This window comes from Plecotus auritus (assembly GCF_963455305.1).
Source record: "Plecotus auritus genome assembly, chromosome: 2".
Lineage (NCBI taxonomy): Eukaryota > Metazoa > Chordata > Mammalia > Chiroptera > Vespertilionidae > Plecotus > Plecotus auritus.
Genome location: NC_137771.1, coordinates 16353897 through 16495049, shown reverse-complemented (window position 1 = coordinate 16495049; position 141153 = coordinate 16353897). Strand labels below are relative to the sequence as shown.

Below are 141153 nucleotides of genomic sequence, written 5' to 3'. Positions count from 1 at the left end.
ATTTTGAGGCTGTGTTATTTGATGCATGCCAATTTAGACATGCTCTCTCTCTGGTGAATTGATCTTATTATTGTATAGTGACCCTCTTTATCTCTAATGATGCTTTTTGCTTTAACACAGCTGTTTCATCCTCCTCCCCTCGCAGTGGCTCTTTTTCCAAACTTTGCCCATCTGTGTTCTTACATTTTAGATTGGTTTTTGTGAACAAAACATCACTGGATTTTATTCGATCTGACAACCTTTAGCTTTGAACTGGAGAACTTAGCTCATTCATTGAGATCAATATATTTTTATTTATTTCTGTCATCTTACAATGTGCTTTATGTTTGCTGTACTTTCCTGCCCCCACCCCCTTTAAAAACATTTTAAAAATATTTTTTATTGATTTCAGAGAGGAAGGGAGAGGGAGAAATAAAAACATCAATGATGATAGAGAATCATCGATTGGTTGCCTCTTGCATGCCCCCTACTGGGTCCGAGCCTAAAATCCAGGCATGTGCCCTGACTGGGAATAGAACTGTGGCCTCCCGGTTCACAGGTCAACACTCAACCACTGAACCACACAGGCCTGGAATTCTAAACATTTTAAAAATTTATTTCTCTCCCCAACCCCTTATTCATTTGTAAGTTATAAGCTCTGTCTTCTAATGGTTACCTCAGCAATTCTAACCTAATGATTAGTTTGTCTACTGAGTTTTCAATTTCAGTTAGCATATCTTTTCATTTTCAGAAATTGTATTTGGTTCTTTCTTCAAACTTACTAGTTCCCACATAGTATTAAGCTTCTCTTCATTTCTTTAAATATATTAAACAAGGTTATTTTATATTGTATGGTAATTTTTATATCTTTGAAGGTGTGTTTCCACCGTCTCTCGATTCTACTTGTTCTCCCTCATGGTGCCTTATTACTTTATATGTTTGGGTATTTTTAACAAGTTAAGCACCAAGCCTGTTTTGTCTTCCTTTTCATTCAGCCCACGATATCCGATTTCACCAATATGCTAGCTGCACCAGTGACTGACCAGTCCAGACAGAAAGTATAGTGTCAGTCACCGGTGACTGACATGACGCTTAACGTGTTAAAAATATGTTTTTATTGATTTGAGAGAGAGAGAGAGAGAGAGAGAGAGAGAGAGAGAGAGAGAGAGAAATAGAAACATCAAGAGAGAGAAACATCATTGATCAGCTGTCTCCACTGGAGATTGAGCCCGAAACCCGGGCATGGGCCAGGGATGGGAATTGAACCATGACCTCCTGGTTCATAGATTAACACTGAACCCCTGAGCCATACCGGACAGGCAGAATCATTGAATTTTAGAGGTGGAAGGATTCCTGGAAATTATACTTAGTGCTGACAGTAATTAATTATATGAAAATCATAGACATCAGTCTATTGAACCCTTTTGGTCCTATGTCCTTGAAAGAAATCCTAAAGTCAGAAGTTTCTCCTCTAAGGACTGGGTCTAAGATAAAAGATAGGCGCAAATAAACATGTAATTTAACCCCAAAGAATTTTTTTTCTCCGCAGCCCGTAGCCCACAGGTACTGACATTCCTTTGGGAAGGACTAGAAGAACCTAATGTTTCCCCCATCCACTGGTACTAATATGATTAGGGGGTTGAGGGCCCACCAGATCTCTTACAGCTTTGGGAAACCCTGTCTGCTAAACTGGAAGACACAGGGCCAAGTCAAACCTCTGGAGCAGACTGGTTAGTTTGTGAGCCAGCTGGAGAAGGATCAGAGCCCCTGCAAACACACATAGCTGTGTTCGGACATGTAGACCTAGACAAGAATGGGTACTTTCCAGAAGACAACCAGTCAACTCCAGCTTACCTTGGGCTAATCTGTGATTTAGCTTCTGAATCCCTTTGGTGTTCATTCTTTACTTTTCAACATCTGCTCCATTTATCCTGTACCCAAAGTTTTCATGCAATGGTTCCTTATCTATACTAGTAAAAGGGTAATATGCTAATTAGACCGGATAGATAGAACATCTTCTGGTCATCCGGTCCTCCTTCCGGACAAAGCCATGGTGGTGGGAGCCGAGGCAGAGGCGGTTAGGGGCGATCAGGCCAGCAGGGGAGGGCAGTTAGGGGCAATCAGGCAGCCAGGCAGAGGGATTGGGGCGATCAGGCAGGCAGGTGAGCGGTTAGGAGCCAGCAGTCCCGGATTGTGAGAGGTATGTCTGACTGCCAGTTTAGGCCCAATCCCGGGATTGGGCCTAAATCAGCAGTCGGACATCCCCCGAGGGGTCCCCGATTGGAGAGGGTGCAGGCTGGGCTGAGGGACCACGCCCCCATACACAATTTTGTGCACTGGGCCTCTAGTGCAACTATAATAGTGGGTCTTAAAATGGTGGAAATAGTGGTTCAAAGGTCTTTTGAACCTTTTCAAGAATCTGAGAAAAGCCCTAGCTGGTTTGGCTCAGTGGATAGAATGTCTGTCTGTGTACTGAGGGGTCCCAGGTTTGATTCCAACCAAGGGCACATGCCTGGGTTGCAGGCTCAAGCCCCAGTAGGGGGTGTGCAGGAGGCAGCTGATCAATGATTCTCTCTCATCATTGATGTTTCTATCTCTCTCTCCCTCTCCCTTCCTCTCTGAAATCATTAAAAATATATTTGAAAAAAAAAAGAATCTGAGAAAAGTTGTGAACTGTCTCCATGGAAAAATGCATAGGCATATAAAACTTTGCTTATAATAATTCTAGTCTGTCCATTAATAATCCTGAATTACTTTGTTGAATTCTGGCTTAAGGAGCCTTGCCCTGGAGTAAAATACCTGGTAGTGATATAACACATTGCATCTTCTTTCTGTTTCTCAGAGACACAGCTAAGTTCTAACATGAGGTAGGAGTCTGAGGGTGAAGATAGGGCCTTGAGTTTGGGGTGGGGTGCTGGTTGGTAGAAGGTAAGCAAATCTAAAAGACACTACACTATGAGCTTTTCTACCTATTCCACAGTCTGACCAATGCTGTTTTGATTCCTGTTTTCACCTTAGAATCACTAATACTGAAAAATATTAATGTGAGGGCCCTACCTACTGAAATTCTCATTTAATTATTATGAGATGGACCCAGGGCACCTTAAATTTAAATGCCTTTATTGAAGTATAATCAATGTAAAGTAAAATGCATAAATTTAAGTGCATAGTTTGGTTAATTCTGATATATGTATGAAACCCACGAACATACTTATCATCCCCCAAAGTTTCCTCATGCTTCACGTTAGTCCATCCTCCTACCACCTACCCCCCTCCATTCCTAGGCAACCACTGATCTGGTTACTGTCTTATTAATTACAGAATTTTATGTTAATGTAACCAAACAGTACATACTTTTGGGGGAGGTGGGGCTGGTTTCTTTTACCGTATTATTAAATATGCATTTATTAATAGTTTGCACCTTTTTTGCCGAATAGTTATAAGGGAGTTTATGCAAACGTCACAGTCTGGGGAACACTCCCCATAAGACTGACCTTATTCTAGACATCAGAGGCCACTTCATAGATTCCCAGGGTCTCCCTCTCTTGGGAGGAGCTAGCTACCCATTCAGGAGTTCCCATGACATGACCACTCTCAGGTTCAATAATTTGCTTAAACAACACAATGAACACAGGGAAGTGCTACACTGAAGGTCCTTGAATAACGTCATCCTATATAATAAAAGGCTAATATGTAAATTGTCCTCAGGAGTTCAACGGACCGGGAGTTTGACCGCTCACTATGATGTGTGCTGACCACCAGGGGGTGGTGCAGAATGAAGGAAGGCCCTGGCTGTCAGTCAGCAGCCGGCAGCCAGCAGCCAGGGGAAGGAAGGCCCCATCTGGCAGCTGGAAGACCCCAATCAGCCCTGATTGCTGGCCAGGCCTAGGGACCCTACCTGTGCACAAATTTCGTGCACCAGGCCTCTAGTTTCATTATAACATTGATGGGGCAGCAGGGAGGAGCCACAATATATGACTGGAGGACCACTGTCTGCATGGAGTTTGCATAGTCTCCCCACGTCTGTGAGTTTTTTCTGGGGATTCCAAAGCTTTGCCTGTGAGGTGAATGGGTGTGTCTACATCGTCCCTGTCTGAGTGAGTGTGTGTGTGAGTGCACGCTGTGATGGAAGGGCATACAGTCCAGGGTGGGTCCCACCTTGTGCCCTAAGCTGCCTGGAGAGGCTCTGGTCACCTGTGACCCTAAACTGGAATAAGTGGGTTGGAAAAGAATGACCTTACTTGTTTTATTCATCTTTCTTAAATATATATATGACTCTCATTTATTTCAATGTTTAATATTAGAAGTGTTTTGGGTCATTAACCAGAAATGTGCCGCAGAAACTTAACTCTTGTTTATACCAATTAGCCTGCAATAAAATTGGTTTTGTTATACATAGTTTCCCTTATAGTCACAATATCCAAGAACCTTCAACAATACTGTTTTTACGATTACAGTTTTATTATAGCAAAAGAATACAAATGAGAACCAGGTCTTCTAGAATTGTAAACAGAGGCAGAGACACATGGGACATAGTCTGGGAGAATTCCAAATGAAAAGCTTCTGTCATCTTCAAAGACCAATGAACCCTTCTGAGTTGAAGTGTGAACCAGGGACATCTTGGTCCATGGGATGATGCTCAACCACTGAGCCACACCAGCTGGGTTCATCTTCTTCTTCTTTTTTCTTTTCTTTTCTTTTAAACATCAATTTTCTGTTCTACTCATTTATGCATTCACTGGTTGCCTATTATATGTGCCCTGACCAGGGACTGAAGCCACAACCTTGGCACATTGGGACAACATTCCAACCAACTGAGCTACTCGGCCAGGGTTCATCTTCATTTTTTTTCTGGGTGTAAAATTCTAGATTAATTATTTTTTCTCTAAGTATTTAAAAGAAGTTGTTCCTGGCAAGAGAACTAAGATGGCAGTATAAGTAAACACCTGTACTCACTGCCTCCCACAACCACATCAAAATTACAACTAAAATACAGAACAAACATCATTCAGAACCACTTGAAATCTGGCTGAATGGAAGACATTCTGAATTATTATCAATCATCCTTTCAGAAAATAGGAAAAGAAAAGAAAACTGGGCTAAAAAGATTGTTAGTTAAGACCTATAACTGTGTAGGGCTACAGGGCAGAGAGCCAGGCAGGACATTATAATAATAGAGGCCCAGTGCACGACACTCATGCATTGGGGGAGTGGGGTCCCTCAGCCCTGCCTGTACCCTTTCACAGTCCCAGAGCCAGCCCTCAGGGGATGTCGCGGAGTGCGGGCCTAAGCAGCAGCAGTCGGACATCCTTAGCACTGCCACGGAGGCAGGCCGCTGGGCTCGCTATCCGTCAGCCCAGCTTGTGGCTGAGCGGTGCTCCTTCTGTGGGAGCGCACTGACCACCAGGGGGCAGCTCCTGCATGGAGTGTCTGCCCCATGGTAGTCAATGTGCATCATAGCGACCCATTGTTCTGCTGTTGGGTCGATTTGCATATTACCCTTTTATTATATAGGAAAGATATTTTTCAAATAATTAGAAGCTAATTTAAATTAAAAACAAGCAGACCTACTACCTATCAGGAGTGTAAATTACCAGTAAAGCCAGCTCAGAGTCATTCCCTATGAGTCTTCCAAAGAGAATGAAAAGCAATCATTAAAGTGCATTGTCTTATTTCATCTTCCCAGTGCTGAGTCAGATATTACCTCTCTTTTAAAATATATTTTCTATTGATTTCAGAGAGGAAGGGAGAGGGAGAGAGATAAAAACATCAATGATGAGAGAGAATCAGTGATTGGCTGCCTCCTGCATGCCCCTCCTGGGGATCAAGCCTGCAACCTGTGCATGTGCCCTGGCTGGAATCAAATCCAGGACCTCTTGGTCCATGGAATGACACTCAATCCACTGAGCCACCACAACCAGGCCTTATTTCTTTTATACACGTGGGAACTATGAATCTGAGAGGTTAGGAAACTCATGAAAGTCACACAGCTGATAGCAGAAAGGTAGTATCTGATTTCAAAGTCTGTGTCCTTTCCCTCCGCCTCTGAAACAATGTCTAGGTAGTCTTCAGCTCCAATGTACAACATGTGTGTTTTTTTTTTTTTAAATAAAATTTTACTGAGGTATACATACCTACAGGAAAATATATAAATTGTAAGTGCAGCTTGATGAATTTTGACAATATAAATATACCTGTCGAATCAGCCCCAGATCAAGAAACAAAACAAGCCTGGCATGTGTGGCTCAGTGGTAGAGTGTTGACCTATGAACCACAAGGTCATGGTTCAATTCCCAGTCAGGGCACATGCCTGGGTTGCGGGCTGGATCCCCAGTGTGGGGTGTGCAGGAGGCAGCCGATCAATGATTCCCTCTCTCATCATTAATGTTTCTCTCTCTCTCTCTCCCTCTCCCTTCCTCTCTGAAATCAATCTATATATATACATATACTAAAAAAAGAAGAAACTGCAAAACGTACTCTCTGGTGTATTTAAGATCTTGCTCCTCAGCATATGTACAGTTTGGATCAAATAAACTCATAAAAATTTTCTACAGGTTTGACATTTCTCACATTGACATATATATTATCTCTGACTCTTACAAAAGCCCTAAAATATAAATATCTCCATTTTACAGATAGGGGAACTAAGGCTCAGAATCAAGTGACTTGTCCAATACCACACATTATTTATGTAGGTGTCTGAAAAAGCTAGTATTCAATATGAGATTTGCTTTACCAAAACATGTGCTTTTGCTACTAAGCATGATGCCTTTGGCAATAGCAAGTTGCCTAACTTCTGTTCAGGACAAGCTAAGCTTGAAATACTAGGGCTGAACAGGAAAGGAAATTGTGAAGTCAAACAAAAGCCCAGGCATCTTTTAAAAAAAAACCCCACACGAGAAAAAACAACACAATTCCCTTCTAACCAATGAAAAATCATTGCAAAAGGGAAAGTACTACCTTTAAAAGACGCACTTTGCCCTCAAGAGGTGTGGCCAGTAGGCTTCCTCAAGCAGGAGTTATTATCTAACCACAAACCAACTGTCTATCATTACACTGCACTTTAGCAGACACCTATGATTGGCCAACGGAGAGCAGCATTTAAATTTAAAGAAAAGATCCAAATAACAACAGGTTATTACTCCAGTGAGAAAGATAAAGCTTTGTTGTTTAGAGGAAATTCCAACTGGGGTCAGAGATTAGGCACTCAAGCCCTGTAGTAGGGTAAAACTATTACCTCGCTAACTGGTGTTATTACTAAAAAATTCTTCATCAAATCAGCCCTTATTTTAAGTAAAACCTATTGAAAAGATATGCAAAACCTTATGAAGTAATTTTGTAAACTGCAAAGGATTACAAAAAGGCTAGTAATACAAATATTTATAGTTTAAGAGTCAATTTAACACATTAATCTTTGAATAGAAAGTAAAATTTGCTTGTCTATAAAATTTGCTTGTCTATACCAGGAAAGAGTGGCAGAGTCAGAAGCAGCCACAATTCCTGATGCCTTCTTTCCTAGTCATCACTAACCACATGTAAAGTTAATGTTCCTGTCACCCATTTTCCCTCTGCTGTTCCATTGGACCACCAAGTGCACTGTGTATCCTCAGTACTTGGCTTATTCTGGAGAAGACATACATAATAAAACCTATAAAGGAAAGAAAAAAGTGGACCAGATGACTTCATGGAAAAGAAACCATGGTCTCAAGTTATAGACAGAAAAACTGCATTTTCTTTCCTTCATTCTGAGTCTGGAATGCATCATCAGCTTAATAAAATAGAAAGATAAAGGAAAAGAAAATTTTTTCAGTCCCACCAAGTGGATCAGTTGGTATCTGGGCATCAGGTTTCATCCCCAGTCAGGAAGTATACAGAAGGCAACTGATTGATGTTTCTCTCTTTCTCCCTTCCTCTAAGCATGTCCTTGGGTGAAGATTAAAAAATATATAGCCCTAGCTGGTTTGGCTCAGTGATAGAGCATCGGCCTGAGGACTGAAGGGTCCTGGGTTCAATTCCGATCAAGGGCATATGCCCGGGTTGCGGGCTTGATCCCCAGTAGGGGGCATGCAGGAGGCAACCAATCAATGATTCTCTCTAATCATTGATGTTTCTATCTCTCCCTTTCCCTTTTTCTCTGAAATCAATAAAAATACTTTAAAAAAATATATACATATATATACAAGTTCCTCTGACAAATTCCGCAAAATACAAAGCACTAAAATTTTAGATAAGTTAAAATGCTGAAAAGAACTTTATAATTCAATCATATTTCCCTCAGCAATAGCTTCTATTATAGAAAGTTTAATCAATAGATAAGGCTGAAAATGACATCATTTCAAATTTTATACCCTGTATTACATTCATTAAATAAAGTACTATGGAACTACTCAGAGAGTCACTAAACCAGTAATGTAGAATATTCAGGGTTGTTTTTTGTTGAAACTCACTTTATTAAAAAAAAAAAGTCATGAACAATAAATTACAATCATTTCCCCCCCTTTTATAAATTCTTCATAAAATATATTTGACAATTTTAAAAGAAAATTTCAAAAGTTGCTTTCATTTTTGAAGTGCTGATGACTTATTTTTTGACCATTTTGTCATGCTGGTGAATTATTTTGTAGCTGCTACAATAGTTTGATAAACATTTTACAGTTAAAAACAACAACAAAGAGGAAAAAACAGACCAGCAGAAAAACTATTCAGTGTGCTATGTATCTGACACTTAACACTTACTTCATCATAATGACAAAGTATCCCTTAGCACCAAAAAATCTACAGGAACCCCATCTTTCTAAGTGACAACTAGTGCAAAATAACATTCTAGGAACTAACTGTACAACTCCATATTTTAACTGGTCACAGCTGCCTACAAGCTTATTTTAAATATTTGGTCTTTTTTAATTAAGACAAATTTCATAAAACACTATAAAATCATGGCAAGAGACTCTATGAAGAATAATTGTTTATTGAGTACCTATTATGGGCAAGGCACTGTGCACAAATTCTTTCTTTCATTTTTCCTATAGCAAATATCCAAGAATTTTCAAGTATTGCTAGTCTCTTGTATTTCTTACTCCAGGCTGGTAAAGACCGATGGCTATACACCATTTTAAAACTGTCATTTTATCAACTGATCTTTAGTGCTGAGCACACAGTAGGTACTTAATAAATACCTCCTGATTGAAAGAACAAATAATGACAAAGAATTTACTGTCATTTTCCTTGGTATCTAAGGCTATTTTAGGATACAAAAACTTGAGAAAATTCCAGAAGAGACTTCCTGACCACCTCACACCCTTACCACCAGTGAAAGAAAAGAATTTTACTTCATAGGTTAAATCTTTCAAAGTAAATTATAATCATTAACTTTTAAATGAAGAAGACCCGAAAACTGTGTACTTAGGAAAGGATGGCTCCAAGCACATAGATATTTGAAGAACTTACCATCACCTGAATCATCATGAATCTGTCATGTTATTGACAAACATTACAATGATGCTCTTTACTTCCAGTAACTCAATCCCCTTGGCCAGATCTGTGTTATACTAATTTGGTGATCTAGAGGGTCAGTTATCATGAGGTGCCAATATATTGTTCCACCTCTTACTATCTTGAAAGTCATGTTAAAATGATTTTTTTGGTCTTCATTTTAAAAGACTTTATTTCAATAAAACCTTTTAGTCCAAGTTTTAAACTTCTGGATCAAATAACACATAGTTCAGAAAGTTTATATACTCTAATTTCTTTGTGCTTTTTTACCTTTTATAGTCCCCTGAACAAATTTTAAATAAGAAAAAAAGTTATGATAGCAATATTCCAAAAGTTGTAGAAGTTCAAAAGGAACATCTGAAGAGACTACGCAAACTATCAATTATTTCAATATTCTAACTTTTAAAAATACTTTTGACCAAAGGTTCTAGTGCTTTATAAAGATCAACCTAGATACGGTCTTAAGGTCTCTAACCTTAAAGGCTAATATTTTGTTTTAGGAAAACTTTCTTTCCTTAGATATTAACTATTTGCTTTTACAGAAAAACTGGAGACAACCATGTACAGTTAAAATCAAATTGACTTCAAGAGGAATAATGGTCTACTGGTTTTTGACATAGACCATACCAATGATTGTATAAAATCTATAACTTTTCTACTTGAAAGATATAGTTGATGTCACAATATATTATCCATTTGCCAAACTATATAGGTATCATCTCCGTTAGAAAAAGGTGATCAACATTTAATACAACTATATCACTACCATTATTGTGTCAAATTAGAAAAGAAAACAGTATTAGTACAAAAAATGAAAGGAATTCCAGTGATGAAACAAGAGACGATTCAGGGTAGGTAATGTGAGGATAGAGCTCATTTGGTTTCTTCAATTCTATGCTGAGGCTCAGACAAATTCTTGAAATAAAAAAGTAATGTGTCAAGTACTATAGTACATATATATAGCAATTATTTCAGAAATAGAAGAATCCTGTGTTCAGATTGCAGATGCTCAAGTGCAAACATGTCCCAATGCAGTGGTTTAACTGATGAATTGAATGCTTGGTTACCTAAAGAAGGTATGACTGAATCATCAATATCCTTGCCAACCTGCTACCACACAACGGCATGGCTAGTTCTACTCCTGCAGCTATGGGGCACTGGAGAGCTCAAACATATTCGGCAGCTTTGATCATTTAGTTTCATTTATGCTTAATCAGATTATTGTAGGCCCTCCAAAGTGATGCCTTTAAAAAAACTGTATAATTATAAAAATAAAGAACTTAGTATGATTTCATTAGAGGGAGGGAAAGGGTAGGAAGATGAAGGAAGATTCTTTTATTTTTCATCACTGATTTCACCAGCAAATCTCAAAAACCCAAACCTACATCAAATAATTTAAACAGAAGTGGCATTTTCTTCATATGGAATGCAAAATGCACACATTCACATACTTACATATACATAAATATATACATATATGCTTCCTTTACAAAGCTTCAAGGTTGCATTACCAGCACGCAAACCTCTTCTTCCATGGAAATTGCTAATACTGACAAGGAATGTCTAAAATACTTAGAGACATATTTCCAGAAAACTGGATTCTCTTTTCTTCTTGGCTCTTAAGAGAATTTTCCTGCCAAACTTCTACCAATGACCTTTAAAAAAAAAAAAATTTACACCCACATTGGTAATACATTTAAAACATACTAACAAAGTGGCCAGCTCAGACTTAAGAAAAATGAGGAAAAGAAATCCCACAATTAATTCTAAACCCTTAGAAGGTGAGGTTCAGCTTTTTATATTCTTTTTCAGCCACATTATGTTGCATTACTGTGAAAACAGAAGCAGCATATCATCCAAGATATTTGCAAATAATGTATGTGTCACGTTTCCCAGCTGCTATCTTTAAATGCAATTTGTACTAATCTGAGTTCTAGTTCAAAAGCATCTGGACGATCCTGAGGGTTTGCAGCCAGCATTTCCTTAATCAGTTGTTTCATTCGCCCATTCATAGACTTTTTCTTCACAGGAATAAGAAGTTCCATTTTGGGATTTTCCAGAAGCGCCTCCCCAACAGGCACAATCTCAGTTCCTTGTTTCACATAACTCCCCAAGAGTTCCTTCTTTGTCTCTGTGTCTATGAATGTGATCCTTTCCAGCATTGCCCAGATGATAATCCCCAGAGCAAAGATGTCAGCTTTTGCTGTGTAATGTCCCTCCCATACTTCAGGAGCCATGTAGAAATCTGTTCCACAGGCTGTGGAAAGGAAACACTTGTTTACACTGACAGGTTCTTCTGGGTTCTGCCCAGAGGCTGAACACACTTTACTTAGACCAAAATCAGCCACTTTCAGTGTGGGTTCCAAGTCACTGGTATCCAACCTGCTTTGAGAAATCAAGATGTTATCAGGTTTAAGATCTCGATGGATGATCTGGTTTTTATGCAAGAAAGCCAGGGCACTGCTCAGCTGAAGCATGAAGCTGGTGTTAGTTTTACGATTGGGTTTCCTGGACAACAGATATTCATTCATATCTCCTCCATCACAAAAATCCATTACAAACCACAAGTAATAGGCGCTTCTGGGATCAAAGGCAATTTCTCCTTTTAATGAAGTCTCTACGAGCTATAAGAAGGAAAAGAAAACAGTTTATAATCATCTGCAGAGTTTATATAATTCAGCTATAAAAAAAAAAGTAGCCGGTTAAGTTAGTCTCCAATTTTATGTGGATATTCTGTAAATATTTTATTTGGTCAGTGTTTTCATATGTGCATGTTATTTTAAACTTCAGTACTTGAAACTGTCACTTTGTCCCTAATAAGTACACACCAAATCTCCAAGTCAAGAGCTAAAAACTTATTTAAAAATAGCTTTATTTTGAAAAGTGTCCAACTGCATGTGTCAATGGAGTTGAACTCTACCCACTTAGCTAATACCTTCATGAAAAGATTGATGTTTAGCAGTTAGATCCTGGGAGATTGCCAGCTGGCATATAAACATCAATTAGGAAATTATATTACATGAAACTGCCTGAAATATTCTTCTTCCTCATTGCACACAGACTATCAACATCATCTAAAAAATCGAGAAAAAAATGATCAAGGAACAACTAGTTATTATAGAAATAAAGTGTTCCTGTAGTCACTGATGAAAAAAGATACATTACTCTATACACTTCTACAACCAGAATGCAAATATGTTGGCTCTCTGTATCACTGATGGCTTCTAAAGATCCAATTTATAAAAATTTTATTTGCATTTTGATATAAAAATTCAAAACTGAGTGTGTATATTTCTTTGATACAGCTGAAAATCTGGAATAAATCAGTTTTATTTGTTATTACCTAATTATAAATCTCCTATTATCTGAAATTAAAGAGTATTAATTACTTTACTGAACATGAACTACCATTCTAAAATATAGGTATATAGCCCTGACTGGCGTGGCTCAGTGTTTGAGCATCGACCTATGAACCATGAGGTCCTGGGTTCGATTCCTGGTCAGGGCACATGGCTCGGGTTGTGGGCTGGATCCCCAGTGTGGGGCATGCAGAAGGCAGACAATCCATGATACTCTCCTCTCTCATTATTGATGTTTCTATCTCCTTCTCCCTCTCCCTTCCTCTCTGAAATTAATAAAAAAATATTTAAAAAATAAATAAAATATAGGCATATAGTGCTTTGAAAACGTATGTCCTATAGTGTCCTCTTTAGAACCATGGGTTTAAAAGAAACTCAGTAGGGAAGCCGAAGCGTTGTTGAAGAGTGAGTGAACTGCTAACTTTACTTTCAAATCTACGGGTACTTCCTCTTGTCACTTTGGCGGGCAAAAGCAAAGAACAATTCTCTGTGCCATTTCCCGCCCCAATGGCAAACAACAGTAATTGCAAAGGTCTGCTAATGACCTTTTTGCCTGCATTTTCTTTGTTGCAAGTGTTTGCCAGTGAAGACAGAAAATGAAAGACTGTATCATAGTTATTTACCAGGTGCATTGTTACTAAATATGTTGAGAGTAAAGACTAGTACCATCACTCTTACTTCACTCTCTTTTTCTGCCTTTACTCTCAAAAGCAAACTTCCTAAATAGTTTAAGCAATGCGAAGTCCCAGCATTCAAAGAATGGTTTAGAGTAAGGCCAGATAGTAAATACATATTTTAGGCTTACAAGCCACATAAGCTCTCTCTGTTCCATGTTCTTTGTCCTTTCATTTTTTTTTTTTCAATTCTTAAAAAATGTAAAAACTATTTTTAGCATTTAGGCCATACAAAAACTGGTCTAGGCTATAGTTTGAGGTCCTCTGATTGAGAGCTACAGCAATAGAGAACCCAATTTGCTTATTTTCATGTGTAGAAGATGTTAGTCACTGGCTCTCTTGCCTAAAATCCTTCAATAGCTTCCCTGTTCTCTTAGGATATAGTCTAGGCCAGTGGTCGGCAAACTCATTAGTCAACAGAGCCAAATATCAACAGTACAACGATTGAAATTTCTTTTGAGAGCCAAATTTTTTAAACTTAAAACTTCTTCTAATGCCACTTCTTCAAAATAGACTCGCCCAGGCTGTGGTATTTTGTGGAAGAGCCACACTCAAGGGGCCAAAGAGCCGCATGTGGCTCGTGAGCCGCAGTTTGCTGACCACTGGTCTAGGCTCTTTAACAAGGGCTAAGGGCTCCTGTGTGCTCTGACCTCTGCTGCGCTTTCTAGCCTCATCTAAAATAACTCATCCTAGCCCAGTCGGGTGTGACTCAGTGGTTGAGCGTTGACCCAGGAACCAAGATTCCTGGTCGCTGGGTTGCAGACTAGATTCCCAATGTAGGGCGTGCAGGAGGCAGCCGATCAATGATTCTCTCTCATCATTGACATTTCTATCTCTCTCTTACTCTCCCTTCCTCTCTGAAATCAACAGAAATATATTTTTTAAAAAACTCATTCTATACACTAAAGTCTTACTATTTTCTTTCAATTCTTAGAACGTGTCATACTTTTTGCTTCAATAGATTTGCATGCATAGTTCTTTCTGCCTAGGAAGTTTTCTTACTCACCTGGCTAATTCCACTTTACCCTACAAATTTAGTTAAAGCAGTTAGCAATTACTGAACCCCAGGATGTCAGTTTCCCTGTTATATGTTCCTATGCCATCCTGTACTTCTCACTCATGACACTTACCACAAGTATGCAGAGTGGCCACTAAGTTCCTATGCATGAGATTGTGTCCTCTGTTAATTACTTGTTTTACATTTTCTTCTAGGTGAAGTGTTTAGATATCAGGAACTGATTTCTTTTTTTTCTTTTTTTAATCCTCACCTGAAGTTATTTTTTTCATTGATCTTTAGAGAAAGAGTGGTAGGGAAAGGGAGGGAGAGAAAGAGAGAGGAACATCGATGGGAGAGACACATACGACTATTTGCCTCCCACACTCGCTCCAACCAGCCAGGGCTGGGTATCAAACCTGCACCTGAGGTATGTGCCCTTGACTGGGAATCAAACCTGCAACCCTTCAGTCCTCTGGTGGATGCTCTAACCACTAAGCAACCAGCCAAGGCAGGAACTGATTTAATGATTCCAACAGACAACAAAGAAGCTATCTGGAAAAACATGGAGAAAAATAAAAGGTTTGTATAGAGAATTGAGAAGACTATGCATAGGAACTCTGTGACCACTCTCTAGATTTAATTGTCTTTACCAGATATAAATATTGGTTGTCTTTACTAGATATAAATTTAGATAAACTAAATGTGTTGATGAATATCTGGTTAACTAAACAAATCTATAGAAAAGACAATTTTAATAGGTCTACCTAGCACTGAGTACTCCTATATGTTAAATATTATATCTGCATCACTTCTAATTTTGACGACTTCCATGGAAGGTAGAAATTATTATTCCTATTTTACATACAAGAGGTAGATGCTGGGAAAAGTTAGATTATTTATTTAAGGTCATACACCTAGCAAAAAGGGCCACAAGTAAAACACAAGTCTATCAAGCTTTAAAAGAGGAAAGAGATTACTAAACAAAAAGGTGTTTTAGATTAAAAAAAAAAAAAAATCATCACTGCCCTGGCCAGTGTGGCTCAGTTGGTTGGAGCATTGTCCCATACACCAAAAGGTGGTGAGTTTGATTCCCGGTCAGGGCACATACCCAGGTTTTGAGTTCGAACCCTGTTACCATGTTTCTCTCTCACATTGATGTCTCTATCTCCCTCCTTTCCTCTAAGATCAATTTTTAAAAAAATCACTGAATCAAGTTTGGAAGTACTTATATCTTAAAGCCTTGAAAGACCAGCTAATACCTAGTTACTATAAAGCTTGCTTGATCTGGACTCAAGGATACCATCAGCACTGTCATGTGTTTAAATGTCTTGGTCTCCAAAATTCAATGGAAGGTTCTATAAACTTTTAAGAGCAAATTCGGTGATAAGAATGTTTCTGATATTTTCTATGAGTGTAACTTACAAAATAAGCACCTTTAGAAAAGTAAACAATAAATCAAATAGAAGCAAAAGAGTTGTGTTTTATGTTCAGTCTTAGAAAACTTCAGGGCATAGCATGGTAAACTGCATATTAGATTCTCAGGATTGATATTTGTTCACCATACAGTAGAACTAATTACACATACACGTATTGTTTTCTAATCTGTAAGCCTGTGTTGTTTTAAAAACAGACTTTAGCCTAATGGTAAATTCTGAATTCAGATACACTCATGGAAAATTGTTTCCTTTTCCAAGAATGACTGTACTTAAGAAATTTTATTCTGGCCTTTAACTAGCTATGTCTTAAGAATCTTTTCTCTTTAGTAAGTATAGAGTTACTAGAGATTTTGGTCGATGGCAGAAGCCAACCTAAAAAAAACTAACCTTTTCTGTTTTCCTGTTAATGCTTTTCCCAAGTCTACAAAAGAGTAACATGGAGGCAAAAGAATAATTTGGAGATTAAGAGAGCACAATTTTTAGGTTCCAATTCTGCTAATTGCTAGCTACGTGACTTTGTATGTAATCTAAACCTCAGTTTCTTTATTTGTATGTAGATAATAATAGTACTTTTCTCATAGTATTGTTCTGAACAACTGCCTTTAAAGCACTTAGCACACAGCATGGAACTAAGTAGAAACCCAAATCAGTTAGCTTTAGCACTGTTAACAACATTCAGGTGCTAAACCACATACTTCATGAAAATTAAGTGGAATTGAATGGTTAAAAAACTATATAATCGTCTAAAACAGCAAAGGCTTATGTTCAAAGCAGTGTCCTATGGATGCTGCTATTGATTGTGGAGATTTTCTTTTTCTTTTGTCTTCAGTTTTAAAAAAATTGATTTCAAATAAGTAAACTTACTAGGGTCTAGTCTTGATTATTTCTCTAGCTCCTATGTTGCCCCATTCCTATGTAGACTGGCAAATATCATGGCATAACAGGTGGCTTATATTATTTTTAGGTATTTGCATCACGGTCTAAATAACACCTTATTTTAAAGCAAACATCTATTCAATCTTTGGCAGACCCCTATCTACGCCTAACTACATGAACACCTGCATTAAAAGTAGTTCATTTGATTCTTTCATTCCTCTTTTTGCTTACCAATGCTACATTCAAATCATTTCTATTTCCCGTTTAACCACACATACCTGTAAATAAAGGGAAGAATTAGAGCCATGGGACATCTTTTGCACCATCCCATCTTTTTGTAGAATGCATTCCTCCAAGTGAATCACATTTGGATGTTGGCTCTTGATACTGCTTAGGGCCCAGAACTCACGCAGGGCTAGTTCAACATTCTCAGGAGCATGGCATCGTATTTTCTTCACTGCCACGCGTGCAGAGGTCTTTCTGATGACTGCTTCATACACAACACCGTAACTACCTCGGCCTACCTCCCGTATTAGATCGTACTTTGGCTGGCTACTCACCATCTTCAAGGTCAAGGCTTCTGGAAAAATCAACAAAATGCTTTATTGAAATTAAGCATGCCTACTGGCTTGTATTGCTTCTTATGTACGATTTAGCTATCATTTCTCTCACTGTTTGCAATGCTTGAAAGATATTTGCTATACCTTGGGCAAATCTAAACATTTTAATAATAACAGTAAAACAGCTAACATTAATGTAGTACTTACCATCAGGAACTATTTCAAGCAATTTTTAATACAGGTTGGGGCAAAAGTAGGTTTACAGTTGTGACTACACAAAAGTTTATTCTTTTTTAAAAAATATATAATTTTATTGATTCAGAGAGGAAGGGAGAGGAAGAGATAGAAACATCAATGATGAGAGAGAATCATCGATTGGCAGCCTCCTGCAAGTCCCCTACTGGGGATCTAGCCCACAACCGGGACACATACCCTTGACTGGAACCGAACCCAGGACCCTTCAGTCCAAAAGCTGATGCTCTATCCACTGAGCCAAACAGGCCAGGGCAAAGGTTAATTCTTATATTATTATTTATTAATTATTGTATTATTTTCCAAACGAACAGCTGTAAGCCTACTTTTGCCCCACTCTGTATTCTGGGTATCAACCCTTTGAAATATATTTGTATTAATCCACGTAATCCTCATAATAATGCTATGAAGTAGATACTACTATTGCCATTTTAAGGTGAGAAAATTAAAGCATGGAGAGTTTAAACAACATGCCCAAAGTTGGGTAGTAGCTGGTGGACCTGAGATTTGAAACCAGGCCACCTGGCTCTGACATCCGTACTTTTAACCACTACACTCTAGTGCCTCTTACAAAAACTGCTTCAATAGTCACTTTAAAAATAAACCAAAAAATTCAGCATCCTTACTTACTGATCAGGGAAAAACAAATTCTAGCTTCTCTTTAAAGCTGACACACACACATAAAAGGTCATAAAACAGCAAAAATCCCTCATAGTTAGAAATACAAACACCTGGCTTATGCTTAGGGACTGAAAGCGAACCAGATCACATTTAGAAATGAAAATGTGTCAAGTCAAAATGTGTATGTTCCTATTTTAATTTTATGTTACTTCCTTATTTCTTGCAAACTAAATGAAAATAAAGTCTGTGGAGAAAAAACGTTCCTTTTAAAATAAAGGAAGCTACTTAGAATATGATTACCTTTCTGTCGTTGAACAATAGTTATTTAGATCTAGGTCATTTTTGCCAACAAAAACTGTCCTACATATCAAGGGGCTCTCTTTGTTTGTGGGAACAAAAAGCTACTGATCCTTGAGCCTGAAAGATTGGGAACAGCTACTTTAAGTCCATAGTTTTGATTTAATAAAGAAAACGAAAGCTTCTGAGATTGCTTCTTAGTCCCACGTCCTCTGATTGGACACCCACCCCTCAAATTCCTAGTGTATTTCCTAGCGTCTGACTTCCTGGCCCAGAATCCTCTGCCCTAACCACACAGTAGACTTCCTTTTCTGCTTTCCATGGATCGCCAAGTATTGCCCATCTCCAAGGGCTGGATCTTTGAAACCATCCCATATACCCAGACGAAGAGCTCCTCAAGGAGCGGGAGGGCGGGTGTTTATGAAATCCTTGCGATCCGATCAAAACACAGCAAGGCGATGCATCCTGTGCTCACCTCCGTGACTTAGGTGGGCATCCCGGGCCCTCCCGCCCGCTGTGCTAATTCAGCGCCCGGACGCGGGCCGGCCAGGCCGTACACCTGCTGGTGCCCGGGAAGGGCCGGTCCTGGGCAGAGGTGCAGCCAGACGCGGCAGCTGCGGGCCCAGCTCATTGGCCAAGTAGCAGGCCCACCCCCTCCTCAGCTGCGTCCAGACCAAACCCGGAGGGAATCCTCCCGAGGCCCTGCACTCGCAGGGGCCAGTCCTGCGGCTGCCCCAACCCCTGGGGGCTGGCGGCTGAGGCCGGGGGCCCGGGGAGGAGGCCACAGGCATAAGAGGAGGCCGGTGGCCTGAGGTGTGCGGGCCGGAGGCCTGAGGGGCGCGAGGCCCTCCCCAGGAGGACTCCGCTGACAGGGCTGTGACAGGCCCCCTGGAGAGGCAGCACCTGCGGGGCCCTCGGCTCTGCAGCAGGGCCTCTCCGCCAGGCTGACGAGCCGGATTTACCTCAGGGTAGCCGCCGCCGCTTCTCCCTCTCACGGGCTCTGCAGGCCGCCATTATCGGGCAGCTCGCGCCTCCGCCGCCGCGGCCTCCCGTCAGAGGCCGGCGCGCGCCCCCGTGCTGCGCGGACTCACACCCCGACGCCTCGGGCCCCGCCCCCTCCGGCTTTCCGTAGCGCGAGCCGGACGCAGCGCTGTCCCCATTGGGCGCGCGCCCCGCGCTCCCTGGCCACCTCCGCGCTCCCCGCTCCCCGCTCCCCTGGCTTCCAGGAGTCGAGAGTTGGGAAGGTGTGCGCGCTCCGGCACGCACCACTCCTGTCCCTCCACGCAGGGGAGGTCGGGCCCGGGAGCGAGGAGGCCACCCCACGCTTGGGACTCGGCCGCAGCGGGCGAGCACGGCCCGGGCCCCAGGCTGGTCCTCAGCAGCAGGTCTGGGCGCAGGGTGCATGCGCTCGGCGCGGCCACCCCTCTCCCTTTCGCCCCCCTGCCGACCTACCCAGCTGCGGGCAGGCGTGCGAGAGTCGTTGGGGTAGGACGCCTGGTGCATCTTCCTTGGCGCGGGCCTAGGGTGCGTGCGGGAAGCGGAGCGCCTTGGCGGGCTCGCGGGGAGGCGCGGCCCGAGCTGGGAGGCCTGGCGTCGGCCCCGCCGGGAGGGAGGCTGCACCTTTTGTCAGAGTCTCCGAGCCATGTTTGCGGGCGGTGCAGTTGCCGAGGGGGCAGCGGCGCCGGGCTGGGTGCGATCATCTGGGAAGACGCCGTCCCCTGCCCCGCCGGCGCGGTGGTATCTCCCTTAAAGAAGCCAGCGCCTCATTGTTCGTGGCCCGCGGCCGCCGGGAGTCGGGGGCGCCCAGCCCGGCGCGTGGAGGAAGGGACAGTGGCGCCCGCACCTGGCCGCTGTCACCCGCGCATGTCCTGCTTGACGGTCGCACCCGCGGGCTCGTGGAGAGTCGAGATCCAGCGGGCGCGCGGCGAGAGGCGGCAGTCGGAGCCGGTGGGGCCGGGATTGGCAGAGAACACAGCGGCGCTCTCGGGCCGACGGTCAGCCCGGTCATTGGGCCAGCCGGCAGCCGTCAGTCAGCTCTCAGCGCGCATTCGCCTGGCCAGCCCGGGGCTGTCAGTTACTCAGGGACCAAAACCAATCCGTCATTCAGTTAGTTACACAGATGAGTAAGCATCCGCCAGAAACGTCCATTCCTTCTTCACCTATTATGCACCTCCTATTTGTCAATAAGGCGGTTGTTCCTCCTCCCATTGCTGTATCAGGCACGATGTGCAAAGAATCTGTCACCGCCTTCAAGGATCAGTCAATTACCCATTTTATTTTCTGTCCTGCATTTATTGACCTTCTCTCTAGAGTCTGGAACTGACTTTAGAGAAGGTCTAAATTATCTCACCTAATCCTAACCAAACCCCACAGGCTTTATTATTAACCCTATTTTTACAAAAATGAAACAGACCTCTGACTTATTTGATTTGAAGGTGTCTATTTCTTGGGGGGAGGGTGCCTGCTTTGAATGCTCACACCCCTAGTGTAACACCTCCCCTTCCCCCATTCTATCCCCCAAAAAACTGATCTGTAATCTGTACCAGGCTTTTGTCCTTAGTGCCATGTAGCAGTCTTCACCTTTCTTCTGGGACTACTGGGGTCAGCCAAGGCTTGGTTTCTGCTCTTGAAAGTAGAGGGAAAATACGGAGGGCTCTGTAGACAGCTAGCTACCTGTATGGATAATTGATCAGAATCAGGGGATGGATATCTCTAGGCCAGAGGAGGCTCTTTTGTTTGTCTCAGTCATTAAATATAGGAGCCCCTTCTTTCAATTTGGCTGCAGAACAGACGTGAAATCCATCCCCCTCAATCCCCAAAGCACGCTGAGTCTAGTCTGTGAGGTGGATTCAGGACTTGTGGAGCTTGAAACTTAAACAATTTAGGGTGTCCGCTTTAGGAAAAAGACTACAAATTGGCCCTGTAAACACATTGTTGGGGCTTTGGAAAGGGTTTCGTTTTTTATAAATATATATATATATATTTTATTGATTTCAGAGAGAGGGAGTGAGATAGAAACATCATTGATGAGAGAGAATCATTGATCAGCTGCCCCCTGCACACCTCCTACCTGGGCATGTGCCCTGATGGGGAATCAAACTGTGACCTGGTTTATTTATAGATCGACGTTCAGCCACTGAGCCACATCAGCCAGGCAAGAAAAGTTATTTTTATAGAATTCCAACTAATAAACACAGAAGAGATTATAGCATTAGAAAAGTATGATTTTGCAAATCCTAATGAAATACTGCATCTAGGCAAAGATCATGTAATGATGCTAAAATATTTGGGTGAAAAGTTGTTGGGTAACTTTGAAATGGAGAGCTTAGGCTGACACAGCCTGAACCCATTAACTTGTCTTAAAATCACTAAGTGCTCTTCATGAAATATTATTGCAGGGAAAAAAAAGAAGAATCTAAACCTAATTAAGTCAAGATCCAATTACTTGGCTAGGTTACCAAAAATATGAGGGACAGGATATCACCACAATCAGCCAAACTCAAAATGTGGGGCATTCAACAGGACAAGTGACCTGGTTTCTGCAACAAATTCATGGCAGTAAAATAAAAAGGGAATGTAGAATATTAAAGCATAAAAGTCAAGACTTTACCAAAGGCAAAAACATTTGGATCCTGATTCAAGTGAGCCAACTGTCAAAATGCATCTTTATACAATCCGTGCATTTTTTAAAAAATATATTTTTATTGATTTCAGAGAGGAAGGGAGGAGAGAGAGATAGAAACATCAATAATGAGAGAGAATCATTGATCCGATGCCTCCTGCAGGCCCCCTACTAGGGACCGAGCTCGCAAACCAGGCATGTGCCCTTGACTGGAATCGAACCCGGGACCCTTCAGTCCACAGGCTGACGCTCTGTCCACTGAGCCAAACCAGCCAGGGCCAATCCGTGCATTTTTATATGAACTGATAAATTAAGGACTTTTAATTTTTCTTCGTTAGGTATGATAATAACACCGTGCTTATAGAAATTAAACCCCCTTTTTAAAAAAAATTAGAACTGCACACTGATGTATAATGGATAAAATAAAAATGTGATCTGGGATGTGCTTTAAAAATATCCCACAGGCAGCATAGCAAACCAAAAGAGGAGGAAGAGTGGTAGAATGTTGGTAGTTGTTGAAACCTGGTGCTGGTAACATGGGGTTTGTTATACTATTCAACCTCTGTGTATGTTTGAGTTTTTTCGTAAAAAGTTAGAAAACTATGCTCAAAAAGTGAATGTGTTGACTGGGAACTTGGATGTAGCATTCCAGCCCCCTGCTGGCAGATTCTATTAGGACAGCTACTGCCCCAGTCGCTCTGAATTCCCAGACCTGACTAGAAGAGAAACGTTACCAGTACTTATAAATCTTACAAGAACCCTACAAAACAATAGTATTAGCATACCATTTTACAGCTGAGGAAAAAGACTCAGAGGGACTCAGTAATTTATTGTATTTATTTTAAGAAATAGGTTTTTATTGATTTCAGAGAGGAAGGAAGAGGGAGAGAGAGAAACATCAATGATGAGAGAGAATCATTGATCGACCTCCTGCACACTTCCTCCTGGGGATTGAGCCCGAAACCCTGGCATGTACCCTGACCAGGAATTGAACCTTGACCTCCTGGTTCATAGGTCGATGCTCAACCACTGAGCCACACCAGCAGGACGGCTGGGCGGGACTCAATAATTTCAGTTCCTAATAAGTCAGTGGAGCCAAGATTCCATGTTCTAAGTTACAAGATTGGTGCTTCTGGATCTTACATTTTCTTACCCAAGCAAAGGGTCACATGGGAAAAGGCAAGTGGAGATGCCCCTAATGAGAATGGATCCACAGGAAGCATATCACCTATGAACAATAGATAAATAAAGGTAAATAGGTAATATAAATAAGTCAGGCACAGTGCAAAGTGCCTGTCTATCCATGATTTCATTTACTCTGCAGTTATCCTGGGAGGTACACACTTTTATTTCTCCCCTTTTACAACTGAGGAAAAAGAGGTCCTAAGAGATGAGAGGACTTGTCCAAAGTTACATAGCTAGAAAATAGCAGAATTGGAACTTGAACCCAGGTCTGACTATAATGACTGTGTTCTTTAATTTTTTGAGATACAATTTACATATAGTAAAGTGCTCGCATAATGCTTCAGTTTTAATCTATAGTAACTATTGTATACTGCTTGTCTTACTTTAGCATGAATACAAATATTAATTTTTCATGGATATTTTATTACTTTCTTTTCTAAGTAAGAATGGAATGATAAAAGAGAAGAAACTGGTTAAGAAAGGAAAGGTGGACAGGTAAGGTCAGAGTTCACAGTAGGAACAGATGTTCCTCTCACCCGATTCTCCACTCCAGAAGCCTGGGGAGGGCCCTGTTTTTGCCCCCCTGGGGCTGTCCTGAGGCCTGGGCCCACAGGTGGGGTCCTGCTGTCCACTGGAAAGGTGGATTCCTGGAAGTTCCTCCCCGTCCCCTGCCCCATCCCAGACAACTCTGTTCCTGGAAGTTAAAGGAACTGGGCTGCAATGTTTACTGTGGCCTGAGCAGGATGCCTGTCATTGGCTCTTACCCCCTACAGGAGGGTTCAGTGCTGCTGGCAGATAGGATTTCAGTTCCTGCCCAGCCGTTCACCTGCTTTGTGATCTGGAGCAAGTTGCTTGACTTCTCACGAGCCTCAGTTTCCTTATATATAAAACTGATGCTAGAAGTCTCTGAAGGGATTGAATGCAACAATGTGAGCGACACATTTGGCACCCTGACCTGGCACCCTACAGCACTCAAAACAGGGTAGTTATGATTATTGTTTTCCTGCCACCCTCATCCTCTTCAAGGCCATGAAAGGCTTGGAGTGATGGGCTGAAAAGGCATTCAAATGTCTTGGCTGCCAGGAGAGAATGCCTTTCTAATTAGCCCTGTCAAAGGAACTCAAAAAGAGTTCGGAGGCTTTGGCTAGAAATAAATAATAAAGATTTATTCCAAGGCCCTAGGGTTTGCCAACTGGAGGCACAACTACGTAATACCCAGAATGTTCCGAAGGGAAAAGAAAAGCTAAGCGTTCTTACAGGGAAAAGTACATTGTTGGGAAGATCAGCCCTGTGTTCTTAGTCTCTGGGTTGGACCAAGATGGTGATCCTCTAGATGACAGTCTATCAGTGGTTCTCAACTTTCCTAATGCCATGACCCTTTATTTTATTTTATTTTTTAATATATATATTTTTTTATTTTTTACAAAGAGGAAGGGAGAAGGATAGAGAGTTAGAAACATTGATGAGAGAGAAACATCAATCAGCTGCCTCCTGCACACCTCCCACTGGGGATGTGCCCAGAACCAAGGTACATGCCCTTGACCGGAATCGAACCTGGGACCCTTCAGTCCGCAGGCAAACGCTCTATCCACTGAGCCAAACCAGTTAGGGCATGCCCTGACCCTTTAATACAGTTCCTCATGTTGTGGTGACCCCCAACCATAAAATTATTTTCGTTGCTACTTCATAACTGTAATTTTGCTACTGTTATGAATCGTAATGTAAATATCTGTGTTTTCTGATGGTTTTAGGCCAGTGGTCGGCAAACTCATTAGTCAACAGAGCCAAATATCAACAGTACAACGATTGAAATTTCTTTTGAGAGCTGAAAACCGACTTCTGCACATGGGCCACGAAGTTTCAATCGCACTGTACGTGCGCACTGTACGTGGTATTTTGTGGAAGAGCCACACTCAAGGGGCCAAAGAGCCGCATGTGGCTTGCAAGCCGCGGTTTGCCGACCACTGTCTTAGGCGACCCTGCTAGAGGTTCGCGACCCACAGGTTGAGAACCGCTGCTGTAGAGCCTAAGACCACCGGAAAACACAGATATTTACATTACGATTCATTAACTAGCAACATTACAGTTATGAAGTAGCAACGAAAATAATTTTATGATTGGGGGTCACCACAACATGAGGAACTGTATTAAAGGGTCGCGGCATTAAAAAGGTTGCGAACTAGATCAAGCATGTCAAACGCATTTATTTGGCCTGTGTTAGCCTTTGAGTTAGACATGCGTAGTCTAGATGATGGATTTCAGGTGGTCTGGATACCTCAGTCCTTCAGGGGGTAATCAGATGGTTATCTGGAGGTTTAATCTATATCCAGGCATTGATACAGGACCGAACAGTTAAAAAAATTCAGTTCCCAGGCTAGTTAAAACAAGAATAGATGCCCCGCTGGCGTGGCTCCGTAGTTGAGCATTGACCTATGAAGCAGGAGGTCACGGTTCAATTCCTGGTCAGGGTACATGCCCAGGTTATAGGCTTGATCACCGGTTGAGGTTGTGCAGGAGGCAGTCGATTGATGATTCTCTCTCATCATTGATGTTTCTATGTCTCCTTCCCTCTCCCTTTCTCTCTAAAGTCAATAAAAATATATTTAAAAATAAACAAGAATAAAATCATTTCCTCATGCCTCAACCTACTTGATTTTTTAATTTAGCAGCTCGACTATAGTGACTCCATTTTATCTCTTCACTCTGTTTCCCAGCACAGACATCAGAGTCTGGTTATTAATACCCCACTGGTCCCACCAGCTATTGGATTTAGCATTCCCAAAAGGAGGTGGAGAGGGTGAGGCTGGGAACAGGTGGCTGAGGGCTGGAGGAGGAGCCCTCCCTCTCCGTGGGAACAACCCTTCCCAGCCTGAAGGCTGCTTCTCTGCCAGACACTCCACCTGCAGGCGAGGGTCTGGGAAGGTGTGAAATTCCTGCATGAAGTCAAGCTCCAGGCAGTCCAATTTTCAGTCCCCTAAGGGCACAGCACTGTCCTTCCAGGGATCCAATGCCCAAGTAAGCCGGGCCCCCCAACTGGGCCCCCAGAAGAGACAAAAGAATTCATGGAATTGTGGAATGTTGAAGGTAGAAGTGGGCTGAGAGAGCCCCCAACCTGTCCTAGTGGTTTAGAGCTCAGCCTCTGGGCTCAGATAGACAGGTAACTGGGAAAATCTATATCCCTCAGCCCCAGTTTTCCCAGCTGTTAATAATAATAATAATAATAATAATAATAATAATAATAATTTTGCCCTGGCTGGTGTGGCTCAATTGATTGGGTATCGTCCCGTGTACCAGGAGGTTGTCAGTTCAAGGGCACATGCCAGGGGTTTCGGGGTTTTGGGCTCAATCCCCAGTAGGGGACATGCAGGAGGCAGCTGACCAATGTTGCACTCTCTCCCTCTCCCCTCCTCTCTAAAAAAAAAAAAAAAAAAAGTATTCTTTAAAAAAAAAATCTAATTTAAAAAAGAATTTTCAACTCTTTGTGTAATATAAACATTTTCATTTGGCTGTTGAAAGAAGAAATGAAATGATACATGTAAAGCACAGGGCTTAGCACACATTACCTGTCTAGCAGAGAGTAGCCCAACCTCTTCATTTCACACAGGACTTCTTTCTTGTTTTCCCAGGTGAGTGGTGGCAGACCTCAAGGAACAAAGATCTTTCAGGAATTTCCCATTCCCTAACAGAGCTAACAATCATACCAGACAATACTTCTTTGTTTTCTTATGTTGATTTTTTTTTCAAAATAAATAACCTTTATTTTTTAGAGCATTTTAGGTTCACAGCAAAATTGGGCAGAAAGTACAGAGTCCCCATATAACACCCCCCTCCATTTTTTATCAACCTCCCCCCCATGCTTCCCCCACCATCAACATCTGCACCAGAGTGGTACATTTGTTACAGTCAACAATCTAGCATTGACAGGTCATTATCACCCAAAGTCCATAATTTACATTAGGGTTCACTCTGTGTGTGTATGGGTTTTGACAAGTGTAGTGACATGCAGCTACCAGTAAAGTTTCATACAGAATGTTTTCACTGCCCTAAAAATTCCCTGTGCTTCACCTGCTAATCTCTCCCTCTCCCCAAAACCCCTGGCAACCACTGAACCTTTTACTGTTTCCATATTTTTGCCTTTTTCAGGATGTCATATGGTTAAAATCATACATTATGTATCCTTTTCAGATTGATTATTTTTCTTACTGATTTTAGAGAGAAAGAGAGAGAGAAACACTGACTTGTTCCACTTATTTATGCATTCATTAGTTGATTCTTATATGTGCCCTGACTGGGGATTGAACCCACAACCTTGGTGTATCGGGATGATGTTTTAACCAACTGAGCTATTTGACCGGGGCCAGAATGATTATTTTTCACTTAGTAATATGTCTTTAAATTTCCTCCTTGTCTTTATGTGGCTTGAGTAGGTTGTGGGGTTATTTTAGTGCTGAATAATGTTCTGTACCATAGTTTACTTATCCATTTACCTAGTGAAGGACATTTTGGTTGCTTCCAAGTTTTGGCAATTATGAATGAAGCTGCTATAAACATTTATGCGCAGGTTTTTGCGTGGACATAAGTTTTCACTTCATTTAAGTAAATACCAAAGAACATGATTGCTGTTTTGTATGCTAAGAGTATGTTTAGTTTTATAAGAAATTGACAAGCTGCCTTCCTAAGTGACTGTACCATTTTGGGTTCTCATCAGCAATGAATGAGAGTGCCTGTTGCTCCACATCCTTGCCAGCAGTTGGTTGTCAGTGCTTAGAATTTGGGTCATTCTTTTTTTTATTTTTAATATATTTTTATTGATTTCAGAGAGGAAGGGAGAGGGAGAGAGAGATGGAAACATCAATGATGAGAGAGAATCACCAATTGGCTGCCTCCTGCACACCCCCTACTGAGGATCGAGCCCACAACCTGGGCACGTGCCCTTGATCAGAATTGAGCCCGGGTCCCTTCCACAGGTTGATGCTCTGTCCACTGAGCCAAACCGGCTAGGGCAGAATTTGGGTCATTCTAATGGGTGTATAGTGGTATCTGATTGTTTTAATTTGCAATTCCCTTAGACATATGGTGTTGAGCATCTTTTCATATGCTTATTTGCCATTTGTATATCTTCTCTGGTGAGCTGTCCAGATCTTTTGCCCATGTTTTAATTGGGTTGTTAATTTTCTTGTTGAGGGTTTTTTGTTTTTTGTTTTTGTTTTTTTTTTTTAATGTTTTTATTGATTTCAGAAAGGGAAGGGGAGAGAGCAATAGAAACATCAATGCTGAGAGTCATTGATCTGCTGCCTCCTGCATGTCTTTTACTGGGGATCAAGCCAGCAACCTGTGCATGTGCCCTGACCAGGAATTGAACTGTGACCTCCTGGTTCATGGGTCGATGCTCAACCACTGGGCCACACTGGCCAGGCTCTTGTTGAGTTTTAAGAGTTCTCTGTATATGTTGGATACCAGTACTCTTATCAAATATGTCTTTTGCAAATATTTTCTCCCAGTCTGTGACTTGTCATCTTATTCTCCTTATTTATTTTTATTAATGACTCAATGTTTCTTTTTGTGCTATTTTTTAAAAAATAATGTTTTTTCTTAATTTTTACTTTTAAAAAAGTACAGAAACAATAATGTGATAACAGCATATTTTTAAAAAGGAAAATATTTAAAAACCACCCACAATTACTCCACTTCAATGAAATAACTGTCACTTTTCTGAGAATTTTGTCTATCTAGCAAAGGTTGGGACAAGGTGTGTGCAGGCACTAGAATAGTTATCCTAGTGTATCGCGTCCTTTTTTATTTTACTTTTTTCCAGGTTTTAGCCTTCAAAATGATATTTTAGAATGGCTGCATAATATTCTATCTGTTCCTTAAACATGCCAAGCTTATTGCCTGGCCTTCTCACTAGCTGCCACAGGACTGACTGGCTTCTCCACATCATTCAGGTCACCTCCCGGGGGCCAGGGGGTGGGACTTCCTTGAATGTCATATCTAAAGCAGTTCCCCTGATTGCAAGTTTCTCTCCAACCCATTATCCTGCTTCTTATTTTTCAAATATATTTTTTATTGATTTCAGAGAGGAAGGGAGAGGGAGAGAGAGATAGAAACATCAATGATGAGAGAGAATCATTGATCAGCTGCTTCTTGCACACCCCCTACTGGGGATCGAGCCCGAAACCTGGGCATGTATCCTAACTGGGAATTGAACCATGACCTCCTGGTTCATAGGTCGATGCTCAACCACTGAGACACACTGGCTGGGCCTGCTTTTTTTCTTGATAGCATTTATTACTATCAGAAATTATCTTTATTTATGTCTGTGTCTGTCTTCTCCCACAAAAACATAAGCTCTCTTGCTCTGTATCTCCAGTACCTACAATAGTGCCTGCCACATAGTAGGTATTCAATGAATACTTCTATATATATAAAAGCCTAAGCAACTGAATGGCTGGTTGACTGGTCGCTATGACGTGCATTGACCACCAGGGGGCAGATGCTCAACGCAGGAGCTTCCCCCCTGGTGGTCAGTGTGCTCCCACAGCCAACCTCCCGTGGCCCCAGTTGGGGCCAGGCCAAGGGACCCCACCTGTGCACGAATTTGTGCACTGGGCCTCTAGTATTTAATTAACTCAAGAATTAAGAAGACCACAGTTTTCCAAATTGGTCATTGGATAACCAATTTTTTACTTTATTAGTTGATGCTGCAATAGACCTCTTGAGGAATCAGTATATCAAAGGACTTGGGAGGAGAGTTTTGGCAAAAGACTTGGGTTCCTCTCTCACCTCTATCATTTACTAATTTTGGTGTTGGCCAGTATATTTAACTTCTCTGAATCTAGGTTTCTTTATTTGAAATTAAAGTAACATTAGTGCCTCACTTATAGGGTACTGTGAGGAGTGAATGAAAATAATACATGCAAAATGCTTAGCACAAAGGCCACAAAACAAGAGCAAGTAACATCAGCCATCCATTACCAGCATTCTGAGTACAGTCAAGCCTTGATGACAGAGTGGTTTAGAAGGTGTCTTTGAAGAGGTAACATCTCAGTTGAGAAGGGGAAGACTATTCTAGGCAGAGCACACAGCATGTGCAAAGGTCCTAAGGAGGGTAGTACAAAGAGGGCTTTCAAAACCTGGCGGAAAAGGGTCTCCAGGGGTTGTAAGCTCAGACAGCCATTTCAGACTGTCTTGAGCAGTGGACTCTTCCCTCCATCTCAGGCTGATTTTTCTTATAAGTTCAGCTACACTTTTCCACCTGTCTGCTGGTGGATGCCACAGAGTGGTCACCTCAAAGTCATGTGTCTTCCCCAACCAGCTTCCTAGTTCTGATTGTCCTTCTATTTCTCTACACTGTCCCAGGCTGTTGCCAAGCTCCTTAATTCTTCCTTCTTCATTCTCTCACTTCTGTCTCGTCTTTGGTCACCTTCCTAGACCAGGAAAGCAGCCAGATTCTGTGGTCCAGTGGGCCATCCATAGCAAGCACTTTGGAAACACACAGATCTGGGTTCAAATCCCAGCTTTGCCATTTAGTTAACTTCATTGGGTCTTGGTTTACTGGTCTCCAAAAGGGAGTTATACCTTGTTGGTAACTAGGGAGTCAGATGAGATGATGATGTTAGTGACAGTAGCTAGCACATAGTAGGTATCTGATGAATGACAGTGTTTTCCCTTTGCCCTAACAATCTTGGGAACTCTTGTTTTCATACAGTGGCTCTTCATATTTGGGAAACAGAGAGTTAGTAAAGTTCTGGAGTATCCACTGGCTCCCTGAATATCTTTCTGGAGGGAACCAAATCCTCAAGTATCCCCTTTCAAAATTATTTAAAAAAATAATTTTACAAGTTTAATGCGAAATTAAAAAACAACAACACACAAATAGAAAGAAGTCCGCTTTCTTTAATGTACAAAACCATACGAGTGGAAACAAAAGCAAGTTAAACATTATCATATTTGTTTACACCACTATCTAGTTCTTCATATCAACATTACTATTCAAACAGTAGCAAGCAGGTGGCAATTTAGGCGTTGGGAGAGAGAGAAAACAAAACTTCTACCGTGTTTATTCTATGAGGTGTAGAGCTGTGCTCACAGAGACGGCTTCTTTGACTTCTCCATGAACCTGCTCAAAAGCTGAAGGAGACTAGAAATGATGGATCTGTGTCCTGGTGTATTGTCATACAATTCTAACAATGGTGCGGCTACCAGCTTGTAATTTTTAGGGACTGCAAACAAGGCTTTCTGTTGAAGTTGAACTGAAAACAACTTCTTATGTTCCTTTGGTTTTGTAATATGTGTAGCAATATATGGATACTGAGGAGGTTCAAAATTTGGTTTCCACCAGTTACCAATGTAGTCATCAATGACCCAGTCCTGTAGGACTTTGCCATGATGACCAAGTGTCTCTGTCACTAAGCATTTCAGTCCTTCGACTTCATATCTTCTGGGTTAAATTCACCATCAGGTAATGTGAAGAAAGTTGTTCCCAGCTGTAGCAGTAACACATGGGGTAGCCAGCACTCATGTACAATCAGAACCCCTTCCATAGTCCTTCTTATTCCATTTTTATCAAATTCCTCCCTCATGCATTGAAACCTGGCTGCAACAGAGCTGTCCTTCTTAGAGAAGGGCTCTTTTGTACCCAAAGTATAATGGGTAAGAGGGTATAGGGGGATGGTTCGCTCCAAGGGGAGGGGCTTGTTTTGTGGGATGTACTTGTTGCCAAACTGGTTGATATCCCTCTGTCCTCCCCCACCCCATTCCCCCTGGGCCAGCTGGTCTGTGAGTGATTGGGTGGTACCATGACAAGTTGGCAAGTACTGGCAGCTAGCAGAAAGGGGTGAGTCAGGGAGACTTTCCCTGTGTGGGCAGCGGTTATCTGCACCCTCCACCTGTCATTAACATGAGAACCTTACAGTATTTTAAACAGACTTTGATTTGTAATCAATACCGTTCATTACCCGAGGGCCTACTGCATGCTGGTTACTGTGGAAGTGCCTTATATGCACTCTCTTTATGACCATCTTGTGAAGGTATTTCCATTGTTATCCCATTTTATAGTTCAGGAAATGGAGATTCAGAAAAGTGAAGTGATTGGCTTAAAGTCACACAGCTAGATAAGAAATGAAATTGAGACTTGAGCCTACGTTTTTCTGGTACCAGAAACCTGTGTGTGTGCCCAACCGGCAGGCCATCCTGCCTCGCAGCCCATTAGCTACATGGTTCATTTCCCGAATGACAGGAAGCCCAGAGAGGGGAGAGATTTTCTCAGAATCCGATAATGGGCTGGACCCTAAGCCAGGCTGTGGTGGGCCTGCCACAGACCCCAAACTTGCCCCAGAAAAGCAAACTAGGAGGCCTGATGGTGGGCCTGCCACAGACCCCAAACTTGCCCCAGAAGAACAAACTAGGAGGCCTGAGACCTCAGACTGGCCCAGACCTTCCTCCCCAGAGCAACAGAGTCATAAACACTGAGCCTGAGTGAGTCATGAAGTATTTATAGATGAGTCTCCTCTCTTCTCCTCAGCTTTGCCAGGATTTATCAGGTTTATTCGGGGCTTGGAGGGTGACAACTTGTTTATCATCCAAGGTGCCCAAAAGGCTGTTGGGACATCCTCTGAGAAGGAGGTCTGGAAGACTGCCCATGTTTAGACCTGACCTGACCTCCCCCCTTGCCCCCAGGCTGAGACAACTCTCCCTACCCCAGTTGTCCCATCTTCTCCCAAATACCACCCCACCCATACACCAGCCGCCACCACAACCACACACACACACACCCAGTGAACTCACGGTCTCAGGCTAAAATGGGACAGAAATGCTGCTTCTCTCAGGAATACCTCTTGGGTTGATCGGAGAAGTTTAAAAACTTTCTGTAGCCTCACTATCTTTTTCTTTTTTAAAAAAAATATATTTTATTGATATTTTACAGAGAGGAAGGGAGAGGGACAGAGAGCTAGAAACATCGATGAGAGAGAAACATCGATCAGCTGCCTCCTGCACACCTCCTACTGGGGATGTGCCCGCAACCAAGGTACATGCCCTTGACCGGAATCGAACCTGGGACCTTTCAGTCCCTAGGCTGACGCTCTATCCACTGAGCCAAACCGGTCTCGGCGCCTCACTATCTTTTTTATTTTTAATATATTTTTATTGATTTCAGAGAAGAAGGGAGAGGGAGAGATAGAAACATCAATGATGTGAGAGAATCATCGATTGGCTGCCTCCTGCAAGCCCCCCAACTGAGCCAAACTGGCTAGGGCAACATTACCTTTTAAATCCTCACAATTTTATAAATTGGATGTTAATTTAATATGGTTTTTATAATTAAGGAAACTGAGGCTCAGAGAGGTAAACTAACTTGCCCAAGACCACACAGCTCATACAGGTCTAGGTTAAAAATCTAGGCCTTCCTTGGTTCCAGAGTCCAAACTGTGGGCGACCTTGAGCAAGTTACTTCCCCTTCTGATCTTCAGTTTCTTTATCTGTAAAACGAAGACACTAATACCCACCTTTCACAGTTGTGAGGACTGATTAAAACTGGTACACAGTGGGCTCCCAGCCACTGCTGCCCCTGACCCCCAACAATCAGTGAATTAGCTTATTCTAAGCTGCTTAAGACAATCAGCCAAGTCACAAGTCACAACTGGCTCAAACTTCAGGGACTTGAATCCAGGACCCAGGCTATTCCAACCACACTGCCTGCTGCCCCACCCTTTGTTTTTTTCCAATGGCCAGGCTGCATGTCCCTAGTGACTCGGAACCCAAGGGCTGGCGGGGGAGGGAGGCAGCTGCGAAAGTGAGGGGTGGAGGGGGCGTTGGAGGATTAGGCTTGGTGGATGTGCCCAGAGGCACAGTGGACTGACCAGGCGCTCACTCCTGGGATCTATTTTGGATGGTGCCCACCTCTAGGCTGCCAGCAGCTGGAACCTGAGGTGTCGGTGCTGAGTTAACAGAGCGGCCCCAGGAGCCAGATTTAGTGGTTGAGACCTGACTCCAGAAGGGTGGCCGGCTGCAGGCACAGGGTAGAGCCTGCTTTTGTGATTCCTGGTAGGTTGGGGCTCCTGAGGCTCTGAGCCCTGTGGATTGGGTCTACTTAGAGCAGCCTGTTGTTCCCTGCAATCTCCATCCTCTCCCTCCCTAGCCCAGTGCACAGCCGCTAACTGGAGGTTCAGACAGATATGGATTCAAGGTCTGGCTGTTCCATTTACTACCTGTGTGATCTTGGGCAACATACTCAACCTTGGCATCCTGATCTAGAAATGGAGACAATCATAATAACCTTATAGGGCTAATAATTAAGTGGGGTTCCTGGGTAGCAGTGTGTTCCCTTTTCTGCCCCTCCACCACAACCACTGGGGCCCATGAAGGCAGGGCTGTCCTCCCTCTGCTCTGCAGGGGCCTTTAAATGCATTCCCCCAGGTCAGTGGTCGGCAAACTGCGGCTCGCGAGCCACATGCGGCTCTTTGGCCCCTTGAGTGTGGCTCTTCCACAAAATACCACGGCCTGGGCGAGTCTATTTTGAAGAAGTGGCGTTAGAAGAAGTTTAAGTTTAAAAAATTGGGCTCTCAAAAGAAATTTCAATCGTTGTACTGTTGATATTTGGCTCTGTTGACTAATGAGTTTGCCGACCACTGCCCCAGGTGTTGACCTGGCTGTTCAGGGGTCCTGAGGCTGCTCACCTCTCACAGTGTTTCCAGAAACCCTGGTCCTAAGTCCCCTCTGGCCTACTGGCCAGGGCTAGGCTCTGACACAGGTGAAGGCCCAGCTCACTCAGCTGTAGCTTAAATTTCCTCTTGGGCTTCAGTAGAGGGCCCCAGTAAGGAACCCCAGCTCTTTGAGTTCTAATCCATAAAAACAGTGACTTTTAAAAACTCGCCCGGCTGGCATGGCTTAGTAACTGAGCGTTCACCTATGAACCAGGAGGTCATGAGTTCAATTCCTGGTCAGGGCACATGCCCGGGTTGTGGGCTCGATCTCCATGTGGGGCGTGCAGGAGGCAGCCAACAATGACTCTCTCATCATTGATGTTCCCCTATCTCTCCCTCTCCCTTCCTCTCTGAAATCAATAAAACTATATATATATAAATATATATATAAATATATATATTTTATTGATTTCAGAGAGGAAGGGAGAGGGAAAGAGAGATAGAAACATCAGTGATGAGAGAGAATCATTGGTCAGCTGCCTCCTGCATGCCCCACACTGGATCTGGGCATGTGCCTGACTGGGAATCAAACCGTAACCTTCTGGTTCATAGATCGATGCTCAACCACTGAGCCATGACAGTTAGGCAAAAAAAAAAAACAGTGACTTTTAACCTGGGGATTTTTACCAGCCATTTTCTATGCCAGTATAAAATTATTAATATATAAATTTGTTTACATACACACATATATAATTTTTTCAATAGAAAATAATCAGATTGCATATAAGTGACATGTACTTTTCTTTTTGTGCCTAACAATATATTGTTGACATCTTTTCATATTAAATTCAATAGAAAGTGCAATGTCTGTTTTTAATTGGAGAAATATTTATGTATATATTTATCTTATAGACAGTTGGAATGCTTATTGGGGTATATTTTTGCTTTATTTTTTAGTAAACTTTTTCTTTTAAGTGTAATATGCATTCAGAACAGTGCACGATTCATAAGTGCACAGTTCAAAGCATTTTCACAAAATGATATGCCTGCAAAACCCGAACCCTAGTGAAGAACAGATCGTAACTGCCCAGTTGGTGTGGCTCAGTGGTTGAGCGTCAACTTATGAGCCAGGAGGTCATGCACGGTTCAATTCCTGGTTAACACACATGCCCGAGTTGCAGCAGACTCAATCCCCAGTTGGGGGAGTACGGGAGGCAGCCAGTCAACGATTCTCTCTCATCATTGACGTTTCTATCTCTCTCTTCCTCTCCCTTCCTTTCTGAAATCAATAAAAAAAAAAAAGGTATATATTTTAAAAAGAACAGATCATTACCAGCAAGCTCAGAGCCCTGCTTGTTCCCCCTTCCAGCTCCCTACTGAATTAACAGGATCCTGACTTCTACCAGCTTAGGTTAGTGTGAGCTTTTTGTGAACTTTATAATGACAGAATTATATAATACGTACACTTTCGTACAACATACTTTATGAGATTCATCTATGTTGTTGCATGTGGCAATATTTACTCCTTCTCATTGCTGTGCAGTATTCACTATGTGACCACAGGACGATTTATTTGTTCCACTGATGGATGTTGGGGTTGTTTCCAGGGTTTGCTACTACAAACAGTATTGCAAAAAAATTTTTGCATGTGAATAGATCTACTATGTTGTACACCTGAAACTAATGTAATATGGTATGTCAACTGTAATTGAAAAATTTTAAAAATTATAAAAATTATATATCTGAATATTTCTAGCTAGCTGACTATATCTTTTTGTCATCTTTCTAGTTTTTAAAAATATATATATACTTAAATACATTTTTATTGATTTTTAGAAAGAGAGAGGAAAGGAGAGGGAAAGAGAAACATTGATCAGCTGCCTCCTGCATACCTCCTACTCTAGATCAAGCCTGCAACCCAGGCACAAGCCCTGACCGGGATCAAACCAGCAACCTTTTGGTGCAAGGGATGATGTCCAACCATGTACCAAACCACACCTGCCACAGCTCTAGTTTTTTTATAAGATAAATTTCTCAGAATACAACTACTAAGGCACATGTATGAATATTTTACATTTTGATTTTGTCAAATTGCACTCCCCAAGGTCAAGTGTAGTAGCAGTGTCCGTTGCCCTCCACCTTCACCAACCTTGGCTATTATTACTGTTTCCTATTTTTGTCAATCTGATAGAAGAAAAATCAGATCTTATTGTGGTTTTAATGAGATTTTTAACATTAGTGAGGACAAGCACCTCTGTTTTGTTTGTTTTTGTTTTGGGGGCAGGAGGCACTAGCATTTATTCTTTTTTGTGAATGGCCTTTTCTGTATCCTTTGCTTGTTTTTAAAACTTTAGTGTATTGTGGGGATTGACACTTGGTCTTCACCAGTGTTTCTACTGTTTTCTCCCAAGGGTCACTTACTTGTCTTTTAGCTTTGTTTATGAAGCAACTGCCAGTTTAAATATAGTTTGTTTTCCTCCTGCTTACTGCTTATGATCTGGATCGTCCAGTGCGTGTGTGTGTGTGTGTGTGTGTGTGTGTGTGTGTGTGTGTGGTGGCAAACCCAAGGTTCAAGCTGGTGGGGGTGGGGAATAGCAGGCCAGGTGGGATGGGCAGCTGGCCCCCAAGACTGTCTCTCTAGGATACAAGCACCTGAACCTTTGGGTCAGTACTGAGCCTGGGGCTTTGAGTTTGCCATGAGGCTTCCTCCAGTTTCTTTTTTGTTTTTGAAATATATTTTTATTGATTTCAGGGAGGAAGGGTAAGGGAGAGAGAGATAGAAACATCAGTGATGAGAGAGAATCATGGATCAGCTGCCTCCAGCACGCCCCACAGTGGGGATCGAGCCCACAACCCAGGCATGTGCCATGACCGGGAATCAAACCGTGACCTCCTGGTTCATAGGTGGACGCTCAAGCACTGAGCCTCGCCTGCTGGGCATCCAGTTTCTTTTTCAAGTTTCCCAGTGCTCACTGGCCCCATGTTAATAAGAGTCTCTCCCCAGAGCCCAGGGGCCAGACAGCTGAGTCAGGATCACTGCTCATAGGGCCATAGAGGGAAAGAAAGTTTAAGAGTGATAGCTAAGCCAAAACCGGTTTGGCTCAGTGGTAGAGCGTCGGCCTGTGGACTGAAAGGTCCCAGGTTCGATTCCGGTCAAGGGCACGTAACTTGGTTGTGGGCACATCCCCAGTAGGAGGTGTGCAGGAGGCAGCTGATCGATGTTTCTAACTCTCTATCCCTCTTCCTTCCTCTCTGTCAAAAATCAATAAAATATATTTAAAAAAAAAAAAGAGTGATAGCTAAGATGCCCAATTCTCTGAGTTTAAGGACTTTCTTAGTCTGCTCAGGTTGTCATAACAAAATACTACAGGCTTGAGGCTTAAACAACAGGAACTTTATTTCTCACAGTTCTGGAGGCTGGAAGTCCAAGGTCAAGGTGCTGGCAGGTTTCATTCTTAGCCTTTTTCTCTTGGCTTGCACATGGTTGTCACCTCCTGTGTGCTCACATGGCCTTTCCTCGGCAAATGTGCACGAAGAGACAGAGAGCAGGCTCTCTTGTGTCGCTAAGGACTCTAGTCCCATCAGATGAGGGCCCTACGTCATGACCCTATCACTGAGTTACCTCCAAAGGCCCCCATCTCCAAATACTATCTCATTAGGGTTTAGAGCAACATTTTGGGGAGACACAATTCAGTTCATAACAATGCCCATTTCCTAGAAATGTAACCTTAACCAATTTACCTAATATCTTTGTGACTCAATCTGTAAAATAAGCATGATAGAAATAGCGCCCAGCCAGTGTAGCTCAGTGGTTGAGCATGGACCCAGGAGCCAAGAGATCATGGGTTTGATTCCCGGTCAGGGCACATGCCCTGGTTGTGGGCTTGATCCCCAGTGGGGGGCGTGCAGGAGGCAGCTGTTTGAATATGTTTCTCTCTCATTGATGTTTCTATCCCTCTATCTCGCTCCCTTCCTGTCTCTCTAAAAATCAATAAAAAAACATATTTAAGAAAGAAAGAAATATTGACCTCATGAATTAACAAATAAATCAATAGCTATAAAACACTTAGAGCAGACTGTGATAGCTGGCCTCCAAGATGGACCTCAATAATTCTTGCCTCCTGTTACTCATGCTCCTGTGTGCTCCCCTCCACACTTCATCAGGGTTGTTCTATGCATCCAATAGAATACAATGGGAGTGATGTGTGTGATGTGTAAGGCTAGGTCATAAAAGACATTGCCACTTCTGCCTTGCTTTTTCGGGTCACTCTCCAGCCACCATGCTATGAGGATGCTCAAGCAGCTCTATGGAGAGGTATGTGTGTTGAACTGACGCCTCCCACCAGCTGCCCACCATGTGAGTAAGCCACCTTGGAAGTGAAGCCTTGAGATGAACTGACTGCAGCCCCAGGCAACATCTTCACTACAACCTCCTTGGAGATACTGAACTGAACCACCCACAGAAATGGGGTGAGATAATAAATGTTTATTACTGTTTTAAACTGCTAAGTTTTGGGGAAATCTATTGTGCAGCAATAGCTAATACATAGGTCATGGAGTTATCCATAGTAACTTTTTAGTAAATGCCAGCCCGTATTATTCCCTTGAGTGTGAAAATATTTTTAAAATATATTTTATTTATTTCAAAGAGGAAGGGAGAGGGAGAGAGAGATGGATAGATAGAAGCATCAATGATGAGAGATAATCATCGATCAGCTGCCTCCTACATGCTCCACACTGGGGATGGAACCAGAAACCCAGGCCTGTGTCCTGACCGGAAATCGAACCTCAACCTCCTGGTTCATAGGTAGACGCTCAACCACTGAGCCATGCTGGCTGGGTTGACTGTGAAAATATTAAAAACAATGTTTGCTGAGTGTCTATCATGTGCCAGATATGTGCCATGTACCTGGGCAAGTGGACTCTCACCTCTACCATTAATTTTCTGCAAGGGATAGAGTGTTAGGGGCAGTCACTCAAAACCCAAGACTATCAGGGCTAGAAAGGTCCAGAGATATCATTACTCTAACCAACTCTCATTTATAGATGAGGAAACTGAGACACAGTTAGGTAACCTTCCCAAGGTAACAGAGCTGATATGTAGAGGAGCCTAAACTTGAACTTGGATTCATTAGTGCCTGGGCAGCTTCTTTGTTGTTGCTTTGCACTCTCAGGGCCTTATAGTAATGGTTTATTATATCTCAATCTATAAAGAACTTTCAATACTCTATTTCAGGATCATCCTTGTAGAGCCCCCTCCAGACCCTGTTGACACCCCATGTTCCCTGGACAGTCCCTTTCTCTAAGGCCACCCATTCCCTAGAGCCCTTGTAGCTGTCCACAAGTGTCTGGACTAGGGGACAGAGGAAGGAGGCCTGAGGGGCTTCTAGTCCTGAGTGCTGAGTCCCAGGACTCTATGTTCCCCTTCCATGGCACATGGGCCAGGCCCAGGGGACTTTGCCCTGGCATCTGGGGCACTACATCATGTCCCAGACCCCATGGACCCACCTCTGCCAACTGTGGCTTTAGCCTCTGGATCAAATGACCTATTGGTTGATCCCTTGATTAAGGGTGATTCTTTTATGAGGATGACTTTGATCTCAAACTATAAGCAAATAAGATCTCCCCCCACCTTTCTGAGGCACCACAGAGGCTCGAGGGGAAATCCAGAGGAAGAGGCACGGTGGGCCCCACCCTCCGAGGGAGGTCATGGGGGCTGGAGGGAGAACAGCACACATGTGGAAAGGAACACCATGATGTACCAAGGAAATATGTAAGCAAGCCCAAGCTATGCGGAAATGAAAGGGGAGACGGAGGGTGGTTCCTCCTGCATCACATCCCCAGGCCTGTTGTCATCACAGGGAAGAGCTCCTCCGAGAATCCTTTCTACTGGGGACAGGGAAGTACACTCAGGGATCATCTCTTTCAGTTGCTCCATTTGGCAGATGAAGAAACTGAAGGTGGGTGTGGCTTGCTGGGCATCACATTGCTGGTCTCTGGCAGAGCTAAAGATGGAGCCCAGGTGTCCAGGCCCCAGGCCATGGTTCTTTCCCCCAACCAAGAGGCCTCAAGAACTCAGGTTTCTAAAAAGTCCCCTCTCTAGTGACAATGAAAAAGAACATAGACTTTGGGGTTAGACTGTGGGGTTAAATCGGCTTATTCCAGCTCTGCCTACACTAGCCGTGAGACTTGGGGCAACTCCAATCTGTGCTTCAGTTTCCTTAGCTCTAAAGTGGAGATAAGTATGACTTACTCGTGTTTGTTGTGACAACTGACTGAAATAGTGCCAGGATGCCCAGCCACTTGTAAGCATTAAATCAAAAAATAATGCTGTACTGTAATTGCTATTACCTTCCATCTCTCTCTCTTCCTTGCCAAGCCAGACCATTTTCCCTGCTGCTTTTCCTGCCCTCTTAATCAGCTGAGACCGGTCTCAGACAGTAACGCTCCTCCCATTAGTAACACAGACTTTTTGGGACAGTACCAAATAAGAAGTCTGTCTCTTAGCTGTGTGATGTTCCACACGTCACTTAACCTTTCTGAACTTCAGTTCCCGATACGTCAAAATGGGAATCACAGTGCCCAGAATCATTCTCTGACAAATCAGTGGCACAGAAGGATGGGAGGGAAGGCGATTGTTATAGATTAAAAGAGACCGATGAGACAAAATCAGTAATATGCCCTGTCTCAGACCTTATTTGGATCAGATTTGGCAAACTAACTGTAAAAGATATGTGAGACAATCAACAACCTCTGGAAATGGTTTGGGATTTAGGTAATATTAAGAAATTATTGCCCAGCCGGTGTGGCTCACTGGTCGTTTTGACCTATGAACCAGGAGGTCATGGTTCAATTCCCAGTCAGGTCATATACCCAAGTTATAGGCTTGATCCCCAGTGTGGGGCATGCAGGAGGCAGTGGATCCATGATCTCTCCCATCATTGATGTTTTTTGTTTTTTTTAAAATATATTTTATTGATTTTTTACAGAGAGGAAGGAAAAGGGATAGATAGTCAGAAACATCGATGAGAGAGAAACATAGATCAACTGCCTCCTGCACACCTCCTACTGGGGATGTGCCCGCAACCAAGTTACATGCCCTTGACCGGAATCGAACCTGGGACCCCTCAGTCCGCAGGCTGACGCTCTATCCACTGAGCCAAACCGGTTTTGGCGATCATCATTCATGTTTTTATCTCTCTCTCCCTTCCTCTCTGAAATCAATAAAAATATTTTAAAAAATAAATTATTATGCCCTGGCCAGATAGTTCAGTTGGTTAGAACGTTGTCCTGATACGCCAAGGTTGAGGGTTTGATCCCTGGTCAGGGCATATACAAGAATAAACCAAGGAATACATAAATAAGTGGAACAACAAATCACTGTTTCCCACCCCCCCCCCCGCCCCGCCTCTCTCTTCTCCCTTTCTCTCTCAAAAAATCAATAAAATACAAATTAGAAAAGAAAAAAAAGAAATGGCAAAACTGTTATTCTCCAGAGCATTTGAGATCTTGCTCCCTGGCATATGGTGTCAGTTTGGCTTAAATAAACTCTTGGGGGAGAGGGGAAAATAATTGTTATTTTTACTAGGTATGATAATGGCATGGTGATTATGAAAGTCAATGATTATCAGTTAGAAATGCTTACTGAAGTATTTATGAGTGAAATGACTTAATGACTATGACTGGCTTTAAAATATTCCAGAAAAAAAAAGAAGTATGTGTGGGGAATTATAGACAAAGTAAGACTGAGGAAACATTAAGGATGAAAGCTGGTTTTGGTTACATGAGTTCATTATACTATTTTCTCTACTTTGGTATGTTTGAAAGTTTCACTAATAAACAGTACAGTGAATAAATAAGACTTGTAGAAAGGGAAGCAGTAAGATATAGTAGTTAAAAGCTTTGGGCTCAGACATACCACTGAGATTCTGAATTTGTCTCTTCATCTGTCAGTCTATAATTTGATAGAATGTTCCATTAACTGGTAATGATACTGATTTATAAGTTCCTACTTCTGGTGCTGGCTCTGTCACTCACTGGCTGGGGGACTTTGGCCAAGTGACTTAACCTCTCTGAGCTTCTGTAGCTCAGCTATAAAACAGGGAAAAACATGACCATTCCTGTCTCACTGAGCTATTTTGAGGATTAACAAGAAGATGAATGGAAAGAGCTTTGCACAGTGCCTGGAATGCAATAAGCATTCAATAAATGCTTCAGTGTAAGGAGTACAGGTTTAGGAGTCAGGCTACCTTGGATATGAACCCCAGCTCAGCTCTGCCAATTGTCACTTTGGCCAAGCCATTAATTCTCTGAATCTCGTTTCCTCCTGGGAAAAACGAAGATCATAATACCTCCCTTGCAGGACTGTTGTGAGGATTAAATGACAGGACATGTTTTGATGCCCAGCATGACCCATGTGGGAATTTCCCTTTCCCACCCCTTGACTTTCAGCAGTGCCAGCCTTGCCAGCTCCCAGGCTGGAGTTGATCCCACTGTCCATTTGCTTGGCTTTTGCACCTGGGCTGCCAAGTGTGGCTGGAGAAAGTCAACAGAATCATGTGAATGGCTCCTCACAACTGGCAAATGTGCATTCGGAAACATCAGCGAGGCTCTTCTGCTTGCAGACAGTCCTCCCCCCAGCCCCCAGGGCACTTCCTCCTGTGTTTCACACTGGTCCAAACATTTTCCACCACCCACTCATCCTACCCTTCTCCCTGCCTCTGCCTCAAAAGTTGACCTCAATTCTCTGGACTGAAGTCGTCAACATGAGCACCTTTCTCTCAACTTTCCAACACCTCTGATTCTCTCCTCCATCTTTTCCTCTCTCTTATCCTCCCATCTCAACAGTCAGATTGTCCTTTTTCTTCCAAAAGCTTCAGAATTTACTCCATCACCCTCTCCCCAATCTTCCAGTACTTTCTCCCCACTGGCTGCACCATCTCAGACAACACACAGACATACACACACACACACAAACTTGGTCAAGTACCTTGATCTCATCCAAGTCTGACAGTGACCCTGCTGCTCCCTTGTTTAATTCACACGTTCACTTATTCACCCATTTAAGAAACATTTGTTAAGTGTCTATTATGTGCGAGGCACTGGAGGTAAAGAGATGAATAGACGCAGTTTTTGTCCTTAAAGTCTTCAAAGTCCAAGGGAGAGTCAGACTCACAGATGGGAGGATGCACAAGTGAGATGTAAAGATGGACCCAGGCTTGATGCTGAGATTGACTGAGTGCAATGGGAGAGAGGGGGAGCTCAAGGATGGCTCCCAGACATCTGGTCTATGCAAATGGGTGTATGGGTCCTGAGAAATGAAACAAGAAAAAGGGAGGCTGTGTGCTGCTTGGGATATGCTGAGTTTGAGGTGCTTTTGGGACATCCCAGCAGAGATCTCCAAAAAATCTTCAGTTTACGTGAGAGAGCAGTATGAACTGGAATCTGAGATTTGAGGATCATTAACATGTAATAGTTGGAATCATGAATGTATATAGAGTGCTCTCTGCTGCAAGTAACAGAATAATTATACTCTGAGGACATTTGTTAAGTTACATCTTAAATAACCAAGAAGTGGGCAGTTCTAGGGGTGGGTAACCTGGCCGCACAATGACACCATTGCTTTCTCTAGTCCTTCTTTGTCCTTCTCAGGGAACTGATTTCTTCCTGAGACTTGTCCTGTCTTGGTTGCAAGACTGGACAAAACTGAAGTCGTGTGAGCAACAAAGAAGCTGGCACTGTTGGGCTCCTGAGTCAAGCATATCTGGGTTCATGTCCTAGAGCCACTTCTTGCAAGCTGTGTGACCTCATACAAGTTATTTTACTTTTCTGTGCCTGCGTTTGCTCATCTGTGGAATGAGGATTTGTGATGTTGTGATTTATAATAAGAAATATGTGTTTGATCTTTGCCCTGTTTCTGGCTCATAGCTCCCTAAACTCTTGGAATTTCCCAAGTGCTGAGAGTGATGGAGGTGTGTTTTGTTATGAGAATGAGGTGACTTTACTTGGAAGCACCAAAGCATGGGGGCTGGTTGCCAGGAGAACCCACCATGTGATTAGTGGGTTGGAACTTTCAGTCCCCTCTACCTCCCACTCTGGGCAGAGGAAGAGAGCTGGAGGTTGATCCAATCACCAACTGTTAATGATTTAATCAATGTACTTACATAATAAAGCTTCCATAAAATCCCAAGAGGATAGGGATTGGAGAGCTTCCAGATTTATAAACAGGTGGAGATCCTGGAAGTGTACCCAGACAAACAATGGGTCCGTGCTGCCTGTCACTACTCCAGCCAACTAAGCAGAGACAGGGTTGAATCATATATGAGCGTTTATTCTAATACTGCCGGCAGTATGAGAGAGCAGCAGATCGTCCACAAACATCTACTCTGCTGCCCACTATAAGCCAGCTGCTTGCACAGGTAGAAGTACAAAGGAAAGTAGGCAAACGGGCAAATGGCCAGTTTACAGATATGCACAGGGGCTTAGTGATATGCAAGGGCTGGGGTTACATGGGGAAATAGCCAAAGGGTAGGCCAAATGGTCAGTTAACAGGTAAGCAGCCTGGAGACTTGCAAAGGCCTACAGGAATGCAAAAAGGTCTGGGGATCTTAGTGATTCTGGTTGTTAATCTTTCCTTGATAATGGGCAGCTCCAAAGTGGGAGGGTGGGCTGCATTTCCCAGTGAAGCTCCCAGGTCCTGAGCGCAGCTTCTAGCCAAGTAAGAATATGCCTTCTCTAGCCAAAACCGGTTTGGCTCAGTGGATAGAGCGTCGGCCTGCGGACTGAGAGGTCCCAGGTTCGATTCCGGTCAAGGGCATGTAACTTGGTTGCGGGCACATCCCCAGTAGGAGGTGTGCAGGAGGCAGCTGATCGATCTTTCTCTCTCATCGATGTTTCTGACTATCCCTCTTCCTTCCTCTCTGTAAAAAATCAATAAAATATATTAAAAAAAAAAAAAAAAAAGAATATGCCTTCTCTAATCAGAATAAAACAATCACGGTTAACAGAGCATGGTTAATGTTTCTTACAATACTAGGTGGTTCCCCAGCATTCTGTTTCTGCCCCCTTTCAGGAGAATGGTGCCCCTGGAGAGGGCATGAAAGTTCCATGCCCCTCCCCACATACCGCAGATCTGAGGCAGAGGGATGGGCTCAGAGAGAGGGGCTGCCCTGCCTCTATGGTGGGAGCTGCCCAGGACTCCAGAGGAGGGGTGGACCTGATTATGGTCGGTGAGGGGGCACTGACTATTAACCCTGACAATCCCAGTGGCCCATTCTCGGGGTCCCATCCCTGGCTCACCAGCCTGATGTGGGAGGAGACTAATTTCTGGAGGAAACTCTGGGTCCCCAGTCCTCCCCCAAGTCTGCCCACGAACAAGCTGTTCTTGTTTACGACCCCCATCTCAGGGGAACAGTGATTGCTCATCCCTACATGTGATTTGAGAGGCCGCTCTTGCAGGCCTGGAGGAAACTCAAGCTCCGCCAGCCGTGCTGGCACCCGAATGCTCAGCTGGTCCCCTCCTGGGGCTCATGTGACCAGGGTCCCGCTATAAATATCAGAGGGGCCTCAGACCAAGACAGAATTTGGGCGCCAGGAGAAGAAGGTCAAGAGGCTCCGGGCGGGTGTTTTGTGACAAAGGCAAGACCCTAGGTCTGCTTAGAGCGAGGCAGGTAAAGAAGGCAGCCAAGTGGGCCCCACACCGCTGGACAGTATGGATTATAAATCAAGCCTGATCCAGGATGGGAACCCCCTGGAGAACCTGGAGAAGCAGCTGATCTGTCCCATCTGCCTGGAGATGTTTACCAAGCCGGTGGTCATCTTGCCATGTCAGCACAACCTCTGCCGGAAGTGTGCCAATGACATCTTCCAGGTCAGTGCTGGGCATGGCCTAGTCCCGGGGGCTCAGGGGGCTCCTCAGCTTTCCTGTACTGAAAGCTCTTTTCTCTTAGCCCAGGATCCTCCTAAACCATGGCCGGGCAGGTTCTTTCCCCTGCAGAGGCCTCTGGACTGGGCTGAGGGGGCTGGGGCGGTGGCTCTGGCTGCCCAATTCCATTTCCATGACGCATGTTTCCCCTCCCCACCCTGCCGGCAGCTCTGCCACCCGCCACCTCTGTCCTGAGCCCTGCAGTTGACTCTTCAATCAGGAGTCAAATGCCACAAGTGATAAGTGGGGGAAGCAGGGGAGAGGAGAAAGAAACCAGACCCTGGGGTGCTGGAGCCAGCTCCCTGGTGGAAGGGGGCCCAGAGCTCTAGGAGGAGGGAGGGTGGGAGGCACTGAGCGGTACAGGCGTTTTCCCTTTCGAGGCTGTTCCCTCAGATAGAGGGCAGGAGGGGCTTCCTCTCCTAACAAAGGAATGAGAATGGATGTCCTGGCTGGGAGGCAGGACTCAAGGTTTCCCAGAAGCACTTGATAAATGTTCTCTCACTATTTTATCTTTAAAGTATCGGCTCTAATTAAAATGCCCATTTGATGAATGGGCAAACTGAGGCTCGGAGGGATAAGGTTGCTTGCCCAAAGTCACTCAGACAATAACCGTGACTTGAACCCAGGCCTGCTGACTCTCAAACCTGCTGATGGCTTAGTGCTTACCAGGTGCTCCCTGTATGAGCTGTCTCTCATCTCAGGACAGGGGACTGCAGTTCATGATTTGACCAGAGAATGGTTGGGGTAAGCAGTGGGGAGGATAACCTGGAGATTAGAAAGGGCAGGGGCTGAGGAGGGAGCCCAGGCCTCACCTCTGCCCTTGCCACCCACAGGCCGCAAACCCCTACTGGTCCAGCCGGGGTGGCTCGATGTCCATGTCTGGAGGCCGTTTCCGCTGCCCATCCTGCCGCCACGAGGTGATCATGGACCGCCACGGAGTGTACGGCCTCCAGAGGAATCTGCTGGTGGAGAACATCATTGACATCTACAAGCTGGAGTGCTCAAGGTCAGTTCGCCCGCTGCTGGGAGGCCGGCCTCCTGCCCTAGCTGCTCTGTGCCTAGCTCTCCCAGGCTCCTTCCTCCTTCATCTGCTCCAGATCCAGTCCCCTGGGTGGACGAGCTAACTAGCCAGTCCAGAGAGCGTGTCCCTCACCCTCAGGGAGGAACAGAGGCTTACTCTCTCCCCCAACCCTGGTGCTCCATGTCACTCAGCGAATGGGAAGGGGCCCAGGCTGTCCTCCTGAAAGATATGGTAGGAACCAGAGGCAAGACAAGCTGTGAGAGGGTCAGAGAGAGGCACTAGGGACAGCTAAGTGGCCCTGATAAGCAGAGAAAGCGCCCAGTGAGAACATAGCAGCGACCTTCAGCTCGTGTGCCATGGCACACTGATGTGTCACAAGAATTTTTAAGACATGCAATACCTGACTACTTAGTCAGGGGAACTGACCTCTTTTTCCTTAGATTGTCAAATAAAAGATAATAGCCAACACAACAATAGCCATCTGGTGTTAATGAATCAAAATTATACCTTTTTTTTTTTTGGTCAGATTATAAAAAAAATACATATTTTAGATGTGCCACAGAATTTTAGTAATTAATTTATATGTGCCATGAGATGAAAAAGTTTGAAATCACCCAGCCAGTGTGGCTCAGTGGTTGAGTATCTACCCATGAACCAAGAGGTTCCCGATCCCCAATGGGGGCTGGGCAGGAGGCAGTTTCCATCTCTCTATCCCTCTCCCTTTCTCTCTAAAACACACACACACACACACACACACACACATGAAAAAGATTGAAATCACCGCTCTATAATGATAGCAACAGCTAAGGTCCCATGTGCTGGGAGGCACAGCACCAGGCGGCACTGGGAATGCTTTTTCCTGCTGCTTCACAACACCCCTATGGATCAGGCATGACTATTTCACAGATGAAGAAGCTGAGGTTCAAAGACATCAGTTGTCCAAGGTTGCCCAGCTGGGAAGTGTAAGAGCTGGGAGTGGGACCAGTGATGGAGTTCTATGCCTCTGTAATTTTATTTTATTTTTATTTTTTTAAATATATTTTATTGATATTTTACAGAGAGGAAGGGAGAGGGATAGAGAGTTAGAAACATCGATGAGAGAGAAACATCGATCAGCTGCCTCCTGCACACCTCCCACTGGAGATGTGCCCGCAACCAAGGTACATGCCCCTGACCGGAATCGAACCCGGGACCCTTCAGTCCGCAGGCCGATGCTCTATCCACTGAGCCAAACCGGCTTCGGCGCCTCTGTAATTTTAGAATAGCGGTTCTTTCTGAGGCAGAATTTGTGAGTGGTGGAGGTTGTGTGGTGTTGGGCCTCCCATTGGAGAGAGACACAGCTACAAGGGAGATCTTTACAAATCAGGACATCCTGACAAGGCTTCCCGGCTGCTGACGTCACAGCCCTATGGTCCTAAGGCAGTATCCTGCCCAGGGAAAGGTGACAGAGCAGTCCTAGTGAGAAAAGGCCAGGCCCGGGTACTGTGTTTGCTAGTCTGGTTGTTACTAATGCGTTGCAGGATCCTGGGTAAGTCTGTGGGCCTTCATGTCCCTTGCTTGCAGAGGGAGCAGTAAGATTTGTTTTGTGACTGTGTAGGATTTTGATGGGAAATGTTACAAATATCAAATATTTATCAAGCACCTACTGTGTGTAGGCTCTGTACTAAGTATGTCCCATGCATTATCACTATTTAATTCTTACAATAATCTTGTAAGACATTCTTATCTTCATTTTACAATGAGGGGGCTCAGAGAGGTTCAGAGATTTGTTCAAGGCCACTCAGCTTGCAAGTGGTGAAGCTGAGAGGGAGTGTCCCATGATTAATACTTCTAACTGCTATTGTCTCTGACGTTGCTAGGGCTCAACACTACAAAAATGCAAATATATTTTTGAGCATTATAATCATAACACACACACACACACACACACACACACATTGCACCAAAATATTAGCCCACTCAGTGTTGACCTATGAAGAGCATGTTCTGTTTGAACCCTCTGAGGCCTTTCTGCATAGTTGGATGACAATGCTAGCTGCCCTTGGCGGGGGGACGCGGGGGGGTGGTCTGCCCTGTGCCAGGCACTACACATTCATTACAGACAACTCCTGCCATGATCCCAGTAGCTCTGGGAGGAAACCAAAGCTCAGAGAAGTGAAAGCACTTGTCCAAGGTCACAGAATGAATACATTCAGGACAATACGGATTCAAACCCAGTGGCTTGGGAGGTGCCTGCTATGTTAGGGGCTGGGAAGTCAGAGGTAGTACAGACACGGTGTTGACTCTAAATGAGTGTAGGGTCTAGCTGGGTAGGTAAGACCTAGACTCTCCCCAAATGAATCTCGGGCAGGAGGTAACCAATGTCCTGAGAGAGGCACAAATAACATGCCAGAGACCCTGAGTGGAGAGAGAGAAAAAGGGAGGAAGAATGAATGTTTGGGAAGGAAGAGACTAGACCCTGGAAACAATCTCTGGACTAGAAGTCAGGCTTGTGCTGGGCTGTTGGACAGCCCTGAGCTGCCCATGTAATGGCTGTGCGACTTGGGACACACACACTGCTTTCTTCTCGGAGCCTGGGGACACCCTCCTGGCATGCTTGCTTATCTACTCCCTCCTCTGTGCAAGGCACTGTACATTCAGATTCAGGAGTGAAGAGAATAGGCAAGTTCCCCTGCTTTAATGGAGGTTACAGTCTGGACCTCATTAAATATAGAATTCAATGAGGCCATGAGAATAAATTGCTTCACTTAGAGCCCAGCCTGCAGAAACCGAGAGCTATGGTGACTATAATTAGAGCAAATGAACTTTAGCCTCCCCTACCCTGACTTGCTGAGCGACCTTGGGCAAGTCAATTCACCTTTCTGGGGCCCAGTTTCCTCTTCTTGAAAATGTCTCTAGATCTGATGACTTAGAGATTCTACCACCCTTCCCATGTCCAGGCCAACTCCATCACCGGGGTTTGAGCCCTAGTCTACGGAGACAGCCTTGGTGTCATTGGCTTCCCTGGTCCTGGGTCCCTGGAGGATTAAACAAAAAGGATTAAGGACATCTAACCAGTGAGAACTTGGGTCATAGATCTGAGGAGGAGCTGTGATTGGCGCTGAGGGAGGAGGCAGAGACTCGGGACCCTGCCTTATGACTTGTGACTCTTCCACTTCAGTAGGCCCCTGCAGAAGGGCAGCCACCCCATGTGCAAGGAGCACGAAGACGAGAAAATCAACATCTACTGCCTCACGTGTGAGATGCCCACATGCTCCATGTGCAAGGTGTTTGGAGCCCACCAGGCCTGTGAGGTGGCCCCACTGCAGAGTGTCTTCCAGGGACAAAAGGTACTGGCCCGAGCCACTTCCACCCCCAACCTGGGCCTGTTGGGCATGACCCCATGATTCAGGCTGTGGATTTGATCCCTACAGATCTGCTGAGCCAGCCTTTCAATAATGGTCCCTCTGAAGGGACTTCCCAGGCTACAGGGACAGCAGTTCTTGCCTTCCTGGGGGAGTTGGCTGAGCTCATGGGTTATACTTAGAGCCACTTGAGAGCACCTGGGTGTGGCCACAGGGGAGAGACCAGACCCCAGGGCCAGGCCACCAGGGAACGTCTCAGGCCATGAATTCTACATCCCAGTGTGCTCTGGGCCCCGGTCCTCTCCTCTGGAGGGAAGGCCATCCTCTTAGACCAAGCTTCGGGAGGGACGCATATGGATCAGTGAGGGAGGAGGCGGACACCCGTCTAGCCAGCCAGATCAGCCAAATCAACCCTGGCAATCAATGGTGTGACAGATGTCGTAGCCAGATAGCCCTCACATCTGATCTCTCTATTTTAGAACTCCCAACTGTATTTCTTTTCTTCATCCCTCCCTTCTTAGAAACAAGCCCCTCCTCTACCAGTACCTTGCTGTGTATTTTAAGCAGCTCACTTCCCCTCTCTGTGCTTCATTTGTAAAATAAAGGAAACAGTATCTGATATTCTCTGCTCTGGACCTCAGAAAGAGGGGCCAGACAGCTTCTGCAGGCTCTTTCTAGCAGAGAGGGGAGTGAGGGTGCCATTGTGCTGCCAAATCCCAAGAGGGCAGGCCCTGAGACTATTTCTGTCTCTCCTCTCCTGACCTCCACCCCTCCTCCCATCTAGACTGAACTGAGTAACTGTATCTCCATGCTGGTGGCGGGGAACGACCGCGTGCAGACCATCATCACTCAGCTGGAGGACTCCAGTCGAGTGACCAAGGTGAGGGGACAGAGCAGCTCTGCTGGGGGTTTGAAGCCTCCAGTGCAGCCTGGTCTGTGGGGCAAAGGCTCACCCATGGGTTGTGACTCAAGGTTGGGGCCTGGAGTAGGGTGTTCCAGCAGGAATGGTGAGGAGAGACGGACTAATCCACTAATTCACTAATCCATTAAACATTGATCTATTAATCCACTCATTCAGCAAATGCTTCTTGAACACAGCTGTGTCAGCCCCTGCCAAAGGCTCTGGGGATGGGGTGGTGAACAAGACAGACCCCCATCCCACCAATAATTCCCAGTATTCTTTTGTTAGCATTGGTAGTTTTTATTTTTTTAAATTGATTTTTAGAGAGAGAGGAAGGGAGAGGGAGAGAGAGAGAGAGAGAAACATCGATGTGAGAGAGAAACACGGGTCAGCTGCCTCCTACATGCCCCCTACCGGGGATCAAGCCCACAACTGGGCATGTGCCCTGACCAGGAATGGAACCAGCAACTGTACTAAGCATGGGACGATGCCCAAGCAACTGATCCACACCAGCCAGGGCCAGCATTGGTAGTGTTTAGGCCATTGTTCTCCGGTGTGCTATAGACCAAGGTTTTAAACCTTAAAGTACATACAAATCACCCTGGGGTCTTGTTAAAATTTAAGTTTTGATTCAGTAGGTCTGGAATGAGGCATGCGATTCTGCTTTTCTAACAAACTCTCAGGGTTTGCCCAAGTTGCTGGTCCATGGACCACACTTTGAGTAGCAAGACTGTAGAGGCAGAAGGAAACTTCTATTTCTACAAAAGCATCTATGATTTTTCTTCACTTGGGATGGGGCCCTGGAAATCAGACGGGGGCGGGGAGGGATCATTGTATTCTTGATAGACAAAGAATGTGTGTTAGATAGGTTCGAAGGAAGGGAGGGGACATTATTACCACCCGTGATGGGACTCCCAGACTGATAAGTAATGCTAGAACCAGAGTTTGATGAGTTGCTATTATTATAATACCCATTTTACAGATAAGAAACTGAGGTGTAACATCTGTGTTGATGAGAAGAGGGCCTCAATGAGGAGGTCATTAGGGGAGGAGCTGCTTCTCCCCCTCTTCTAGGACCAAATGATGCAGAGCTTCTTGAATCCAGTCTTGGTCCTAAAATGGGAGGAAGAGCGAGATTTGGAGACACACAGGAGGGCCAGAATATATATCATTTCATTTGACCCTAGAGTCTCTATTTTTTGAGGAAGGGGGTTGATTTCTCCATGACACCAGACTCCAAATATGTACTGAGTAGCTATGAAAACTTAGTGCTTTCTTCTTACTAAGCCTTTATTTTATCTTGTGTAAAACGAGGGTGTAGTAAGACCTTTTCCAGCTTTTAAAAAATATTTTTTTATTAATTTTTAGAGAGAGACAAACATCGATCTGCTGCCTCCTGCACGCCTCCCTCTGGGGATGGAGCCCACAACCCGGGCATGTGCCCTGACCAGGAATTGAACCATGACCTCCTGGTTCACGGGCCTGTGCTCAGCCACCGAGCCACACCAGCCAGGGCAGACCTCTTCTGGCTTTAGAGCCTTTGTTCCTAGTACATCCATCCTAGAAAGGAAGTGTTGGGGATAGGGAGGACCCCATAGGATGTGACTCCCCGATGTATCCCCCCAGGAAAACAGCCACCAGGTGAAGGAAGAGCTGAGCCAGAAGTTTGACGTGCTGTATGCCATCCTGGATGAGAAGAAGAGTGAGTTGCTACAGCGGATCACGCAGGAGCAGGAAGAGAAGCTCAGCTTCATTGAGGCCCTCATCCAGCAGTACCGGGAGCAACTGGACAAGTCCACCAAGCTGGTGGAGACAGCCATCCAGTCTCTGGACGAGCCTGGTGGAGCCATCTTCCTCTTGGTGAGCAGGACTAGGAGGGTGTGCGCAGAATCACCTCAACTCAACCGCTCTGTCTAAAGTTCAAGTCATGCTCCTCCACTGACCACCCATATGCCCTGGGGCAAGTCACTGAAACCTCCGTGAGGCCCATTTTCCTCATCTGTAAAATGAGCCTGACACATCCCTATTTAAGCCTATTGATTGAGCACCTACTATAGGTCAGCCACTGAGGTAGAGACACAGATTTGTATGAGACGCAGCCCTGCCCTAGAAGAGCTTACTGGGGGAGACAGAAAAGGATCAGCTATAAGATCCTACAGTGCAGTTCTTTCATAAAAATTTCCTAAACACCTACCATAGGCCAGGCTTTGTGCTAGGCATCGGCTATAAAAAAGTGATTAGGATAAGATTCTCATCTTGGAGAGTCCAGGGACTAAGGTGTTTAGACTGATATCCCTAAAATCCAAGCTTCCTGCCAGGACAATGGGAGGGGCCTAGAGCAGCGGTCGCCAACCGGTGGTCTGTGGACCATTGGTGATCCATGAGGTCCGAAAGGTTAGTGACCACTGGCCTAGAGTGATCACCAAGACCTGTGCAGACCATGGACAGAGGAAAGATCCAAGTTCTGTTCAGCTCAGGGTGGGGAGCAGGTCACGGCTAGGCTAGGCTGGGGAATGGCACCAAGGGCCCATCTGCAGCAGCCAATCTCTGGTTTTGCTGATTTCCTGGAACTACCCCTAATGCAATCCTAACCCTTTGCTCTCTCTCCCCCACAGAGTGCCAAGAAACTCATCAAAAGGTCAGTCTCTCCCCAGGGCTGTGATCCAAGGCCCTCGCTCCCACCAGGGCCTCCCGCTTTGCATTAGGGCTGCTGGGGGGATTTCAGCCAGGCTGGCATTCCTGGCCTTTGTGTCATTACCTGCTTTCTTGGACCTGTACTTGCTTGTGACTGGAGAGGAAATATCCACCACTCCAGGGGGAGCCTCTAGGTGCAAGACCTGGGTGTGGGCATAAGCATGTACACTGGTGTGCTTGGAGCTAAAACACCCCATCCTTGCACTAAATCCCCTCATCTCTCTCTCTTTCTCCCCCCACCCTCTCCACCCCACATCCCCTACAGCATTGTGGAAGCTTCCAAGGGTTGCCAGCTGGGGAAGACAGAGCAGGGCTTTGAAAACATGGACTACTTCACTTTGGATTTAGAGCACATAGCGGACACCCTGAGGACCATCGACTTTGGGACAGGTGAGCGGGGAGGTGACTTGTCTATTTCCCTGCTCGACCCCTGGAAATCAGCTTCCCTTCCACTGCATCCCATGTGGAAACAGATATACTAGCAAAGATGCCCAGATATCAACCAACTTCTGGATGCGCTGAGAGCTGAACACAGTGCCTGGTACATAATTGTTGCTCAATAAGTGATCCTTGCAGGGAGGTGTCTTGGGCTGTAGGGAGAACATGGTGTCTGGAGACAGGCAGACTCAAGTTTGAATCTGGAGCTGCCATTTGTTATCTGTGTGACCTTTGGCGAACCCCTCCACCTCTCTGAGCTTCATTTTCCTAACTTTTAAAATCAGGTTAGCCCTAACCAGTTTGGCTCAGTGGATAGAGTGTCAGCCTGCGGACCGAATGGTCCCAGGTTCAATTCTGGTCAAGGGCACATACCTTGGTTGCAGGCTCCTCCCTGGCCCAGGCCTTGGTTGGGGCTCGTGCAGGAAGCAAGCAATCGATGTATATCTCTCACATCAATGTTTCTCTCTGTCTTTCCCTCTCTTTTCTACTCTCTCTAAAAATCAATGGAAAAATGTCTTCAGGTGAGGATTTAAAAAAAATTAGGTTAGAAGTGGGCCCGCTAATAATGACTACCTCTTGGTGCTGTTGCAACAACTACTGTAAGATATTGATAGAAAAGAGTTTGTAGAGTACTAAACATGTATTAGTTAGTGCCTAAAGCCAGCCTTAACTTCAGCTTTTTCATGCTATCATCTATGAATACTCAGGTACCTTAATTTATCTATACCATGTCCTCATTTCTGTTTATAATTACTCTTCCATAGAGTACCTATAATAATTGTAACAATGTAACCATAACAGTAATAAGGGGAAACTGAGGCAACCTGATGAAGAACAAAGATGTTAATAATTTGCTCAAGATCACAATTGAAAGGTAGCTATTTAGCGATAGAGAAAGAGAGAATGGGATCCAATTCTGCCGAATGTTACATTGTTCTGATAGGTGATGCTTCTATGACCAGGACAGAGAGAGGTGTCAGGAACAGGGAAGAATTGTACATGGGCTGGCATGAGAAAGCTCGGCTCTCCCACAAGCCTGCAGAATCTGGTGTTGCATCTATTCTCAGAGCACCAGATGCACCTCATTTGTGGGTGAGGACAAAAATGCATCCCAAAGCTGAGATGTTGGCAGACGTGGGTATAGCCATTGCTGTAGATCACCTGTTCCGCTTTACCCTCCCGAAGCTAAGATATTCAAATGGGGATCATGCTGTGCGAACAGCACGGCCTTGTGAAGACCTGCACTGCCTTCTATCATCTCCCCAAGCCTCAGTTTCCTGAGAGGAAAACGGGGAGAGAACCACACCAACAGTTACCATTTATTAAGCACTTTCTATGTCCCGGGCACTCTCCCTTTCTCTCTGAAATCAATTAAAAAATTTTTTTTTCCTTTTTTAAAAGAAAGGATTGGGATCAGTGTTGTCTCCAGCCAGTCCCCCTCTGAGCAGCTCCTCTGAGAAACCAGCCTGTCCTAACACTGTTGTTCTTTGTCACACATAGATGAGGAAGAGGAAGAGTTCATTGAAGAAGATCAGGAAGAGGAAGAGTCCACAGAGGGCAAGGAAGACGGTAAGAAATCCATCTTCATTCATTCATTCATTCATTCATTCAACATGAGATGTTGACTGAGTGCAAAGTGCTGTGCTGGACATGGGGGATGATGCCAATATATGATGATGTTCCCCATATTTGTAAACCTCTTAAGGATAAAGTCCTGCTCCCTATACCCTTGGAGAAAAAAACTCCAAACTATTCTAATAGAAAGCTCCCAGTTTTATATCTAAATGACCTATATCTAGGCTGGCCAGTTTGGCTCAGTAGTTGAATGTCAACCTCTGAATCAGTAGGTCACAGTTCGATTCCTGGTCAGAGCACATGCCCAGGTTTCGGGCTTGATCCCCAGTGTGGGGCGTGCAGGAGACAGCCAATCAATGATTCTCTCTCATCATTGATGTTTTTCCCTCTCCCTCTCTGAAATCAATAAAAATATATTATAAAATAAATAAGTAAATAAATAAAATAAATGACCTATATCTATATGGAAAGCAGTGCAGCATAAAAGACATAAATGACAGAGCACTCATGAGCCAAGCTTGGTCCACTGAGGTATTTTGTTGGGCCAGCACAATGTTTAAATTTTTTTAAATCAGTTGCCAACATTTTAAAAATTAGATTATTATAAAGGATTATTTTATTATTTATTTATTTATTTTCATGAATCCTCACCAAGGATGTTTTTTCCATTGATTTTTAGAGAGAGTGGAAGGGAGGGGGAGAGATATATAGAGAGAAACATCAATTGGTTGCCTTCCACATGCACCCTAACCTGGGATTGAACCCACAACCTTGGTATGTTCCCTGACTGGGAATTGAATCCACCACCTTTTTTTAAAAAAAAATTCTTTATTGTTGAAAGTATTACATATGTTCCCCCCCCCCCCATTGTCCGCTCCCAGCCTGCCCCTGGCCCCCCACACCCACCACCTTTTGATGTATGGGAGGACCCTTCAACCAACTGAGCCACACCAGCCAGGGCTTAAAGGATTTTTTAAAAGGAGACTTCAAGGCAGGGGAGGGTTGGTGGGTAGGATGAGATCAACCAATGAATTTGTATGCATACATGCATAACCCATTGACACAGACAATAAGGTGGTGAAGGTCTGGGGTAGGGGTGGGGATGGGATAGAAGAGATCAATAGAGGAAAAAAGGGGACAAATGTAATGCTTTCAACAATAAAGGGGTTTTTTTTGTGTTTTTTTAAAAAGAAATTTCAATTGAGAATCTAGATTTCCACCTTCTTGCAAAATTTTAAAAGAGCTAGCAATGCTGGGCTTGCCCTTCTCTCTCAGCCCAAGAGTTGGTGCTGGGCAGTGGCTGCCCCCTTTGCATGGGGCATGCACTTGCCAATTTTCCCAGACCACCACTGTCAGCCTTCCTGCTCTCATTCATGTCATTTGCTGGCCCCTGTTGGCATCTGAGTTTGCCAACCTAGAAGATTACAATTAAGAGTTCTGAATTACAGCTTTCTCACCAACTGGTGGTGTGATCTTGGGTAGATCACCACTTTTCTGGGTTACTCATCTAGGCACGTGGGCATAATAGTACTGACCTCGAAAGATTATAATGGAGAGTACATTAGAGAATCTTTTAACACAGTGTCTGTACATAGGAAGGACATGTTTGCTAATTAACATATGTTTCCTAATGTTACTATTATTATTTTTAAACATATTTTTATTTATTTATTTTTTAGAGAGAGAGAGGAAGGGAAAGGGAGATAGAAACATCAGTGAGAGAGGACATGACATTGATTGGCTGCTTCCCACATGCCCCTCACCAGATATCAGATATCGAGCTGTAACCCAGGCATGTGCCCTGAATGGGAAATTGAACTGGTGACTTCTTTTTTTAAAAAAAATATATTTTATTGATTATTTTACAGAGAGGAAGGGAGAGGGATAGAGAGATGTGCCCTGGTTGCGGGCTTGATCCCCAGTAGGGGGTGTTTAGGAGGCAGCCAATCAATCGATGATTCTCTCTCATCATTGATGTCTCTATATATCCTTCTCCCTTCCTCTCTGAAATCAATAAAAAAAAATATTACAAAAAAAGGAAGAGGCCAGGCAGGAATTGGAGTTTGATCATTTTGTCACTACATCTTACCCCCGAGTCCCCGTCTCACTTGGTGTTTCTTTTTCTTTCAGGACACCAGTAAGGAGTTGGATGAGGAAGAGACCTCTAGATGCAGAGAGACTGGGAAGGGTGGGATGGGCCCAGCTGCCTTGGTGACAGGCCCAGGGTGGGAGGGGTCGGGGCCCCTGGAGGGACAATGGGGAGGTGTGTCTTCTCTCTGCTCCTGAGAGCAGGGACTAGGAGTAGGACCCTCACCGCTGTGTCCAGCAGTCACTGAAGCAGAGTTGGAAATGTGCTTGAAACAACCACACAGGACACTTTTCTACGTTGGTGCAAAATGGAATATTTTGTACATTTTTAAAATGTGATTTTTGTATATACTTGTATATGTATGCCAATTTGGTGCTTTTTGTAAAGGAACTTTTGTATGATAATGCCTGGTCATTGTGTGACTGGCGATTGTTAGATAGAGGGTAATGTACTGTATTTCACTGTTTACCCCTTACAGAGGGGATGGTAACTGAGTTGTTTCAATAAATGCACAGTGCTCTCTTCCTGTTATTGCCAAAGGAGTTGGGGTTTCATTCAGCCTTCTTTTCTGGAGACTTCAGATGGACAGAGGCCTGATACGAAGGGTGTGGCAGGAGGGAACCAGTAATGGCAAGGCTAGGCTTCTGTCCCACCAAAGAAGAGCTCTTTGTATCAGTATTTCCCAATGAGAGCTCCATGGAAAACTGGCCCTGAGATGATCCCCAAGACTCAGGGGTAATGCCCTGTTCTCTGCTCTCTGGAAAACAGAACCTGGGGCAAAACCTAAATGTTTTAGTCTAGATACAATCCTAGGGCAGTCAGATGAGGGAAAGTGGAAGCAAGGCAGGATAGGAGAGAAGCCAAGTGTCGGAGAGACCCGGCTCTTTGCTCAGTCACATGGGATATTTCTAGCCAGTCATAAAGAACACAGCCAACCCAAAGAGTTCCTCAGAGGGAAGAAGGGAGATTTTTTTATCTGCTGGCTCCTTTCATCTCTTGTCTCAGAATTGAAGTTTGTCTCCCAGAGTGTTAATTCTCTTATACTTCCAGGATGCATCTCTTGGCCCCTTTGGGCAGTTGCTGGGGTAGCTAAACTAGATGGCACACCATCAGTTGACTATGTGGGTAATGGGAGGAATAGAACCTCTGTGGTCCAGTGGGTTGGGCGTGGGTGCTGGAGTTGCACAATGGATTCTCTGCTGGTTCCCAAATTTACTCCAGGGAAGGTCAAGATAGCCACCAGTTCTAGCAGATGAGGCGATGGCCAAGGCCAAAGTAGCACCAATGCTTTCCATGAACAAGGAACCAAGGGGCTGGGAGAGAGATGAAACTGATTGAATCAAAGATGGTGCATTAATTGGGTCTGAGACACCTTGGACTTATAAATGTGAGGAACACTGCAGAGTCTGTCCCACCTTTTTGACATTCAGAACACAGTAGAACGTTAAGGGCTCTGAGTAGTCCTGCCATTAACAAAGCGATTTGACTTTAGACAATGACTGGTCCATCAAGTTTATGGTGTTTGGAATACTGTCTGATCTTTAAGGCTCTTTAATAGTTTTTTTTTGTTGTTGTTGTTTTAAAAAATATATTTTTATTTATTTCAGAGAGGAGGGGAGAGGGAAAGATAAAAACATCAATGATGAGAGTCATTGATTGGCTGCCTCCTGCACACCTCCCACTGGGGATCGAGCTCGAAACCCCAGGCATGTGCCCTTCACCGGAATTGAATCCAGGACTCTTCAGTCCACAGGCTGACACTCTATCCACTAAGCCAAACCAGCTCAGGCAGGCTTGAAATAGTTTTTGGTGGATTGAATATTTAACCAGCTAGGGCTGTTCTGAATAATTTTTTAAAAATTTATCCATTTCCCAATTTATCCATTTATGTGACATCCTCCAGAACTAATGTTCTTTAGAACTCATTTTATGAAAGTGCTTGAAACTGTTAACGTAAAAAAAAACACTGAAACATGTAAAGAATTTTTGTGAGTTTATTTGAGCCAAACTGTGGACATATGCTGGGAAGCAGAACCTCAACAAATTGAGATAATGCTCCGGAGAATGGCAGGTTACATTTGTATTTATACATTGCAATCAAAGGAGGGACAGAGGTGGGGTACACGAAATTCATTGGTGATAGATTAAGGAGGTGGGATAAAGCAAAGCAGGAGAAACCCCTGGGATTGGATAAAAAGTAAAATGATGGACACATACTCAGGTGGGTGCAGGAACAATTAACATGATAATGAAGGAATTTGTGGCATCTGTCCTGGCGCCCATCACATTTGGTTGTGCCCCAGGGGCTCCAGAAAAAGGGAAGTTACAAGTTACCCAGACATTTCAAGGGTATGTTATCATAGATGCAAAAAGACAGATAGGCTCAGTTAAGGTAAAGGTTGACCTTGTCAGTGAAGATTCTGGCCTAGGATGTAACTACCCACCATAACTGTGTTTAGGTAAAGTTTAATTCAGACCACCCTTTGTGGTGACTTTAGGTCTCTGAGTTTGCAAGACTGCCATGCAGGCCTCCCCTGAGCTTGTCAGGTCAGCATGTGGCCCCTTTCGTCCACAAAACACTCATATTTTGGCCCACTTTCACTCTGGTTTTTCCAAGGCTAACTCAGTCCCTAACTTTGAATTTCAGTGAATCAGATTTTTGTTCTCATTTCTAGTTCTTTCTCAAGTTCTGAAGCATTTTTTTCTTGTTAATCCTTGATATTTTCCCATTGATTTTTATTTACTTTTTAAAATATATTTCTATTGATTTCAGAGAGGAAACAAGAGGGAGAGAAAAACATCAATGATGAGAGAATCATTGATTGCCTGCCTCCTGCATGCCCCCTACTGGGGACTGAATCTGCAACCCAGGCATGTGCCACTGAGTCATGCCGGCCAGGCCCACTGAAGGGAGGGAGACAGAAACATCAATGTAAGACACATTGATTGGTTGCCTCCTGCACTCACCTGACCGGGGCTGAAGATCCAGCCTGCCAACAAAGTACGCGTGCCCTTCAGTCCAAGGGCTGACGCTCTATCCACTGAACTAAACCAGCTAGGGCTGTTCTGAATCATTTTTTTTAAATTTCTTTTAAAATTGTGTAATATGCTCTAGCTGGTTTGGCTCAGTGGATAGAGCGTCGGCCTGCAGACTGAAGGGTCCCAGGTTCGATTCCAGTCAAGGGCATGTACCTTGGTTGCAGGCACATCCCCAGTAGGGGGTGTGCAGGAGGCAGCTGATCGATGTTTCTCTCTCATCGATGTTTCTAACTTTCTATCCCTCTCCCTTCCTGTCTGTAAAAATCAATAAAATATATATTTTTAAAAAATAATAATTAAAAAATAAAATAAAATTGTGTAATATATCACATACAACTATACAAAACCAGTTATAGAGTTTAATAAACTATTATAAAATGAAATCTTGTGTTGTTACTATGCAGGTCAAGAAGTAGCCACTATCCTGTCTTTTTTGATAATCATACACTTAAATTTCTTTATAATTTTACTTTCTTTTTTAAAATATATTTTTATTGACTTCAGAGACGGAAGGAGAGGGAGAGAAACATCAATGATGAGAGAGAATCATTGATAGGCTGCCTCCTGCACACCCCCTACTGGGGACTGAGTTGGGGGATTGAGCCTGCAACCCAGGCATGTGTCCTTGTCGGGAATTGAACCCAGGACCCTTCAGTCCGCTCTGTTCACTGAACCAAACCAGCTAGGGCTATAGGTTTGCTCTCTAAAGTATCCTCACATAGTTCTGTCCAGTGTGGCTCAGTTGGTTAGGAGTCAACCTGTGCACCAAAAGGTTGCTGCTTGGATTCCCCCTCAGGGCACATGCCCAGATTTGGGGGCTCGATTCCCTGATAGGGGTGTGCTGGCAGCAGCCCATCGACTCACATATTTCTCTCTCTTCCCCCTCCTTTCCTCTCTCTCTAAAATTCAATAAAAAAATATTAAAAAATAAAAAAGTAGCCCTAGCCGGGTTGGCTCAGTGGATAGAGCATCGGCCTGCAGACTGAAGGGTCCCGGGTTCGACTCCAGTCAAGGGCACTTACCTTGGTTGCAGGATCCTCCCGGGGGGACCCTGGTCAGGGCGTGTGCAGGAGGCAATCAATATTTCTCTGTCTTTTCCTCTCTCTTCCATTCTCTCCAAGAAATCAATGGAAAAATATCCTGGGGTGAGGATTAAAAAAAAAAAAAAAAAAAAAGGACAGTATCCTTCGATAGAAGACTGAAGGACTTTGAGAACAGAAAGCGAGAGGCGGAACACCAGGCTGGGGCTCCTGTGAGCTGCTGCGGGCGGGGGAAAAGAGATGGTGATGGTGGTGGTGGTGCTAGCTCTGCCCAAATGGAGACTGACGCCCAAGTGCGACGCTGCCCTATGAAGGGAATGGAGATAAAGCCGGTCACTCCAGATTGTAATCGGAGCGCGCAGGCGAGGAACCGGAGCTGCTCCACTGGCTAGGATGCGTGGGGCAGTCCCACTCAGTCCTAAAGAGGGCCAGTGCCCGACCTGGCGGGGAGGCAGATCCGGCCTCCGGGAACCCCTCCCTAGCCTAGCGGAGTGCAGCCCACCGCAGGTGGCTGCCGCCTGAGGGTACAAACAAACCTGTTTCAAAGGCGCAGGCGGCTCCCGCCCGAGGCGAAGACACAACCCTAGCCTCAGGAGCCACATTCCCTCTCTCCCGGATCCAAAGCTAATTCCTACAAACTAGGAACTTCTCGGCTGCCCATGCCCCGCGGGGAAGAGCGCACGCTGCCGTCGCGCAGTCCCAACTCAGTAGAGGCTTTTTATCGCAAGCTACGTGGGCTCCCTGGGTCCCAGGGACACGGGGATGGGTGCCGGGTGGGAGGGCGGGGAGGGGGCGGCAGCTCCTGGGCATCCTTTGCACCCGGCCACCCCATCCCCCTTCCCCGAAGGCTTTTGCACACGACGCACGGCAGGCCGCTTCACACGGGGTGGCGAGGGCCGAATAAAGGGCTCGGCGCGCGAAGCAGGGCTGAAGCGGAGCGGCAGCGGGACGGTCCCAGCGCAGCGGAGCGGGCGTGAGAGGGGCGCACAGGGAGGCGACGCGAGCGTCAAGCTGGGTTCTCCCCGCAGGTGAGCGCGCCCTGCGCAGCGTCGGCGCAACTTCCAGGTCCCACTCCGGGGAGTCGGCGTGCGGCTTCCCGACCCAGCGCGGGGCCGCATGAAGACCATGGACAAGCAGCATCTGTTGGACGCCAGGTCCGGAGCGCGGTAAGGCGAGAGCCTGGGGAGGAGTGGAAATTTGAGCAGCTGCAGACGCACCTCCCCGTTTGCTGCCATGGGGTAGTTTGAGCGGCAGCTGGGACTGGGAGCACACGGGCGGGGTGGAGCGAGGTGAAGGAGAGGGGAAACCCAGCGGGGCTCTGGGATCAGCCCACCTTGGCGGCCGAGCACGGAGCCTAACCTGGTTCGCAGTGCGTGGCCTAGAGCCCCGCCCACGGCCGGGAACTTTGCCCCGGGGCAGCCTGGCCCGGGGAGGGCCCGTGTCCCCAGGTGCAGAAGATGGGGGTCGGCCCATCTGCCAGGGCCTGAGCTCTGTTCCTTCTCCGTGCTCGACTGGACTGGTTCCGCCCCTTGGCCAGTTCCCAAGGTCTTGGCCTCCGGGCCCTGGGAGGGATGGGGGAGAGGTGAATATCCCGGCCACGGCCCTTAGACTCCTGGAGACTGGTCATTCCCCCAGCACCCACCTGCGGACATGGGCCTCTGGTCACTCCTTGGGACTGTGGAGCTTGGAGTGTCCTTAGCTAGTTCCCTAATTGTACACCTGGGAACGCCCAGGTCCCACGGAGAGAGAGGATTGGAGTCGACCCTCTTTGTCCCCATCTCAGCGCTGAGTCTACGCTTTCCTCTCTGGCTAGGTCTTACATGGGATCTCTGTGGCAGAATGGGGCTGGCTGGATTTCCGTGTCACGACCTGAGCTGGACTTGCCATCCATTGAGCTGAACGTGGAAAACAATCACTACTGCCACTCCCAGAAGGGTCCCGGCAGTCACTGTGACCCCAAGAAGGAGCAGGCCCGGCGCCAGCTCTATGTGGCCTCTGCCATCTGCCTGGTGTTCATGATTGGGGAAGTCGTTGGTAAGGACTTTTGTGCTAATTAAATGAAATTGGCACGTGGATAGTCTGGATGATCCAAAAGGCTTTTCTCCTGAATGTTCCAGCGATATTAATACAGTTGACACTTGAACAGTGGAGTGGGGGTCGGGGGTTTGGGGCAACTACCCTCACAGTTGAAAATCCAGGTGTAACTTCTGACTCCCTGAAAGTTAGCAACAGTTGGCTCCTTCTCATCCATCTATTCAACCAACCGCAGATGGAAAACAGTGTTTGGGGATGTGAAAGTACTGTTTTCCATGGGGCTGGCTGAATTAACAGGTGGGAAATCCGTGGATAAGAAGGGCTAATTGTATTTACTGAAAAAATTTCACATAGGAGTGGATCCCTGCAGTTCAAACCTGTGTTGTTCAAGGGTCATAGTTGAATACTGAAGACTCTCTATGCTCTTTTTAATTTTTTTTATTTAAGAACTTTATTTTTTCAATTATTATAGACATACAATATTTTATTAGTTTCAGGTGTACAACCTAGTAATTAAACGTTTATATATCTTACAAAGTGATCACTCCGATAAGTCTAGAAGCTGACACCATGCATAGTTATTATAACATTATGGACTATATTTCCTATACTTTGTTAAGTCTTTTGTTTTTTTTTTTTTTTAATATATTTTATTGCCGAAACCGGTTTGGCTCAGTGGATAGAGCGTCGGCCTGCAGACTGAAAGGTCCCAGGTTCGATTCCGGTCAAGGGCATGTACCTTGGTTGCGGGCACATCCCCAGTAGGGGGTGTGCAGGAGGCAGCTGATTGATGTTTCTCTCTCATCGATGTTTCGAACTCTATCTCTCTCCCTTCCTCTCTGTAAAAAATCAATAAAATATATTTAAAAAAATAAAAATATATATATATATTTTATTGATTTTTTACAGAGAGGAAGAGAGAGGGATAGAGAGTTAGAAACATTGATCAGCTGCCTCCTGCACACCTCCCATTGGGGATGTGCCCACAACCAAGGTACATGCCCTTGACCAGAATCGAACCTGGGAACTTTCAGTCCGCAGGCTGATGCTCTATCCACCGAGCCAAACCGGTTTCGGCTACTTTGTTAAGTCTTTTAAATACACGTATCTCATGCAACCCTCAAAACAACCATTTGCTGTCACATGGGTGCTGTTAGTCTCCTGATTTTAGAGACTTTGAAACAGGTACATTTAGGTTATGTAATTTGCCCAAAATTACACAAAACTAGTAGGTAAGGGAAGGTCTGAATGCCTAGAAGGGAAGAGCATTTACTGAATGTCTACTATGCTTTCCAGGACCTATTTGAACTTGATTTTCACATTCACCCTGTAAGTAGATGTTGTTAATCCCATTTCACAGATGGTAGAAATTAAGGCTCAGAGAAAGTACTTGCAGTGATTATACAGTGAATGGGTGAAGAGGTCACCCAGTGTCTCCTTGGGGAGCTGATGAAGACCCTCCATTCTTATCACTGCCCCTGCAGGTGGGTACCTAGCACATAGCTTGGCAATCATGACTGATGCAGCCCATCTACTCACTGACGTTGCCAGCATGCTCATCAGCCTCTTCTCTCTCTGGATGTCCTCCCGGCCAGCCACCAAGACCATGAACTTTGGCTGGCAGCGAGCTGGTGAGGGCCCTGGTTTGAATGGGGTTGGGGTTGGAAGAGTGACAGGTCAAGATATGGTTTCTTAGGTGGATCCCCTGAGTGAGGCCCGGAGAGCAACTTTCATGGAGGACGATAATGTCCAACTTGGCTTATGTCCTGGGAACTCCCAGTCTGGGGGGGAAGGAGAGTTCACCTTCCAATGAAATGAAGTGGGCAAACTTCAAGAACAAATCCGGGGGCGGGGTGTAGGGGGGAGGGTATGCAGGAAAGGCCAGCAAAGCTTTCTGGAAGATACAGGCTTTAAACAGGTATAAAGTCTTTTTCATTTTTAAAAAGTAATTTTCATGACATGTGAAACAAAAAGTCTTGAGCCAATGACTTAAACTCCTAGCTCGGATATTGTCAGACGTTTGGGTGGTGAGATAAGGTGCAGCCATGCCTGCAGCAGAGCCCAAGCAGACCCAGGCCCTGACTTGGGACAGAGGTCTCCTCAGCCTTAGGGCTCCATACTAAGATGGGTGTTGGGGTTGGTTTTTCCTCAGAGATCCTGGGAGCCCTGCTCTCTGTGCTGTCCATCTGGGTGGTGACTGGGGTGCTGGTGTACCTGGCGATAGAGCGGCTAATCTCTGGGAACTATGAGATCCACGGGAAGACTATGCTGATAACGGCAGGCTGCGCCGTGGCTGTGAACATCATGTGAGTCCTCCCTCCTCCCATTTCTCACGTGCATACCTGTGTGCCTTCTGGTGGAAGCAGGGCAGCCTGAACTCCAGTACAGGAGTTCAAACTCGAAGGCTAACACGGGCCAAATAAACAAGGTGTAAGTTTATGTGGGCCGCAAAAAATCAAAAGCTTCAATTTTCATAGACACGTAGGTTCATTTTGATAGAGACATGCTGAATTCAAAGGGTGAAATAAATGAGTAATCATTAACATAAAATAATAGAACATTTTGATAAAAATTAATATTTTTTTCTTGAACATTAACTTACCAGACACTGAGTAACTACACAAATTAATAAGTGTAATGCAAATAAACCTATTTTTCTTATTCTCCAAAAGCAAAATATTTCCTGTTGCGCACACCAAACAAGTCAGTCCAAGACTAATGACGTGGCAATCGGCTGCTAAAATATTTGCTGTTAGTATTAGTGGAGAGAAATGGTGTGCCTGCCCATAAGGCACATAGGAAATGAATGCAACACGATTATAGTAATCAGTCATTAGCGAACGTTGTAGTTCATTCATTATTAATAGCTACAGGCCTGGTGCATGAAAATTCATGCTCTGGAGGGGGGGGGTCCCTCAGCCCAGCCTGCCCCCTCTCAAGTCTAGGAGCCCTCAGGGGCAGGAGGCGATCCGGTGATCAGGGGAAGGCAACGCCCCGTCACACCTCTGCTGCTGCCACTGCCAGCAGCACAAGCCTTAGCCGTCCCTGGTTACCTGAACCTTGGGCGGCTGGGCAGCTGCCATCCGAGGCTTCCCTGCGCCTTGGGCTGGCCCTGGGCGGATGGGGGACTGAGGGAACTGGGGGACTCCGGAGGCAGGTGCCCCGGTGGGGCTGAGGGGACCGGGTGCCGCCATCTTGTGGCTGTGGGTGCCTCCATATTTGAGGGTGTGGCAGTCAATTAGCATATTCCCTCCTTATTGGCTGTGGGCCCTGCCATCTTTGCAACAGTGTGAGGGTCAATTAGCATATTCCCTATTCATTAGATAGTATTATGTATAACAAGATATTGTAAAAATTAAGTTACAAAATTTTTATTAAAACGTTTCTTACTTACCGTTATATTGGCTGGGCCACAAAGATATTCGTTGTGGGCCACAAGTTTGACCTGCTTGGGCTACAGGAACAGAATTTTCCTAACGGTCTGAGCTCTAGCACCTGGAACACCTGGGTTCTGCCTTAGGCCTGGGTCAAGTCCATCAGGAACTGTGAATCTGGGGCAGCATCAACTCCACCCCACTCCCACCCCACCCCACACATGTTGGTGAATAACCTGGGAGGCTTCATACCTGAAGTGGGGAGGGATTAGTCTAGTTCTTGCAGGAGCAGATGTCCCTCGGAGAAGATTCCAAGTTCTTTTTCAAGCGATGTGGTTGAAGTTGGTCTCAGTGAGAGGCAGGGTGTGGAGAGCGTCTGTCTTATTTGGGTTCTCTCTCCCTTGTTCAGTGGCCTAGAGCAAGCCACTCCTCTACGACTCAGCTTCCCTGTCTGTGGCCTGGTGGGGGGCACTGATGACTCCATGGTGTTCTGCTCTGAGACGTGGCACTGGGGCATCTTTGTGCCCAAATCCAGCCTGGCCTTGGAGTTGAGCCCTTTCTCCTGTGGCACTCTGAACCAAGACCTCGCGGGTCTGGGTCAGGCTCCTTGTATAACCAAAGGGATCATGCAGTCTGGGGGTTTGGGATTTTAGCCCCACAGGGAGGCCAGCCCTAATGAGTAGCCTTTACCTGGCTGATCTGAAGCCGCTGCCCTCTATCTCAGTGAGCCCTTTGGCTTTGTCTCCACTTCCGTAGAATGGGATTGACTCTTCACCAGTCTGGCCACGGACACAGCCACGGCCAAGGCCACGGACATAGCCACCTCCAAGGCCAAGGGCACAGCCAAGACACCATCCAGCAGCAGGAGAACCCCAGTGTCCGAGCTGCCTTTATCCATGTGATCGGAGACTTGCTGCAGAGTTTGGGTGTCCTAGTGGCAGCCTATATTTTATACTTCAAGGTCAGAGCTGGGGACAAAGGGACATGGGCTGGGGAGTGGGGTGGGAGGGGTAGGGGGTAGGTCATCTTGGGGCTCCGCTCTGCACAGGACCCTTTTCAGATTCTAGCCCCCTTCCTGGCTCCTGGCAAAAGGGTGGGGAGAGGGAAGGAATGTCTATCTAACTTCTGGTGTTTTCTGCAGTTCAGAGAGGTTCAGTGACTTGCACAGCATCACATAGCTGGTAAGTTGTGGAGCCAGATTCAAACCCAGCACTGCGTGCTGCCGGAGCCTGGGCACTGCCCATCACATACACAGAGGCAGTGCAGTACATTGGAGAGGCGGGCATTGAGTTTGAAGCCTGGCTCCACCCCTGGCCAGCTGTGTGATGAAGAGTGAGTCCCTTGCTCTAACTGAGCCTCAGTTTCCCTAGCTATAAACTAGGGGTGATGGACTAGATCAGGGGTGGGCAAACTTTTTGACTCGAGGGCCACAATGGGTTCTTAAACTGGACCGGAGGGCCGGAACAAAAGCATGGATGGAGTGTTTGTGTGAACTAATATAAATTCAAAGTAAAGGAGCGGAAGGGAGAGCAAGAGAACCGGATAGAACAGCCGGATCCGGCCCGCGGGCTGTAGTTGGCCCAAGGCTGGACTAGATGGTGCCTAAGATTCCACTTAGATTTGTCCAGTTTCAGCCCCTTGGCAAGGAGGTGGGAAGGGACTATGCCTTATCTGAACTGTGGTCTGGCGTGCCTGTCCTTCTGGGTACGGAATAAACTGGGAGGCAGGGCCAGGGTAAGGCTCATGCCCACCTGCAGAGAGAGCCCCTCTTCCCTACGCACTGTGAGGCTGAGGTGTGGCTGTTGAACCCTAGCTCTGCCTTCCCTCTTTCCTGCAGCCAGAGTACAAGTACGTAGATCCCATCTGCACCTTCATCTTCTCCATCCTGGTCCTGGGGACAACCTTGACCATCCTGAGAGACGTGATCCTGGTGCTCATGGAAGGTAACCGGGCTTGGGGCTCCCTTTTTGCTCTTGGCTCTCCAGCTCTCATGGAAGTTCCAAGGTGGGGGTTGGATCCCAGCACATTGGTGGGGAGCCAGGGTCTGGAGCCCGGCATAGCCTAGGGCCCTAGCCGGTCTTGGCATGGAGCTGGGCCCTCAGGTGGCCGTTCCTGGAAATGTCCCTTGGACTGTGCCTTCCCTTCCCGCTAGGCACAAGGGTGTCTCCTCCCTGCTGAGATGCGTCCTTCTTGCCTAATCAGGTGGTTCTGGGTTAGCCCCTGGCACTCTAGCCCCTCCCCATACACTTCCTCGGTCTCAATTTGCCTTCCCTCAGGCAGGGAGAGGGTGGAGGATCATGCTTCCCATTGCACAGGGGGATAGACTGAGGCTCAGAAAAAGACAGGATGTGGCTGGACTTGGAGGGGTGCTAGGGAGTGGCAAATGGTCTGCCCTGAGTTACCACACTATTCATCCGGCTTTCTTGTGCTCCAGGTCTTGGGGTCATGGTCTCTGTGTGGGAGGGTCATCTGGACCCTGGTTTGTGGTCAGTAGGAATGTCCAGCTGCAGGTCAGAGCTTTTCCTCCAAGAAAGTGACTGACCCAGATCAAAGTGACAATGATGATGCCCCACGCAGGTGCAGCTTTCCACGAAAAAAGGAAAACCTCTTTTTATTGAGCACCTACTATGGGCTAGGCACTGTTCTAGACACTGGGGAGGGGAGGGTGGTAATAAAACAGACTATGCTGCTTTCATGGAGTTTCCATTTTAGAGGGGGAGACAGATGAGAAACCAACAAACAAGATAATTTCAGTGTTAAGTGTTAAGAGGAAGATACAACAGGGGATATGATGGAGATCACGTGGGAGGTGGGGGTAACAGCAGATCCGCTGGCCAAGGCACTCTTCTGAGATGACGCTGGAGGAGCAGGAACCAGCATGGGTGGAAGGGAGCAGTTTCCCTCAGCCCCATCCCTGCTGTCCCCAGGTACCCCCAAGGGCGTGGACTTCACAGCTGTTCGGGACCTGCTGCTGTCAGTGGAGGGGGTAGAAGCCTTGCACAGCCTGCATATCTGGGCCCTGACTGTGACCCAGCCTGTGCTGTCTGTCCACATCGCCATTGGTGAGTGGTGGGGACACTTGGGGCAGGGGGAGGGAGGGAGGCAGCCAGAGACACCTGGGCATCCCTGTCGGGTCCAGGCAATCCCAGATGCCTCCAGTGCCCATGCGTTGAACCTGGCCCCAGGCGGAGTGCTTTGTACGCATTATTCCATTTGGTCATCACAGTCCCATTGATAGATGAAGAAACTGAGGCTGGGGGAGTGGGGGTGGTAGAGGAAAGCCTAAAGCCCCTTTGTGTTCTTTCGGGGGGTGGCAGGTATGGGACCTGGGGTGGGGGTGGGGGCGGGTATCTGGTGCAGGGGTGGAATCTGGGCTTTCTTAGTGTTCATGGTCATGCATCCTGTTCTGCTGTGGGCCGGGCATGAGAGTTGGGCTCCTGGTTGTTTCTAAGGGGCCACAAGTGAGTAAACGTTTTTCTGGTGCGTCCTCTTGTCTCCCAGCTCAGAACACAGATGCCCAGGCTGTGCTGAAGGCAGCCAGCGCCCGCCTACAGGGGAAGTTCAACTTCCACACCATGACCATCCAGATCGAGGACTACTCTGAAGACATGAAGGACTGTCAGGCGTGCCAGGGCCCCTTGGACTGACTGCCTGGCCAGGTGCCAACTGGAGCACGGACAGGACCTGCAGATGGTGGGGCCCCGTGCCCCCCAGGCCCAGCCAGGACTCTGTTTACCTTGGCTGTGTCATAAACCAGATCCCTCTTCTGACTTTAGCTCCATGTTCAGCTGGAGGAGCCTTGCCCACTCCAGGAATGGGGTGCTGCCTCCCCAGAATACAGCCCCAGGCAGATATAATCTCACTCCTCCTGCTCCTGGGTCAGTTCCTGGTGGGGCTGGGTCCGGGCCGACTCCTCCGCCCATGCTGTCTTACCACCAGCCTCAGGGAAAGGCAGTGAGGGATGCTGGAGGGGAGCCTGGCCGCAGCACCCCCTGCCTACCTGCCTCATTTCCCATCTTCTTGGCCTTAGAAACCTGTAAAGAAACCTTGGGACTGAGCCCCCTCCCTCTGCCTCTAACACGATCTGATTTAAGGAGGCCATGGGTGTTAGGGAGTTATGAGACAGACCAGTAAGCCAGGACAAGTGGAATAGGGAAACGGAGACATAAATAAATGGCCAAGCAGGTTACAGCCAGCCATCTAGTAAATCACAAAATCCCATCTCCCCTAGCCAAGGACACTTAAGAGTAAGTGGTTTGCACTTCTCCCCAACCAGAGGATAAATAGCTAAAATCTCAGGAAGACAGATAACAAAACCAATGAGTGCCATTTATAACAACCACACCCAAGGACAGATGAAGTTAGGGGAATAAATCTCATTTTGGTGCATCAGCATAACGCTGATTAATAGTCTATTGAGAGCCTCCCCTAAACTCCCAGCCTTTAAAACCCTCAAGATGAAGGACTTGGGAGCCTTTTCTCCCTTCCCCTCGCCCCTCCCATCCCCGCATGCATTACCTCTGCCTTTCTCCTAAGCTTCAAGGGCCCTTCTGTAAGTTTCTAAATAAACTTTCTCTTAAAATTTGCGTTCTTGGCTCTGAAATCCTTCTCTGCTAAACTCAAGAACTGGGGTGGTTTCCCTGCCAACACCACCATTCCCATAAGGCCCCAGCACTCTCCCCTGTGTCCCCCTGAGATGGGGAGCCAGGGGGCACCCGAGGCCCATCCGTGTGGTAGTCACTTCAGCTGTGAGCCAAATGTTTCCCTTCCCGAAGGGAGGAGCTTCTGACTGGGTAAGGACCTGGCTGGGTTCCTCTTTGCTTATTCCCCCAGCCCAGGAAGCTGTGCCAACACAAAGGTACCCTGGCCACAGTTGGGGGAGGAGCAGGAATGTCACCCTGGGCCCTGCCCTAACCTCCTCACAGCCCCTGGGCCGCTTCGCAGCCTGATAGTGTCCTGAGATCAGACTGCTTGGGCCAGCTGTTTCTTCTGTGACATGACACACTCTGAACTTGGGGGTGGAGGACAGAGCGGCTGACCAATTGGGACAGGACAGGAGACAGTGGCTTCCTGGAGTGTGTGAAGGTTCCTGAATTAGGGGGGTGGCTTGTGTTTATAAGATGAAGGGGGAGACCTGTCCCCAGGCTCACAGAGAAGGCTGCATGCCCTGGTCTGGTGGTCTGTCTGCCATAGCAAGCAAGTGCCCTTAGGCAAGTCAGCCTGGCTGTGCTTCTGCTTCTCTGAGAATGTTAACACCGACTTCCCAGCCTCCCCAGGGGCAGCACTGAGTTTGTCTTGACTCTGTCCTGACCATGGCAGGAGGGTGTGTGTGAGGGGGATGGGGTGGGGAGGGGGGGATCGCTCCCCTCCCCTCTGAGCCTCTTCTCATCTGTGAAATGACATCTTTGTGCCTTTCCAGCACTGGCATCCAGGGTTGCCTGTGACCTAGGTCAGTGGGTTCTGCCCTCAGAATCAGCGGGGAGTCACTTTGTGTTGGTTTGGAATCAGGGGTGGGAGGACTACTGATGGCCGTGCTCCACTCCACCCTGACCTCTGGGGAATCAAGACTCACTTTCCTCTCAGCCATGGCAGGCCCAGGAACCTGGACGCCTCTCAAGACAGTCATTGCGATGCTCTATTTTCTATTTTATTTATTTTTAAAATGTTTTTATTGCTTTCAGAGAGGGAGAGATAGAAACATCAATGATGAGAGAAAATCATTGATTGGCTGCCTCCTGCACACCCCACACAGGGGATCAAGCCCACAACCTGGGCATGTGTCCTGACTGGAAATCGAACCGAGATCTCCTGGTTCATTGGTCGACACTCAACCACTGAGCCACGCTGTCTGGGCAGAATTCTTCATTTTTACAGAGGAGAAAACTCAGAGAGGTTGAGTCACTTGCCTTAAGTCACACAGCTAGTGTGAGGCAGGTCGGGGTTTCTGCCTCATTCCCCTAGGCCTCCCCCTACAGCAGGGGCTGGGGACCTGCTTTGAGCTGCATGTTGTTACAGTGTGAGTCCTTGGGCCTTGCATGCCCTCCCCGCGGGCAAGGCTATGCCAAGGCAGTTCAGGGTTTTGGTTGCCGCAGCTGTGACTGGGGAGGAGAAAGGTGACTCTTTCCCCTGGCTGGGCCTGGCACTCAGAGCCCTCCACCCTGGGAAGGCTGCCTGGGCTGCAGCTGTGTGCTCCCTCACCCACTCTCAGCTGTTCTTGATCCTGGGCCAGGCTGCCTCACTCCCAGTGCCCCCTCCACCTCAAGAATCTAGCAGCCTCATGCCTTCCAAGGGAGAGCCTTCTCAGCACCCCCAGCTGTGACTGGCCCCAGGGAGCAGAGGTCAAGCTGGAGGATGGGGATGGGAAGCCTTGGAGAGGCCCTGGGGGACAGCGTGTTCTGGCCTGCGAGCTAGTCACGGGAGTTTCCAAAGCGGCGAGGCCATCAAAGCAGAAAAACACCTGACACCCTGGACCTAGGCTGGACCCATTTGCTCCCACCCCTCTAGAGCCGTCCCCCTCCCAGGCTCCTCCCTCGTGCAGCTGCTGTAGGAGTATTTATAGCCTTAGCTTGAGGGGGCACGGACAGGCACTGTATTTCGGAAGCGGTAATTCCTGTTCCAGGTGGATGAACCCAGGAGAACTCAGCGTCCCCTCCCCCGCTGCACTTTCACCTACAGGCACTCCAGTTTCTGCTCCCACCTAGCCCACCTAGAGATGGCCCTGCTTAGTCCTAAGTGTGTGGGCCAAAGCGTAGGCCTACTCTTTCAGCTAGTCCCACCCCCCCGCCCTGAGTTTGCAGACTTCAGGCTGCACACCACCAAGCCTCCTAGCCCAGGCTCGCTCTCAGACCAGACGGGTGTTGAGAACTACATTCCCTTTCCCGGAGGAGAGAGCGCAGAGCGGCGCTGACCTCTAGTGGTCCTGACTGGTAATGCAGGGCGACGACCGAGCTCGAGCCGAGGGTCCCGGGCCCGGCCGGGGCGGATCGCCTGCGTTCTCATCCCTTTCTTCCCCTCCCCATTCGCTCCGCCCGGTCGGGAAAGAAGCCCAGAAACTGGCTTCTCAGCGCCTCTTTGCTCCATCGCTGGGACGCGAGGATTGCGCCTGGCAACCCCGGCGTCTGCGGATAGCTGCCTTCCCGCCGAACTAGGAACCACAGGGATGGGGACGGAGTTTTGTCTTCTCACTCGGCACATCCTGTCCACACTCCCATCACCGTCCTAACAGGGCAGGCACGTAATTGATGTCTCTTCCAATTATCTTTTCGTCAAATATTCGTAGCGCTACCTGCAAGGCCAGAGAGAGGAGGACACGACCGGGGCGTCCAGACGTCCAGGGACTGGCGGTGTACGCGGCAAGGTAGCACGAACAGTGCCGGGACTGCGGGAACACCGGGCTGTGAAAGCGCAGAGGAGACCAACCAATCCGGAGAGGGGATGGGGGTCGGGCAAACCCTGGGGGAGGCGAGGATTTGAAAGACAAGACGTGAGCTCAGCAGAAGAGTCTGCGGGGGCAAAGGACAAAAACAGGACGACGCCTTGCACCTGGAAACAGAAGCTGGCTGCCGGGCTGGAGGGTGGGGCGAGGTCCCGCCCCCGGACCTGTGATAGGCCAATCGGGGTATGACGTATTGGCCACTGGGCGCCCTGATTGGGTCCCTGGATGTCTCAAGGGAGGGGACACCTGAGCTGAGCCTCCCCCTCGGAGCGGACTCCGCGCTCCGGGTAGTAAGGAAGGGGTCCCGTGGGTCCTCCTTAGGGCTTCTCCAGGCTCCGGTACTTCTTGCGCAGCACGGACACCGGGTCCTTGAAGAGCACTGGGTCCAGACGGAGGCGAGAGGACACCAGGGGCATGTGGCCGAACTCCGCCGCCATCTGGTTGATGCAGTCCGGGGCTGCGGGCTGCGGCGCAGGCCCGAGGCCCCCAGGCACCTAAGATGGGGAGGAGAAATGCGTCGGAGTTTTCTGTCCTTCCGGAACCAACCTCTCCCCCGTACCCTGCAGCAGAAAGAATTGGTGTTGGCCGCTGAGAGGGAACCTCCCTCCAGTCTCCTCCCAGTGCGGACCAGCCCCCCTCCATCCTCACCGGTGGTCTGGCTTCCTCGTGCCGCTTCCCATAGGGCACCTTGATAGGGGGCAGCTTGGTGGCTGCTGCTACCAGGAAGTTCATCAGGACGTCCACGCAGGTGGGTGCGGCATCTGCCAGGCTTCTCAGAGCCTTGGGCAGGGAGTGGGTGAAGAGGGTGTGGTAATACCTGGGCGAGGGGGGAAGACAGGGAGAGGCTGTAGCTGAGTCCACCGCCCCAATTCTGTTTTCCCAGTCCTGACCTCACTCTCCCTTTGACCCCAATCTCCAAGCCTCTGGCTAAAACCCCTCTCCCTTCTCTGAGCCCTGGCCACTTCAGAGGGCTCCCGCCCCAAGTACCGACCGCTCTCCCCTGTTCGGTGCTCTGGGGCTGGTCTGCAGCCAATAGTGTATGTAGTTCCTGCCCCCTCCCTCCCAGCTCCCTGGGCCCCCGCCCCAGGAATGAACTCAGCCAAATCGGGGGTGGGGAGGTGGGGGAGGGAGGATCAGCTAATTCCAAGGCCATCAAACATGGCAGCCCAGAGCCAGCTTCTGGAAGGATGTGGATTAACTAGGCTGAGGCGGCCCCACGGACCTACCGGCCCCTACAGACATTAGGAGTATTCTTCACTTACTGAGAATGCCCTGCAAGACGTTCCATATTTGGTTTAACCATGTGTAAGGAACTCCTCTAAAGAAGCTCTTCAGAATTCAGTCCCTGCCCCATACTGGGGTGCTAGTGCAGTTCCCCAGCTCATCACACACACTTTTTAAAAAATTCATTAAAATTTCTTTTTATCATTTGATTATCACAGCAGCCCTGTGAGGTGAATACATTATAGAGATGAGGAAGCCGAACCTCAAGAGAAGTGAGGAGACCCTGGCCGGTTTGGCTCAGTGGATAGAGCATTGGCTTGCGGACTGAAGGGTCCTGGGTTTGATTCCAGTCGAGGGCACATGCCTGGGTTGCGAACTTGATCCCCAGTGGGGGGCGTGCAGGAGGCAGGCGATCAATGATGCTCTCTCATCATTGATGTTTCTATCTCTCTCTCCCTCTCCCTTCCTCTCTGAGATCAATAAAAATGTATTTTTAAAAAAGAGAGAGATGTGAGGAGACTCTCCCATCACACAGCTGGGACATGGCAGATCTGGGCCTTGAACCTGGATCTCTGGGCTCTAGGCTGACTGCTGTGTTTGCTCCATGCCCCCCTGCTCCTGGTTTAAGGAGCCTCTATTCCGGTGCCAGGGCTACCACCTGTACCTATGGTAGAAGGCTGCTGAGGTGAGGACCATGGAGAATTCGTTGACCCTCTCAGCAGTATAGCACCAGCCCCCCTGGGCCTCATCCCAGAAGTGGCTCCATGTCAGAAAGCCCACCATCCGTTCTGGGAAGCTCTGCCACACCATGAAAGCAAAGTCCACCTGGGGAGATATGTAAGTGAGGTGTGAGGAGGAACATCCAGAGATATGGAGGCAAAGCCAGCCTGGCTGACGGGGTGGGGGGGGGGCGGCGGCGGGGGGAGGAGATGCGTAGGGGAACTTTTTCAGCTGGGAGCTGAAAATAATGTTTTTGAAAGAGTCATTAGAAAGCTATTCGATTCCAAAGGTGGAGGCTGAGTGGCTTGCTGGGGTGGTTTCAAAGGCAAAAGGTGGACCTCTTGACATCTGGCCCTCTCTGCTCAGGGAATCCGAGGAGCCACCAGGGCCCTCTGGCTCAGTCCCCACCCACCCTGGGCTCCTCTGGGGCTCAGTCCTCACCTCACTGGTGGAAAGACTGCTGTGGGCATCAAGGCTGAGGATGGCATCGGTGCTGATGGCACTGTACGGGAAGAAGCGGTCACTGGCCTGCAGGGGAGGGGCGGGTGTGGTGTGAAGGACAGGCAGTGAAAACAGCAAGCCTGCGCAGCACTCGGACCCGAGACTCCTTTCACCCCTCTGGAGTTCAGTTTCCTCTTTGGGGACAGTTGGTGCCTAGGGGCCCTTTCAGTTTGGACATCTCCGGATTCCTCCCTTGTCTCACTGGATGCTGATCGCAACTCTAGAGGGGGTTGTCAGGCATCCTTTGTTTGAAAGAAACAGGTCCAGAGATGAAGGGACTTCCCAGAACCACACGGCAAGCAGGTCTCATACCATCCCAGGTTCGCAGAAGACCACCCCCACACCCCCACCCCCGGCCCATGTGCTGCCACCCGGCTGTTTCCTCAGGATCTCAGGCTTCTCCTCTGTCCCTCCATCTGAAACATCCAACATACCCCCAACTCATAAAACCCCAGTTCTCTGGAAGCACAATTCACAAGGGCCAGGGATGGAAGAGAATCATGCCTGTTAGGTCTGTAGCCAAAACCTCCTGTCTGATTTCTTCAGGCCCAACAGGAGGTCCAGCTTTGGCTTAGGCCCAAGTAAATGCCTTCCCCAGTTCCCAGCTTTCCAGAGTGAGCCCACCTCTTCCATGCCCCTCCCCATCCTTTACCTTCCTGGGCCCCTCGATGACTATCAAGGGCACTGCTGTCTCAGGCCAACTGGGTGGGGGTGGCTTGTCATTGCTCCAGAGAACCAAGATCTAGGAGGAAAGGGGGGTGTTACTGAAGTCTGGGACAGTAAGGTCCCAGGAGCCATCTTTCTCAGGGTGGAAGACATATGGGTGAGCAGCTGTATAGGTGAGTTTGGGAAGAGCTTAGTTGGAGCCAAGGTCTTTTCATTACTGCCCTGTTCTTGCCTCTGGACTTCTGGAGGACAGGAATTCCAGTGACATGAAGGTAGCTATTAGAACCCAGGTGGTGGTAGCCCCTAGCCGGGGTCCTGACCCCATGTCCCACCCCCATCTTCTCGAAGATTTTCATTCTCCTGCTCCATTATCATTCCCAGCCCAGATGTTGCGTCTTTGCTGCCATTCCATCTGTGCCCTGGCTGAGGTCACTGCTTCCCTGCTCTGCAAGGACTCTAGGGAGTTTATCTGCTTCTCTGGAAGGGACATTTGACAGTCTGTGTACTAGGAAATGCTAAGCGAATCAACCGCGGGGCAGAACCCTTTCCTGCTTTTTCTCTGTATCCTCAGCGTCAAGCCCAGGGCCTGGTGCTCAGAAAGGGACTGCTGGGTGAATAACTGAGTGGACACAGGTCCATGCCTCAAGAGGCACCTCTTTCCAGATAAAGTCATCAATTTCCATGGGGAGGTAGAAAAGAGGGTGGGGGGAAAGTGTAAGAGACCTGGGACTTGCCTGCGGTGCGGCTCAGTGGTTGAGCATCAACCCATGAACCAAAAGGTCACCAGTTCAATTCCCTGTCAGGGTGCATGCCCGGGTTGTGAGCTCAATCCCCAGTAAGGGGGATGGGGGGTGCAGGAGGCAGTCCATTGATTGATAATTCTCTCTCATCATTGATATTTCTGTCTCTCCCTCCCTTCCTCTCTCTCTAAAAATCAATAAAAACATTTTTAAAAAAATAGAAACTTGGGACTTACAGAAAAAGGCAGAAAAGGCACTTGAAAGTCCTCCCCGTGCTTCCTCTCCCCCAAATGGTGGTTATCTTTGGGGTCTAGGTATCCTCAAGGGCTCTTCCCTTTTCCGCCACCCTGGATCCCAGGACCCCAGCTGGCAAGGGGGCAGACCTGGGCACAGTGCTGGGAGCCTGCCACTGCCTGGATGAGCTTCAGGGGGGGCTGGCCTGTGGCCCCCACCCAGATGAGGGCGCTGAACCTGCCTGCAGGGCGAGAGCCTGGGGGAAGGATACAGGCTATTAGGGTGGGAGGGGACAGAATGCCCTGGAGAGTGACCTGGGTTGGGGACCCTGGGAGCCAGGAGATGCTGGGGACTTGGGGAGGGCCTTGGTGGGGCTCTGTGGTTGAGACTGGGAGGAACTTGGGGGGAGCTGATGAGGGGACTTCAGGTTGTCCCATCCCCAGGACATACCCTGCTGAAGGTAATAGAAGGGGAAGTCCAAGGGACTCGTGGAAAACGTGGACTGGGCCAGGAGTGCCCCTGGGGGGCTGTTCCACAATAGCGATGGGTGAGCAGATACTCCAAGGATCCGGTCCTGAATAATCTGCAAAATGAACGCAGGCTCTGCAGAGGGAGTGGGCGGGGTCTGAGGAAGTGAGGACCTGGCTTTCCCTCTCCTCCCCCTTAAGACTGAGGGTGGGGGTGGCAGTTGCATCACCTGATCCCTGGGGACAGAAGGGTTCAGATGCGGAAGTCTGGAGTAGGGGGCACTCGGGGATGGTGTCCACAGTTGGCAGATGTTGGCGAGCTTGCCCCCCTCTCCTTCCTCACTCATGACTGACATCACTAACAGCTCATGACATTCTTTCCAGCCCCAGAACCCCTCCCAACACAGCACCCAGCAGCCAGGACCTATCAGTTGGAGTTGGTACATGCCACAGCTGTCTCTGTACAGATGGGAAAACTGAGGCCAACACTGGGGAAGGAACGTATCCAAGAGCTCCAGTCTCAGCTTCATCCCAGGAGTGTCTTTAAGGGGGAAGCCCAGACAAGGCTGAGGAGATGCCGGGAGAGGGGCGAGGCAGGAGCCCCTACCAGGGGAGTCCCCCTTACCTCAAGAGTGGTACGGATGACCTTCTCCACTGAGGAGAAGTAGGTGTCCCACAGAAACTGGGTCTGCTGACGCAGGGCGAGGACCCGCGTGGGGGGCATCTCCTGGAGGGCAGCCAGGACCTGGGCCACAGAAGGAGCAAAGGAGCAGGCATGCGGCCTTGTCAGCCAGCCCTGACTGACCCTCGGGTGGGGACAACCTGGGGTGGAGGTCTGGGAACCAGAAGCCCTCTCTCCGCGGGTCTCCAGTTAGCCACAGCCACCCGTGGTCAAGTCCCAGGTGACAGCATACGCAGTTCACGGGTCACAGAGAGCTGAGTGTAAATGCCATTTAGTAACTGACGGTGGACAAGTTACTTAACCTCTCTGAGTCTATTTCCTCATCTATAAAGTGGGGAGAATCATGGTACCTGCCTCATAGGGTGGTTGTGAGGATTAAATCAGCACATATTAAGTGCTCAGCACAATGTAGAGGCTCAATGAAAAGTAGATGTTATTAACTCTCTACACCATTCTCACTTCTCAGCAGATTCAAGGCTCACACATGTTTTTCAGAGCCGGGCAAAATTAGTTTCATCAGATGGAAAAGTCACTGTGTCTTTTCCTTTGCCACCCAAAGCCACATGGAGGCACTCCAATGCTGATGTGTGTGTGTGTGTGTGTGTGTGTGCGCGTGTGTGTGTGTGTATGCATGCAGGTGGTCTTCCCTTAAATTGGATATTTAAGTAGTCATGGACCAGTGGGGCTGAGCCCATAGAAATCAACTGGTCTAACTTATCCCATTGTACATATGGGGAAACTGAGGCTGAAAGAGGCTCAGGACATGCTCTCAGAACCCTCAAAAGTCTGCCTCCTTCTGATGCTATGGAATCCCAGAGGCTTGGTTTGGGGAGGGGGGATGGTGAGAGGGATCATCAGTATACTACACTAGAGGAGGACTGAGGCTAGTCTGGGGGCTGGGATCCTGGGGTCCCTCCCATGTCCTGGGTCCAGTCCCCACCCCATGGGCAGGGCCCTCAGCTACCTGCAGTGGGAGCCTCTCGTCTGCTACAATGGCCGCCTTGGTCCAATCGATGACCTCCGAGAAGGGCAGCTCCCAGCGAGGACTGAGAAGCACAGGGATGCAGCCAGCCTAGGGGGCAGGGTGTCACTGGCGGGCCCAGCCCCACCCTGCACACTCTCACCCACCTCCCATTTCCAAGTCAGCAGCTGCTGCTATTGGGGGCAAGAAGCAAAGAGGAGAAACGTGTTTTGGGGGAGTGTGGGTGTTGTGCAGAGGGTGAGACGACTATGGACACAGGTACACCTGAGTCCCAGAGCAAAGAGCAGCTCACCTCTCCTACCACTGGCCTGGGGCCCAGAGAACCTGGCAGCTCAGGAGTGTTGGGGGACAGGGATGGGGAATGCTCAAGTTGGGGTTGTACCTGCAAGGCTTGGAGGAAGCGCAAGGCATCAGGATGGCGGCCTGGGATGAGGCAGAAGGTGGCGTTGGGCAGCGCTGCCCCAGGGTGGGTCCTAAGGAGGCACAGGAGGCCTGAGACAACTGCCCTTCCCCCACCTGGCTCCCTCCATGACACCCAGCCCCACACCAACACTCCCAAACTCACTTGTACAAACACACCATTGTGCCCTCATATGCTAACAAACACTCAGCGACACAGGATACACAAGCGCCAGGGGCACACTCGCCCCTCACCCACACCTAAAGCCCAGGGTTCTAGCTCCACCTCTGCCCTTGCTGGTCTTAGTCCCCTCACTTCCCTTCTCTGGACCTCAGTTTCCTCATTTGCAAAAGGGAGGCAGTGGGACCTGACTTTCCAAGGCCCAGTCTGAGCTGGACATACATGTGTTAGCCCTCCCACGGCTCTGCCACACGCAGACTCTCAGGCAGCCCTCACCTGAGTGGCTTCCATTCCCCCCACAACCCCTCCTGAGAGCCAGGCCCATGAAAGGCTCCTTTGTCACAAGGTGGGCTGGGCCCCCAGCCTGGAACCACACGGGAAGCTGCTGCCAGAGGCCCCCTCACCCAGAGGACAGGCTGCCTCTGTTCCTCCCACCTCCTCCCCCAGCTCCAGGGCCACACTCAGGCTGTGTGTGCCTGTGGGGCAGGGGGCGGCCACTGCCCACCCAGAGAAGTGCCCAAGACCTAGCTGCTGGGAGGGAAGGGCCGGTGGGCAGGCCGGACTCGGGTGCACAGGCCTGCTCAGAGTAGGACGGATGGATAGGGCCCAGGGGGTCCCAGGATCCTCAGCTCCAGCCTATCTGGTCCTGAGTCTGAACCTTCAAGAAGCAGTCCTGGGAGTCTTCAGTCTCCTGACCAACTCTCACTGAACAAATGGGGAGACTGAGTCTCAGTCTCAGAGGAGCTCAGGGTCTCAGTGAGAGTCGGGCAGAGCTGGAACTAGAATCAAGGTGCTAACTCTGGGCCCTGGTGGTTTGAACTACTCAGAGCTGCTGCTAGGGATCTCCCAGAGACCCCAGCCCTCTTCCTCCAGTGCTACGGTGTCCACCAGGCTTTCCCTGGAAGAAGCCACAAGTTAAACAACAAAACACCCTCCACCTCATTAAAAGGGGCAGCACCAGACAGCTAGAGCCACCCCCCACCCCCCAGTGAAGCCTTCAGGGATTGAAAGTGTCTGAGGTTAAGGCTTCAGAGAACCCAGAAACAAAGAGCCTGCTGAATGAACTACACCCCTCAATCCTCATTAGCCTCAGCAGTTCCCTCTTTGCATGTCCTTCTCCCTCAGCCTGGAGCACCCCTCCACTGCCTTGCAGCCCAAGGAATCCTACTTGATCTTAATATCTAAGCTCAAACATCACCTCTTCTAGGAAGCTTCCCTGATCTCTCTAGAGATGGCGCCCTCCTCTCTGCCTCACCGCCTCTGCGTGCACTGGAGTGGTAAGAAGCCTTTACTGAGCACATACTTTGTGCTTTACATTCATTATCTCAGTTCACTCTCACAGCAACCCTATGAGATGGTAGGTATGTGATGTTAGTAACCCATTTTACAGTTGAGGAAACTGAGGCCCACAGAGGTCACATAGCTCTGAAGTACAGGAGCCAGGCAGGCAGCTTGCACAGCTTCTCTCTGCATAACAATGTGTTATAACCAGTGACCTATCTCCTATAAGACCGAACTGCATGAGGACAGGGCTGTGCCTCCCTCATCTCAGTATCTCCAGGACCTAGCAGAGGGCCTGGCAGAGAGTGGGCACTCAGTAGGTGCTAAATGAATGAATTCCCTGTGTGCCATGGAGGCTAGACCCAGGACCGATGGATCCAATGCCTGAAGAGTTTCAACACAAATTCTAGTAACGAGCTGGTTGTAAGTAGCCAGTAGTGGGTGGCCTTGGGAGGTGGTGAGTTCCTCATCAGTAGAGGTAAACAAGCAGAGGCTAGATGAGTGAGTGAGTGTGTGTGTGTGTGTGTGTGTGTGTGTGTGTGTGTGATAGAAGGGTCATCGTGGTAATTGCCAATTAAGTCTTAGGGTTCTGTGACCCTGTGAGTGCTTGTCACGGTCTCAGGACCTTCTGCCCAAGGCTGGCGTCAGTGTGGCTCTAACTACTTTCAGGTGCCCTAGGCACCTGGGCCTTTGTGGCCCCTTTGCCATGAAAATTTATAAAAATTATATTTGATAACTGTGCTGATATAAAAATGAGCATATTCATATTATATACGAAAATATTTTCTTCTACCTAAAAGTTCATTTTTTTCTCCTGATTTTGAAAAAGAAAGAAGAAAGAAAGAAAGAAAGAAAGAAAGAAAGAAAGAAAGAAAGAAAGAAAAAGAAATTTTCACAGGCTCCCAAAAGTATCATGGGCCCTGGGCACTGCACCCCCTGTGCCCAGCAGAGATGGGCCAGGGGACTTTAAAACCTGCATTGAACTTGTAAGTAAATAAAAAAACAGGGAGAGCAAGTACACATGTTGCTTGTACCCACACAGAGCACCTCAGAAAGGACACGAGAAGCAACGGTGTTTGGTTCCAGGAAGGAAAGCGGGGTGGCCAGAGACGGGGTGGGAGGGAGTTTTACTGCACGCCCCTTGGTGCCTTTGGAATGTTGTGCCATGTGAATGAACTCCCTATTCATAAAAATAAGTAACAATTTCAGAGGGTGGAGGCTTATTCCAGAGCAAAGGAGTCTGTTCAACAAAGGTGGAAAAACACGGGCTTTGGAGCCAGAGTGCAGGGTTTCACCCCAGTGCCAAGCGCCTGGTCAGAAACATGAGGGAGGCCGTGGTGAATCAAGGAGCTTGTCACCAAAGGCCCTGGGCTGGCTCCCTCCACCCCTCTGAGCCTCAGTTTCCTGTTCCTGGAAATGGGGATACTAATACCTCCCTTGAGGGTGCATCAGAGGGTTGGGCATGACTTACCCACAGCACCAAGAGCAAGCTTTCCCCAAATACTCACTTCTTCCCCTCCTCCTCGCTCCTGCCAGCTGAGCGAAAGTGGGGCAGTGGCAGGGACTGTGAATCGCCTCTTTCTCTGGCCGGCAGTTGTTTATTCAGGCTGCCTTCCAGGGGCTGACCCCATGGCTGTAGGCCTCTCTCTGTGACTCTGTCCCTATACTGTCCAGCTTGAGTAGGGAGCTACCTGGCACTTCAGGGAAACTGAGGCTCAAACTACCCGAGAGATTAGAACTCCTGCTGCCTACAGGTGGGCTGAAGCCAAAGACAGTACTTCCTGACATTCAGAGGACAGTATCCGAGCCTGCCAGGCATCACACCTTGGAAATAAGCTTATCAAAAATGCTATTCAGAGGATTAGAAAGCTGATTAGAAAACGTTGGCCAGTTCTGGCCAATTTTGGATCAGTCAGTAAACATTTAGTGAGCACTTACCTACTGTGCGCAGTTCCCTAACTTTCAGTTTCTCAAAGAAGTTGAGGCCGCAATAGCTTTCAGATTCACCAATAACCAATTGCATTCAGCAGCAACTAAAGTCCGCTGAGAGAACTTTCTATAAGCAAGAGTAGGTAAGTGCCGAATCAGAAAAGTGCGTGGGGTATGGTGACTGAGGAACCTTGTCACCAAAGGTGAAATCTGGGCTTGAGGTACCTGGGGGATCCTGACTTTTCAGGTAACTGCAGGGGTGGCTCCTGGCAGGAAGGCCGTGGGAGCTGATGGGGGAAGTTCTGTTCTTACCCCTGGCGGCGAGGTGCTCCCTAGAGGAGGTGGAGGGATTTAGTCCCACAAGTGCCCTTTGGCTGAGAGAAGCCCCAAAAGCCCCAAGCAGAGGCAAAAATGGTGTGGCCAGGTGAACAATTCCTGGGAGGGAAGTGGAGCTCAGAATAGCCCATGTTGTTGTTCCAGGAGAGGACAGGGAGGTGCCTGGGAGAGGGAGTAAAAGAAGGAGACCAGGGGGCTGGGTTCCCACTCAGGTATGCCCTGGGAAGTGGAGAGGGAATCCTCGCTTTGGGGGCCCTGGACAACTTCAGGATTGATATAAAAATGAACATATTCATCCTATATAATAAAAGGCTAATACGCAGATAGAGCAAACAGCGGAACTACAGAACAACCAAACAGCCGGTCACTATGATGTGTGCTGGTCACCCTGGGGCACATGCAGAACATGGTGGGGGTCGGCCGTGGTGGGATGGTGGAGCAGGTGGGCGGGGGCGCCAGACCAAGGCAGGTCGCTGGATGCTGTCATCGGGGCGAGCCTCTGATGGTGACTGAAAATTCTTTGCTCCCACGCGCCACGGTCCCGCCTGGTGCTCGCACTGCTGCTGGTACCGGCCCCAATTGCTCTGCCCCAGCAGGCTGGCATCATCAGCACGTGGGAGTGGCAGCAGCGGGAGTGGAGGCTGCCAGCAGACAGGGGGCTGGGGGCTGCGGTAGGAGGGGCCAGGCAGGGGCACAGAAGATGGGCTGAGACCCGCCCCTGAGCCCACCACAGCCTCATGGCCCACAGTTCCTTTCAAGGTGCACGAATTCATGCACTGAGCCCCTAGTATTATATATGAAAATATTCTTGCCTGCCCAGCCAGCCTTTGATACTGCTGGCCTCCTGGGCGTGCAGAGGGGTTAGGGTGCTTAGGGGTTAATTGTTCTACCACCTAAGGTATGTCACCCCAGATAGCCCAGGTAGAAGTTTCTAAGAGCTCTCCATGACCCTTAGGCTCTGGTGCTCCTTATATGTATTGGGACTCTCACTAGCAGGAAGTTCTTCTGTAAGTCTAGCCTAGTTCACATTTTTGCTCTAACTAAAGGCTGTTTCCTGGAGAGGTTAATCCCCCAAATTCGACATAAGAGCAGCTTCCATCTGTGACTAATCTCCATGGCTCTGAGGCATTTGATGGGGTTGATCATAAACTCTTCCTTAAAACTCAGAATTCTAATGCTGAAGGCAATTCTGAATTAAAATACTGCTGTTCTCTTTCTGGCTGGGTGGCTTCAGACAAACTACTTGACCTCTCTGAGCTTCAGTGGCTGGTACACGAACAATGATAGCAACTAGTATTATCTTATTATAGTCATGATTTATGAAAGTGCTTAGCACAGAGCACACACTATAGAAGTGTTATGTCAAATAAAATATTAAATTGGAATAAGATACAAAGAGTAAGAGTGAGTCATGTTTTTTGTTTTTAAAGATCCCCAAGGGAGACTCCAAAACCTGCCTTGGACACACCTCTTGCAGCAAATCGCCATGTTGGTGGTAGTGCTCTCTGCTGTCTAACCTGACTGCCGCCTGCTGTAGCTGGTTCTCCCATCTCAGTCCTGCCCTCTGCCTTGTCCTCTGGGCTCGCTCCCCTTACAGGTCCCTCCCATTCAGCCCCCGAAGGGACGGGTCCACTTACTGCTCCGGTCCATGGTCCTGCTCACAGTGTCCAAACCAGTGGCAGGCAGGGGAGTCGGTACCTGCCATGCGCCATCCGCCCCTCTCCTCCGCCAGGGCTAGCAGCGCCCCCCCGGGGTGGGGGCTGTGCTGGCACAGCTGGCCAGGAGCTCCACCTCGAACCGGGTGGGCCTCAGGGAGAAGCGGGAGGGCCACGTCGAAGCCAGGCCGGAAGGTGTCCACCGTGGGGCTGGCCTCGGCTACCATTGCCTGTCCTAGCTGGAAGGTCCAAGAGCAGGAGGCCGGGTGGAGCCGCAGGACCAGATGGTTCTTGCCCCCATTCCATTTCGGGGGCACCAGGCTGCACTCTCCAGCCCGGGCGTCCAGGCTGAGGAGGTGGAGGCAGGCCTCGGTAGGGCTGACTGTGTGGTAGCGGGACCCCTCAATGGAAGCCAGGATCTTGTGCTGAGTCTCAGAGATGGGTCCAGACGCTGGGTACACGAACACCTTGAAGCCACCACTCCTGCACTTCGAGGTGTCAAAGCAAGCTCCCCAGTCGCAGCTGCCACCACGGGGGGCTTGAGGAAGTTGAGGGGCATCTTCTGGGAGCTCCCCAGGCTGGAAGAAACTCTGCAGGAGCTCTGCATCCTGCCAGCGGGGCCAGCCTTGGGGGGCCCCTGCCCGAGGTCCGGTGGGTACTGCCAGGCGGAGAAGGGGAAAGATCCCCAGGAGGCCGAGGAGCCAGGAGGCCAGCAGTGCCAGCCAAAGGGACTTCCTTCTCCACGACTGCATGTGGCCACCCACAGCCAGAGCCAGGGAAGCAGGGGGAGCAGGGGCCTGAGGGTGGGCCGCTGGAGCTGGGATCAACCTAGTTCAGCGCCCTCATTGTACAGATGGGAAGACTGAGGCTCATCAAGAGCAGGCTGCCTGCGCAGGGTCAAACAGCAAGTCACCACCCAGGCACCAGGAGGCCAGGAAGGGCCCAGCTTTCTGGCCTTGCGTTCCTGTGGTCAGGACTCTGCTTCCTTGGTCTTTGGACAAGCAAGCCAGCCTTTGCCCTCCCAGCAGGACCCCTGCCCCCAGGCACTATTCAGGCTGATGCAACCTCTGTCCAGACTGCTAGGCTGTGTCCTTCTGCCCTTCTGGCTGAACCCCCTGACCTGGCCCTCAATGGGAATGACTGTCTGCCAGGCCATGGGGGACCTGTCAGGGCTCCCACAAGAGGCAGCTTGGCCAGGGTGCAGGGCTGATCTCTCCAATTCCCCCACCCCTTCGCCACCCGCCCCTGCCGCCTGAGCAGTCCCGGAGCAGCCCTGGCCACCCCTGTGCCAGTTGACCGGCACTCCTGGGCTCCGGGCCCTGTGGCTGAGCTAAAATTAGACCCTGTGCCCCATGTGGGCTATCAGGGTCAGCTGAGTTCAAGGCCTGGGTGTAGCTGGTGCTCCCTGCCTGGGGAGCCAGGAGGGCTCTAGGTCCTGGTCCCCTCCCACCCTACCTCTGTCTCCGTCTCAGGCAGCCCCGCCCCGCCTCCTCCAACCCCTAGAAGCTGACCCTGCACCCTCCGGCTTGGAGCTATCCCCTTGCAGAGGCCAGCGACCCTGCACCAAGGCTCTGCCCCATGGCCCCTAGCCCTTCCTGTGTGTCTTCTCTCTCCCCTCTCCAGGCAACATCTGGCCGGTCTAGATTTCTCTCCTAGTGGCAGGCTGGCTCCTCCCTGCCAGCCTTGATTCGTTCCTGGCTGGGAGGCAGGGTCTCCCCTTAACCCCTTCCAAACCAGTTTCCTTGATGGCTAATAATAACCAGCAGGGACCACACCTCAGTTGGCCACAAGCTCCCACAGCCTGTGTTTCTGAATTCTCACATCAACCCTTCAAGGCATGGAGTTTAAAGCGCCAGAAGCATGGCTGGGTAGGTAGCCAGCATGTTCGTCATCCCGGAGTTTTACAAGCCTTTTTGATGCATCAAGTAGAGGGTGGAGGTAGATATAAGCCCTCTGAAAGGATTACATTAGCCACAGACAGAGGGAAGGGGAGAAGGGGAAGCAGGGCCAATTCTGAGATTGGTGCAGCAGGTCAGAGCTGGCCCACAGTCAGCTCTTACAGGCCAATTGTTCTGTTTCTTTAACCCCCCAGACGCTGTCATTTTAATTTCGAATATCTCAGATTTTTTTCTTATCATTACACCCAAAAACGTCCTCCAAATGGCCAGCAAAGGGGAATCTGGCCTCTTCGCATTACAGGGTCAGTCACTGAATGATGGACTGACATTCCCTGCGTCGGTCAGGTTCTCTGTAGTGAGAGGCCTTTGCACACGCTCTTACTGCGCCTGCCTGCATGTCGTCCCTCTGTTTGCTGGGCTAACTCCTCACCCTACAGCAAGCCTGTCAAACTCAAAGGCTAACATGGGCCAAATAAACCTGTGTGGGAACAGTGAAAGGGGTGAGACATAATCGGATTCTGGATATATTTTGAGCCAGGGCAAAATCACAGGATTGTTGATGGGTGGGATGGGAGGGGTGGCCTGAGCCCCAGGCAGAGTGGAGATGCCAGCAACGGAGGTGGGGAAGACTTGGAGGGAAGGGGGGCAATTTGGGGGAAAGGTCATGTGGACTGAAAAGCAGCCACCTGTTAACCCTGACAAGCTCAGGGGAGGTTTGCATGGGGGGGCCTTGCCAGCTCAGAGACTGAAAGTAACCACAGAGGATGGTCTGAACATTCAAGTTCCTAACTAATAGCAGGTCATGGCGGTAGTCACATCCTGGGCCTGTAACTTCCTTGACAAAGGCCCATCTCTACCTTAAGTGAGCCTGTCTATTGCTTTTTTTGCATCTAGGACAACATACCTTTGAAATGTCAGAGTAAGCTCCTTTTCCAAACCACTCAGGGCATAACTGCTACACCAGAGCAGAGACCTCGGACCCCTCATTGTCACTCTGGTTCCCCACATTCCATCTCCATGTGCTGTAAATATTATCCGTTATCCTGTACCCACCAATGTAAAAGAAGTTAGGTGTCTCTTCCTTTTACTCTTTATCCAATCCCAGAGGTGCCCCCGCTTTGCTTTCTCCTGCCCCCTTAATCTACCTCCCATGGACTTCATGTCACCCTCCTTACATTTTCTCCTTTGATTCTGGTGTACAGAATAAGATGCAAAACTGCCATTCTCTGGAGCATTTTCTCAATTTGTTGCATTTTTGCTTCCAGGCAATTGTCATCGGTTTGATTCAAATAAACTCAAAATTTTTCTACAGGTTTGGACATTTCTTACATCGATAGTCAGGTTCTAAGGCTGGGAATTCATCCTTCTCATCCCCTGTACCAGCATAATGAATGCCCAACCAAAGCTTGTTGAATGAGAGAATGGATGGGTGGGTGGATGGATGGATGGATGGATGGATGGATGGATGGACAAAGTTGGGAGAGCTAGGAGGCCGAGGCCAGCTGTTGAGAGGATGGTGGTGGGACACCTGCTCCAGCTCCAGGCCCCCTGGCTGGCTCAGGCCCATGCCCACACTTGAGTACCCACACACGCCTTCTCCTACCTTCATCCTTGCAGGGGAGGCTCTCAGGCCAGCTGTTCCTGGGCTTGTCTGAACTGCCATTCACATACTTGCCTTGGGACTTGGATGAAAAAAGAGAAGGCAGGGCATTCTGGCAGGCAGGACTGAGCTGGCTCATCCTAAAAATACATGTCTGGGCTCTGCTAAGGGCTCTGGGCATCCATCAAAGCCACCAGGAGTGCCTGTCCTATACCTGGGCTCTGATCACTGGAACAGAAGCCAACACTTTGGGGTGACGTGAGTGGGACAGGGCAGGAGAGAGGAGGACAGCAGTGAGGAGGAGGAGGGAGAGGAGGAGGAGGAGGAAGGGGGGAGGAGGAGGCACTGGGCTATAGTTCAACAAAGGGAGGCTTCTGGGAGGGGGCAGAGGGCTTGTTTGTTTCCTGCAGGGCAGTTTGAAGCAGGCCTCTAAGTGGGTTTGCAGATAAGGAGATGCTCTGGATGGCATCCCAGAGCTCAGCGTGTTTGTTCCATGGCTGTGGTGGTGTCACGCTGCCTGGGGTGGGGGCGGGGGGGGGGGGGCGGTCTGAGGGCTGCCTGAGCGTGGAGTTGCTTCCTGCCTGAGGTGCCAGGTATCATATTGGTCAAGGTGCCCAGGCAGAAAATGGAAGCTAACTTTACTGTTTGATCGGAAGTGTTCCCTCTTTGCACCCTGATTCTGCTTCCCCACCACCCTTCCTTTTCTGGGCGGGCATGACATCTTCAGAAGGAATGTGTCTATTCTTCCAGGAGAAAGGGGCCTGGAGCACTATATAGGGCTGTGGTGAAGAGCACAGCCCAGGTGCTCTTAACGAGCTGTGTGTTCCTGTGCAAGTTACTCCACCTCTCTGTGCTTCTGCTTCCTCATCTGTAAAATGCCGGTAATAGCTTCTTTCTCAAAGGCTTGCTTTTGAGAATTAAATGAGACAATGCCAGGCACAGAGCAGGCACCTAACAAATGGTACCCTTTGTTCCTCCTCAGTCCAGAGGGAGGTGAGCTGTCTTGTCCAAGGGACACTAAGCTTCCATCTGGGCTAGATCAGGACCAGGTCCCCCCCCCCCCCCCCCCGCACCCATGTTCTTCCTGCCGCTCCTCCATCTTGGTTCAGAAAGAAGACACTTAGAGCTCTAGGAGGCAGTCACCATGGAACCCATCTGTTGCTTCTTTGCTGCTGCTTGTTCCTCCAGCTCTGAGCTGTCTGGGTGTCTCACTGCAAAATTAACCAGTGCAGGGGCCTCCGGGGTCTCAGCTCACTTCTTGATCACAGATAAGTCCAAACTGTGGTCCCCAGGGGGCATCATCAAACAAGCCCCCAAGGTCATGGCTCCCTATGGATTCAGGCCCAGACGTTTTATAGGTCTGAGAACTAAGATGCTAATTTGTAGAAAACAGATATCCAAGAGTGATACAAATGATTTCTGACCAGTGGAGATTATAGGTTATAACCCAAAGGTCATAGGTCACGCACTGTAGGGCGTTTGGGGCTGGAATCTGACTAGCAATCTTCCAGTGTTCTCTATGCTTCATTGATCATACCTGTCAGTCCTCTGAACTAGCTTTATCATCCTGCTAGTTTCCTCATGATTAAGTGAAATACAACTTTAACTTGTGCTCATGATGCGTTTGTCTGATAATTTTTAAAAACATTCAGGTGAGTATAATTTGGTAACTCACTGGAGCCTCATGTTCCTCCTCTGTAAAATGGGGAATTCAAAGGAGGAGCTGACAAATTTGCTGACCCTGCACCAGGCACTACTGAGTTCTTGAGATCCATGAATTCATTTAAGCTTCACAGCAAAACTGCAGGGGCGGGATGGTGACTATTCTCCCCTTCTACAGGTGAGGTGAGTGAGGCTCAGAGAGGTGAAGTGATTGCCCCAAAGCTACACAGCCAGTGAGAAACAAAGTCTATATTTGAGCCACTGCATCACAGGGGCTAATTCCTGCTTCTGTGGGGCTGGCTGAATGAGAAAACAGGTGGGAAAGTGCTTGGCAAGCTAGATAGGTGTGCTCACATGTAAATAGTTACAGACGGCCCAAGGCAACCTCCTAACCAGACACAGCTAGACATGGCCCAGATCTGGGCTCCCCTCCTATAGGGTGCGTTTCTGTTGTCTGAGGTGAGTAGGCATCGCTGGTCCAGCCCCTCACACACAGGACAGCATCCCTGCCTGAACCTGCAGAACAGTTTCAGCCCTAGCCTCCCTTTGGGGCCTGAATTGCTGAGACAGATGTCTGGTGGACAGCAGGCCAGGTAGAATCAATTTCAAACCCTGATCTTGAAGTTATTCTGTCCCATCCTCCTGACCGTTTAGATCCTCCTGAATTAGATCTTCTCTGAAGGCTCCAGAAGCCATGCCCAGCCTCCTCGAAGTTTCCGGACCCTCCCAAGCAAACCACACGCTTACAACTTCACCTCAGCCCTGGGGGCCCAGGGGTTAATTAGTGGGGCCAGCTGAGGAACGTTTAGGAGTAGGCAGATAATTATCAGCCTGCTTTCCAAAGCAGAGGCAGAAGATTGATTTCTCCCTCCTCCCTCCCTGGAGATGCCACTTGGCAGAGAAAACACAGCTTTCTGCTGGCTCTCTGAGGAGCTACCCAGCTGAGAGGTGGGAGCTGAGAGGAGGTGCAGGGGGCTCAGTCCCATTTCTCTTGAAGTCTGGGCTCCACCTTGGGAGCCTGGCCCCTCATTTAATCCTCAAAACTACCAGAAGTACTAGGTGCTCTTTTTTCTTGGGGGAGTAGAGAGAGGGGAGAGAGAGAGAGAGAGAGACAGAGAGAGAGAGAGAGAGAGAGAGAGAGATTTGTTGTTCCACTTATTTATGCATTCATTGGTTGCTTCTTGAATCCCCTGACAGGATCAAACCCACAACCTTGGTGTATCAGGATGATGCTCTAATCCAGGCGTCCTCAAACTACGGCCCGCGGGCCACATATGGCCCGCCAAGGACATTTATCCAGCCCGCCGGGTGCTGCTGCCTGTGTGCTTAGCAGCCGACTCGTCCCGGGCCCGCAGTGTGCATAGGAATTTGTTCATAGTTTTTTTTTAAACTATAGTCCGGCCCTCCAACGGTCTGAGGGACAATGAACTGGCCCCCTGTTTAAAAAGTTTGAGGACCCCTGCGTAATCTAACCAACTGAGCTACTAGGTGAGGGGGCAAGGTGCTCTTAACTGTGTCTCCAGATTGGGGAAGGGCCCAGCCGGCAGTGTGGTTCAGTGATTGAGCATTGACCTTGAACCAGGAGGTCACGGTCCGATTCTGGTCAGGACACATGCCGGGTTGTGGGCTTGATTCCCAGTGGGGGCCGTGCAGGAGGCAGCCAATCAATGATTCTCTCTCATCATTGATGTTTCTATTTCTCTCTCCCTCTCCTTCCCTCTCTAAAATCAATACAAATATATTTTTGTGAAAACAGATTGGGGGAGGGAGATGCAGAGAGGTGAAATCACATGTCGAGGGTAACCCAGCTAGTTGGTGGTAGACCAAGCCATGGTCTGTCTGACATCAGACCTGCCAGACTTCCTACTTTACCTTGTGGAAGAAAAGGCTGCCGATTTGTGGAGTCTCTACTATGTGCCAGGCACTATGTTGGACACTTCACTCCTTCCTCTAATCCGGAAGTAGCATTTCCTAGAATCCCTTTACTCTGCCATTAACATCCGAAGAGTGAGAGAGTACAGTCCGTAACTGGGGGAGGAAACACAGGAGCGAATCCCAGAAAGAAGAGATGGGCCTCAAGTTGCCATGTGTAATCCAACCAGTGTCCTCATCAGAGGCCCATGAGGTCCTGTCGGTTTCACCTCCAAACTGCCCCATGCCTCAGAGCCCACTGAAATTACTCACACTAGCCAATCCTAAGCCTGCTTGCCCTGCCCCATCCCTTCTTACCATGGACACCACAATAAAGACTCTGGCCCAAGGTTCCCTCTTATTTTCTCTGCCCCCCTGACCAACCCGGTGCTTCCCCATGTGGCCCCCTGCAGCATGGTGTGACTCCTCCCCTTAGGACCTGCGAGTATTGCGAACTGTCTTTTCAATGGCAGTTGTCCCTGTTCCCATCATACCTGAATAATAATAAAATCTATATTTTAAAACACACTCCCCAGTGGTTTCCATCATACAGAATAAAAACCAGGCTTCTTTCCACAGCCTAGAAGGCCCTCCAGGGTCTGGCCCCTGCCTGCCCTCCAGACCTTGTCTCCTTCCCTCTCCCCGCCTCCTCCAGCCCCACCGCCTTCTCTCTGTTTCTCAGACCTCAGGACCTGGCTGTTCCCTCTCCAAGGCACGTGCTTCTCCCAGAGCCCAGTATCGTGGCTCCGTATTGACACCCAGGGCTCAGTTTACATGTCTTCTTCTCAGAGAAGCCTGCTCTGAGCGCTCACCATCCAGGAACAATAACAGCTGGCAGCTCCTGGGTGTTTTCCATGTGTCAGGCACCCTCTTATATACTTCCCATTGTTCACTCTTTGAATCCTCACCACAACCCTGTGAGGTAGGTATTGGTATTATTATTTCCAGAAACAATAATAAGAAGCTGAGGCTCAGAGAGGGTAAGTGATGGGACCAATGTTCCACAGCTGAGAGGCGGGAGAGCTGGGATGCAAACCCATCAGCTCATTTCGCATCCACACTCTGAATCATTACACCGGATCTCCTGGGGCCGAGTAAGTTTAAAGATAATTATTCTTTCATTTATTTTTAAAAATGTTTTCATTGATTTCAGAGGGAGGAAGGGAGAGGGAGAGAGAGTGAAACATCAATGATGAGAGGGAATCATCGATTGGCTGCCTCCTGCATGCCCTCCTATTGGGGATTCAAGCCCGAAACCCAGGCATGTGCCCTGACCAGGAATCCAACCTTGACTTTCTGGTTAGTAGATCAATGCTCAACCACCGAGCCACACAGGCTGGGCTAAAATAATTATTATTTTATTACATTGTATTGAACAGAGGCTGAATTCCACCCACCCATTTTCTCTAACCGAATTGGACTCCTTTATGCAAATCACTCACTGCCCCCTTATCATCTTACACCAATTTACCCGACTGACTTGGACCCTGAAGGCATTTGTGTTTGCAACCCCTGCTCTGGGTGCCTCTTACACATTCCCTCATTCTTTTAACCCCCTGTGCCAGGTGAAAGGTTAACATGGTGGTCCAGGGGCAGGCTAAGTAGCCATCTCAGATGGTGGATAAAGGAAAATTGAATTTATTTAAGGAAAGGGGGTGGGGGATGGGACACCCAAAGGGGAGGGCTGCACAGCACCGAGCCAAGGAGACACTGGGTGGATGAGGGCAGCACCAGCAGCTGGAGTTTCACCCACTCACTGACCGGAAGTTCTTGTGGTCCGTGGGCCTGGGGGCTGAGGCAGTGAGCTTGGAATGCAGATGGAATGTGGATGTGCAACCAGGTGTCCTGAGGACGGTTTCAGTTCCTTGCATGGTCTGACTCCTGATGTCCAGCACGTTTTTCCTGGTCTTTGTTCTTCTGTGGCAGGAAGCCCTTAAGGATCGCCTTGCCCTAGAGTCCTAGCTCCAGGCTCCGTGCTAGGCCCGCTGAGATGAATCAGATGGCATCTGTGCCCTCAAGGAGCCCATGGCCATGAGGGGAGGCGGACCTGCACACAGTTGTTCCACTGCACTGTTACGTAAGCGATGGTGGAAATGTCAGTGCGTATTAGGGATTTAGCCAGGAAGGATTTCTCAGAAAAAGTGTCAGCTCTGCCGGGTTTGCAGGACGGACAGAAAGCAGACAGGAAAGATGCAGCACAAACTAATGCACGGCTGAGTGCTTCACGTGTGGGGACCGGCCTGTCACTTCGGGTGAGAAGGAGTGACTCTAACTGGCTGTCTTGAAGGCGTCCTGGGCTTCTGATAAGGGTGCAGCCTTCGCCACGGAGGCTGAAAGCAGTCTGAGGAGGATTTTAAGCTGGGGCTGATGCCGTGTTGTCGGTAAGGGTTCTCCCCTCACACCTTCCTCATTTTCCCAAACCTACTGAGAACTTGGTGCCTGCCAGGCTAGCTCCTGTTCTGCAGGCTGGGAGCTGTTCCAGGCATTTGATGGGATTGATGATAACAAGGCTGGGAGCCAGGAAAAAAAGTATAAGAGTGGGAATTCAGGCCTTCCTTGGCTTCTGGGCTTCCCCGAACTGGCTCGGCCTCCAAGAATCATTTTTGATGAGAGATTCTGGGAAGCAGGCCATTGCCAAGGCCAAGTAAACTCCTGAAGGAATGGAAGAAGCCCAAAAGTAGAAAGAGTAATGGCCTCACCAGTTTCCCCTCCTAAGTGGGGGTGGGCCGGATGTCCTGTCCCTCCCTGTGTAGGAAGCCCCCTCAGCCTGGACTCCTTCCTCTGGGCTCCAAAGTCCCTACTCCTCCCAGCTAGGGCTCTGGAGACTGCCTTGGGGGAGGGGATGTCCCCTCAGTTGTAAAGTTAGACCTGACGGCAGGGGAGGGGGTAGGGGGGTGGTGGGGGGGTGGTGGGGTGGGGGTGAATGTTGGAGCAACCTCAGAGACTCTCATTCCTATCCTCTTCCTCCAGCCAGGCATCAAGGTGTGTAGTGTAGTAGGCAGTTGGACAGACATGAGCAGAGCAAGGGCAATGGGCCAGGTACAGGTCACCAGGGTGGAAAGACCCAGGTGCCTAGCAATGGACAATCAGTTGTAGGGTGGGACCTTACCCCAGGGTGACTTTTCCTCCCCTAGCATATCGCTGGTCACACAGTTTGGACCCCCTGACCTTTCCTTAGCGATAACATCTATACCTCAGTTGTATCCTAGCACCACACCTGTTAGATCTGAATTGATACCCTTTCTCCTGGGAAACTGACCTTTAGATTATTTCTTTTTTTTTTTAAAGCAACTGTTTTTTATTTTTATATGTTTTATTGATTTTTTACAGAGAGAAAGGGAGAGGGATAGAGAGTTAGAAACTTCGATGAGAGAGAAACATCGATAGCTGCCTCCTGCACACCCCCTACTGGGGATGTGCCCGCAACCAAGGTACATGCCCTTGACCGGAATCGAACCTGGGACCCTTCAGTCTGCAGGCCGACGCTCTATCCACTGAGCCAAACCGGTTAGGGCTGACCTTTAGATCATTTCATAACCAACATTCCCTTTTGCTTAGACCACATTCCGTTTGCTAAGACCATTATCTTTCCGCTCAGGAATTGCCCAGGATCAGGACCCGCGGAAAAAGCCCACCTAGAGTCCTTTAAAGCTTCTAGCCTGACCAGCCAGAGTGGCTCAGTGGTTGAGCATCAATCTATGAACCAGGAGGTCACAGTTCAATTCCTGGTCATGCCCGGGTTGTGGGCTGGATCCCCAGTGTGGGGCGTGCAGAAGGCAGCCAATCAATGATTCTCTCTCATCATTGATGTTTCTGTCTCTCTCCCCCTCTCCCTTCTTCTCTGAAATAATAAAAAAAACAACAACATTAAACAAAACAAAACAAAAAAACAAACCTCTGACTGCCTGGTCCCTGGCGGCTGGCACCATTTTGGGGCTCAGCCCATCTGGTTTTCCAGAAGACCTAATACAGTGGTCGGCAAACTCATCAGTCAACAGAGCCAAATATCAACAGTACAACGATTGAAATTTCTTTTGAGAGCCAAATTTTTTAAACTTAAACTTCTTCTAACACCACTTCTTCAAAATAGACTCGCCCAGGCCGTGGTATTTTGTGGAAGAGCCACACTCAAGGGGCCAAAGAGCCGCATGTGGCTCGCGAGCCGCAGTTTGCCGACCACGGCTCTATCCCTTCTCCTTTCCCCTCCCCTCCCCTGCCCAGGAGCTTACCATTAGTTTCCTCACTCCCAAGCTCCAAGGGCCCTTCCTTTACCGCTATAACTCATTTCCTAAATCCATTTCCTCCAGGAATTACTTCTACCTCTATGATTTACCGAAGAAATGTTCTCTTACAATTTGGGTCTTAGCTCTGAATTCTTTCCTAGCCAGAACCCAAGTACCGAGGTTGCTGAACCCAGGTTTGGTCTGACCCCACTGGTCAGACACCTGACGCCGTTCCTGCCACCTACAACAGTGGCAGACAGGTAAATCTGGGTGTATTTTTTAAAAAATATATATATATATTATTGATTTTTTTACAGAGAGGAAGGGAGAGGGATAGAGAGTTAGAAACATCGATCAGCTGCCTCCTGCACACCTCCTACTGGGGATGTGCCTGAAACCAAGGTACATGCCCTTGACCGGAATTGAACCTGGGATCTTTCAGTCTGTAGGCCGACGCTCTATCCACTGAGCCAAACAGGTCAGGGCTGGGTTTTGATTCTGGCTTTGCCAGTCATTAACTCTGAGACCTTGTGTAAGTCACCTGGCTTCTGTGAGCCTTGGTTTCCTGACCTACGAACTGGGAATGACATTACTGATGTCTCAAAATTATTGTGCCTACTGAATGAGACCAGTATGCTAAGCACATGGTACAAACACGATTCTAACCAGTGCTGGACACTGGCCGCTAGAATTCATCATGTGGAGGTTGGCAGGGAGATAGTGAAGGTGGACACTGGATGGACCACAATGGCTTCCTCACATGTGTCGCCATTGGAGATAGCACTTGCAAAGGCATGGAGGGGTGACAGGACGTGCTAGGTTTGAGAATGTTACACCCCCAAGCCTAGTGCAAGGAGCGGCTGAGAATAAGGAGACGGAAGAATATGAAACCAGACAACCAAAGGGTCTGAGCCAATTAAGCAGAGACAAGATTGAATCATATGTGAGCGTTTATTCCAATAACGCCGGCAGCATGGGAGAGCGGCAGGTCACCCACAAAAACCTGTCTCCACTGCTTTCCCCCCTAAACCCGCTGCTTATATTGGGTAGAACAAAGATTACATGGGAAAGCATGGAAAAGGAGTAAGATTGGGTTTAATGGTCACAGATTACAGGCAATGTGGGCTGGAGGCAGGCAGACTCCATTGTTTGGGCAACAAGGTGGTTAATCTTTCCATGATAATAGGCAGTTCTAGGATGAGAATGGACCACATTCCAAGGTTGACTTCCAGGTCCAAGGTTGACTCCCAGGTCCTGGGGGCGCACATCTCCCAGCCAGGTTAGAATGTCCTTTCTTTAACCAACACAAGGCAATCATGTTAACAGAGCATGATTAATATTTCCCATAACCATAGCCAGCCCCCAATATTCTGTTTCTGCCCCTAACAAATTTCACAGAGACAGGGTTGAATCATATATGAGCGTTTATTCCAATACTGCCGGCAGTATCATCCACAAAAATCTGCTCTGCAGCACCCCCATAAGCCAGCTGCTTATATAAGGCAGGACAAAGATTCCATGGGGAAGCAGGGATTTCAGGCATGGAGAAGTAGGCTATGCAGGCTGGGGTGGAACTCCATTGTTTGGGCAACTAGAGTGTTAACCTTTCCATGATATTAGGCAGTTCTTGACTGAGAATGGACCGTATTCCAAGGTTGACTCCCAGGTCCTGGGGGGGTACAACTCCCAGCTAGGTTAGGATGTCCTTTCTTTAACCAGAACAAGGCAATCATGTTAACAGAGCATGATTAATATTTCCCATAACCATAGCCAGCCCCCAATATTCTGTTTCTGCCCCTAACACAACCACCCTCTACCCTCATATAAGAGACTCTCGCTTCTTACTAAGGGCTGCTGTAACCTCAGTCGTCTTCCCTCCTTCAAGATAAGAATCACTCAAATCCCCAGTCAGAGAATTACCTCCACTTCCTGACAGCATCCAATCCAGAGCAAAGCCCTGCTTCTTTAAAGCCTCCCTGAAATCATCTAACAAAAGCCCAAGTCCTGTAAGTCCTTCCGGCACCCTCTTTTCCAGATGCCCCCACAGTTCCCCATCGTGTGTATTCTGCCTCCCTGGAGTGAGTATCCAACTTATTCAATTACAGGTGTGTCTCCAGTGGTCTTTGACAGGAATGGCATTGACACAGGTATCAGACATTGATGGATCATTGAGCATAAAATATTATTGTCAAAAGTTATGAGACGTTGTTCCCCCAAACTAGTTGATGATGACAGAGAGAAAGAAAAACAGTGGTTTTCTCTGGGAGTGAGGATGAGTGGTTATAAGCTGAGAAGGGACATGAAGCCACCGTTCAGGGTATTGGAAATGGTCTACCTTTTGAAGTAGATGATGATGACATCAAAACTTTAAAAGCGGTTAAGCTGTACACATAATATTAATGCACTTTACACACTTTTATGCTTTGTCTAAAAGAAGTGTCTGCCAACTTCAGCAAGTAGAGGGGTGTTAACCAAAAACAAGGTTTAAGTTGTAATAAAGAATAAAAAGTGTTTCTTTGAGCATAGGAAGAATGGTAATGCGGTCGGTCTACAGATTCGGGTAGCAACCTAAATTGTGCTCCAAAGGGAACAAAGATAGGCAGGGTTTATAAAGGGCAAAACCATCAGTGCTCTTCTGATTCTGGTGCCCCATGTAAATGAAGGGTGTTGGCTAGGTCAGTTAGAATTGGTTACACCCATTATGTAAATGAATGATGCAGGTTGTCAAAATGGGTTGGTTCCTTTCAAGGTGAAGAATGCTTATAGTCTGGTCACCATGAGGAGGAGGCAAGGTCCATATACATCCTTGTAGCAATCATTGACCCAGATGTTTGTCTTGGCCTTGAGCTGAGTGTAGCAACATGTCGGCAACTTAACAAAAATTCCAAGAACTGAGACATGAGACATGCATAGGCCTCACCTTCTTAATGATCTCCCGACTCCTTAGTGACTCTCTTAGCAATGCTTATTCTATTTTATTTTCTCCATTATCAGGAGGAGAAGAGGAAATCCAAAGCTCGTCACTCAAACACCAACTGAAAATCACTTAGCTACAAGGTAAAGGCCAGAGTGGGATTGTGGCTGACTAGAAGGGGACCTGGGACCATTGTAAGATGAGATCTGTGGTGAAAAGGCTGGAAAATCAACCATTTGCTGAACACTCAAAAGCATTTGGGTGTTAATCCCAGAAGAGACTAGATTGGAAGGAAATGCAATTGGAACTCAAGTATTTTATTTTGCAACAGAAAATAGTTTGGGCCCTACGCAGGTCTTCCTAACAGTGACAAAAGAGGTAAAGGAAGCTGTGACATCCCTGTTTCTGGGAAGTTTAAAACTCAACCAGCAGATGTCCCCAGTGTGGCCTGGTCTAGAGCAGGAGACAAGAAATGACCTCCAGCTGCCCCTGTCATGCCTGGGAATCCGTTAGCCATGAGTGTTCTGGACCAGCAGCAGAACACCGATTAATTAGCCAAAGGGAGCCACGCTCTGCTCTGCACTAAGCTTTTTATGTTCGGCCATCAACCACAGCTTTAATTAAACCCGGGGCTTAATTACCACAGTGCAGTCTGCCATCACTCTCTCCTGATGACTTTATCTTGGATCCTGGAAGGATGGTGGTGACGACAGTGTATCAGGAGGAGAGATGAGCCTAAAGAAGCCTAAAGCACAGACTCTGAACACTGGTGATTTGAGGGCCCACGGGGTGGGCAGGTGGAAGGATCAGCTCTAGGACCCAGCACCTGACCTCAAGTTGCTCATAATTTATTGCAGAGTTAAAGCTTCCTACCTAGGAGATGGCACAGGGCAATATGAAATAAGCCCCCAAATGAGAGGCACACACCAATATCCCAGCAACTGAGAGGGAGCAGAGACCCTTTGGGACTGGAGGGATCAGGGAAGCTTCCTGGAGAGAAAGTGAAAACCTAGAGGAATTTTCAGGGAAGAACAGGATTATACAAGGCAGCAGGCAGGGCAATGTACCTAGTGGAGGGAAGAGCATGAGTGTGGAAGTAACAATGAGAACCTGATTCATCTTGAGAATGATGAGGAGGGAAGTGTAGCTGGAAACAGAGCAGAGCAGAAGAGAAGGGGTTCCTGTGAAAGATGAGCATGAGCATCACTTTTGGAGAAGGTGGGGGACAGGTTGGGGAAGGCCTTGAATGCCAGGCTAAGAAGTTGGGCCCTCATTCAGTAGGTAGTGGGAAGCCATTGAAAGTTTTGAGCCGCTTGAATGATCCAACTGTCTTTTTGTTTTAACTTTATTTATTTTTACAATATTTTTGAAAGTACATGTTGTTGTTTTTTAAACATGTTTTTATTGGTTTTTAGAGAGAGAGAAATATCGATGAGAGAGAAACATCAGCGATTGGCTGCCTCCTGCACACCACCTACTGTGGATTGAGCTCCCATGAGCCCTGACCGGGAATCAAACCCGTGACTTCTTGGTTCATGAGTTGACGTTCAACCATTGAGCCACACTGGCTGGGCTTAACTATTTTTACAGATGTCCTCTTTCCCCCACCAAATTTCTTATGAAAGCTTACAAGACTCTTGAGGATGTGGTCCTGCCTATTCCTCAGGTCTCTCTCTCTCTCTCTCTCTCTCTCTCTCTCTCTCCATTTTATCCCTCACATTGTGTTCCAGCGGAGTGTAAAACGTTCTTCCCGCTCCTTGTATTCCTAAATTCTATTCCTTCAGTTTTCAATTTTAACTTCTAAGATCTCTAAGAAGCCTTGCTGACTTCATTTCCCCTTGGGAAGGCACCACCTTTCAAGGCTCCACAACCCGCCGAGTTTCCCCATTCCAGTACATATCACTGTTGTAATTATTTATTTGTTGGAATCCTCTGCTAGACTGTGAGTTCTTTTGAGGCTGCGGATGGCATATTGCTCACCAGTGTGTGCCTAAGTACCAGCACAGAGCCAGGTGAGGGAGGATGGAGGGGCTGGGGCACAGGAGGACCCGTGATCTCTCACGTTTCTCCTGTTCCTGGAGGACAATGGAAAGTTACTAAAGTCAACAGATAAAGGTTGGTAGGAAATGCGCACTTCACCTGAATGATCAGTCTCTCTCTCTTTTTTTTAATATATATATTTTTATTGATTTTTTACAGAGAGGAAGGGAGAGGGATAGAGAGTTAGAAACATCGATGAGAAAGAAACATCGATCAGCTGCCTCCTGCACACTCCCCACCGGGTATGTGCCCGCAACCAAGGTACATGCCCTTGACCGGAATCGAACCTGGGACCCTTGAGTCCGCAGGCCGACGCTCTATCCACTGAGCCAAACCCGTTAGGTAAATGATCAGTCTCTTATTCTCACAGGCAAACAAAGCTGGGGCGGGGGGGAAACGAAACAAGTTCCCACCTCCCTAAAAATAAAGGGAAGCCACGCTATTTCTTGGCACGCCTGGGAATTATTGAAGGAACAGTGAGGCTGACTGTTGTTAATAGGACTACATGCAGAAACCTCCGCTCGAGCCTTGTCACCGTGGAGGTGGCTCCTTGACCACCAGGGGGAGGCATTGCATCGCATCGCGGGCCTTGGGCGGTTTCTCCCAACGACAAAGGGCCGCGTAGAACTATGGGAAGTGTAGTCCTAGGGTAGAAATGCGCGATCTTGCGCGGTGCACCACGGGAATTATAGTTCGGGATAGAGAGTCGGGAAATGCTTTTAAGTACCAATGTTGAGTTCTAGAAACTACAACTACCACAGGGCCATGAGCTCCTGGGCAGTTTCTCGGTTCCGTCGAAGTGACCGTCTGGGCTGCTTCTGAGAGGTCAACTTGACTGGGTAAGTTTGAGAGGGGGAAGCTCCTATTCTGAACGGAGGTGTCTGCAGACCTTTTCACATCCCAGCCCGGTATGGTGCTCTTCGCCTCATCCCAGGAACTTCATATTAACCTCTCCTCCTTTCTGGCTCCTGTTCAGACGCCTCCAGCAGCCACCCACACCCTAACTCTCCCGCTGTCTTCTCCAGCCGTCACTCCCGGCGCCCCTGGAACTCCACTCAGCGCTCTCGTCTTAGGACCCAGCCCCCCACAACCCCACCCTCAGCCCACAGCTTCACCTCTCCGAAACCTGGACTTCATGCGCCACACCTGTGTGCTTCACTATTGCCCTCACTTTGCTGTTTCTCATGGTCGGCAAACTGCGGCTCGCGAGCCACATGCGGCTCTTTGGCCCCTTGAGTGTGGCTCTTCCACAAAATACCACGGCCTGGGCGAGTCTATTTTGAAGAAGTGGCGTTAGAAGAAGTTTAAGTTTAAAAAATTTGGCTCTCAAAAGAAATTTCAATCGTTGTACTGTTGATATTTGGCTCTGTTGACTGATGAGTTTGCCGACCACTGTCAGAAGGCTCGCCATTACTTTTCAGTCCCGGGAAAGCCCAGCAGGACTGGAAGTTCGCAGATCCGGGTTCCAGTCCATCTCTGCAGCTCACTCGCTGAGGGACCTTGGGCAAACCGTCCTTCTCTGGGACTCACTTTCTCCATCTACCAAATGGAGATGACAGTTGCGCTATCGCTCTTGGGATGAGGCCGTGTTGTGCAGCCAATGAGCTAGTATGTGTGAAGGCGCTATGAAAGCTGTAAAGCCTCCGCAAGCGAGGGAGATTATTTTTATTAGAATGATTAATTCTCTGGAACAATCTTATCTTGGCTCCTTTTTTAGCTCTGCCCCCTTGTTGCTCAAGCCTGTCCCCTGAGTGCTTGGTGTCTCTAAGCGCAGGATGATATTTCCTCACTTCCTCCAGAGACCAAAGGTCAGACTAATGAGCTCTAAGTCTCCAGAGAGCTTTCCCTGAAAGGCAGCTCCAAAGAAGTGCTTATCTTGGACTCTGTCCTGAAATAGTCAGAGATGTGAAGTCCACACAGCTGGCGGAGGGAGGCTTCTGCTCACTGGAAACGGGGCCAGGCAGGAGATGGACAGTGCGGCATAAGCCTCATCCCTTCTCTCTCGGTTCTTCTGAGCCTGTTCTGTAGATTGTGGCTTTGGCAGGGCTGTCTCAGGCGGGAAAAGGCTGGGAGGGAAGAATGCATTTTGCCTAAGACTTTAATCCAGAAAAATTAGAGACCTTAGTTTGGAATGATAAAAGAGAGACATAGCATTGTTAATGAATTCCTAACATTTTATGAGCACTTAAAATGTACCAGGCCCGATGCAATATTAATTTAAAAAATATTTTTATTGACTTCAGAGAGGAAGGGAGAGGGAGAGAGAGATAGAAGCATCAATTTTGAGAGAGAATCACTGATCGGCTGCCTCCTGCACGCCTCCTGCTGGGGATTGAGCCTGCAACCTGGGCATGTGCTCTTGACCGGAATCGAACCCGGGACCCTTCAATCCGCAGACCGATGCTCTATCCACTGAGCAAGACTGGCTAGGGCTCAATATGAATTTTTTAATTTAAGTTTTACTGTGCCCCCATTTTACATATAAGGAACTTTGGCTCAAAGTTCATGTGGTTATAATGATAGAGTTACCATTTATGGTTATAGTGCCTTCTACATATTATTTACATATATTTGATTTACATATATTATTTAATTTAATCCTCATCTACAACTTTATGAGTGATTATTATTTCTATCATGTCGTTAAATTATCAGAGGCCTAGAATTTAAGGAACTTGTTCAAGATTACACAGCCAATTAAGTGGCAGAGGTGGAATTCAAACTTCACCAAAGCCTTCCTTTCCTCACTATAACATAGAGCCTTACTTTTAGATAAAAAGAGATTAAAAAATTGAGAGGGTTTAAAACAAAGCCTCATAAAGGGACATTTTTTTGGGTCCCTAATATATTGAGAAAGCATGAAGAAAGGTGGTTTGGCCTGAAAAGAAGTACAAAACAATCTTTACCTCTGTAGTATATCTGATGAGATAAGGCATACGTATGTAAAAAATTAAATAGCATTTATTGGATAAATAGATTATTAAGGCCTATTATTGCAGGGCATTACATTAAGCCTATTGACTAGCACGAATATGTTTCTGGTGGCTATGGGATTAAACCAAGTGAAATCATAGTAATCAATTCATTAATTTGAAAATGAACTGGAACACTCAGGTACACGTGTCTGAATAAAAGAAAAATCCTGTGTGCCATCTGAACCGGAGATTCTGAAACCTTGCTGATCAGAAACACTTGGAAACTTTTAAAAATTACCTGACCTCTGGGAATGGGGGCCCTAAAATCTCTGTATTTGAAGAGTGATTCCCAGATGGTTATGATGATAGTTCAGGAACCTCTGATCTAGATTCTACTTGGGCCACTTGTAGGCACGTCTCTGATAGAAAACTGCTAAAATAAGTACTAATGTAAGAACTGTCATAAGGCAGCCTGTGATTGGTTACCAGGGGGGCTGCAGACAGTGCCTAGACTTGAGAGGAGGGAAGGTTGTAAGGACTTGGGGAAGCTTCAGAGAGACCAGGGATTTCATGGGCCTTGACGAATGGGGCAGGTTTGAAAGGGCAGAGAGCCTTCTAGGCACCACCATGAATTGTTTAGATAAAGTGAGCAATAGAAGATAGAGACACCTAGGCTAGTTTCCTTGGAAAATCCTGTAGCAATTACTAGAAATGACTGGATGCTCTTTGTGGATGTTTCTCAGGCAAAATTTGCAAGTCAGATTGGATTTTTCCATCTCCCCATTCTACTTGAGCCCAGAGAATGCAGAATCATTTTTATGTTAGTTTCACTGTGCCCAATTAGCTTCTTTATTTTTTATTTTTTAAAATGTTTTTTATTGATTTTTTAGAAAGAGAGGAAGGGAGAGAGAAACATCATCGTTCACCTGCCTCCTGCATGCCCACTACAGGGAATCAAGCTTGCAACCTGGGTATGTGCCCTGACCAGGAATCGAACCGGTGACATCTTGTTCCTGGATTAATGCTCAACCACTGAGCTATACTGGCCCGGCTAGTTTTTATTTCCAAACTTAATCTAGTTGATAACCTAACCCCAGAACTTTCCAGGAACCCCAAAGGATTCTACCCTCCTGGTTAGCTACTTGTAAGTCCACTCATTCGGATTCCAATCCCAAGCACTGTTCTCTGTGGGGTAAGACCAAAATCTCTTCCCATAAGAAGCTGCTGTCATTCTACCCAATTCTGAAACCTGACTCATAGTTGGCTCTTCCTTCTCCCTTGACTCCCCAAATCCACTCAGTTGCCAACGCTTATTTCTACTTTTCAGTCAATCAATAGATATTTCCTGGATACTTTCTAAGAGCCAAGTACTACACTAGGTGCTTTAAATGCATTATGTCGTTTATCCCCATAGCAACCCTATGAAGATGGATAGTATTCTCATTGTACAGATGGGGAATCAGGCTTAGAGAGATCGGATAACTTGCCCAAGGTAAGAAAGCTAGGCAGCAAAGGAACGAGGGCTCAAACTTGGGTTTTTTCAGACTTCATCTCTCTCACATCTACATCCTCATTTCCAGAGTTGATTCCAACTCCTCAATCTTGAGGGACTGCTTCCCTCCAGATCTGATCACACCATCCATTTCTCACTTGGCATCCATTACTCATTCCTCGTTTTTCCTGTGTGCATTCTTACCTCTGTGCTTTTGCTCACACTTTTTCTACCTGAAAGTTAACTTTTTCCACCATTCCCTCCACTCCTGAGCTAAAGGAGCTCTCTTTCTGAAAACTCCTGCACTGTTTATCTGACCCTCTTTTATGGCAGTTATAACTTTCTGCTGCTTCATTGTCATGTGGGTGGCATGTGTCTTGTGCCCTTGGTAGGTCTTCCGTTTGTATGCCCTCAACAACAAGGGGAAAGGTCATGTCTTAGACTAAGCAGCACACATTCAATTTCACTGGCTCCATCCACTCATTGCATCAGTCATTTCTGAAGTATGTAGTTATAGTCCATTCCTACATGTGCCCCATCTGGCCTGGGGATCAAACCTGCAACCAGGTACACTGCCCTTAGCTCAGCTTCTTAAAAAGAATTGGGTTTACTTTTAAATTTGCTTCAGAGAAAGGACATCTGTAGTAGAAAGGAAGTCATTTTTTATATTCCAAAGTTAAATAGATTGACACTAGGATTATTGGTTGTTTGGGGTTTTCCACTGGACCAGACAGTTGGCAATCAGGAGATCTATGTGTGATAACAGTTCTGCTTGTGACCTTGAACTGCTCACTTAACCAAGTTGGACCTTGATTTCTTCATCAGGAAAGCACATGTAGATTACTGGGCCGGTGGGGAGGTGGGGGAGGGCGAAGATGATTGTGAGGAGGATTGATGAAAATTATCTCTAAGGTCTCCTCTTCTTCTTCTTTTTTGTTGTTGTTGTTAATCCTCACCCAAGGAAATTTTTTCCATTGACTTTTAAAAAAATATAATTTTTATTGATTTCAGAGAGGAAGGGAAAGGGAGAGAGAGATAGAAATATCAGTGATGAGAATCATTAATCGGTTGCCTTCTGCATGCCCCCTATTGGGGATCGAGCCCGCAACCTGGGCATGTGCCCAGGACCCTTCAGGCTGATGCTCTATCCACTGAGCAAAACCAGATAGAGCTCCATTGACTTTTAGAGAGAATGGATGAGAAGGAGGGAGTGGTGGGGGGGGCGGCGGGAGAAAGAGAGAGAGAAACAGAAACATTGATGTAAGAGAGACACATTGATTGGTTGCCTCCTGTGCGCGCCCCATCTGGCCTGGGGATTAAACCTGCAACCCAGGTACATGCCCTTGACTTGGAATTGAACCCATGATCCTTTGGTGCATGGGCCAACGCTCTAACTACTAAGCAACACCTGCCAGGGATAAGGTCTCTTATTGCTTTGACTTGAACTTTCTTTTCTTTTTTTTTTTTTAAATATATTTTATTGATATTTCACAGAGAGGAAGGGAGAGGGATAGAAAGCCAGAAACATCGATGAGAGAGAAACATCGATCAGCTGCCTCCTGCACACCTCCCACTGAGGATGTGCCCGCAACCAAGATACATGCCCCTGACCGGAATCGAACCCGGGACCCCTCAGTCCACAGGCCGACGCTCTATCCACTGAGCCAAACCGGTTTCGGCTCTTTTCTTTTCTTTTTTTTTTTTTTTATGACTTGACCTTTCTGATCCATCTCAGAGCATCTTAAAAAAAGCAGAGTAATGTAATGATTAAAAATGTGGGCTTAGGGCCCGACTGGCATTGTTCAGTGGATGAGCTTCAACCTTTGTGAACCAGGAGGTCACGGTTAGATTCCTGGTCAAGGGCACATGCCTGGGTTGCAGGCTCGATCCCCAGTTTGGGGTGTGCAGGAGGCAGCTATTCAATGATTCTCTCTTATCATTGATGTTTGTATTTCTCTTTCCCTCCGTTTCTGAAATTAATAAAAATATATAATAAACAAGCAAACAAATAAGTAAAATAAAGAGGTGTGGGCTTAGGACTGGACTCAATGTATCAGTTTAAATGTGTGTGTTTTTAATTGATTTCAGAGAGAAGAAGAGAGAGGGAGAGAGAATCATCCATCACCTGCCTCCTGCACACCCCCTACTGGGGATAGAGCCCAAAACCTAGGCATGTGCCCTGACTGGGAATCCAACCGTGACCTTCTGGTTCATGGGTTGATGCTCAACCACTGTGCCACACTGGCTGGGTGTCAGTGTATCAGTTTAGATGCTTTTGGTTCAAGCAATAGAAATCTAAACTCAGTTGGTTTAAACAAAAAAGGGGATTTATTGACTTATTGTAACTGGAAAGTCTAGGATTGGGTCAGGCTTCAGGTGTAGTCTAATCCAGCGATTCCTAATGCCTGCACAAATGTGACTATTTCTCTGATTCTCTTAGCTCTCATCCTCTACAGGTAGCTTCATCCTCAAGGTAGCAAAGTGGCCACAACAGCCAGTTCAAGGCTTCATATCTGCACATCACTCTAGTTCAAAACAAGGACTTTTCCACCTTTCACCATCAAACCAAAGTCCTGGGCTTTACTCTGATTGGATCAACTTATGTGACCAGGAGATACCTGGGCTGATTGGCTCAGGTCAATTAAGGCCCAACTCTAGAGGTTAGGGATAAGTCAGCCACAACCAGATCCCGAAGCTACTGTGTAAGAGGGCAAGAAAGAATGAATATTGAGAGTCTGACGATCCTTTCCACAGTTACAGCCATATTACCCATGATCAAATTCTGGTTTTGCTATCTGTATGTTCTTGGATAAATTACCCAACTTTATCATGCATCATTTTCTTCATCTGTAAGATGAGATAACAGTATCTCAGAGGATTGTTGAAAGGATTCAGTTAAATAATTCATGTAAAGCATTTAGTGTAGCTCCTGGCACAGAGTAAGTGTAATGATGATGGTGCTGGTGGTGATGAGATTGAAGAGGGACAGGGAGCAATGGCATTGGCCCCAATGCAGAAGCAGCCAAGTTACAGGAATGTCTTCTAGGCAGAAGCGTGCGCAGTTGCCACATTGAAGGCTCCCATTTGAACTACTTCCCTCATCATACTCTTTCCTATTTCTGCCCCATTTTGCTCTTTTATTATGTCCTGTCTAGAAATGCTTTTTTTTTTCTTCCCTGCCTCTACGTCTTCCTCATGTTTCAAGTCCCAGCATAAGTGCCACCTTTATAGCTAATAGTTTAGGTCAGCGATTCTGTAAATATACAGTTGGCCCTTGAACAATGCAGGGTGATTAAGGCTACCAACCTCTCATGCAATCAAAATTCATGCACAGCTTTGACTCCCTCAAACTCAATTACTGTTGTGCCTCAGTATCTTCAGGGAATTGGTTCCAGGACCCTAGCCCCTTCCCCAGGGACACCAAGATCTGTAGATGCTTAAGTCTCTTATACAAAATGGTGTAAAACAATGCACACAGTCAGCCCTCCCATCTGCAGATTCCCAAGCACAGATAGAAAATGTGTTTAGTCTGCGGTTGCTTGAATCTGAGGATGGAGGGTCGACTGTATATTTATTGAAAAAAAAAAATCCAGGTTTAAGCGGACCTGTGTGGTTCAAACCCATGTTGTTCGAGGGTCAACTGTTTAACATGAGCAGGATCAGTAAGGGTTGAGAGCTCAGGTCTGGGTTAGACTGACCTGTGTTTTGCCACCTGTAAGCAGTATGACTTGGGCACATTATTTAACTTCTCTCTGCCTTATTTTCCTCATCTCTAAAATAGGGTCTTGGTAATTAAGTACCTTCTTCAGATGTTTGTTGAGGGAATGAAATGATGTAGTATATGTAAATATCTTAGTTCAATGCTGACACAGTAAATAATATGTCTAAGTAGTTATTATTCTTTGCCTCATGAGGACAAGGTTTGTGTTAAATTCTCTGCAGCAATTACGTCTCCTTACCACCCCTCCCCCATTAAAAGTAACAACAGAATCTTAGCAAAGGCAGTGTAGCAAAGCAGATGATGTGAAAGATTGAAAGAGCCACACTGGCAGGGAGATGGGGTGATAAGGAGGATGGTCGGGGGTGGCAGATGACACGCGTAAGCGACAGGAAGCTAAGAGGGAACCAACGAGAGCTTGTTCTGTGTTCCACTCTCCAGCATCAAGGTCAGCACTGCCCAAGTCGTTGGATTCAACTGGTGATGAGATGGGGGCCAACCAATCCGTGGGCTTTCCACCTGTCACAGGACCTCACCTCGTGGGCTGCGGGGATGTGATGGAGGGCCAGAGTCCCCAGGTAAGTGTCTGCAGTTCCATCCCTGGGCACCTACACTGCTTCTACCTGCAGTGTGACTTATTGATAGCCATTCTGATGGTGCAATTCCAGGGCCGGGGAGGAAACTGGGTTAGAGCTGGTCTGGATTCAGTTATAGAGCCCCCAAGTCTGTCCTCCCGGCATTTTTCTTTCCTTTCAATGAGGAACCTCTCAGTAGAGATGGACCTCTCAGTAGAGTTCTTTTTCCAGCTAGGAAGCAAGGGGGCTCTGGCTTCAACGGCAGCTCTCAGATCCTTCCTTCCGTCTTGAGAGCAGATGCCTAATCCTGGAAAGGTTTCTGATCTCCTACTAATCTGAGTGTCTGAGAGGAGATTAGTGGACCGTTTGCCATTGGCCTATGACTCCCAACCTGGATGGGAAGACAGTCCCTTCTTCTCCTCTCCTGCCTTTATTTATTTTCCCCTGCTGCTTTGGTTCCAGATTTTTCCTCTAAGAGTTCCTAGGTCCTTCTCTGCTGGCCCTTGGACTCCCCTCTCTCTTGTGAGAGGCACACGCTTCCTGGTAACCTCTTCCTGCTGTGTAAGAGGAGTGTGCTGCTGCTTCTGAAGGGCCAGCCTGGAGGTGACCCATCAATGCCACCCCATTCAGCATGTGGGCTAATTTCTCACCCCTGGGGTTCATCCAGGCCTGGGCTCAGGGCCAGATTTAAATCTTTCAATGTCCCAAGCACTGAAAATACTTTGGTGCCCCCAGATATAATTCAAAATACAGTTGGCTATTTGAAATAACATAAGCCTTATGTGTATTCTAAAAATAAAATTGCTTCTTTCTGGGTTTTCTGAATGCAAAATTCAGGTATATGAATTGAAGCTCAAGTTTTCCCATCTTGGTGTTTTGCTCTTGCCCCAAACACCTGCTGAGTGTGTTTGGGAAATCTAGTGGTGCTTGGGCCTCTAGCTGTGAGCAGCTGCTCTCTTCTTTCCTACAGGGGAGCTTCTTCCGACTCTTCTACCCCTGCCAGGAGTCAGAGGAGACCATGGAGCAGCCCCTGTGGATTCCCCGCTACGAGTACTGCACTGGCCTAGCCGACTACCTGCAGTTTAATAAACGCTGGGGGGGTTTGCTCTTCAACCTGGCTGTGGGTAAGAGTTGGCCTCACCCCTAGATGCTTTCCCAGCTTCTTGGTTATGTTCCTAGGAAATCGCCAGGTAGACACAGTACCTTACAGCTTGCTTTGTCCAGCACTTTTGTAGTGGGACATCCATTAGCCAGCATGGTGTGGAGAGCTGGAAGAGGATTATATAATAAGAGCTTTTATAGAGTTAGATTGTCCTGGATTTGCGTCCAGACGTTATCATTTACTAGCTGTAGGGCTTGGGCAAGTTATGTAACCTGCCTGAATACCTGCCTTTGCAGGTTCTAGTCTGGGGTGTATGTAAAGCCTCTAGAGCAGGGCCTGGGACAGAATGTGTTCCATAAATGGTGGCTATTACTCATTTATTCGGCATGTAATTCCCACTCTGCCAGCTGTGTAGATCAAAGAAACATGCCTAACTGCCAAAGAGCATACTGTCTCCCACAGTTCCCCCTCCAGCTCTCTCCTCCTCTCGGAGGGTCACACTGAATCACCCACTTCCCCTAGTGACCCCACCACTAGGAACTCTACCCACTGCCTTGGCATCTCAGGGATTTACCCCCCTTTCTTCCCATTTGGATTTATCTTCCCATTTTCTATTGTGTTCATGCTGTCCAGGGAACACAGAAAATGTGAGTGGTTACCCTGGGCTACTCAGGGGTACATGATAGTCCTCCAGAAAGGAGGGACATGTGCTCCACACATGCCTATGCCCAGGCTGCCCTTGGGATTACAGCTTTGAGGCATCCAGAGATTCTATAGCCCCTGTCTCTGCTAGGATCTTGTCGCCTGCCTGTTAGCTGGAATGGCCCCTTTAAGACAAAGGACTCTGGATACCCTTTGATCATCTTCTCCCACGGCCTGGGAGCTTTCAGGTAAGAGCCTTTTCCCCTTAAACCTTGTCATGTTCCTTGCCTGGTGACAGCTGTTGAGACTTATTCTCAAAGGGCAGAGAAACAGACATTTCCATCTGCCAGCTGTCTTACCTACCATCTGCCTCATTCCCTGGCCTGGGGTCCACCTTCTCTCAAAGTCCTTTCCGAAGTTCCTTTCACCTGATGGAGCCTTTCAGCAGGCTTCACACCCTTCACTTCTCAAGTTCCAGCATTTATAGAAGTTAATACTTCTGGTTTTCTTCCAACATAACAGCACAGACATATTAGAAGGAGTTTGAGCTTTATAGTCAGACTAGAGGCCCGGTGCACAAAATTCGTGCACAGGGGTGGGGGGGAGTGTCCCTCAGCCTGGCCTGCACTCTCTCCAATCTGGGATTCCTCTTATAATCTAGAACCACTGGCTCCTAAGCACTCACCTGCCTGCCTGCCTGATGCCCCTAACTGCTCTCCTGCCTGCCTGATGCCCCTAACTGCTCCACTGCTGGACTGATGGCCCTAACTGCTCTCCCCTCCTTGTCTGATCCCCCTAACTGCCCATCTGCTCTCCCTTCCTCTCCATGCCTTCAGACCCCAGTGCAGGAGTGCTGAGAGCTCTACGCCAAGGCCCCGTCCCCATCCTGACACCCCCGCTCCGGGCTGGGCAGCGCCACAGGCCTGCACATGCCTCCGCCGGGGTGGGGGGCGCCCCCTGCAGCAGCCTCATGTCCCAGTGGCTCAAGTCCCGCCCCGTCCCCACCCACCAGCTCCTGTGTGCACGCAGCCTGTTGAACGGTCATGACTGGGACACCGTTAAGACCAATTAGCATATTACCATATTTCCTCTTTATATATATATAGATTATATATATAGATAGTCACTTATTCAACATATGTTGAACGATGACTGCACTGAATGAGAGAGGCTCACTTCCTGCCCTCGTGGAGCTCTCAGCCTCACCTCCAAGTCTTAGCCAGACCACCTGTGCTCTGTGTGAGCTTGGGCAGCTGTAGAACTCCGAGCCTAGGTTTCTTCACCTGTCAAATGGAGACAGATGCTGCTCCCACAGGGCACTGTGAGGATTCAGTTGGACTGACTAGTAGGAGCACACACACAGTTCTCCTCATTCTAGCTGGAGGAACATGGGCTGGTGAACTGTAGGGTCCCTGTTACCAGGCTTCAGAGACTCTTTAGTATTTGTAAGCTCCATGAAGACAGAGACTATGTCTGTCTTCTCTCTCTCCCAGTGCCTAGGGCAGTACCTGGACAGTAGTTGTTTCCCAGTAAATACTTATTGAATGAATACAACGGCTATGATTTTCTAGGTTCTCATTTAGAAAATATCTGTTGAGCACCTGCTCTGTGCCAGCCTCTTGGTGTGAGAGGAAGGTGGGACATACAGATATAAAAACAAGGAATTCACATTCACTAGAGGAGCCTGAATATGAACTCACATGGCTATAGCCTATGGCAAGAAGTGGAGAGTTGATGTGAGATGAGGGTAGAAAGACAAGTAGATGGTTTTCCATATTGCTTTCTTGGTCAATAAATTAGTATCTGCTGTGTGCCAGGACCTATGCTGGGATTGGGTACTCAGTAGTGAATAAGATAGAGTACCTGCCCTCAGAAAGATAGTCTAGTGGGGAAAGAAGCTAAGAAGCATTCTCTCTCACGTTCACAGGTATTTTATATAGTCAGCAGGAAAGCACATGACTTTGGAGAGTGATCTTCTTGGTCTCAATCTATATTGAGACTTCACACCCCAGTAGACCTGTGAGCTCGTTATAAATAAATACTCTTCATTAACCAGAGCAAAATTCCAAGGAAAGGGGAGGGAAAGGGACATGGTTTCCGTTCGTAGTTTCTGTGGTTGATTCAAGCTCTGAAACCCTTCCCACGTTCCATAGACTCATGGTTTCCCATCCCAGGGCAGGGTATGTGCTTTAAACGCTACTTAACCATTTGCAATTGTGCCATTGTCTCCTTTGGTTTCCACACAGTCCTTTGGGGCAGGCAGGGGAGGGTGCATGTTTTACAGAAGAGCGGACAGGCTCTGAAAGGCATACTTGACAAACTGACCTCCCTGAATCAGTTAGGATATGGGGAAATTGTACTTAACAGAAACCCCCAAATAATAGTGACCTAAACGACACTGATTTCTTTTGCAGATAAAAGACAGCTAGAAGTAGACGGCTGATAGGGTAGTTCCATGCAGTTATCAGAGAAGCAGACTTCTTTTATCGTCTTGCTCTGCCATGGTGGCTTCCATTTATGAAGATATCGCATGACCCGTGGTGGTTGTTTTAGCTCTAGCCATTACATCCATATTCCAGGCAATAGGAAGGGAGTACTCTTCTTTTTGAGATTTCCTGAAGTATAACACAACTGCTTGCATCCCATTGACTAGAGCTGCTATGTCCACTGTAATAGCTTGTAGCCACAGATGGCTATTGAACATTTGAGATATGGTTGGTCCAAAATGAGATGTGCTGTAAATGTAAAATATACACTGAATTTCAAAGATTTCGTATTTTTAAAAATAATAAAACACCGCATTATTTTTTTTAAAATATATTTTATTGATATTTTACAGAGAGAGGAAGGGAGAGGGATAGAGAGCCAGAAACATCGATTAGAGAGAAACATCGATCAGCTGCCTCCTGCACACCTCCCACTGGGGATGTGCCCGCAACCAAGGCACATGCCCTTGACCGGAATCGAACCCGGGACCCTTCAGTCCGCAGGCCGACACTCTATCCACTGAGCCAGACTGGTTTCGGCGGCATTATTTTTTAATTTAAAAAATGTTTTTATTGATTTCAGAGAGGAAGGAAGAGGGGGAGAGAGAGATAGAAACATCAATGATGAGAGAGAATCATTGACTGGCTGCCTCCTGCATGCCCACTACTGGGGATCGAGCCCACAACCCGGGCATGTGCCCTTGACCAGAATCGAACCCGGGACCTTTCAGTCCACAGGCTGATGTTCTGTCCACTGAGTCAAACTGGCTAGGGCTTTAAATTTTGATTATATGTTGAAGTGATCATGTTTGGCTGCGTTGGGTTACATATATTATTAAAATTAATTCTACCTGTTTCTTTTTACTTTTAAAAATATATCTATTAGAAAAATTTTAATTACTCAGGGTAGTATTATATTTCTTTTGGTTTTTAATATTTTTTTTAATTGATTTCAGAGAGGAAGGGAGAGGATAGAAACATCAATGATGAGAGAATCATTGATTGGCTGCCTCCTGCCTGCCCCACACCTGGGATCCAGCCCATAACCTGGGCATATGGCCTGACCAGAATGGAAATTGAACCATGACCTCCTGGTTCATAGGTCAACGCTCAACCACTGAGCCACGCCAACTGGGACAGTATTATATTTCTTTTGCTGGACTAGAATTTAATCACATAAAAACCTGGTTGTAAAGGAGGCTGGGAAATGTCTTATTTTGATGGCATGACAGTGTCTTTAGCTGGACATTAGATTATTTTATCAAGGAGGAAGAAAGTATTTGGAGTGGGCAGTTAGCAAATGTCTGCCATATTCTTTTTTTCTGTAAAGCTGGAGAACAGACAAAAATTCCACATGCTAAATCACAGATGCAGATTTGCATATTAAAGAAATAGCCAGAGTCCCTGTCCTCAAGGTGCTTACCAACTAATTTGGGAGACATACAATATAACAATAAAAATGCAATTGTTGAAGTAGCCAAACTGTATTGGGGATGGTGTGTGTGTGTGTGTGTGTGTAGGGTTGGAAAACACCATGGATTGATTTGCACGTGCTTCCTAGCGGAGGACTCGGGGGGCTGTGGTGAGAGCAGGGATATTCTGGCTGGAGAAAGCACCTTGAAAAGGGCTGCTACAAATGGAACTTCCTCCATGCAGTCTTTTGAGATGGTCACTAGCAGAGAATAGTTAGAATGGGGGCTAAGGGTGGGCCATTTTTCTGATCACTTTTCTCTGTTCCTTCCTGAATCTCTAGGACACTATATTCAGCCTTCTGCATGGAGCTGGCCTCCCACGGCTTTGTGGTGGCTGTGCCAGAGCACAGGTGAGCAATGGCAGTCACAGTGAACTATCGTGGATTGGGTGCCTGCTGTGGGCTAGGATATAGGGGAGTCCCCTGATCCTCACAGCAACTGTGCAAGTATCATATCCATTTTACAGGTGAGGAAACCAAGGTTCAAAGATGTTAAATAGCCTGGCTGGTGTGGCTCAGTGGTTGAGCGTTAATCTATGAAATAGGTTGTGGTTCGAATCCCAGTCAGAGCACATGTCCCAGTTGTGGGCTTGATCCTCAATGGGAGGTGTGCAAGAGGCAGCCGATCAATGATTCTCTCTTATCATTGATGTTTCTGTCTCTCCCTCTCCCTTCCTCTCTGAAATCAATTTAAAAAAATACACTTAGATTAGTGGTAGTAAAGCTTTAAAAAAAAAAAAGAGAAAAGATGTTAAATAACTTGTTCAAAGTGACACAGCTGAGTTAGGGTTCAAACTCAAAATCCATGTTTTTTCTACTCTTCAATGCATGCCCTTAGATTTTTTTCCCCTAGCAGCTGAAGGATGAGCCAGAGTGTCTTGGGTGAAAAGGAGGATTTGGTAAAGGGGAGAAATAAGCTCAAGAGTGTCTTCGGGTTTCTCTCTGGTGACATGTGTATTTCAGGGATGGGTCAGCTGCCACCACCTGTATCTGCAAGCAGGTCCCAGAAGAGAAGCAGCCCTCGAATGAGTTGCTGGAGGAGGAATGGATTCCCTACCGTCCAGTTAAGGAAGGGGAGAAGGAATTTCGCGTTCGGAATTGCCAGGTAGGCTTGTGCGAATTAGGGAAGAAGAATTAATAAGCCTGTCCTCCCTGTACTACATTCACGAAGAAGACTTATCCAAATTTCTCTCTTGAAATCTCAGGCGTAGCGAGTCAGCTTGCCACATCAGTAGGAGAAATGGGGTATTAATCAAGACTGTTGATAATTCCAAGTGACAGAAACCCAACTTGTGCTTGCTGGGCAAGAAGGAGAATAGATAGGCTTATGTAAGTGGACATATAGGATGGGCAAGACCACTGGAACCAGCCTCAGATGCCCTCAGGACTCGTCTCTCATTCTCATCCCTGTGTCCTCTGCTGGTTGGTCTCATCTGCAAACTGACTTACTTTAAAGTTAGAGCCACAGTTCTTGAGCTTGCATATGTTTGACCTCGCCGTCTGAGAGAATGGGACTGTTTGAGGTTGCTCCCTCAGTCCCTACCCCTGCCCCAAGCTTCAGTATGAAAAATCCTGGAGAGAGACTCCTAGGCTGGGAGAAGTACCAAAGTGAGAAGTTCCTATCAGAAAAACATTGTTAGATTTTATTTGTGTTTGCAGGGTGGGGGGCAATCCTCAAAGGCAGGGTTAACAGGAGAAGTGGAGCTGGTACGTGCTAGGCAGACAAACAGTAGATGTGGGCAATAAATGATAAGTAGAATCCAGTACTGGATTGATAATAACAGCACCCTTATGTCCTTTTGTTTTCAAAGTGCTTTCATATACATTGTCTTATTTGGTCCTCCTGACAACCCCAAGGATACGTAGAGAGAGTGTGGATAGCAGGTCGGACTCTATTGAACCATTAGGTCAGGGGTGGGAACCTTTTTTCTGCCAAGGGCCATTTGGGTATTTCACAGGCCATACAACGTTATCAACTTAAAAATTAGCCTGCTGTGCCCTAGCCGGTTTGGCTCAGTGGATGGAGCATTGACCTGCGGACTTAAGGGTCCCAGGTTCGATTCCGGTCAAGGGCATGTACCTTGGCTGCGGGCACATCCCCGGTGGGGAGAGTGCAGGAGGCAGCTGATCGATGTTTCTCTCTCATCGATGTTTCTAGCTCTATCCCTCTCCCTTCCTCTCTGTAAAAAAATCAATAAAATATATTTATATTTTTAAAAAATTAGCCTGCTGTATTTGGTCAAACATTTAATTAACTCACCCCTAAGGCCTTGGCAGGGCCAGACCAAATGATTTCTCAGGCCTTATGTGACCCAGGGGCCAGACATTTCCCACCCCTGCATTAGGTGATGCTTATGTGAGCTGCTAAGAAGGAGCTGAGCCTTTCTCAGCATGTGGGGCCCAAGGGCTTGCTGAGACATGGGAGAGCAAACTCTCCCTGCATTCTTCCTTGGCTCTGTAGGGGAGTGAGTTTCTTCTGGATGGTTTGTGCAGTGTACCCAGCTCCCACTGGGACTGTCTCTCTTGCAGGTATATCAGCGGGTAGATGAGTGTACTCGAGTGTTGAAGATCCTGCAAAAGGTCACTGCTGGGCAGACTGTCCTCAACATCTTGCCTGGTGGGTTGGATCTGATGACCTTGAAGGTATGACCTGAGCTCATGTATTCATCAGGACTTTCTTGATTACACATAATAGGAACTTACCTAACTTACCAGCTTAAACCAAAAGAGAATTTACTGGCTCGAATAACTACGAAGACCAAAGGCAGACTGGCTTTGAGCCATGTAGTTAGATCTAGTCACGCAGCCGTGGGCAAACTACAGCCCGTGGGCTGGATCCGGCCCGTTCGGCTGTTCTATCTGGCCCGTGGAGCCGAAAGAGCGGAGGGTTCTCTTGCTCTCCCCTCCGCTCCTTTACTTTGAATTTATATTAGTTCACACAAACACTCCATCCATGCTTTTGTTCCGGCCCTCCGGTCCAGTTTAAGAACCCATTGTGGCCCTCGAGTCAAAAAGTTTGCCCACCCCTGATAGTGTCTCAAACATTGCCATCAAAGCTCTGTCACTCCTCTTCCTTCTGTCTCAGTTCCACTCCGTGTATGTGGGCTTCATTAGGCAAGAAAGGTTGATGGTAGCCCAAGCGTGCATTTCAGCTCAGCTCCAGATTTGAAAGGAAAAGAGACTCTGTTAGCTTCCACTAATCTGGGGAAGGCTGTGGCCCTGCTTGAATCAGATGCCCCTCTGGGCCAATCACTGTGCCAGAGGGATAGGATAATCTGATTGGCCTGCCTAGGTTACACACCCACTCTGACAGGCCCACAGAGCCACGTGGATGAGGGAGAGATGGTCCCTTCCCCAAAGTCCTATGTTCCCTTCAGGCTAACACCTTTCTTTGAGGGAACCCCCAAGAAGATAGAAATTGCTGTTTGGTGCCTATTAGATACATTTTTCTCCCCCACCCAGTTCTTTTTCTCCCTAACTTCAAAAGTAGCTCAAGCGCTCTAACTGGTTTGGCTCAGTGGATAGAGCGTCGGCCTGCGGACTGAAGGGTCCCAGGTTCGATTCCGGTCAAGGGCATGTACCTTGGTTGCAGGCACATCCCCGGTGGGGGCTGTGCAGGAGGCAGCTGATCGATGTTTTTCTCTCATTGATGTTTCTAACTCCCTATTCCTATCCCTTCCTCTCTGTAAAAAATCAATAAAATATATTAAAAAAAAAAAAGTAGCTCAAGCACTAGAGAACTAAGAAATCATACAAAAGCATAAAGAAAAAAGAAACAAAATTTTTTTGACATTTTGATGTTTGTCCTTTCAGTTCTTTTAATGCATTACACACACACACTCACACACTCACACACGCACACATATCTATACATATATATTTGTATATATATCCTATATAATAAAAGGCTAATATGCAAATCAACCGAACGGCAGAATGATTGGTTGCTATGACGTGCACTGACCACCAGGGGGCAAATGCTCAACACAGGAGCTGCCCCCTGGTGGTCAGTGCACTCCCACAGGGGGAGCGCTGCTCAGCCAGAAGCCGGGCTCTTGGCTAGTGAGCACAGCAGCAGTAAGGACCCCTGGGGGGATGTCCGCCACAGGGGAGCAGCCTAAGCCAGCAGGTGGATATCCCCATAGGGGTCCTGGACTGAGAGAGAGTGCAGGCCGGGCCAAGGGACTCCCCCGCCCCACAGGGCACGAATGTCGTGCACTGGGCCTGTAGTATATATACTACTATATATGAAAATCTAATGTTATTTACTATAAGCAGTTTTGTGGCCTTTTTTCTTTATTTAGCAAATATATATAAAATAACAATTACTGTTTTATGAGTATTTACTATGTAAGAGCAGCTCTCTCAAATGTATGCAGTAAGCATTAGCATCTCTTCACATAGAAAGAAATAAAAGATCAAAGAAGCTAAGTATTTTCCCAAGGTTACACAACTAAGTGAGTGGTAGAGTTAAAATTTAAATTGGGCTTTTGGATCCCAAAGACTGTGCTGTGTGCCCCAAAGCCTCTTTAGAAAATATCTTTTAAAGGCTTTGGTAAAGTCTTCCAGAAAGAGGCACCTGTCTAGATGGTCAGTAGGCAAGGCAGAACCTGGAATCTGGAGTGCTTTACCAGCCCCCACCAGATAAGCGGGCTCCCAGGCAGAGGCCCAGGCCTGCATGTCATTGGGGAATGGCAGGCTACAGTATAGTTGGGTTAGTTAAGAGGTAGCCTTTTGGAGAAATACAGAATAAAGAAGGGTAAATTTTCACCTATTAGACTGAGTAACATCTGAAAATTGATTACTCATTCTTGTTGGCAAAGCTGTAGGGAAGTAGGTACAATCCTACGTTGCCCATGAGAGTGCAGATTGCCCCATGTGTGGGGCAGTTTGGCAATAGCTATTAATGTTACAAATGCACATATTTTTTGACCCAGTAATTTCCAGTTTTGGAAATTTATTCTGCAGATACCTGCACACATGCAACATGATATATGTGCAAGGTTATTCATTCCAGTGTTGTTTGTAATAGCAAAAGATTGATAGTATCCTAAATGTTCACTAATAAGGGAGCTAGTTCAATAGATGATGGAACAATGGCTGTATTCATTTGGGTAATGCTAATTGCCATTACATATAAATCTCAAATCTCAGTGGCTTAATACCATAGAAATTTATTTCTTTCCCACATAAAGTCCAAAAATGGGAGCTCAGGGATCCAAGCTACTTTTATCCTATACTCGACCCTCTTCCACTAATGAAACCCAGCTTCACTGTGTGCGTTCAGCCAGGAACTGGAAAGGACATGGAGGTGTGCACGAAAGAGTGTGCATGGACTAGGCCGGAAGTAGAGATTTCACTTTCACTCACATTCTATTGGCTAGAGCCACAAGGCCACATCTAACTGCTGGGAAACAGAGTCTAGCTATGTGTCCAGGAAGAAGAGGAACAGATTTGGAGATCACTAGCTATTTGTACCATGGTGAAATCAAATGTAGCTATAAAAAAAAAGATAAGGAAGCTCTTTATGTATTAACATCATTATGCAAAAGGGTAAGATATAATATCCCTTGTGTAAAAAGGGAGGAAGTATACATGTTTACCCATATATGTGTCAGTAAATTCTTCAAAGACATGTAAGAAACTTACCTGTTTGGGTGCAGGGAGTGGAAAGGGGATGGGGTAGGTGGGAGAGTTCTCTATATACTCCTGGTTTTATTTTATTAAATATTTTTATTGACTTCAGAGAGGAAGGGAGAGAAGGAGAGAGAGAAACATCAATGATGAAGAGAATCATCGACTGGCTGCCTCTTGCACAACCCCTGCTGGGGATCAAGCCCACAAGCCCAGCATATGCCCTGACCTAGATTGAACCGTGACCTCCTGGTTCATAGGTCGACGCTCAACTGCTGAGCCACGCTGGGTGGGCTGCTCCTGATTTTAGAGTTATATTAACCTATACAAATACCTGAACAGGCCACCAACCAAGTTGCTGATCTGGAGGCACTGAGTAAAGGGGGAGAATTTAAACATAAAACCTTGGGATAGAAATTGGGGAGAACGAGGTTCAGGCTAGAGGCTGGGCAGTGAAGCCTACAGAGACTTCTCAAGCCCCTTAGCAGACAGCTGCAGTGGCTCTTTATGTAACTGTGCCCCGAAGGCTTCTAGAGGCAGCTGGAAATAGGTACGTGCAGAGCATGTTCCAGCAAGCACACTCTCTCCGCTGGAGAAAAGCCAGGACAGAGATCCAGAGGAAGTAGAACCTGAGTTGGTTTCTCTACAGGCAGGTCTTGCTTCAGAGCAAAGTGGACGGGCAGCAGGAGCTCCCCCATTCTGCCCTTGACTTGGTGCGTGTGTCATCCCATTGGACCGGTTTTAAGACGGGGTCTAGCGGATGGAGAGAGAGTTCTTACTCTTAATGTGCTCTTAGACTGATGGGTCAGGTTGGAATCACATAATTTTTATCTATTCGTCTATTCATAGATATTTTTTAAATGAGGAAAATCGTTCTAAAAAATATTTTTATTGATTCCAGAGAGGGAGAGAGAGAGAGAAACATCAATATGAGAGAGAATCACTGATTGGCTGCCTCTTGCACACCCCACACTGGGGATTGAGACGGCAACCCAGGTATGTGCCCTCACTGGGAATCAAACCAAGACCTCCTGGTTCATAGGTCAGTGCTCAACCACTGAGCCACGCTGACTGGGCTATTCATAAATATTTGAATGTCTACTCTAGTCCAGGCATTGTAGGTGTTAAGATGGCAAAAATAAAGATGGGAAACATGGTTTTTGGAATTCCTGCCTCCAGAAGGCTGTTCAGTCCAGGGAGTGCCTGACAGGCTGCTCTCCAGTGGGCAGGTTCTTTCCCGTGGTGGGGGTGGGTGGAGGTGCTGGAAACTCACTCGCTAAATTGTGCTTCTGCATTGTCTCGCTGTTTCTCCTTATTGCCCCTGAAGAAGTCCTCAGAAAGCACTCCTCAGTGTCTGACGTGGCTAAGTTCTCTGCTTTCCTCAGGGCAGCATCGACATGAGCTGTGTGGCTGTAATGGGACATTCATTTGGAGGGGCCACAGCTATTCTGGCTTTGGCCAAGGAGACCCAATTCCGGTGAGTTTCCCACGATGCTGCTATAAGCTCCACACCCCGTTCATTCTTTCAGCAGGTATTCGTTAAGTAGGTATCATGCGCTAGGCACTGTTTTGGAGGCTGGAAATTTAGTGGTGAACAAGAAAACAAGGTCCCTGCTTTCATGGAATTTGTGGGAGGAAACAGACTAGTAAACAAGCTAACAGATAACCAAATCCCCAGCAAAAAGTGCAATGAAGAAAATAAAATAGGCCAGCCGTGTAAAGGTCTAAGGGAAGATCATTCTAGGCAGAGGAAACAGCTAATGCAAAGGCCTTGAGGTGGAAGGAAGCTTGCTGTGTCAGTGTGGGAGGAGCATGTGAGTGAAGGGGAAGAAATTAAAGATGTGATCAGAAAGATAAAAGGGCAAATCACAGGGCCTTTGGCCAGAGTAAGGAAATTAGGTTTTATTCTAAATTTGATGGGAAACCATTGAAGGATTTGAGCAGAGAAAAAACAACTTATTTCCATTTTAAAAGATCCCTCTGGCTACTGTGTGAAGAGTGGATAGTAGCTGGACAGAAAGCAAAGAGGCTAGTTAGAGGGAGCTATTTCGGGGTCCGGGTGAGATAATGGATTTGCATTACGATGGAGGCAGTGGGATGGAGAGAAATGAATGGAGTCAGGACATGTTTTAGAATTTTCAGGACTGTGATGCATGAGGTGAAGGAAAGAGAGGAATCAAGGTTTTTCATTTGTGTATCCATCCTTTAGTGAAGATGATGGCCCTTTACTGAGATGGAGAAGGCTGGAGGAGCATTTGGGGCCGGGGTCGGGAGGCTTATTTTAGGGCCTTCGTTTTGCCCTTGGTTACTGCTTGTTTACTGCTTGACACACTGGCTAGATCTCTGAGTTGTGGCACCAAGAGGCTTTTCCTAGCCTCCGCCTCGTATGCTCTCGGCTCACTTAGCAACTTGTGCAGTCAGGATGCTAAGCTGTATTTTGTTAATTTGTCTGTCCTGCCTCCCTTTCTCGACTGGGGACCCCTTGAGAGCAAGAACTGTGTCATTTAGCCCTAGCTGGTTTGGCTCAGTGGATAGAGCACTGGCCTGTGGACTGAAGGGTCTTGGGATTGATTCCGGTCAATGGCATATACCTTGGTTGCAGGCTCCTTCCCCAGCCCTGGTTCAGGCATGTGCAGGAGGCAGCCAATCGATGTTTCTCTCTGTGTCTCTCCCCCTCCCTTCCACTCTCTCTAAAAATCACTGGAAATATATCCTCGGGTGAGGATTAAAATAAAAACAACAACCACAAAAGAACTGTGTCATTTATCCCTGTATCCAGAGCATAGGGCTAAGCACATAGTCAGTACTCAAAGAATGTTGAGTGAAGGATTAAACGAATGAAGGGCCACTCTGTGCAATGGAAGGCAGCTGCCTGAGAGCAGGTCCAGGGCGAGGAGAGGTCTGACCCTTGCTCTCAGTGAGTTTAAAATGTAGAAGGATCTTTGGCAACAGATGAAAGTGGTCTCTATCCAAGATCCTAACTGAAGGGTGTGGACCCAGGTACCGCCTTGGCTTTCTGAACCTTCAGAAGATCTCGACGCCTTCCCTCATTGCCCTAGCCGCTTCTGCACGGCAGTTCCCAATGTCTGGTCCTGTTGCAGGTGTGCTGTGGCTCTGGATGCTTGGATGTTCCCTCTGGAACGTGACTTTTACCCGAAGGCCCGAGGCCCTGTATTCTTCATCAATGCTGAGAAATTCCAGACAGTGGAGAGTGTCAACTTGATGAAGAAGGTGTGTGCCCAGCATGAACAGTCCAGGATCATCACTGTCCTGTAAGTAAACTCCAAGGCCACACTCCCAGTGCCCTGCCATCTTCTCACCAGCTGCGGCTCCCTTGATTACTTTGGGGTTATCCAGAAGCTCTGCCTGTTAATGGGATACCTGAATGCTTCCTGATTTTCAAAATCTTAATTCCTTTAGAATTTCATATCTGCTCTTCTCCACTTAGTTCTACAGTGATTTCTTCACCAGTTTATGTGACAGGATTTGTCTGTTTACTTCTGGGAAAAGGGTGTTGTGGGATTGTGTGTTGGGGAGGAAAGTGTGGGTCTGGATGGACTCCACCAATCTCTAACCTCATTTGGGAATTTTATTGGGTCTTTTGAAGAATGTGGGTAAAGCCCGGCCAGCGTGGCTCAGTGGTTGAGCACTGACCTATGAACCAGGAGATCACAGTTCGATTCCCGTTCAGGGCACATGCCTGAGTTGCGGGCTCGATCCCCAGTGTGGGGCATGCAGGAGGCAGCCAATCGATGATTCTCTCTCATCATTTATGTTTCTATCTTTCTCTCTCTCTTCCTTCTTCTCTGAAATCAATAAAAATGTATATTTAAAAAAAAAAGAATGTGGGTATGATAGACGTTTTGACATTCATAAGACAGATTTTTAGAGACCTTCATGAGTACCTAAATTCAGACATCTTCCAGAAACCATCTATATTCTGGCTAAGAGAAACCACACTTCACTCCATCATCAGCGCTATCAGCTTTCTTTCATAAGCCATTTTTCACAGAAAATTTTTGAGAAATTTTAAGAAACATACCATGCATAGGAAGTGGCCTAGAGCTCCAGGTACAGGCTGAAGGCTCGCTGACAAGGCTGTGACTTGCTCCTGTCCTGCACTTGAGCCTAAAACACATGCTTCAAGGGTCCCAGGCCCCATTAAAGCAAAACAACAAGTAACTGCATGCCACAGACCTTGGAATCTTCCAGAAACCATTTCAGGTAGTTGAAATGCCAACTCTACAGCCCTGGGAGGCTAGGAATCTGCTCAGTAATAGCAGCTTCTTCTCTAGCTCATTTTGGCCCCTGCTCTCTTCCACGGGGCCAGCCCCACCTTTCATTCTGATTTCATGGCGGCAGAAGACTGCTTGGAAGTTTCCCCAGGCCAGTCAGATTCGGGATCATTGTGAGCCCGGAGGAAAAGGCGGTGAGAGCCGTTGGAAATGGGTACACGGGGATTTAACTGCTGGTAATGTATTCTTTCTTAAACTGAGTGCTGGACATTCAAGTATCCATTATATTATTCTTTATGCTTTTTCATGTGCCTTAAAAATACATTAAAAAATTTTCTTGCCAAAACCGGTTTGGCTCAGTGGATAGAGCGTCAGCCTGCGGACTGAAGGGTCCCAGGTTCGATTCCGGTCAAGGGCATGTAACTTGGTTGCGGGCACATCCCCAGTAGGAGGTGTGCAAGAGGCAGCTGATCGATGTTTCTCTCTCATCGATGTTTCTGACTGTCTATCCCTCTTCCTTCCTCTCTGTAAAAAATCAATAAAATATATTAAAAAAATTTTTTTCTTATTGATTTCAGAGAGGAAGGAACATCAAGATAAGAGAGAATCATTGATTGACTGTCTCCTGTAGGCCCCCTACTGGGGATCGAGCCCACAACCTGGATGTGTGCCCTGACCGAGAATTGAACTGTGATCTCCTAGTTCATAGGTCGAATGCTCAACAGCTAAGCCAAGCTGGCCTGGCAAAAAAATACATTTTTGTAAAGTCAGGTGTTTTTTTTTGCATGATGTCAAAGTTTAGCAGTTAGATTTTTCTTCCTTATTGATTTGACTAATGTTAGTTTTTAGTAATGTTAGTTTTAAGTAATTTAGCCCCAAATGAACCTAGTCAGAATTTCACCTTTGCATTAAATGTATTTGATACCAAAGGACTTAAATTCTAATCCAGAAACCCTCTTTTACAAGCACTTGCCCTCACTTAAGTTCCTTTTTCCTGTTTACTTTGTGGTACAGTTCTGAAGACAGGAGCTGACATGTTTTATGAATGTTCGGAAGTCACCAGGTAAAAGCTGTGGTGTTACAGTTTGTAATAACAGGAATGGCAGGTGCTGCAGACCTTGCCGCCTTGGCCCTGTCCCCACTCTGGCTAACTCAGCCTTTTCCCTGCACCATCAGGCATTGTGGTCCAGGTGTTGAGGCCTCTCTGAAGCCAAGCACACCTGTGATCAAATCCTAATGCTGTCCCCTTACTAGCTGTGTGACCAGGGGCAAACCATTTCTCTCCTGATTTTTCAAAGGGGAATATTCTTCCCTTATTGTGAAAATGAAATACACATAAAGTACCTTGAACATAGTAGGTGCTTAACAAATATTTGTGTGCCCTGACCTCAAAACTACCAGTTATTTGTTTTTCTTTTCCTCCAGTGGTTCTGTTCATCGGAGTCAAACTGACTTTGCTTTTGTGTCTGGGAAATGGATTGGTAAATTCTTCTCCACTCAAAACCGTGGGACCTTGGACCCCTATGAAGGTCAAGAGATTGTGGTACGGGCCATGTTGGCCTTCCTGCAGAAGCACCTTGGTAAGGACAGAACTGGGACTTCTGAGGCAGCCATGGGGCCCCTTAGATTTCCATGCAAAGTGGTCTATACTGATAAGTCTCGGATCAGGGAGATTATGGCTAAAGGAAGCTCTGACTGAAGGAGAGAGTTACATAGACTTATAGAAATAACACTTAGCTGAAAGTTTGGAGATCCTGACTCTGTCTCTTACTACTCCGATGACCTTGACCTAGTCATTTAACTTCTCTGAGCCTTGGTTTCCTCACTGTAAATAGAATATTCACATCTCTCTACTCCACTACCTCTGTTCTAACTCATCACTTATCTGTACGGTGGAGGAGGTTATGATGAGAAGTGGGTTAAATTTGTAGGAGTGCTTTAATAAAAACAAAGCACGGGAAGATTGTGACTAATATCATAAATCACCCCAGATAAATGGCAAGACCCGCAGAGGTCTTTGGTCCAGCCTCCTGTCCTTAGGAGATACCCTCTCATATCCTCCCTGCTACACAGCCCAGCAGCAGGGAGAGTGCTCTGCCACAGCGTCGGCTCTCACCACCACTGGAAACTTTAATGGTTTGGAAGTTAATATTGCAGGCTTTTTTGGGTTACAAGGACTAGAGAGATTCACTGATTTACCTCTACTATTCTGCCAGTGACTCTCATGACCCACGGATGCGAGTACTCAGTCTTTGGGAGACAAGAGGGAAAGGAAGCTTCCTAGACCCGTGGTCGGCAAACTGCGGCTCTTTGGCCCCTTGAGTGTGGCTCTTCCACAAAATACCATGGCCTGGGCGAGTCTATTTTGAAGAAGTGGCATTAGAAGAAGTTTAAGTTTAAAGAATTTGGCTCTCAAAAGAAATTTCAGTCGTTGTACTGTTGATATTTGGCTCTGTTGACTAATGAGTTTGCTGACCACTGCCCTAGACAATGCGATGCTTGTCTTTAATCTTAGCAGGTGATTAGGGTTCAGCAGGCAGGGGAGGGGCAAGGGTCTTCTAAACAGGAAGCGCAAAGGCCTGGGTGGGCCTGGTCAGTTTTGAGAAACTGTGTTCAGTGTATCTGGAGCTCAGGATGGTGAATTGTTGGAAGATGAAGGTAGAGAAGTGGGCAGAAACCAGATCTAGAATCCCATGCATTTGCTGAAATAAGCTTGAATTTTCCCCCACAGGCTGTGAGAGTCCTTGGGTTCTAAACAGGGGGATGTCATGATTAGACTTGTATTTGCATTCGGGCTGCAACGTGGAGGATGGGCGAGACGGGGCAGGTTGAGAGGCAGAGAGCCCGGGTGGGAGGCTCTTGAAGTACCTAGCTGCTGAGAGATACGACAGAGTCTGAAAAAAAGCAGAGCCTCTCTGCTCTAGTTAATTAGCTTTGCAAAGAGAGAAAAGCTTTTTGGTGGCCACACAGTACCTTGTCACATGGGAAGCTAAAATAGGTTGAAGAGGCTGAGCAGAACGTCTCACCACTCCTAAAAAATACCGCCGAGAGCACATATTCCAGTGACACAGGGATATTACTGTCCTTGGAGAAGATTGGTGCTTCGCTCATATTAACTACATGCAGCTCCTGCCCCCATCTAGTCATTCTCTCTTCCCCTGTCCTGGAAGACTATTTTACACCTTCTCCTTTATCTTCACCTCCAGCACCTCATCCTCTTTGGTCTGCTCAAGATGGTTGTGCCAGCAATTCTTTTCTCTTTACCTTAGATCAGGGTGGGCAACCTTTTTTCTGCCAAGGGCCCTTTGGAAATTCATAACTTCATTCAAGGGTCATACAAAATTATCAACTGCCCAGCCGGCGTGACTCAGTGGTTGAGCGTCAACCTATGAACCAGGAGTTCACAGTTCGATTTCCGGTCAGGGCACAAGCCCAGGTTGCAGGCTCCATCCCCAGTGGGGGCATGCAGGAGGCTGCCGATCAATGACTGTCTCATCATTGATTTTTTTTTTTCTCTCTCTCTCTCACTCTCCCTTCCTCTCTGAAATCAGTAATATATACATATATATATACATATATACATATATATATATATGTGTGTGTGTGTGTGTGTGTGTATATATATATACATATATATGTATATATATATATATATAATTAGCCTGCTATGTTTGTTCAAACATTAATTAACTCACCCCTAATGCCTTGGCAGGGCCAGACCAAATGATTCCTCAGGCCTTAAATCCAGTGGTGAGTTCCCATTCCTCAGCTCAGTGGAGCTCTCAGCATGGCCGACGGAGCTGTGATGCCATCCTTCCAAGACAACCCACTGTGGCTGTCTCCTGTCTCAGGATTTCTCCTCCTCCATCTACTTGGCTGCTTCCAGGGCTCAGTGCTCGGACCTCTCCTCTGTCTATGTCCTAATGTCATCTGGTCTCATGGCTTTAGATGCCATCTCCAGGCTGACAAGTCCCCAGTTTATATCTCCATTTTTATCTCTCCCATGAACATCAGATTTATATAACCCACTTATTCAACATCTAATAAACATCACAAACAAAGACCAGTTTCAGTTGCAGGCTTTCTCTTTTCAACTAATAGTTACTCCATCCTTCTAGTTACTCAAGCCTAAGTCCTCATTCATGTCTCTTCTCTTATACCTCCCATCCCATCCCTCAGAAAATCCTATCAGCTCTACCTTTCAAATACATGTGGAATGTAACCACTTGTCATCACCCCACAACTGCCATGCTATGCAAGTCAGCTCTCACCTAAATTTAAATTATTGTATCAGTTTCCTACTGGTCTCCCTACTGTCATCATGCCTCCCTACACAATCTTTTTTTCTTCTTAGTGTTGTCACTTTTTATTTATTTATTTTAAAATATATTTTTTATTGATTTTAGAGAGGGAGAGGGAGAGAGAGATAGAAACATCAATGATGAGAGAGAATCATTGATTGGCTGCCTCCTGCATGCCCCCCACCGGAGATCGAGCCCGCAACCCAGGCATGTGCCCTTGACCGGAATCGAACCTGGGACCTTTCAGCTCACAGGCCAACGCTCTATCCACTGAGCCAAACCGGCCAGGGCCCTACACAATCTTTTTAATAATACAATCAGAGTGATCTGTTAGAAAGCAAGGCAGATGTCGTCACTCCTCTGCTCAGAACCCTCAAGTGACTCTCCATTTCTCTGAGAGTCAGAGCCAGTGTCCACTGTCCTGCTAGACCCGATGATATGGCCTCCTGAGCTCACTGCTCTCCTCCCCTGGCCCACCTCACTCCTGCCGCACAAGCTCCAGTACTCCGGCACACTCTGTCTGGCTTCAGGCCTTTGTAGTGCTCTTCCCACTGCCTGGAACTCTCTTCCTGTGTAGTCTTGTGGCTCGCTCCCACCTCCTTCAAGTCTTTCCTCAAATCTCACCTTCCTAGTGAGGCACACCCTGACCAGCCTTTTAAAAACATTACACCGTCCCTACCTCCCTCACCCCGTCCTTGGCACCACCACTGCTTCTCCTATCTGGCTCTTCCCCCCCATAGCACTGATCACCTTTTCACATCCTATATAATTTATGATGTTTATTGTTATCTCTGCCCACTGGAGTGTGAGCTCTATGAGGATGAGGATTTCTATTTGTTTGTGGATGGACTTTTTGGAACCAAGAACAGTGTGGCAATCATGGGTATATTGAGTACTTTTTGAATTAATGAATATGTAGCATTTATTTGTTGAGGACCTATTCCATGCCAGGTTCTTTGCAGGGCACTGGGACTCAAAGATGAAGGAGAGTGGGCCCTGCCTTCTGCCCCAGGTTTCGTTTGTTTTGAACATGGAGGTCCTTTGCCTGCTTGGCTGTGCCCTTCTCCCTCAGCCTGAGGCCGAGGACCCTTTCTGACTGTTCTTACCCCGTAGTTAGACTCACCTGCCCATGACCCCAGTGCCCTTTCTTGGATCATTCCCAGTGTTACGCTGCTTCATGATGTTGCCACCCTCTTCCTTCTGCCCTTCACCGAGGTGGCCCTGGATCTGCACCCACTGGCTGGCATGCTAAGGACCTTTTCTTGCTCAGCACCATCTCTGAGACTGGAAGTAGACTTCCCATTTTCTCACCCTTTCTGACCCAGGTGTGAACTCTGTCACTTACCAGCTGTAATGACACTGGACAAATCGGGTAGCATCTTTGAGCCTAGTTTCCTCAACTATAAAGCAGGGCTAATAACAGTACTTAACTAATAGAGATATTGTGAAAATTAAATGAAACAGTGCATGGTCAGCACAGTCCCCACAATGAGTTATTCTTCAACAAATATTACTTTTTTGTTATCATTATTGAGTTATTGTGGATTAAGCAAGTCATTTATGAAGCATCTTTATAAAGGCACTGAATGTATAGTAGTTACCATTACTGCTACCACCATCACAACCAGTCCTTTTAGCATCCCAGGTGCTTCTCTCTAGGATGGCCCACTAAGTCTGTGGTCCGTACTCTTTGATCTAACCTTACAATGACTTACCTAACCTTCCTGGGGGTTTTTGTGTGTTTTTTTCCAGACCTGAAAGAGAACTATGACCAATGGAACAACCTCATCGAAGGCATTGGACCATCGCTCACCCCAGGGGCCCCACACCATCTGTCTAGCCTCTAGACACAACTGGGCTGAATTCTCATTTGGGGTCTGCCCATAACCTCCTATCAGGAAGTGGTCAACAGCCCTTCTTCACAGATCCAAATGATGTAATCACACTGCTGATTGGATAACGGGGTACTTTGATCTTAGACTTGTTGATCTTAAATTCGTGGTGGGACTTGGATCACTTACTGATTGGCACCCTGACTTTCTGGGGCCTGAGCCCAGATGGCGTGGGGTTGGAGCAGTTGGGGTGGGGCTGGGGAGCACCCAAGCCCTAAGCTGAGCACTGTGAGCACTGTTAACCCAGCAAGCCTTCTCCCTCACCGTGGGCCAGTGTGGCTTCTGCAGTGGAAGAAATGAAGCCAAAGGATGGAGTGAAAATTCCTATCTTCAGGACCTTTAGCCAACCTGGCCCTCTCTCTTCATACCTCTCAGCCTTCTCCCTCTCCAGGGCCACTTGGTGAGTTCTCAGCACTTTGGGTAACTTTCTAGGATATGGACCACGGTCAGATTTTCTGTTTATTTTCAAGCCTTCTCCTGCATGAAACAGTCCTGGGCACTCAGGACTAAGTTATCCTTGTGAGCCCATGGAGGAGGGCAGATAGCGCTGCCCTCACAGCACAGGGCAAGATGCTGAGCCTCCGAAGCTCTGGATGTCTTGGGGTTTTGCTAAAAATGTATCTTGACACAAGTAGGTTGAGTTGGAGAATAACAGTGTTAAGGAGCCCTGGCCACAGAGGGATGTGGTTTGGAAGCTGGAGTTCAGGAGGCCAACCCCAGAAAGGTTAGGAACACTTTGGTCTTGCCTCTTACCTCAGGTATCCTGGGCCTCCACCTTGCTCAGAATCGGGGTGCTGTAAGTTGCCTGCCTTCTGGCTCTGAGGCCCTCGCCCCAAATTTAAGTCAGGATATAGGTTGAATTTTTATTCCGTTCCATTTATATAATATGAATGATCTTAATACTCATGTTTGCCTAATGATATGTTGGGATATTCTTTACTTAATCTGCATTAGAGCAAGATGGGGAGCCATCTGGAAGTAACTTTTCCTTCTGTCTTTCTTTGTTCGCTTACCACTTGTGCCCACGCAGAAAAAAACGTGTAAAAGGAAAGGAGGTCTTCCTGGGGAATCTAGTTCAAAGCTGTCTGGGAATATCAGCCTGAAAGACCCCTCTCCACTACTCTAGACCCCTTACCTCAGTTCAAGTAGGGGACCCAGAGGAGCAAGAACTAAAGGGACATGCATCTCTACACAATAGGTCCAAGGTCAGTGCCTCCACCACACGCTGGGACTAGGTCTCCCACCTCTTCACAGTTGCTGTAAGAGGAGAAACATCAGATCCGTGGAGGCTCTGAACCGTGGGAGGATCTATGAATTCCAGTGAGACGTAGCGTAAAGAGAATATCACTAAAGCCTGGGCTCTAGAGTTCTATAGGCTGGTTTTGAGTCCTGGTTTCACCATGACTAACTGGGTAAACTTGAGCAAATGATGTTCTCTTTCCAATCTCGGTTCCTGCATTTCCAAGATGCATTATGATAGTTAACTGAGAAGATGTATATGCATATGGATTATTTAAAGTATGTTTCCTATTTTCCAAATATACAAGATTTTTCCAGTTATCCTATAGCTGTTGTTTTCAAGCTTAATTGCTTTTGGTCAGAAAAAATGACCCATATGGTTTTTATCCTGAAACTTGCTTGTGGGTCCGGTATGAGGTAAATTTTGTAAATGTTCCTTATACGCTTAAAAAGACTATATTCTCAAGTTGTTGGCTCACTCAACATCGTGGTGGTTTTCATTCCGTGAGAGTGCAGACAGATATGTAATTGGGCCTTCCAACTCCTGCGGGAGACCAGAGCCCTCAGTGCTCACAGAAGCGTAGATGCCACCCCGTGCGCATGGACTGGTTCTGCAGCTTTAGCACATGAGACCCCCCTTCTCTCTGCCTTACATGGTGCAGGTATATTTTGTAAAGACCGGAGCCTCCCTAGAGAAAGAAGTTGTTTGGAAACAGGATCTGTCTCTCCTCCATTCAGTTCATATTCTGTCAATGACTCGTTTATCCAGCAACATTGGAGCAGGTGAATTTTCCCTATAATTGAAAATTATCTTTTAAGCCACAAAACATAACATTGACTATTTTGAATGGTAACTTACCAAAAAGATAGTGCACATACCTCTTAATGTGAATTGACCTCATTTAAATTTTAGGCTGTTTCAGTCAGGATAGGTTATATTATATGGTGGTAGCAAGCAACCCGGAAAAGCAACAGAAGTTTCTTCCTTGTCCATGCTACTTGTCCTCTGTGGGTCAGCTGGAGGGTCATCTCTGTGCCATTTTTTACAAAATGTATTTTTATTGATTCCAGGGAGAAAGAGGGATAGAAACATCAGTAATGGGAGAGAATCATTGATTGGTTATTTCCTGCACACCCCACACTGGGATCGAGCCCACAACCTGGGAATGTGCCCTGACTCAGAATTGAACCATGACTTCCTGGTTCACAGATCGATGCTCAATCACTGAGCCATGCCAGCCAGGCTCTGTGTCATTTTTATCCTTACCTGGGGACTCGGGCTGGCAGAGCTGCCACCGTCTGGGAGTGTTGGAAGAGCATGGGAAAGCTTTCTGCCCAGAAGTAATACTCATTATTTCCATCCACATGTCATTGGCCCAAACAAGTCATCTGGCCATACCTAACATCCCATAGCATCCCAAGAGAGCCAAAATGTCTGTGGCCAGGCCCAGTGGCGGTGCAGTGGCACCCTTTGGCCTGTGAAGACAGGATAGCTCTTTGCACCTACACTACGTGGCCCCAGCAGCTGTCCTCCTATCCTGTGATTGCATTTCATGGTCTGTGTCATCTCCCTATCGCCAGGCGCCATTACTCTTCATTGCCTTCGATGTGCCAGCCCCTAGCGGCTCTCCCATTCACTTCAGATTTATTCAGATTAGCTACATTATTTACAACTGTCTAAAGTAAAAGTCGGTAGTTACTGAGAGAGGGCTTTAGGGACTCTCCTGCAACTAAAATGCACTGCCTTTAGTGCTTAGAATTTGTAACCTTCCTTTGACTGCTCAGAGGGGGTATAGCAAGGTTTTTGGTCCGTTGCCTTGGTTTTTGGTTAGCTTCCAGGGAATCGAAGGACACCAGATACATGGCCTTTAGAAAAGCAAGATAATCCCACATGTTAATTGTCATGGGCTGATAAACTGCATTCTAGTGACTCTTTTCAAGAAGCAAAGGTGTCTTGGGTTTCTTTTGCTTCTTGTTCCCATGCCATTATAGAACTGTACTCATGGAGGCCTCCTGGTGGCATGTTGTGAAGTTGCTGTGCAGGGCAGGGTTATTTCAGTTAGGAAGGGAGGTGAGCCAGTACCGGATGGAATGAGACTCCTCGTCCCTCCCACTTCCTGGAAGCATCAGGTTGAGGCTGGTTGGGTTCTTGCTTTCCCTCCAACACAACTGCCCCCTTGCCCTTCCTCAAGAAGTCCACTGGGCTCTTGAAATATCATGTGTTGGCCTTGTGGGGACCTTCATCTGCCCCCTTTTTCTTCTGGGGCACCACTGACCCATGGACCTGCAAAGTGACAGAGTGACAGGAGGGGCCATACACTGTACTCGGGACCCAATCCTTATTAGGAAGCTCACTTTCTGTCCCATCACAGCCAGATGCAAAGATCAAGTGTCCCTGCGTTAGCTGCGTGGCAAAATGACCACGACGATGATGATTGTCACTGTAATAACCAGCGTTGATTAGGCCCTGGATGCGTGTCCCGGACTGTGCTCAGTGCTTTACATGCCTCATCTCACGTGGTTTTCACAGTGACCCCGGGAGGTCAGGTGGCACTCACCTCATTTTGTGTAGGAGGAAACAGAGCCGTAGAGAAGTGATTTGATTAAGTTCTCGCAGCAAGAATTTGGCCAAGCTGGGATTTAGGCATCAAAGTCCAAGCTCTCAACCACTGGGCCATCCTGCCTAATACACATACTTGGTTTTGCACCTCCCCCTGTCTCTTTAAACTGTCAGGGTATGAAGAATATAATTTCATGATAGATCGAATCAAGAATGTCAAATTTTCCAGCAATTTCTTTTTTTTTTTTTAATTTTTTGTTGTTGTTAATCCTTACCTGAGGATATTTTTTTCTTTGATTTTAGAGAGTGGAAGGAAGGGCGGGGGGAGAGAGGCGGAGAGAACATCGGTATGAAAAAGACACATCCGTTGGTTACCTCCCGTACACTCCCCAGCCAGGGCCGGGGATCAAACCTGCAACCCAGGTACGTTCCCTGGACTGGAAGTCGAACCCGCGACCTTTTGGTGTGCGGGCCAACAGTCTAGTCACTGAGCCACACCCGCCAGGGCCAGCAGTTTCTAAATGACTTGTATTGAGATTCAGTGATGTGCTTAGCACTACTGAGAAGTGGATCGGAGAGAATTGAGCTTCATTGAGGACTGTGGGGCCGGTGTTCTCACCCGTGACAGGTGAGGGAAGCAGTTCAGGAACTAAGAACATGGTCTTTAAAATCAGACAACTCCAACACTGTTATCCCTGTGACTTTATGCTAATTTATTAACTTACATGAGCTTCAATTTTCTCATTTATAAAATGGCAATTCTAATAGTGCTTCCCTCTTAGAGTTGTAATAAGTGAAATAATGCATGGAAAGCATTTAGCATGGTGTCTGTACTAAGGGGTTATTAAACATTAACTATTAGTGTTATTTTATTTGGTCTTCCTTAGACCTATAAGGTGAGGTATAATTTGCCCTTGTCCTCAACAGCCCCAGATGGTCTTGGTCTAAGTTCTCATTCCACCTTCTGTTTCACAATTACCTCCCTTACATGAAGCCTGCTAACCACCACTCAGCTACTACCATTGTGTGAAGTTGGAGCCAGAGGAAGAGAGAGAATTTTTCCATTCTCTTTGCTCTCATTTCCCTGCTCCTCACAGCAAACGTCAAAATCCACACCATGGTTCTAGCCTTGCGGCCTCTCTTTACCAGGTTCCAGTTTGGGTTTTTAATTCCACACCTGATCATCCAAACACTCACGTCTGTGCACCAGATGTAAACGAAAGGTCCTAAAATGTTGAATGGGGTACTCAGAGGAGGTCTGTGCAGAGGACGCGGGGATAGGAATTTGTTGGAGGGGCCGGTTGTGTTCATTCTTGTCTGCTGCCTCTGAGGCCGGGGTCAGGGTAAAGGACCCCATGACCTCAGGAGAAACTTCCCCAGACCCGAGAATGGCCTGCAAGTTACCTCTGCAAGCTCTCTCCCTCAGGGCCATATCTGATTTCCTGCCAAGTCCTTTTGTTTCTTCCCACTTGGTGGATCTCACTCCCAGCCCATCTTTTCCATTTCATTCGAGCCTAGTCCCTCCATGGACTCACCCCTGAAGTCATTTTTACAGTCTCCTGGACTCCTGACTTCTCCTTTCCTCTGCATTCTGCTACCAGATCTGCCTGAAACACCACTTTTATATAAAAATGCCAGCCTGGCAAGGTGGTCCAGTGGAGAGAAGACCAAACTGATTGGAGCCCTGGGTTCTTGTCTCAACCCTCAGTCTCTCGATCTATGGCCTTGTGCGTGTGCACGTATGCTTTTCCTCTCATGACTTCACCTTCCCTAACGATAAACCTGCATGTAGGGTGGTGGTGGTTGAATTGGCTGGTCCTTAAGGAGGACTGGCATTTCATGTCTCTGTCACTGTGTTGTCTAGACTCTACTGGACTCTCTTTTCCCTGTTAAATTGCATCTCACCCCCTCATTCTGTCTGGTCTTACCCCACTTCTGTCGTCTGCTTCCTCCCAGGCACTGTTTTTTCCGCAGTCCCCTTAACGTCCCCACTCCCCCCCCAAACAGCACGCATGCCCTTTCTCCCGATCTTTTCTGGCTTGCAGGGGCCTTCCCAGCTTCCTCTCTGTATACCCAAATATGGCTGATCCCTGGGCCTATTTCTAGTTCCACCTCTTCTGTGAAAGCCATTTTTATGAAATTCAACTAACATTTGATCTCTTGGCCTCCTGTTGCCCAAGAGAAATATATTCTGTGCCATATCTAGTATTGTACTTTATTACATTATTCCAGGAGCAGGGCCTATCTGCTGGACAGGGAAACGCATCCTCCTATTGACTGACATGGGGAGCAGGATTGCTGTCCCCTCCCCCGCCTCAGCAGGTTCTTGTTCCACAGCCAGACTTGGAAACAGCTGGTATTTGCTCAGCCCTCTGATGTCTCCAGCTGCCCCTCCTTCTTTTTCTTTGGTTTTCTCAGATCGCAGCTGCAGGGCCCAGGGCAGAGCCACCGGACGATGCAGCCAAGGGCAGCTGGAGCAAATAAGACACATGGACATGTAGCAATTGAGAGTTAGAAGGAAGGCAGAACCGAGCACAAATCACACTAGTGTTGAAAGTGAGAGAAAGCAGTTTGCCAGCTTATTTTTCCCATCTTGCTTTCATCTAAAAAAAGAAGCTGCTCAGAAATACAGTCCTCCTCAGCCTGCTAAGCCAGGTGGTCCCCAGATTCCTGCCAAGTGTGCATATATAATTATTCATCTTCATGGATTCACACCCAGGTCTGAATCTAAACACTGATACTTCTTT

At 47.1% G+C, this 141153-nt stretch overlaps 5 protein-coding genes and 1 pseudogene across 15 annotated transcripts; 3 read left to right on the top strand and 3 right to left on the bottom strand.

Annotated features, from left to right (window-relative positions):
• Positions 1-8419: 8419 nt before the first annotated feature.
• PDIK1L (PDLIM1 interacting kinase 1 like) lies at positions 8420-20526 on the bottom strand. 3 transcript variants are annotated; one of them, XM_080656292.1, is made up of 3 exons: positions 19996-20526; positions 17092-17393; positions 8420-12095 (listed from the first exon to the last, which is right to left on the bottom strand). In XM_080656292.1, the coding sequence occupies exons 2-3, from the start codon at positions 17374-17376 to the stop codon at positions 11355-11357; spliced, it is 1026 nt and encodes a 341-aa protein (XP_080512418.1). In that variant the 5' UTR covers positions 17377-17393; positions 19996-20526; the 3' UTR covers positions 8420-11354. The 3 variants fall into 3 exon arrangements, with proteins under 3 accessions (XP_080512418.1, XP_080512417.1, XP_080512419.1); XM_080656291.1 differs by lacking the exon at positions 19996-20526 and adding an exon at positions 19506-19642; XM_080656293.1 differs by lacking the exon at positions 19996-20526 and adding an exon at positions 19506-19595 and having other exon boundaries at positions 17092-17390.
• Positions 20527-31435: 10909 nt separating this feature from the next.
• On the bottom strand, positions 31436-32324 carry LOC308242685 (cleavage and polyadenylation specificity factor subunit 5-like; annotated as a pseudogene). The gene is made up of 2 exons: positions 32320-32324; positions 31436-32173 (listed from the first exon to the last, which is right to left on the bottom strand). The product of its transcript is annotated as a cleavage and polyadenylation specificity factor subunit 5-like (transcript).
• Positions 32325-46342: 14018 nt separating this feature from the next.
• On the top strand, positions 46343-60954 carry TRIM63 (tripartite motif containing 63). 4 transcript variants are annotated; one of them, XM_080656560.1, is made up of 10 exons: positions 46567-46861; positions 47575-47659; positions 47749-47921; positions 51097-51265; positions 52065-52160; positions 53808-54041; positions 54797-54819; positions 55141-55265; positions 56814-56882; positions 59019-59518. In XM_080656560.1, exons 2-10 carry the CDS (start codon positions 47651-47653, stop codon positions 59027-59029), a joined length of 909 nt encoding a protein of 302 aa, XP_080512686.1. In that variant the 5' UTR covers positions 46567-46861; positions 47575-47650; the 3' UTR covers positions 59030-59518. The 4 variants fall into 4 exon arrangements, with proteins under 4 accessions (XP_080512684.1, XP_080512686.1, XP_080512685.1 ...); XM_080656559.1 differs by having other exon boundaries at positions 47434-47659; XM_080656561.1 differs by having other exon boundaries at positions 46570-46861; positions 47542-47659.
• A 2981-nt stretch (positions 60955-63935) lies between these two features.
• On the top strand, positions 63936-73051 carry SLC30A2 (solute carrier family 30 member 2). Its single transcript, XM_080654030.1, has 8 exons — positions 63936-64222; positions 64870-65090; positions 66575-66721; positions 67243-67396; positions 69221-69425; positions 70302-70407; positions 71392-71526; positions 71966-73051. Exons 1-8 carry the CDS (start codon positions 64173-64175, stop codon positions 72109-72111), a joined length of 1164 nt encoding a protein of 387 aa, XP_080510156.1. The 5' UTR covers positions 63936-64172; the 3' UTR covers positions 72112-73051.
• A 2284-nt stretch (positions 73052-75335) lies between these two features.
• Positions 75336-88877, bottom strand: EXTL1 (exostosin like glycosyltransferase 1). 4 transcript variants are annotated; one of them, XM_080654027.1, is made up of 11 exons: positions 87879-88877; positions 82498-82588; positions 82098-82205; positions 81077-81196; positions 80435-80567; positions 80134-80240; positions 78997-79086; positions 78285-78371; positions 77788-77948; positions 76548-76716; positions 76085-76393 (listed from the first exon to the last, which is right to left on the bottom strand). In XM_080654027.1, exons 1-11 carry the CDS (start codon positions 88646-88648, stop codon positions 76217-76219), a joined length of 2013 nt encoding a protein of 670 aa, XP_080510153.1. In that variant the 5' UTR covers positions 88649-88877; the 3' UTR covers positions 76085-76216. The 4 variants fall into 4 exon arrangements, with proteins under 4 accessions (XP_080510150.1, XP_080510151.1, XP_080510152.1 ...); XM_080654025.1 differs by having other exon boundaries at positions 75885-76716; XM_080654026.1 differs by lacking the exon at positions 77788-77948 and having other exon boundaries at positions 75885-76393.
• On the top strand, positions 76595-136471 carry PAFAH2 (platelet activating factor acetylhydrolase 2). 2 transcript variants are annotated; one of them, XM_080654029.1, is made up of 12 exons: positions 76595-76647; positions 102185-102247; positions 112711-112847; positions 113815-113968; positions 114740-114836; positions 118828-118896; positions 119509-119650; positions 121075-121188; positions 125565-125656; positions 127281-127451; positions 129840-129994; positions 134468-136471. In XM_080654029.1, the coding sequence occupies exons 3-12, from the start codon at positions 112758-112760 to the stop codon at positions 134560-134562; spliced, it is 1179 nt and encodes a 392-aa protein (XP_080510155.1). In that variant the 5' UTR covers positions 76595-76647; positions 102185-102247; positions 112711-112757; the 3' UTR covers positions 134563-136471. The 2 variants fall into 2 exon arrangements, with proteins under 2 accessions (XP_080510155.1, XP_080510154.1); XM_080654028.1 differs by lacking the exons at positions 76595-76647; positions 102185-102247 and adding an exon at positions 104935-104983.
• The last annotated feature ends 4682 nt before the right edge of the window (positions 136472-141153 follow it).

Excerpts from the sequence above, each read along its gene's own strand:
- EXTL1 (XM_080654024.1), bottom strand. The coding sequence starts at position 88,648 with ATGCAGTCGTGGAGAAGGAAGTCCCTTTGGCTGGCACTGCTGGCCTCC. Across the intron at positions 80,568-81,076 it reads TCATCCGTACCACTCTTGAG|ATTATTCAGGACCGGATCCT; the intron begins GTAAGGGGGACT and ends TTCATTTTGCAG. Across the intron at positions 76,717-78,284 it reads GCAGTCTTTCCACCAGTGAG|GTATTACCACACCCTCTTCA; the intron begins GTGAGGACTGAG and ends CCCCTCGCCCAG.
- TRIM63 (XM_080656558.1), top strand. The coding sequence starts at position 46,703 with ATGGATTATAAATCAAGCCTGATCCAGGATGGGAACCCCCTGGAGAAC. Across the intron at positions 47,922-51,096 it reads TACAAGCTGGAGTGCTCAAG|TAGGCCCCTGCAGAAGGGCA; the intron begins GTCAGTTCGCCC and ends CTTCCACTTCAG. Across the intron at positions 52,161-53,807 it reads ACTCCAGTCGAGTGACCAAG|GAAAACAGCCACCAGGTGAA; the intron begins GTGAGGGGACAG and ends GTATCCCCCCAG.
- PDIK1L (XM_080656292.1), bottom strand. The coding sequence starts at position 17,376 with ATGGTGAGTAGCCAGCCAAAGTACGATCTAATACGGGAGGTAGGCCGA. Across the intron at positions 12,096-17,091 it reads ATTCTTCCCTTTATTTACAG|CTCGTAGAGACTTCATTAAA; the intron begins GTATGTGTGGTT and ends TCCTTCTTATAG.
- SLC30A2 (XM_080654030.1), top strand. The coding sequence starts at position 64,173 with ATGAAGACCATGGACAAGCAGCATCTGTTGGACGCCAGGTCCGGAGCG. Across the intron at positions 65,091-66,574 it reads CATGATTGGGGAAGTCGTTG|GTGGGTACCTAGCACATAGC; the intron begins GTAAGGACTTTT and ends CTGCCCCTGCAG. Across the intron at positions 67,397-69,220 it reads GCCGTGGCTGTGAACATCAT|AATGGGATTGACTCTTCACC; the intron begins GTGAGTCCTCCC and ends CCACTTCCGTAG.
- PAFAH2 (XM_080654029.1), top strand. The coding sequence starts at position 112,758 with ATGGGGGCCAACCAATCCGTGGGCTTTCCACCTGTCACAGGACCTCAC. Across the intron at positions 112,848-113,814 it reads TGGAGGGCCAGAGTCCCCAG|GGGAGCTTCTTCCGACTCTT; the intron begins GTAAGTGTCTGC and ends TCTTTCCTACAG. Across the intron at positions 129,995-134,467 it reads CTTCCTGCAGAAGCACCTTG|ACCTGAAAGAGAACTATGAC; the intron begins GTAAGGACAGAA and ends GTTTTTTTCCAG.